General features: G+C 43.8%; 10 non-coding genes across 10 annotated transcripts; all 10 read left to right on the forward strand.

The window, feature by feature from the left end:
• The first annotated feature begins 13947 nt into the window (after window positions 1-13947).
• trnav-aac (transfer RNA valine (anticodon AAC)) lies at window positions 13948-14020 on the forward strand. The gene has a single exon. It is a non-coding gene; the product is annotated as a tRNA-Val (tRNA).
• Window positions 14021-17368: 3348 nt separating this feature from the next.
• trnav-cac (transfer RNA valine (anticodon CAC)) lies at window positions 17369-17441 on the forward strand. Its single transcript has one exon. It is a non-coding gene; the product is annotated as a tRNA-Val (tRNA).
• A 23909-nt stretch (window positions 17442-41350) lies between these two features.
• Window positions 41351-41423, forward strand: trnav-aac (transfer RNA valine (anticodon AAC)). The gene has a single exon. It is a non-coding gene; the product is annotated as a tRNA-Val (tRNA).
• A 1535-nt stretch (window positions 41424-42958) lies between these two features.
• Window positions 42959-43031, forward strand: trnav-cac (transfer RNA valine (anticodon CAC)). The gene has a single exon. It is a non-coding gene; the product is annotated as a tRNA-Val (tRNA).
• A 17658-nt stretch (window positions 43032-60689) lies between these two features.
• trnav-cac (transfer RNA valine (anticodon CAC)) lies at window positions 60690-60763 on the forward strand. The gene has a single exon. It is a non-coding gene; the product is annotated as a tRNA-Val (tRNA).
• A 1572-nt stretch (window positions 60764-62335) lies between these two features.
• Window positions 62336-62408, forward strand: trnav-cac (transfer RNA valine (anticodon CAC)). The gene has a single exon. It is a non-coding gene; the product is annotated as a tRNA-Val (tRNA).
• A 16709-nt stretch (window positions 62409-79117) lies between these two features.
• Window positions 79118-79190, forward strand: trnag-acc (transfer RNA glycine (anticodon ACC)). The gene has a single exon. It is a non-coding gene; the product is annotated as a tRNA-Gly (tRNA).
• A 942-nt stretch (window positions 79191-80132) lies between these two features.
• trnav-cac (transfer RNA valine (anticodon CAC)) lies at window positions 80133-80205 on the forward strand. The gene has a single exon. It is a non-coding gene; the product is annotated as a tRNA-Val (tRNA).
• Window positions 80206-81094: 889 nt separating this feature from the next.
• trnav-cac (transfer RNA valine (anticodon CAC)) lies at window positions 81095-81167 on the forward strand. The gene has a single exon. It is a non-coding gene; the product is annotated as a tRNA-Val (tRNA).
• A 16637-nt stretch (window positions 81168-97804) lies between these two features.
• Window positions 97805-97877, forward strand: trnav-cac (transfer RNA valine (anticodon CAC)). Its single transcript has one exon. It is a non-coding gene; the product is annotated as a tRNA-Val (tRNA).
• The last annotated feature ends 10870 nt before the right edge of the window (window positions 97878-108747 follow it).

Consider the following 108747-nt stretch of genomic DNA (forward strand, 5'->3'; position numbering starts at 1 on the left):
GATTCGTTTTACCTTCGAGAACCGTAACCTTTCAAGAATCTGAAAGGCCGTCAGCCCCGGTATCTGATAGCTGTGAGTATATATCTGCAGCCTGTAAGAGGTTAAAGCTTTTTATAAAGCGGTGTGGTTAAAGGTTAAACATGTCTCTTACCTTCACAGCGGTGCAAAAAGCTAAACCAGCCGAAAAACATAAGAAACGATTATTCTGTGGAGGTAAGTAAGATCTTTCAAACTTTAATGTTTTTAAAAGGGCTTTGTTTGCCCGTTGAGGGCTAATATTTAAGCGATGGGTGACCGTTTCCTGTAGGGCGGGGGGTTCTGGGAAAGATCTTTAGAAGTCCGGACAGGTCTAGGCTTGTTTCTGGGGAACGTGTTTAGAAATGACCGATTGCCGTACCGTCTGGTTAGGAAGTAAAGCCGTCTGAAAGGGTTTAGTAAGTTGTTTGGCTTATCTCCCGCTATTATACTTCTGTTTTAAAGTGGTTGTAGGAAAAGGCTTGAAGGTGTTCATTGTATTTAATATTTAAACAGATCGTGAAAACGTTTGTGAAACAGGAAGTCCCGGGATCAGGAAGCGTTTACACTTGGAAGGTTCGTTTAAAAATGAAATGTTGTTGTGTGTGTGTGTGTTTTATTAACAATATTACAGTTTTTAAAGAAACATTTAAGAAACAGTTTATTTACAGCTGCTTCTCTGTTTTACATTTATTATCAAGTCCTAATAAATATATTGTCTGTAAATAATAAGGCGTTGTAGTGAATGTCTAAGGCTATTTTCAAAGGTCTAAAAAAGCTAAAGGTTTTGAATGTCCTGGACATGTTGTTTTAAGTTTGATTTCTGTCGCCGTTTAAAGATGTAAATGTAATGTATATTTTTATTCTTCCCAAGACTCTTGGGATAGTCATTCTGTGGATGAGCTATTGAGGACAATTACCCCGTCTAAGTGGGATCAAACATCTTCCCCGGTGAGATCACCGAGAGGATCCCCCACGGTGGTCTTGGAGACCCCCCAACATCTACTCAGGCCACAGCCTTCTGGGGGTAATTCAACACCCCAGATTTAGCCCGCCGCATTGTCGGGCGGAACAAATACAGGCATCCAACAACCTCAGGGGTCGCCGTCAGTCAGGGCTGACACACCACCCAACGACGGCCTGGTTTCAACATCGTCCCCCCAGACCCGTTTCTTGGCTACAGAAACGCGGAACAGTACCCCGCGCTTGGCCAGGGTGTCACCGCAAAGGCCTTCTTGGTCTCCGTCCATGAGTATACGCTCGCTCCCTGCCTCCTTCGACCGAGATTTACCGGAGCGACCATCCTTTGAAGCTGAGCCAGGCCACCAGCCCCCGGAGCTACTTCCTGAAGGTCGGCATGAGTTGCTACATACTTTGTTACAAAATCAAAGACTTGTGTTACTGGGGCAAAACCTGGTGATAGAGAGCCAAAACACCCTTATTAATACCCTTACTAACGAATTGTACCGTATTTAATGTTTTAATAGACACAAAACGCCTTACTATTGTGGGTTGTTGGAAAAATAAAAAATAAATTAAAAAATGTCCTGACTTGGTAAAAGAACTCACAAACTAAAGGATTATGAACAAGCTAGGGCCCTAAAAAGACCTTCCCGAGAGAACATCCCCGGCCCTGTTGTGAACTCCTCTGATGTCCCAATGAACCTGGAACTATTACAAATGATAAATGATTTAAATAACCCCCAATTACCACCGATAGAATGTGAATTAACAGACTTACCGGTGAACCCCGACCTGTTACAGATGGTCAATGATCTAAATAACCACCTCCCACCGGTAGCGCTTATAGAGGTTCACCCCCTAGTTCACCCCGATTTGTTTGAAATGGTGGAGGCTTTGGAGGAGCTACCCCGACCAAATTCTGCCCCTATTATAAATGATTTGAGACAATTAGAACACAGGATGGCGGCAGAAGCAGCCATCACTATAGAGGAGGGTCTTGACATTAACCGGTTGGATATCTTTGAAGGACTTTTACAGGCTTTAAATGAGCCTCCTCATAAAGGGGGTTTTGTAGATGTCAGCAGTGGGGGTGTTCGGAATGTGGAGGGTTCTGAGACTGATAAGGCTGTGGTGGACATGCTCTGTGAGAATGTAGGGGGTGAAGGCTTTGTTCAAAATGATGATGTGTCCAAGAGTACCAGTGATCCCGTGATTATAGATAGACCGGCCTATAACAATTTTGAAATGATTCAGCATTTTACTTTTGCAGAACTTTTAAATTGTGACAATTATGCAGAAATATTTGTCAACATACACGAGGCCTTGCAGAAAATGCTTGAACAGGTTGCTGAAAGGGTCAGACCTCGAGATGTTGTACAGTTAGAACTCAGAGGGGATGCTTTGTTTAGCAACCTATCTGCAATGCTGAGTGGAGATAATTTAGATGTCTGGCTAAAATCGAAGCGTTATTGCAAAGTAACGCAGCCATCTTAGCTGATGAAAGTCTGTCTCTGGTAATGAATGTGGTTCGTAACCCTGAGGGTGGGGCGCTTAGAAGACTGTCGAAATGCTTGAAGAACGACATAATTAGGACCAAGCTCAGGCAATTAGTGGTGAGTTCCAGTGGGGACAATAAGCTCTGTTTTGCTTACAGTTTAATAAAACTACTCACCCCCGACATGCCTGAACCCCAAGCTCTGCAAGAGGCTTTAATGCTTCATCAGAGGGCCGGCTTAAACTCTCAACAGATGGTTGCCTTTTCAGACATTACCAAGTTTGAGGAGTTGTTGTCTTTAAAAATTGTTGTGTGGTACCGTTGTGAGGTAAAGGAAGTATTTGTTAAATTTCAGACACATCCTGAAACCCATACACAGACACTGTTTCTCTTCCTAGGTGATAGACATTAATTTGGAATAAAGAGTTTGACGGCTTTTTTGGGTTGTTCGTATGTTTGTCATTGGTGTTATAAGGCCTTCAATGATAAGCTTAAGCACCGCTGTGACTGTTACTGTAACGTCTGTTTCAATCCGCAATGTCATAAGGGTTTGGCCCCTACCATCCGATGTAAAGATTGCTTAAGGATTTGTCTCTCAGCGTTCTGTTTTTCCGAGCATAAGGTACAGAGGGCCGCTGCTGAGGGGGTTAAAAAACTGAGTTATTGTGATCAAACTAAATATTGCCCGCAGTGTTGCCTCCAGTACCGTTTTCATGAGGTTAAACCACACAAATGTCTGGAGCCGAGATGCAGGATCTGTAATGCTGATTTAACCCCGGGGTCCGAACACCAGTGCTTTATTCAGCCGGTTAAAAAGGAGCCGCCGCACAACCGGTATGTCTTTTTTGCTTTTGAATGCCGGCAAGAAAACGGGGTCCACGTTGCTAATTATATACACTGTATTGACATGTTGGATCGTGAGTGGTCAGCTAGCGGTGAGAGTTGTGTCAGGGATTTCTTTACGCGGTATCGCGGTCCAAAATACCTCAATTACACATTTATTGCCCACAATGCTAAGGGTTATGATTCTTACATTTTGATGAAGTATCTGGTGGAAAATGGGGTGACCCCAAAAATAATAGCTCAGGGTAGCAAGATCATGTGTTTCACCGACGAAGCTTTCAACTAACGTTACATAGACTCGTTAAATTTCCTCCCCATGAAATTGAGCGCTTTGCCTAAGGCTCTGGGTTTTGAGGCTCAGAAGAAAGGTTGGTTCTGCCATTTTTTTAATACTAAGGACACTCAAAATTATCGAGGGTCCTACCCGCCCGCCTCTTATTATGGGGTTGATACTATGATGTCTCATGAGAGGGAGGAATTCTTTAAATGGTACAATACGGTTAAGTGAGGTGTTTTTGATTTCCGAGAAGAGATGGCCGCTTATTGTTAAAATGATGTGGTGATCCTTAAAGAAGCCTGTGTGCGTTTCTGCACCGAGGTTATCAACACATCGGGTCTCGACCCATTGCAAAGTGTGACCATAGTGTCTCTCTGCATGAAAATGTATCGGTCCAATTTCTTGCAGAAAAACACTATAGCGGTCACCACTTCTGACAACTATCGTGCTAGACAAAAGAACTTTTCGACTGTCTCCATACAGTGGCTGGAATACCTGAGTGCCCGGGATAACATATTCATCAGACATGCTTTAAATCAAGGGGAAGTCAAAATGGGGCCTTACTACTTAGATGGTTTTAGCGACGTGTTCGGACGGCGTACCGCTTATGAGTTTGCTGGTTGTATTTACCATGGCTGTCCTCAGTGCTTCGACCCAAACACCTTTAACCCCGAAACACAAAAACTCTGCGGTGATATCTACTATGATTTCCAGGAACGAATTGAAACTTTAAAAAACACCTATGGTTTGAACGTGCTGGTGATTTGGGAACACGAGTGGACGACCCTGAAGCAACAGGATGCGGGGGTACAACGGTTTATGGAAACCTTGGACTTTCCTGAATGTCTAGAGCCCCGGGATGCGTTATTTGGGGGTCGTACCAATGCCCTCTGTTTACATTATGAGGTAAAGGAGGGTGAGAGAGTAGATTACTATGATTTCACCAGTCTGTACCCTTATGTCAACAAGACCAAAATGTACCCGGTGGGGCGTCCAACCATTGTTTATCGTGACTTTCTCGAAATCGGACATTACTTTGGATTGATCAAAGTCACCATGTACCCTCCTCGCGAGCTGTTCTTACCCGTGTTGCCTTACAGGTGTTCGGGAAAATTGATGTTCCCTCTGTGTAGAACGTGTGTGGAAACTGAAAATCAAACTACCTCTTGTCTGCACAGTGATGAAGATGACGGGTGTCTGGTGTAGCATTGAGCTTGACAAGGCGGTGGAGAAAGGTTACAGAGTCGGTAAGGTGTTTGAGGTTTGGCATTTTTCTGAAAAATCTGATACTCTTTTTGCTGATTACATTATGACCCATCTGAAAGGGAAACAGGAGGCATCGGGCTATCCCTCATGGTGTGTTGACAAAGAGCGATACATTCAGCAATATTTTGAAAAGGAAGGGATCCGTCTAGAGCCGGGGAACATAACTGTAAACCCCGCCAAGAGACAAATGTCCAAACTGATTTTAAACAGTCTGTGGGGTAAGTTTGGGGAAAGAAATTACCGTCTAAACACAACCTTGATTAAAACCCCTGAACAGTTTATAGAATTTATGTTTTCCAAACAACATGCAGTATCACACTTTCAATTCTTAAATGACCACGTGGCACAGGTCCAGTGGAGGGCCCCTAAAGATTTCCCCACCAAACAGGGGAACGTTAATGTTTTCATAGCGGTTTTTACCACGGCTTACGCCCGGCTTGAACTGTACAACTTAATGGATCAGTTGCAGGAACGCACGCTCTATCATGATACTGACTCTGTAATCTTTGTCACCAGGCCAGGGGATTGGGTCCCTCCCCTCGGGGACTACCTTGGGGAGTTAACGAGCGAACTAGATCCTCAGGAGTTTGTTTCAGGGGGTCCTAAGACTTTTGCCTACAGAACGGCTGCGGGTAAGACCTGTATGAAAGTTAAGGGTTTCACTCTGAACCATTGTAACAACAAGCTCATTAACATCAAGTCTCTGACGACCCTGGTAGAAAGTTTTGTAACAAGAAAGACGCGCCTCCTCGTGAGATTATTACAGCCGGAAATCAGATCTATCGAAATAAAAAGGGGTACACGTTGGAAAATAGATCACTAAACAAACGGTTCAGGGTGGTGTACAATAAAAGAGTGTTGAAGACTGATTATACCACTCTGCCTTATGGATATTAGCGGTGGTTTTGATAACAGACTTCAACACCCTTTCTCCTGTATTATAGCCTGTCCCTCCAATTCGGGGAAGAGCTATCTTATAAAGAACATCATAGAAGATGTGGACACAACCGTGTCCCAAGCTCTTGACAACATAGTGTGGTGTTACTCTTGCTGGCAACCTCTCTACGATGATTTGGCTTCGAAAAAAAATAATCTGAAATTTGTGCAAGGTCTCCCCGCCTCGTTGTGTGACGATGACTTGTTCCCGCCCGGTCAAACTAATCTAGTGATCCTTGATGACCTGATGGAGCAGGCCGGTGACAACAGTGAAGTGGAAAAAGCTTTCACAAAGTACACTCATCATAGGAATTTAAGTATTATTTATTTAGTTCAAAATCTATTTTTTCAAGGTAAAAAAAGCCGCACTATTAATTTAAATGCCAATTATATAATTATTTTTAAAAACCCCAGAGATAAACTACAGGTCACCGTCTTGGCTCGTCAAATGTACCCTAACCAGACCAAGTTCTTTTTGGAGGCATTTGAGGATGCCACCAAAAAACCCTATGGGGACTTGATTGCGGACTTAAAAGCACAAACCCCAGAAGACTTTCGCCTCAGAACAGGTTTGTGCCCGCCCGATTGGCCGGCAGTGTATGTGCTAAAGTAAAGGAAATACATAAGAATGTCTGTTCGGATTAAAAGAAATCTGCCACTTTTGCAAATGTTATTTGAGGGGAGCCCGCGCCATAGGAAAGCTGTGCTGGCAGGGGCCCCCTCGGATTTGATCGAGACCCTGTGTGAAATAGCTTTTAACATCTTACGCGGTAATATACCCCTAACCACTTCTCAACATTCTAAACTCAAAAAACAAAAAGCGGTTATCAAGATCATCGCTAATAAGAAGTATTCTATTAAAAGAAAAAGAAAGAAGATTAATCAAACCGGGGGTTTTATAGGACCGCTGTTGAGCATAGCCGTGCCTTTCCTAACCAGTCTTCTAGCTTCCAGAGTGGGTTAATAATGGAATATGCTCAGAAAATGTTTTTGATCCCTCAGGAGCAGCTTGAGAAACTGAGAAAAAATGTTGTCGGGCCAGAGCCCATTAGACAAACGGCCGAAAACAACCTGGACTCTGAAATGAAAGCTATACAGGCCAGGGCCGATTTAAATCAGTATTCCAAAGCTCAGTTGTATACCAACACGTTACAGCGCTACCTCCGTCTGGTTAGACAGGGTGAAAAAGATCAAAACATTTTAACTTTAACCATGGCCTCTCAAGAAAATGGTTCTGGGGCTGATGCGGGGGGTACGGTTGATAAAGATGTTGCGGTGACCGAACCTGTTGAGAGTTCAGAGGGAGATGTTGTAACGGATGATTTGAGAAACATGCCGGCCAGAAGCAAAAGACATGCAGAATATATCCTGCACAAAATGGTTCAGAAACCGCGGGTAACGGCTTGGAATGAACAGGGTGAATTTGTTTTTAAAGGACAACTGATCAAAGGTTCACACATGTTTGATTTGTTGAAGAGTGTCACTAGCACTAATAAGGTACCCGATAGTCGCCGACCTGTAGGCTGGAATGCTTTCCTACAGGCGATGGCCTGTCTGAACATGCCCCAATCAACAGTTCCTAACCAGGAAACGCGACAAAAAATCCGTCTGTGTAAAGAGGTGGAGCCTGATCTGACTCCGATATCTCATTACTCTGACCGTGCTGAGCGACCATCCTCAGGATCTATCCATCGTTGGGAAGCTTATTAATCTCATGTTTTTATTTGTCTCCCCTGTAAATAATGACCCGACAAACAATTATTTTTTTTTTCAAATGTTGTTCATTTATTTATACCATAAACCCTGCTTTGTATAAGAATTGTGTTGAATAAAAACAAAACTAATGATTCAAAGGCTGTTTTCATTATTTTTTCACCTTAACACGCATGACATCTTTTAAAATCCTCACAAGAACACCCCATCTGTATACATGGCTGGCTAGGGTCGTAAGTCATTGTGTTATAAGGGGGGGTCCACAGTGTCCTGACAAACTCTGCCACTTTTTTATCATTTTGGCCTAAATCCTCACTGTACAAGGCCATAATATCGGGGTATGACCTTCCTTTAGATCTATGATATAAGAAAAACACACAGTGTTGACCACAAGTGAAGGTCTGAAGACTTTGTACTTGACGACCGCTGTAAATGGTTTCTTGACAGTTGTTGAGCAGAAAGTTATTGATCTTCCGAGGGAAAGGTCTGAAATCCGGGGGGTTTGCATAGGAATCAAAAAATTCTCCACGGTGGTCCTCCCTTAGATAAATAGCCAGCCAATGTTCTCCGGGCATATTTTTAGGGTGTGTGTTGATTATGTACATTGCAGGTAAATTCTTGATCTTAAATTTAGGCAGCTGATCGCAGGCGTAGACTCCTTGAAACAGTTTCCGTGAGCCGGCCAGGGCATTCATGTTGTGGTTGAACTCTCTGGTGTTCATTTTAATAATAATCATACGGAACGTTTCTCCTCCGATTCACCTCAATAATGTTGTCAAACACAGCATACACGACCATATTTACAGTGCGTGGTAGAGGCTGCTTGAAACGCATCTCCAAACGCATATTGCCCGTCTTCATCAGTGAAAAATGTTGTCCACACTCTTCGTCAGGGGTCAGGTTGAAACCGTACAGGGTGTAACCGCTGCAGTATTCCCGGCGATCGATCAGCAGAGTTTGATCCTTGAGATGGCGACCCGTAGCCAGTACTAGACTGTCATATTCACGAACCGCATTGCCGTTTTCAAAGTCAGGTTGAAAAGGTCTGGATGGAACCTGCACACCATCGACGTACAACGCTATAAATTCCGCGTTATGTTTAAAGTTAAAGGGGTTCTTGTTGTAAACCCCGGTAAATGCATCATTATCCACGAGACCTATAATAACCTGTTTTGGGAGCTGTCCTAGAAACAGATTTTCCTGGTTCATCACCCGTGTCCCTGCGGGGATACTGTGGACTTTCATATAGACTCTTTCGATCGGGTACTCGGCGTTTGCCGTCATTAACGCCTGCGCGTGTCCTAGTTTAACCGCCGGGGAGACGGACACTTTTTTCACAAACAGCGAGGCCGATAATATGGTCAGTTTATATTTTTCCGTATCAGGGGTCATCAGACAAAAAGCATTTTTACTACGGATCATTTTAATTTTAATGTCTACCCCGTTGAGCATGAGTTTTTCTTGGAAAAATATGTCTGCATGGATATGCCCCATTAGCTCAAAGGTCCTCCCTTCTGTTGAAGAGGCCGTTCTTTTTTGCAAACCCTTATTGAGTCCCTCTGGATCCTTGTCGTCCATAGCTTCCGAGATGTCTTTGAAGAAAAGGCCGGGGCTGAACTGTTTGCTTAGGGTCTCCTCACTATAATTAAGTTTACACTCCATCATGGCTCTATAGGGGTAAGTATTGCTGCTTTGACTAATGAGCCGATCTCTTAGGGTCACATCCACCTGTGAAAACATGGTGGCCACCGGGTAATTGATGACCCCAGCGATGGCCGTATTCTCGATTGCATCGCCATCCTAATCAGTCACTTTACAGTTCATTAAAATAAATGTGTTATTCAAATCAATATAATCCTCGCCATTGCCAGCTATAAAAAACTCCAGAGGGGCCGTGTTTGAAATTGCAGATAGAGGGGGAATCTCTACATATATGATCTTATCTATACTCGTTTGAGTGTATGGAACTGTAAACAGATCCAGTTCTGATTTGACGCATACTTCCGATAGACTGTGGAAAAAAGACATGTTTAAAAGATGTATCCTGAGGCTCTATTTTTCTTTCTTTGAGACTTTCTTTTTGCAGGTTTTTTCTTGTGCTGCTTCCTTCTCCGAGTGTTTCCACGATATGTTGGAGAATGAGAGATTCTTCGTTTTTTGTTAGCCACGGATCTTCGTCGCCCTGGTGGACACATGCTGTTTCTTCTTTTACCCCCCCTCCTCGCCATTACCATGAGACCCGAACCCTCCTGATGCTCATGGCTAGCTGCCCGGTTCATAACATTGGTGAACACGTCACTAACAATATTTTTAGCCGCTGATTTCAAGTGGGGTCTGGCTATAGCAAAGCCTCTCTTAAGCAGGGGTACGGCCATTCTAAAGAGACCATGAAAGAGTCCTCCTAGACCGGCGCCATACATTGTGGGGGCTCCTACAAAACCGGGCAAGCCGTTCCATCTTGCATCTTGTAATAATCCACATAGGCGCTAGGATCTACATAACCCCTCGAGGTAGCCATTTTAATAATGTACACACTGTTTCAGGGGTCGAAAATGTAGTTTGACATTAACTTTACCGAAGCGGAAGGGTACGTTGATATTCTGATCCGATTTTACTTCGATCGTGATGTTGTCAAAGTGGGTCATTGAGACTGGTACGTAGTGTGGTTTGTCATAAGTAATTGTGACCATGTCATTGCTTTTACCTTTAATAAGTACATTTCTCAAAAGGGGGACATAACTATCCCAGACCCTCTGGTGGGTTATGATATCCGTATACACATAAAGAGTGTAAAAGCCGCCACACCACTTCTGAGAACCTGCTCTCTGTGTCCGAATAGAACCCTAATATACGCCCCAGTTGGCCGCTGGTTTGAATGCTAATACCTGGTTTTGACACCTTGTACACTCTGTTTTTAATAGGGTTGTAATATAGCTTGATGTTGGGGGTGCCTTCTGAGAACTGTTTATGCATCTCATCTAATATTTTATCCACATTGTCATAATAACCTCCTTGTATCGTGAATGTCCATTGACTCTTTTTTACATCATCAAAAATGGCGAAAGTGGCATCCTTATCTTGTAAAACAGCCCAAGTGTAAGGATACTGTATTTCCGCCAACCCCACTTCCCACGACCCCCTTAGATCTATAGATTTTCCAAATTCCAAATATTTCATTTTTAGGGTATATATCGAGAGAGGCGTTACTGGGTAGAGTCACGTAGAAGCCTCCTGATTCGATCTTGAGTATCGAAAGTAATGCCCCCAACACACCCGCGGGCATGTTGTTATAAGGATTGAATATCGCAAACCTGTTGTTCCGGGACCCAACTATTGAACTTTTCAGGCCATCCAAGCCATTTCATCAACACATATTTTTTCCGGTTCTGGGTTTTTTCAGCTAATATCTTTTCAACTCTGTATACACTGTCTTTACCCACAATAATTTTTTGTAACTCGGCTTCGTAAAACGTTCCTTCTATATTCTCCCCGTCATAGTCTTTTAACCGGTACACGGGGGGGTCTCTAGCCAACTGTTTGGTAACTGTAAAAGTACTCCTTAGCTTTGAAACGCGAACCACATCACAGATGTTGAACTTATAAGTAGTTTTTCCCTTCTTAATAAATGGTCCGTATAATTTTTTATAGACCTTAAAAGAATTACTTTGATCCACATCTATAGGCTTCATTTTAATACTGGTGTGATACCCTTGGTTGTAAGTATCGATAAAATCCTGAACTTTATCAAAATACTTGAACGTGTTGACCGCTGTAAAATATCTCCACATTTTGGTCTTTATGGTGCGGTTAAACCTCTCCACTACCGATGCCTTAAGCTCATTACCGGTGGTGAAATGATGTATTTTGTGTCTCTTCAGTAGATTCTGAAATTCTCTGTTGAGAAACTCTTTTCCTTTATCAGTCTGCAGTTTTTTAGGACATCGACCCTGGGACAATATATCCTCAAAGGCCCTTGTCACCGCCCGACCTGTTTTATTATGTAGAATGCGAGCCCAGGCATATTTTGATAACACATCGATACACATCAACATCAATTTGTGACCATTGTTATGTTTTGATAAATTTGACATATCGACTAGATCCATTTGCCATTGTGAGTCTATGTCAGTTGCATATACGCGGTTTCTTTTAAAGTTAATCCTGAGAGGTTTATGTAAGGTATAGGCGTCTTGTTCCCGTAACCATTCTGAAACAACCACATCATTAACCTTCACTCCGGCCTCAGCGAGTCCTCTTTGAAAACCCTTCTTACCCGCCAAACCCCCAATCTTGGCTGGGTTGTAGTATAGTTCCTGCATTTGGGGAGCTTGCCGAGTCATTCTGTCAAATAACCACACAGACCCACACTATGCGCAAAGTTTTTATACAAGGTTTTTTATTCAACTTCAGGAGAGCAGATACCCCTTTTTAGACATTTGAGAAAAGTATAACATACACAACAATTTTTTCTACGGTCCAGACAAAAAGAAATCAGATGATTGGTTACTTGATCTATATCAACAAATATACCTGTTTCTTTATCTTGTAGGCACACACCTCAGTTACATATGTAAATAAAACAACAATATGACCTATTTTAAAAGTAAACAGAGGTGTATTAAACATGCTCAGTAAAAGGTCATACAGATGTTGATGAAATGGCCTAATATCATTCTTGGCCCCCTTGAGCGCTTCATCCCAGTGTTCGTACCCCCCGGTCTTTGTTACAGCAGCCATTAACTTTTCCAGGTTTGAAAGTTGATCCTCATCGATGGTTAAATCTGTAGAGAAAAGGCTCGCGTTGGCTACTTTTCTGTCAAGCACATGGTGTAATAGCGCTCTCAGGTTAGCTGCAGAGTGTTGATGACAGAACCAGTTGCAGAAGCAGTCCAGGGTCTGAGGTCTTGGAGAGTAACCGCAGTCAAAGGGTTCCAGAGTGTATACAAAATCTGGGGAATAGAACCAGGGGTGATCCCGGGTTTGAAGAGGCCTGTAGAGCCTGTCGACGTCCGCAGCTTTCAGGTAAGACATTCTCTTTAATTTTCAACCATGATTGAATTGTTGCGCCTTTTATCCTATCTCTTCACTACGTCACGACACACCGCCCTCTTAGAAGAGAGTAGCCCCTGAGCCGTCAGACCCCCCTCCAAAACCCCACACGTCGTCTGTTTTATCATCGTCGTCGTCATTCAAGGGGGATATATAATCCATAATCCAGCATATTCTCCTTCTAACCAAATCCAGTTGCGAACATTTGGTCAAGATGTCAAAACCATCATTTATACAGTTTATGACCTCTTTCAAGAACGGCCAGTCCACGGCGTTAAACATAATTTCAGTAACCTGTTTTTCTGGATCCTCCACACCCCCTTCAATAGGGTTTGTAATCAGGGTACTGCTAAACAAAACCTTACGATCTGTAGTTAGAGATAGACTCTTCACCACTCTACCGTAGTTCTGCAAGCTTTCCCATTCACACCTTTCAAAACCCTGAGTCGGAGACTCCATTTCGCATTCTCTTGGACCCTCTTGCAAGCCTTCTAGAGTCTTATCCACAAGCCCCAGATCTCTCCAGGCCATCACCTTCAACCAGTCCTCATAAGAGTATTCAATTACCGTCTCAAAAGGTTCCAACGTACCCTCCTTCTCTCCCAAAGCAAAAAGCTCCACTCCAACATAGCTGGGATCCCTTTTAAAGCGGTAACCCCGTCGAGCCCCCCAGAACAACACCCAGGAGCGTTCAATCTTCAAATTGGTGAGTACAGGAACCCTTGCCCGGGATTGTTTCTTGCGGGGTTTCATGTTGATGTCGCTGGACATGTTGAAGAAGCGGGATGTTTCTGATGCTGAGAATTAAAGAGGTATTGCCTAAAAGCAGCGCGGGTTCTTAAATAGAGAGGAGAGTTTCGGGGCGTTGCCTTCAGAGGGGTGGGGGTATTTATGGGTGGCCTTGATGTTCAGGGTTTTATGGGTGTACACTTTCTGACGGATATGACGTAGGAATAATTAAGGAAATAACTCTACCTAAAATCACGCCCCCCAATTATGACGTAGGAATATTAATAAGCTTAGGGCATACGTCATAACAAAATAGGCCGCGCCCAAAAAACCCTACTATCTACTCTTATGTAGTTGAAGGCGCAGTATAGCTCTGATAGTCTGGTGGTGACGGAAGACCACCAGCCGTTTGAACAAGCCATTCAGCATCACCTTGTTGGGCTAAGTGCAGGCACTGTCAGAGCGCAGGGCGTCCTGCCTTTGAAAGAGTTTCCGAAGTGTCCTGATGTGCCCTTTAGCAATGCCAAACAGGTCTGTGAAAATGGCATCCTTTCGCGGCACTTCAGACGCCATCTCACAGTCTAGCCGACCTGAAATGCCTGAGCCCGTTTTACCAGCAGGCTTCAACGGTAACCGTTTGAAGCAAGACGTGGCGGTGTCAGTTTCCGTAGTGTAGCGGTTATCACGTTCGCCTAACACGCGAAAGGTCCCCGGTTCGAAACCGGGCGGAAACAGCCTGCTGTGGGCCGGCCCTTTTCGTCCTGTTTGCCCTCGTGGTTCCCCGGAGGCGGTGGGTAGCTTTTCTTCATTGGAGTGCCCGAAATCGGTGCTCTCAGAGCGTCCGTCCGTCGACAGGTTGAAATTGTAAACGCTGGTGTAGCCACTTTTAATTAAAATCTGATGATGATGATGATGATGATGTTGTTGTTGTTGTTCTTGTTGTCATCGTGGTCGCCGTCATTATTATTGTTAAAGTAAAGCAGTAGTTAGATTTGTTGCTACCGTAAGGTGTAGAAGGCACAATAGCTCTGTGATTGTCTGATGGTGGCACAAGACGAGCAGCAGCTGTTTGAACAAGCCATTGAGCATCACCTTGTTGGGGTAAGTGTAAGTCTTGTCATAGCTCAGGGCATTCTTCCTTTAAAAGAGTTTCCAAAGTGTCCTGATGTGCCCTTGAGCAATGCAATATAGGTCAGTGAAAATAGAAACCTTTATCTCACAGGCAGGCCCACGGGAAACGCCTGTGCGCGTTTTACCAGCCTGCTTCGATGGGAGCCAATCGAAACCCCAGGACAGGTTGGTTTCTGTAGTGTAGTGGCTATCATGTTCGCCTCACACGCGAGAAGTCCCTGGTTCGAAACTGGGCGGAAACAACCCGCGGTGCACGCGTGCCAGTGCCGTGTTACCCGTCCTCATCTCTCTGCCCCATGGCCGGCCGTCGTTTTCTCTTCCTCGGAGTGGCAAGAAATCCTGACCTTGAGAACAAATGATCGCAGAAGGGTAGCTTTGCGAGGCGCTGGAACTGACACTTTTAAAATCGATACATGTCGTTGCTGTTGCAATACGACCGTAGCAGGATCGGTGACATTGCTGTTACTCTTATGTAGTTGAAGGCGCAAAATAGCTCTGATAGTCTGGTGGTGACGGAAGACCACCAGCCGTTTGAACAAGCCATTCAGCATCACCTTGTTGGGCTAAGTGCAGGCACTGTCTGATCGCAGGGCGTCCTGCCTTTGAAAGAGTTTCCGAAGTATCCCGAAATCGGTGCACTCAGTGCGTCCGTCCGTCGACAGGTTGAAATTGTAAACGCTGGTGTAGCCACTTTTAATTAAAATCTGATGATGATGATGATGATGTTGTTGTTGTTCTTGTTGATGTTGTTGTTGTTGTTGTTGTTCTTGTTGTCGTCGTAGTCGCCGTCATTATTAATGTTAAAGTAAAGCAGTAGTTAGATTTGTTGCTACCGTAAGGTGCAGAAGGCACAATAGCTCTGTGATTGTCTGATGGTGGCACAAGACGAGCAGCAGCTGTTTGAACAAGCCATTGAGCATCACCTTGTTGGGGTAAGTGTAAGTCTTGTCATTGCTCAGGGCGTTCTTCCTTTGAAAGAGTTTCCAAAGTGTCCTGATGTGCCCTTGAGCAATGCAAAATAGGTCAGTGAAAATAGAAACCTTTATCTCACAGGCTGGCCCACGGGAAACGCCTGTGTGCGTTTTACCAGCCGGCTTCGATAGGAGTTATTCGAAACACCAGGACGGGTTGGTTTCCGTAGTGTAGTGGCTATCACGTTCGCCTAACGCACGAAAGGTCCCCGGTTTGAAACCGGGCGGAAAGAGCCTGCTGTGGGCCGGCCCTTTTCGTCCTGCTTGCCCTCGTGGTTCCCCAGAGGCGGTAGGTGGCTTTTCTTCATTGGAGTTCCCGAAATTGTTGGACTCAGAGCGTCCGTCCGTCGACAGGTTGAAATTGTAAACGCTGGTGTAGCCACTTTTAATTAAAATCTGATGATGATGTTATTGTTCTTGTTGTTGTTGTTGTTGTTCTTGTTTTTCTTTTTGTCGTCGTGGTCGCCGTCATTATTATTGTTAAAGTAAAGCTACCGTAAGGTGTAGAAGGCACAATAGCTCTGTGATTGTCTGATGGTGGCACAAGACGAGCAGCAGCTGTTTGAACAAGCCATTGAGCATCACCTTGTTGGGGTAAGTGTAAGTCTTGTCATAGCTCAGGGCGTTCTTCCTTTGAAAGAGTTTCCAAAGTGTCCTGATGTGTCCTTGAGCAATGCAAAATAGGTCAGTGAAAATACACTCACCTAAAGGATTATTAGGAACACCATACTAATACTATGTTTGACACCCTTTCGCCTTCAGAACTGACTTAATTCTACGTGGCATTGATTCAACAAGGTGCTGAAAGCATTCTTTAGAAATGTTGGCCCATATTGATAGGATAGCATCTTGCAGTTGATGGAGATTTGTGGGATGCACATCCAGGGCACGAAGCTCCCGTTCCACCACATCCCAAAGATGCTCTATTGGGTTGAGATCTGGTGACTGTGGGGGCCAGTTTAGTACAGTGAACTCATTGTCATGTTCAAGAAACCAATTTGAAATGATTCAACCTTTGTGACATGGTGCATTATCCTGCTGGAAGTAGCCATCAGAGGATGGGTACATGGTGGTCATAAAGGGATGGACATGGTCAGAAACAATGCTCAGGTAGGCCGTGGCATTTAAACGATGCCCAATTGGCACTAAGGAGCCTAAAGTGTGCCAAGAAAACATCCCCCACACCATTACACCACCACCACCAGCCTGCACAGTGGTAACAAGGCATGATGGATCCATGTTCTCATTCTGTTTACGTCAAATTCTGACTCTACCATCTGAATGTCTCAACAGAAATCGAGACTCATCAGACCAGGCAACAACTGTCCAATTTTGGTGAGTTTGTGCAAATTGTAGCCTCTTTTTCCTATTTGTAGTGGAGATGAGTGGTACCCGGTGGGGTCTTCTGCTGTTGTAGCCCATCCGCCTCAAGGTTGTACGTGTTGTGGCTTCACAAATGCTTTGCTGCATACCTCGGTTGTAACGAGTGGTTATTTCAGTCAAAGTTGCTCTTCTATCAGCTTGAATCAGTCGGCCCATTCTCCTCTGACCTCTAGCATCAACAAGGCATTTTCGCCCACAGGACTGCCGCATACTGGATGTTTTTCCCTTTTCACACCATTCTTTGTAAACCCTAGAAATGGTTGTGCGTGAAAATCCCAGTAACTGAGCAGATTGTGAAATACTCAGACCAGCCCGTCTGGCACCAACAACCATGCCACGCTCAAAATTGCTTAAATCACCTTTCTTTCCCATTCAGACTTTCAGTTTGGAGTTCAGGAGATTGTCTTGACCAGGACCACACCCCTAAATGCATTGAAGCAACTGCCATATGATTGGTTGGTTATTGAACAGGTGTTCCTAATAATCCTTTAGGTGAGTGTAGAAACCTTTATCTCACAGGCTGGCCCACGGGAAACGCCTGTGCGCGTTTTACCAGCCGGCTTCGATGGGAGCCATTCGAAACACCAGGACAGGTCGGTTTCCGTAGTGTAGTGGCTATCACGTTCGCCTCACACGCGAAAGGTCCCTGGTTCGAAACCGGGCGGAAACAACCCGCGGTGCATGCGTGCTAGTGCACACAGTGCTGACCACAAGTGAAGGTCTGAAGACTTTGTACTTGACGACCGCTGTAAATGGTTTCTTGACAGTTGTTGAGCAGAAAGTTATTGATCTTCCGAGGGAAAGGTCTGAAATCCGGGGGGTTTGCATAGGAATCAAAAAATTCACCACGGTGGTCCTCCCTTAGATAAATAGCCAGCCAATGTTCTCCGGGCATATTTTTAGGGTGTGTGTTGATTATGTACATTGCAGGTAAATTCTTGATCTTAAATTTAGGCAGCTGATCGCAGGCGTAGACTCCTTGAAACAGTTTCCGTGAGCCGGCCAGGGCATTCATGATGTGGTTGAGCTCTCTGGTCTTCATTTTAATAATAATCATACATAACGTTTCTCCTCTGATTCACCTCAATAATGTTGTCAAACACTGCATACACGACCATATTTACAGTGCGTGGTAGAGGCTGCTTGAAACGCATCTCCAAACGCATATTGCCCGTCTTCATCAGTGAAAAATGTTGTCCACACTCTTCGTCAGGGGTCAGGTTGAAACCGTACAGGGTGTAACCGCTGCAGTATTCCCGGCGATCGATCAGCAGAGTTTGATCCTTGAGATGGCGACCCGTAGCCAGTACTAGACTGTCATATTCACGAACCGCATTGCCGTTTTCAAAGTCAGGTTGAAAAGGTCTGGATGGAACCTGCACACCATCGACGTACAACGCTATAAATTCCGCGTTATAATGTTTAAAGTTAAAGGGGTTCTTGTTGTAAACCCCGGTAAATGCATCATTATCTTCGAGACCTATAATAACCTGTTTTGGGAGCTGTCCTAGAAACAGATTTTCCTGGTTCATCACCCGTGTCCCTGCGGGGATACTGTGGACTTTCATATAGACTCTTTCGATCGGGTACTTAACGCCTGCGCGTGTCCTAGTTTAACCGCCGGGGAGACGGACACTTTTTTCACAAACAGCGAGGCCGATAATATGCTCAGTTTATATTTTTCAGTATCAGGGGTCATCAGACAAAAAGCACTTTTACTACGGATCATTTTAATTTTTATGTCTACCCCGTTGAGCATGAGTTTTTCTTGGAAAAATATGTCTGCATGGATATGCCCCATTAGCTCAAAGGTCCTCCCTTCTGTTGAAGAGGCCGTTCTTTTTTGCAAACCCTTATTGAGTCCCTCTGGATCCTTGTCGTCCATAGCTTCCGGGATGTCTTTGAAGAAAAGGCCGGGGCTGAACTGTTTGCTTAGGGTCTCCTCACTATAATTAAGTTTACACTCCATCATGGCTCTATAGGGGTAAGTATTGCTGCTTTGACTAATGAGCCGATCTCCCAGGGTCACATCCACCTGTGAAAACATGGTGGCCACCGGGTAATTGATGACCCCAGCGTTGGCCGTCTTCTCGATTGCATCGCCATCCTAATCAGTCACTTTACAGTTCATTAAAATAAATGTGTTATTCAAATCAATATAATCCTCGCCATTGCCAGCTTTAAAAAACTCCAGAGAGGCCGTGTCTGAAATTGCAGAAAGAGGGGGAATCTCTACATATATGATCTTATCTATACTCGTTTGAGTGTATGGAACTGTAAACAGATCCAGTTCTGATTTGACGCATTCTTCCGATAGACTGTGGACAAAAGACATGTTTAAAAGATGTATCCTGAGGCTCTATTTTTCTTTCTTTGAGACTTTCTTTTTGCAGGTTTTTTCTTGTGCTGCTTCCTTCTCCGAGTGTTTCCACGATATGTTGAAGAATGAGAGATTCCTCGTTTTTTGTTAGCCACGGATCTTCGTCGCCCTGGTGGACACATGCTGTTTCTTCTTTTACCCCCCCTCCTCGCCATTACCATGAGACCCGAACCCTCCTGATGCTCATGGCTAGCTGCCCGGTTCATAACATTGGTGAACACGTCACTAACAATATTTTTAGCCGCTGATTTCAAGTGGGGTCTGGCTATAGCAAAGCCTCTCTTAAGCAGGGGTACGGCCATTCTAAAGAGACCACGAAAGAGTCCTCCTAGACTGACGCCATACATTGTGGGGGCTCCTACAAAACCGGGCAAGCCGTTCCATCTTGCATCTTGTAATAATCCACATAGGCGCTAGGATCTACATAACCCCTCGAGGTAGCCATTTTAATAATGTACACACTGTTTCAGGGGTCGAAAATGTAGTTTGACATTAACTTTACCGAAGCGGAAGGGTACGTTGATATTCTGATCCGATTTTACTTTGATCGTGATGTTGTCAAAGTGGGTCTTTGAGACTGGTACGTAGTGTGGTTTGTCATAAGTAATTGTGACCATGTCATTGCTTTTACCTTTAATAAGTACATTTCTCAAAAGGGGGACATAACTATCCCCAACCCTCTGGTGGGTTATGATATCCGTATACACATAAAGAGTGTAGAAGCCGCCACACCACTTCTGAGAACCTGCTCTCTGTGTCAGAATAGAACCCTAATATACGCCCCAGTTGGCCCCTGGTTTGAATGCTAATACCTGGTTTTGACACCTTGTACACTCTGTTTTTAATAGGGTTGTAATATAGCTTGATGTTGGGGGTGCCTTCTGAGAACTGTTTATGCATCTCATCTAATATTTTATCCACATTGTCATAATAAACTCCTTGTATCGTGAATGTCCATTGACTCTTTTTAACATCATCAAAAATGGCGAAGGTGGCATCCTTATCTTGTAAAACAGCCCAAGTGTAAGGATACTGTATTTCCGCCAACCCCACTTCCCACGACCCCCTTAGATCTATAGATTTTCCAAATTGTACCGTGTAACTGGATATTTCATTTTTAGGGTATATATCGAGAGAGGCGTTACTGGGTAGAGTCACGTAGAAGCCTCCTGATTCGATCTTTAGTATCGAAAGTAATGCCCCCAACACACCCGCGGGCATGTTGTTATAAGGATTGAATATCGCAAACCTGTTGTTCCGGGACCCAACTATTGAACTTTTCAGGCCATCCAAGCCATTTCACCAACACATATTTTTTCCGGTTCTGGGTTTTTTCAGCAAATATCTTTTCAACTCTGTATACACTGTCTTTACCCACAATAATTTTTTGTAACTCGGCTTCGTAAAACGTTCCTTCTATATCCTCCCCGTCATAGTCTTTTAACCGGTACACGGGGGGGTCTCTAGCCAACTGTTCGGTAACTGTAAAATATTCGTAAGAAAATGTTTGTTCATAACCTTTGGCAAAAGTACTCCTTAGCTTTGAAACGCGAACCACATCACCGATGTTGAACTTATAAGTAGATTTTCCCTTCTTAATAAATGGTCCGTATAATTTTTTATAGACCTTAAAAGAATTACTTTGATCCACATCTATAGGCTTCATTTTAATACTGGTGTGATACCCTTGGTTGTATATATCGATAAAATCCTGAACTTTATCAAAATATTTGAACGTGTTGACCGCTGTAAAATATCTCCACATTTTGGTCTTTATGGTGCGGTTAAACCTCTCCACTACCGATGCCTTAAGCTCATTACCGGTGGTGAGATGATGTATTTTGTGTCTCTTCAGTAGATTCTGAAATTCTCTGTTGAGAAACTCTTTTCCTTTATCAGTCTGCAGTTTTTTAGGACATCGACCCTGGGACAATAAATCCTCAAAGGCCCTTGTCACCGCCCGACCTGTTTTATTATGTAGAATGCGAGCCCAGGCATATTTTGATAACACATCGATACTCATCAACATAAATTTGTGACCATTGTTATGTTTTGATAAATTTGACATATCGACTAGATCCATTTGCCATTGTGAGTCTATGTCAGTTGCATATACGCGGTTTCTTTTAAAGTTAATCCTGAGAGGTTTATGTAAGGTATAGGCGTCTTGTTCCCGTAACCATTCTGAAACAACCACATCATTAACCTTCACTCCGGCCTCAGCGAGTCCTCTTTGAAAACCCTTCTTACCCGCCAAACCCCCAATCTTGGCTGGGTTGTAGTATAGTTCCTGCATTTGGGGAGCTTGCCGAGTCATTCTGTCAAATAACCACACAGACCCACACTATGCGCAAAGTTTTTATACAAGGTTTTTTATTCAACTTCAGGAGAGCAGATACCCCTTTTTAGACATTTGAGAAAAGTATAACATACACAACAATTTTTTCTACGGTCCAGACAAAAAGAAATCAGATGATTGGTTACTTGATCTATATCAACAAATATACCTGTTTCTTTATCTTGTAGGCACACACCTCAGTTACATATGTAAATAAAACAACAATATGACCTATTTTAAAAGTAAACAGAGGTGTATTAAACATGCTCAGTAAAAGGTCATACAGATGTTGATGAAATGGCCTAATATCATTCTTGGCCCCCTTGAGCCCTTCATCCCAGTGTTCGTACCCACCGGTCTTTGTTACAGCAGCCATTCACTTTGCCAGGTTTGAAAGTTGATCCTCATCGATGGTTAAATCTGTAGAGAAAAGGCTCGCGTTGGCTACTTTTCTGTCAAGCACATGGTGTAATAACGCTCTCAGGTTAGCTGCAGAGTGTTGATGACAGAACCAGTTGCAGAAGCAGTCCAGAACATTCCCCATGTTCAAAGTCCCTTAGTTCAGGTCAGAGTCTGAATCAGTGGCGTAGATGTCGAATTCTTCGTCGCTGCCCCCAGCTTTAACTTCTTTACGGAAGAAATAAGCTTTTAGCTTGCCAGCGGTTTTTCTACTCGGCTCATCCAGGTCATTGAGCAGCTGCGCAAGTTTCTCTATTATAAACGGCTCCTTTTTCAGCTCCAGCAAAATCTCATCTATGATTTTCTGGACTTGTCCCGCAGTGACATGTATGTGGGAGTAAGACAGCGCCTTGATTAGTGCCGGTTTCAGCCACGGTTTGTTCAGTCTTCTGTAAAACACGTTGAAATAGAACAGGAAATAGTAACGGTCTGGTTCAAACAAACAACTGTGTCTCAACTGACTGGGGTGATTCACTTCACACCCCCGACAGACTTCTTTCAGAGCTCGGTCGATGAGAGCACTCAGAATATACACCAGGGTGCTTTTAACCACTCTGCTTACTTGGTCACATACCCCGGGCATAAATCCTGCGTCTTCATCACCCCCCGGGACAGTCCGATGCTCATTGGGTCGCCTGGTGGTTTGTGGGGTGTTTCAACATCAATTGGACTGACCCCCTCCTGAGACGCACAGACGGTAGACAGTTCGGCAAAATCGAGGCCCTCCATGAGCTCCAGAGGCTGGGGATCCCCGAGACTCATTTGGACATCCATCGCACCGCATGTTGTTTCGTAATGAGGGACCGGGGTCTGAGGTCTCGGAGAGTAACCGCAGTCAGAGGGTTCCGGAGTGTATACAAAATCTGGGGAATAGAACCAGGGGTGATCCCGGGTTTGAAGAGGCCTGTAGAGCCTGTCGACATCCGCAGCTTTCGGGTAAGACATTCTCTTTAATTTTAAACCATGAATGAATTGTTGCGCCTTTTATCCTATCTCTTCACTACGTCACGACACACCGCCCTCTTAGAATAGAGTAGCCCCTGAGCCGTCAGACCCCCCTCCAAAACCCCACACGTCATCTGTTTTATCATCGTCGTCGTCATTCAAGGGGGATATATAATCCATAATCCAGCATATTCTCCTTCTAACCAAATCCAGTTGCGAACATTTGGTCAAGATGTCAAAACCATCATTTATACAGTTTATGACCTCTTTCAAGAACGGCCAGTCCACGGCGTCAAACATAATTTCAGTAACCTGTTTTTCTGGATCCTCCACACCCCCTTCAATAGGGTTTGTAATCAGGGTACTGCTAAACAAAACCTTACGATCTGTAGTTTGAGATAGACTCTTCACCACTCTACCGTAGTTCTGCAAGCTTTCCCATTCACACCTTTCAAAACCCTGAGTCGGAGACTCCATTTCGCATTCTCTTGGTCCCTCTTGCAAGCCTTCTAGAGTCTTATCCACAAGCCCCAGATCTCTCCAGGCCATCACCTTCAACCAGTCCTCATAAGAGTATTCAATTACCGTCTCAAAAGGTTCCAACGTACCCTCCTTCTCTCCCAAAGCAAAAAGCTCCACTCCAACATAGCTGGGATCCCTTTTAAAGCGGTAACCCCGTCGAGCCCCCCAGAACAACACCCAGGAGCGTTCAATCTTCAAATTGGTGAGTACAGGAACCCTTGCCCGGGATTGTTTCTTGCGGGGTTTCATGTTGATGTCGCTGGACATGTTGAAGAAGCGGGATGTTTCAGATGCTGAGAATTAAAGAGGTATTGCCTAAAAGCAGCGCGGGTTCTTAAATAGAGAGGAGAGTTTCGGGGCGTTGCCTTCAGAGGGGTGGGGGTATTTATGGGTGGCCTTGTTGTTCAGGGTTTTATGGGTGTACACTTTCTGACGGATATGACGTAGGAATAATTAAGGAAATAACTCTACCTAAAATCACGCCCCCCAATTATGACGTAGGAATATTAATAAGCTTAGGGCATACGTCATAACAAAATAGGCCGCGCCCAAAAAACCCTACTATCTACTCTTATGTAGTTGAAGGCGCAGTATAGCTCTGATAGTCTGGTGGTGACGGAAGACCACCAGCCGTTTGAACAAGCCATTCAGCATCACCTTGTTGGGCTAAGTGCAGGCACTGTCAGAGCGCAGGGCGTCCTGCCTTTGAAAGAGTTTCCAAAGTGTCCTGATGTGCCCTTTAGCAATGCCAAACAGGTCAGTGAAAATGGCATCCTTTCGCGGCACTTCAGACGCCATCTCACAGCCTAGCCGACCTGAAACGCCACAGCCCGTTTTACCAGCAGGCTTCAACGGTAACCGTTCAAAGCAAGAAGCGGCAGTGTCGGTTTCCGTAGCATAGCGTTATCACATACGCCTCACATGCGAAAGGTCCCTGGTTCGAAACTGTGCGGAAACAACCCGCGGTGCACGCGTGCCAGTGCCGTGTTACCTGTCGCCATCTCTCTGCCCCAAGGCTGGCCGTCGTTTTCTCTTCATCGGAGTGGCAAGAAATCCTGACCTTGAGAACAAACGATCGCAGAAGGGTAGCTTTGCGAAGCGCTGGAACTGACACTTTTAAAATCGATACATGTTGTTGCTGTTACAATACGACCGTAGCAGGATCGGCGACATTGCTGTTACTCTTATGAGTAGATAGTAGGGTTTTTTGGGCGCGGCCTATTTTGTTATGACGTATGCCCTAAGCTTATTAATATTCCTACGTCATAATTGGGGGGCGTGATTTTAGGTAGAGTTATATCCTTAATTATTCCTACGTCATATCCGTCAGAAAGTGTACACCCATAAAACCCTGAACAACAAGGCCGCCCATAACCTGTTGTTCTTGTTGTTCTTGTTGGTCAACTGTAGAGTGTGAATGGGTCGGCTCTTCCTGTAGTGGTTGGGGCTCTTTTTTAAATATACATTTAATGGTTTAGTAAATCTAAACCGTTATAAGATCAACAAGTTCTGTTGTCTGTAATGGTCCCAGGTCTTAACAATGCCAGTTTTGAATAGTGCGTTTATCATATTCACACTGTCTCTGTCTGTCTCTCTCTCTCTCTCTCTCGCCCTATCATTTTATAAGATCAACAAGTTCTGTTGTCTGTTATGATCCCAGGTCCTAACAATGCCTGTTTTGCATAGGGTTCTTATGTTATCCACACTGTATCTGGCTCTGTCTCTCCCCTCAAATTTAATTAAAAATAAAATTAAAAAAGAGGGTGTGTGTGTGGGTGTTTGTGTGTATAGGTTAATTGTTTTTGTAAAACAAAAACAAAAAAAGCTGTGGTTAAATTTTATCTCTCACATAATGTGTTCAGTCGTTTTACTTAAATACATTCTAGGGTCTTAAAGCTCATAAGAGTTAGACTTAAGATAAGGATATGCTTTTAAGGTATTTTAGCAGTCTCAATCCCTGATGATAAGGAATCGTTTAAAAAATAAAAACAACTGATCACTCAATGCTAAATAGATCACAACACTCAAGGCTAAATCACTCACACCATGGGGGGCGGGGGTGGGCTCAGACAACAGTACGTATGGCGTGTGGTATCAAAACATTCAGAATACTTTTAACCTATATAATTTATAAGCTTTGTAAAATAAACCCAAATATCTCTTTTGCGGGGATAAACGCTGTTCTGAGTAGTTTGTGACTTGTTTAATACCAAACAAAGCATCGCTATAAAAAAAAAAAAAAAAATCACTGTAAAAGCGCTAGTTATTTTAGATCTTTATAGTTATTTTCTTGGCTCAGGTTGTTTTTTAGCGCTTATAAAGGCCTGAAATATTCTTAGTGGTTGTTGACTATAGGTCTTGATGCTTAAAAATGTTTTTTGAGAGACCAAAAGGTTCTAATAAAAGTTTAGAGAAGAGAGGAGAGAGATCGTCTCCATCTTGGTTTCTATTTGAAATTTGATGCAGTGTCATTTTATTGGTTGGTTTTGATATGTTAATTGGTAACAGGGCGGCACAAAGGCCAGACCAGACCAGAACAATGCCTTACAAGCAGATCCGGCATGTGGCCATCAGTATAAGTATGAAGGTCTGGTCTTCAGCTCGACAGACTCACACTGACCTTTCGATTTAAAACTAAAGATCAACAATGTCCGGAAACAACATCAGCGACTTCGATTTAAACGAGTTTTTAGGCAAGTCTTCAGATTATTTTCATTGACTCAGAGCGTCATCTGTTTTAAGTTCTGTAAAATTATTTTTCAGCCAGTCAACAGGAGTTAATTCCCAACGCTGAGGAGATCATCTGGAACAACGACGGTAAGATTTTTGTGTTTGCGCTCATGGGTTCTTATGTATGGGTGTGTGTGGTTTTGAAGCGGCTCATTAGAGTTATGAAAACGTTTTAATATATATTAATGCCGGTCTCTTTAATTACACAGAAACTATCGAAAGGCCTGTGATTAATGTCTCCGAGGATCGACCAAGAGAAGTGGTTGTCCCTAGACAGGCTGTCTGCCGACCGGGTAAGAACTAAACCCCTGTTTGTTTGTATAACGTTTCTGTAAGATGTTTGAGTCCAGTTTTGTTAATTTTAAAAAATTATCCTGTCTAGCAGTATTAAGAAACGTGGTTCGAGACAACGAAAGGCCTTCCACATCGAGGGCTTGTTTCGTTTTACCTTCGAGAACCGTAACCTTTCAAGAATCTGAAAGGCCGTCAGCCCCGGTATCTGATAGCTGTGAGTATATATCTGCAGCCTGTAAGAGGTTAAAGCTTTTTATAAAGCGGTGTGGTTAAAGGTTAAACATGTCTCTTACATTCACAGCGGTGCAAAAAGCTAAACCAGCCGAAAAACATAAGAAACGATTATTCTGTGGAGGTAAGTAAGATCTTTCAAACTTTAATGTTTTTAAAAGGGCTTTGTTTTGCCCGTTGGGGGCTAATATTTAAGCGATGGGTGACCGTTTCCTGTAGGGCGGGGGGTTCTGGGAAAGATCTTTAGAAGTCCGGACAGGTCTAGGCTTGTTTCTGGGGAACGTGTTTAGAAATGACCGATTGCCGTACCGTCTGGTTAGGAAGTAAAGACGTCCGAAAGGGTTTAGTAAGTTGTTTGGCTTATCTCCCGCTATTATACTTCTGTTTTAAAGTGGTTGTAGGAAAAGGCTTGAAGGTGTTCATTGTATTTAATATTTAAACAGATCGTGAAAACGTTTGTGAAACAGGAAGTCCCGGGATCAGGAAGCGTTTACACTTGGAAGGTTCGTTTAAAAATGAAATGTTGTTGTGTGTGTGTGTGTTTTATTAACAATATTACAGTTTTTAAAGAAACATTTAAGAAACAGTTTATTTACAGCGGCTTCTCTGTTTTACATTTATTATCAAGTCCTAATAAATATATTGTCTGTAAATAATAAGGCGTTGTAGTGAATGTCTAAGGCTATTTTCAAAGGTCTAAAAAAGCTAAAGGTTTTGAATGTCCTGGACATGTTGTTTTAAGTTTGATTTCTGTCGCCGTTTAAAGATGTAAATGTAATGTATATTTTTATTCTTCCCAAGACTCTTGGGATAGTCATTCTGTGGATGAGCTATTGAGGACAATTACCCCGTCTAAGTGGGATCAAACATCTTCCCCGGTGAGATCACCGAGAGGATCCCCCACGGTGGTCTTGGAGACACCCCAACATCTACTCAGGCCACAGCCTTCTGGGGGTAATTCAACACCCCAGATTCAGCCCGCCGCATTGTCGGGCGGAACAAATACAGGCATCCAACAACCTCAGGGGTCGCCGTCAGTCAGGGCTGACACACCACCCAACGACGGCCTGGTTTCAACATCGTCCCCCCAGACCCGTTTCTTGGCTACAGAAACGCGGAACAGTACCCCGCGCTTGGCCAGGGTGTAACCGCAAAGGCCTTCTTGGTCTCCGTCCATGAGTATACGCTCGCTCCCTGCCTCCTTCGACCGAAATTTACCGGAGCGACCATCCTTTGAAGCTGAGCCAGGCCACCAGCCCCCGGAGCTACTTCCTGAAGGTCGGCATGAGTTGCTACATACTTTGTTACAAAATCAAAGACTTGTGTTAGTGGGGCAAAACCTGATGATAGAGAGCCAAAACACCCTTATTAATCCCCTTACTAACGAATTGTACCGTATTTAATGTTTTAATAGACACAAAATGCCTTACTATTGTGGGTTGTTGGAAAAATATATTTTTTTTTTTTAAATGTCCTGACTTGGTAAAAGAACTCACAAACTAAAGGATTACGAACAAGCTAGGGCCCCAAAAAGACCTTCCCGAGAGAACATCCCCGGCCCTGTTGTGAACTCCTCTGATGTCCCAATGAACCTGGAACTATTACAAATGATAAATGATTCAAATAACCCCCAATTACCACCGATAGAATGTGAATTAACAGACTTACCGGTGAACCCCGACCTGTTACAGATGGTCAATGATCTAAATAACCACCTCCCACCGGTAGCGCTTATAGAGGTTCACCCCCTAGTTCACCCCGATTTGTTTGAAATGGTGAAGGCTTTGGAGGAGCTACCCCTACCAAATTCTGCCCCTATTATAAATTATTTGAGACAATTAGAACACAGGATGGCGGCAGAAGCAGCCATCACTATAGAGGAGGGTCTTGACATTAACCGGTTGGATATCTTTGAAGGACTTTTACAGGCTTTAAATGAGCCTCCTCAAAAAGGGGGTTTTGTAGATGTCAGCAGTGGGGGTGTTCGGAATGTGGAGGGTTCTGAGACTGATAAGGCTGTGGAGGACATGCTCTGTGAGAATGTAGGGGGTGAAGGCTTTGTTCAAAATGATGATGTGTCCAAGAGTACCAGTGATCCCGTGATTATAGATAGACCGGCCTATAACAATTTTGAAATGATTCAGCGTTTTAATTTTGCAGAACTTTTAAATTGTGACAATTATGCAGAAATATTTGTCAACATACACGAGGCCTTGCAGAAAATGCTTGAACAGGTTGCTGAAAGGGTCAGACCTCGAGATGTTGTACAGTTAGAACTCAGAGGGGATGATTTGTTTAGCAACCTATCTGTAATGCTGAGTGGAGATAATTTAGATGTCTGGCTAAAATCGAAGCGTTATTGCAAAGTAACGCAGCCATCTTAGCTGATGAAAGTCTGTCTCTGGTAATGAATGTGGTTCGTAACCCTGAGGGTGGGGCGCTTAGAAGACTGTCGAAATGCTTGAAGAACGACATAATTAGGACCAAGCTCAGGCAATTAGTGGTGAGTTCCAGTGGGGACAATAAGCTCTGTTTTGCTTACAGTTTAATAAAACTACTCACCCCCGACATGCCTGAACCCCAAGCTCTGCAAGAGGCTTTAATGCTTCATCAGAGGGCCGGCTTAAACTCTCAACAGATGGTTGCCTTTTCAGACATCACCAAGTTTGAGGAGTTGTTGTCTTTAAAAATTGTTGTGTGGTACCGTTGTGAGGTAAAGGAAGTATTTGTGAAATTTCAGACACATCCTGAAACCCATACACAGACACTGTTTCTCTTCCTAAGTGATAGTCATTACTATGGAATAAAGAGTTTGACGGCTTTTTTGGGTTGTTCGTATGTTTGTCATTGGTGTTATAAGGCCTTCAATGATAAGCTTAAGCACCGCTGTGACGGTTACTGTAACGTCTGTTTCAATCCGCAATGTCGTAAGGGTTTGGCCCCTACCATCCGATGTAAAGATTGCTTAAGGATTTGTCTCTCAGCGTTCTGTTTTTCCGAGCATAAGGTACAGAGGGCGCTGCTGAGGGGGTTAAAAAATTGAGTTATTGTGATCAAACTAAATATTGCCCGCAGTGTTGCCTCCAGTACCGTTTTCATGAGATAAAACCACACAAATGTCTGGAGCCGAGATGCAGGATCTGTAATGCTGATTTAACCCCGGGGTCCGAACACCAGTGCTTTATTCAGCCGGTTAAAAAGGAGCCGCCGCACAACCGGTATGTCTTTTTTGCTTTTGAATGCCGGCAAGAAAACGGGGTCCACGTTGCTAATTATATACACTGTATTGACATGTTGGATCGTGAGTGGTGAGCTAGCGGTGAGAGTTGTGTCAGGGATTTCTTTACGCGGTATCGCGGTCCAAAATACCTCAATTACACATTTATTGCCCACAATGCTAAGGGTTATGATTCTTACATTTTGATGAAGTATCTGGTGGAAAATGGGGTGACCCCAAAAATAATAGCTCAGGGTAACAAGATCATGTGTTTCACCGACGAAGCTTTCAACTAACGTTACATAGACTCGTTAAATTTCCTCCCCATGAAATTGAGCGCTTTGCCTAAGGCTCTGGGTTTTGAGGCTCAGAAGAAAGGTTGGTTCTGCCATTTTTTTAATACTCTGGACACTCAAAATTATCGAGGGTCCTACCTGCCCGCCTCTTATTATGGGGTTGATACTATGATGTCTCATGAGAGGGAGGAATTCTTTAAATGGTACAATACGGTTAAGGGAGGTGTTTTTGATTACCGAGAAGAGATGGCCGCTTATTGTAAAAATGATGTGGTGATCCTTAAAGAAGCCTGTGTGCGTTTCCGCGCCGAGGTTATCAACACATCGGGTCTCGACCCTTTGCAAAGTGTGACCATAGCGTCTCTCTGCATGAAAATGTATCGGTCCAATTTCTTGCAGAAAATCACTATAGCGGTCACCACTTCTGACAACTATCGTGCTAGACAAAATAACTTTTCGACTGTCTCCATACAGTGGCTGGAATACCTGAGTGCCCGGGATAACATCTTCATCAGACATGCTTTAAATCAAGGGGAAGTAAAAATGGGGCCTTACTACTTAGACGGTTTTAGCGACGTGTCCGGGCGGCGTACCGCTTATGAGTTTGCAGGTTGTATTTACCATGGCTGTCCTCAGTGCTTCGACCCAAACACCTTTAACCCTGTAACACAAAAACTCTGCGGTGATATGTACTATGATTTCCAGGAACGAATTGAAACTTTAAAAAACACCTATGGTTTGAACGTGCTGGTGATTTGGGAACACGAGTGGACGACCCTGAAGCAACAGGATGCGGGGGTACAACGGTTTATGGAAACCTTGGACTTTCCTGAACGTCTAGAGCCCCGGGATGCGTTATTTGGGGGTCGTACCAATGCCCTCTGTTTACATTATGAGGTAAAGGAGGGTGAGAGAGTAGATTACTATGATTTCACCAGTCTGTACCCTTATGTCAACAAGACCAAAATGTACCCGATGGGGCGTCCAACCATTGTTTATCGTGACTTTCTCGAAATCGGACATTACTTTGGTTTGATCAAAGTCACCATGTACCCTCCTCGCGAGCTGTTCTTACCCGTGTTGCCTTACAGGTGTTCGGGAAAATTGATGTTCCCTCTGTGTAGAACGTGTGTGGAAACTGAAAATCAAACTACCTCTTGTCTGCACAGTGATGAAGAGAGAGCGCTGACGGGTGTCTGGTGTAGCATTGAGCTTGACAAGGCGGTGGAGAAAGGTTACAGAGTCGGTAAGGTGTATGAGGTTTGGCATTTTTCTGAAAAACCTGATACTCTTTTTGCTGATTACATTATGACCCATCTGAAAGGGAAACAGGAGGCATCGGGCTATCCCTCATGGTGTGTTGACTCCGCGGCCAAAGAGCAATACGTTCAGCAATATTTTGAAAAGGAAGGGATCCGTCTAGAGCCGGGGAACATAACTGTAAACCCCGCCAAGAGACAAATGTCCAAACTGATTTTAAACAGTCTGTGGGGTAAGTTTGGGGAAAGAAATTACCGTCTAAACACAACCTTGATTAAAACCCCTAAACAGTTTATAGAATTTATGTTTTCCAAACAACATGCAGTATCACACTTTCAATTCTTAAATGACCACGTGGCACAGGTCCAGTGGAGGGCCCCTAAAGATTTCCCCACCAAACAGGGGAACGTTAATGTTTTCATAGCGGTTTTTACCACGGCTTTCGCCCGGCTTGAACTGTACAACTTAATGGATCAGTTGCAGGAACGCACGCTCTATCAAGATACTGACTCTGTAATCTTTGTCACCAGGCCAGGGGATTGGGTCCCTCCCCTCGGGGACTACCTTGGGGAGTTAACGAGTGAACTAGATCCTCAGGACCACATAGTGGAGTTTGTTTCAGGGGGTCCTAAGACTTACGCATACAGAACGGCTGCGGGTAAGACCTGTATGAAAGTTAAGGGTTTCACTCTGAACCACTGTAACATCAAGCTCATTAACATCAAGTCTCTGACGACCCTGGTAGAAAGTTTTTTAACCGAGAAAGACGCGCCTCCTCGTGAGATTATTACAGCCGGAAATCAGATCTATCGCAATAAAAAGGGGTACACGTTGTAAAATAGATCACTAAACAAACGGTTCAGGGTGGTGTACAATAAAAGAGTGTTGAAGACTGATTATACCACTCTGCCTTATGGATATAAGCGGTGGTTTTGATAACAGACTTCAACACCCTTTCTCCTGTATTATAGCCGGTCCCTCCAATTCGGGGAAGAGCTATCTTATAAAGAACATCATAGAAGATGTGGACGCAACCGTGTCCCAAGCTCTTGACAACATAGTGTGGTACTCTTGCTGGCAACCTCTCTACGATGATTTGGCTTCGAAAAAAAATAATCTGAAATTTGTGCAAGGTCTCCCCGCCTCGTTGTGTGACGATGACTTGTTCCCGCCCGGTCAAACTAATCTAGTGATCCTTGATGACCTGATGGAGCAGGCCGGTGACAACAGTGAAGTGGAAAAAGCTTACACAAAGTACACTCATCATAGGAATTTAAGTATTATTTATTTAGTTCAAAATCTATTTTTTCAAGGTAAAAAAAGCCGCACTATTAATTTAAATGCCAATTATATAATTCTTTTTAAAAACCCCAGAGATAAACTACAGGTCACCGTCGTGGCTCGTCAAATGTAACCTAACCAGACCAAGTTCTTTTTGGAGGCATTTGAGGATGCCACCAAAAAACCCTACGGGTACTTGATTGCGGACTTAAAAGCACAAACCCCAGAAGACTTTCGCCTCAGAACAGGTTTGTGCCCGCCCGATTGGCCGGCAGTGTATGTGCTAAAGAAAAGGAAATAAATAAGAATGTCTGTTCGGATTAAAAGAAATCTGCCGCTTTTGCAAATGTTATTTGAGGGGAGCCCGCGCCATAGGAAAGCTGTGCTGGCAGGGGCCCCCTCGGATTTGATCGAGACCCTGTGTGAAATAGCTTTTAACATCTTACGCGGTAATATACCCCTAACCCCTTCTCAACATTCTAAACTCAAAAAACAAAAAGCGGTTATCAAGATCATCGCTAATAAGAAGTATTCTATTAAAAGAAAAAGAAAGAAGATTAATCAAACCGGGGGTTTTATAGGACCGCTGTTGAGCATAGCCGTGCCTTTCCTAACCAGTCTTCTAGCTTCCAGAGTGGGTTAATAATGGAATATGCTCAGAAAATGTTTTTGATCCCTCAGGAGCAGCTTGAGAAACTGAGAAAAAATGTTGTCGGGCCAGAGCCCATTAGACAAACGGCCGAAAACAACCTGAACTCTGAAATGAAAGCTATACAGGCCAGGGCTGATTTAAATCAGTATTCCAAAGCCCAGTTGTATACCAACACTTTACAGCGCTACCTCCGTCTGGTTAGACAGGGTGAAAAAGATCAAAACATTTTAACTTTAACCATGGCCTCTCAAGAAAATGGTTCTGGGGCTGATGCGGGAGGTACGGTTGATAAAGATGTTGCGGTGACCGAACCTGTTGAGAGTTCAGAGGGAGATGTTGTAACGGATGTTTTGAGAAACATGCCGGCCAGAAGCAAAAGACATGCAGAATATATCCTGCACAAAATGGTTCAGAAACCGCGGGTAACGGCTTGGAATGAACAGGGTGAATTTGTTTTTAAAGGACAACTGATCAAAGGTTCACACGTTTGATTTGTTGAAGAGTGTCACTAGCACTAATAAGGTACCCGATAGTCGCCGACCTGTAGGCTGGAATGCTTTCCTACAGGCGATGGCCTGTCTGAACATGCCCCAATCCACAGTTCCTAACCAGGAAACGCTACAAAAAATCCGTCTGTGTAAAGAGGTGGAGCCTGATCTGACTCCGATATCTCATTACTCTGACCGTGCTGAGCGACCATCCTCAGGATCTATCCATCGTTGGGAAGCTAATTAATCTCATGTTTTTATTTGTCTCCCCTGTAAATAATGACCCGACAAACAATTTTTTATTTTATTTTTTTTATTTTCAAATGTTGTACATTTATTTATAACATAACCCCTGCTTTGTATAAGAATTGTATTGAAAAAAAACAATAACTAATGATTCAAAGGCTGTTTTCATTATTTTTTCACCTTAACACGCATGACATCTTTTAAAATCCTCACAAGAACACCCCATCTGTATACATGGCTGGCTAGGGTCGTAAGTCATTGTGTTATAAGGGGGGGTCCACAGTGTACTGACAAACTCTGCCACTTTTTTATCATTTTGGCCTAAATCCTCACTGTACAAGGCCATAATATCGGGGTATGACCTTCCTTTAGATCTATGATATAAGAAAAACACACAGTGTTGACCACAAGTGAAGGTCTGAAGACTTTGTACTTGACGACCGCTGTAAATGGTTTCTTGACAGTTGTTGAGCAGAAAGTTATTGATCTTCCGAGGGAAATGTCTGAAATCCGGGGGGTTTGCATAGGAATCAAAAAATTCACCACGGTGGTCCTCCCTTAGATAAATAGCCAGCCAATGTTCTCCGGGCATGTTTTTAGGGTGTGTGTTGATTATGTACATTGCAGGTAAATTCTTGATCTTAAATTTAGGCAGCTGATCGCAGGCGTTGACCCTTTAAACAGTTTCCGTGAGCCGGCCAGGGCATTCATGATGTGGTTGAGCTCTCTGGTGTTCATTTTAATAATAATCATACAGAACGTTTCTTCTCTGATTCACCTCAATAATGTTGTCAAACACAGCATACACGACCATATTTACAGTGCGTGGTAGAGGCTGCTTGAAACGCATCTCCAAACGCATATTGCCCGTCTTCATCAGTGAAAAATGTTGTCCACACTCTTCGTCAGGGGTCAGGTTGAAACCGTACAGGGTGTAACCGCTGCAGTATTCCCGGCGATCGATCAGCAGAGTTTGATCCTTGAGATGGCGACCCGTAGCCAGTACTAGACTGTAATATTCACGAACCGCATTGCCGTTTTCAAAGTCAGGTTGAAAAGGTCTGGATGGAACCTGCACACCATCGACGTACAACGCTATAAATTCCGCATTATAATCTTTAAAGTTAAAGGGGTTCTTGTTGTAAACCCCGGTAAATGCATCATTAACCACGAGGCCTATAATAACCTGTTTTGGGAGCTGTCCTAGAAACAGATTTTCCTGGTTCATCACCCGTGTCCCTGAGGGGATACTGTGGACTTTCATATAGACTCTTTCGATCGGGTACTCGGCGTTTGCCGTCATTAACGCCTGCGCGTGTCCTAGTTTAACCGCCGGGGAGACGGACACTTTTTTCACAAACAGCGAGGCCGATAATATGGTCAGTTTATATTTTTCAGTATCAGGGGTCATCAGACAAAAAGCACTTTTACTACGGATCATTTTAATTTTAATGTCTACCCCGTTGAGCATGAGTTTTTCTTGGAAAAATATGTCTGCATGGATATGCCCCATTAGCTCAAAGGTCCTCCCTTCTGTTGAAGAGGCCGTTCTTTTTTGCAAACCCTTATTGAGTCCCTCTGGATCCTTGTCGTCCATAGCTTCCGGGATGTCTTTGAAGAAAAGGCCGGGGCTGTACTGTTTGCTTAGGGTCTCCTTACTATAATTAAGTTTACACTCCATCATGGCTCTATAGGGGTAAGTATTGCTGCTTTGACTAATGAGCCGATCTCCCAGGGTCACATCCACCTGTGAAAACATGGTGGCCACCGGGTAATTGATGACCCCAGCGTTGGTCGTCTTCTCGATTGCATCGCCATCCTAATCAGTCACTTTTCAGTTCATTAAAATAAATGTGTTATTCAAATCAATATAATCCTCGCCATTGCCAGCTATAAAAAACTCCAGAGGGGCCGTGTCTGAAATTGCAGAAAGAGGGGGAATCTCTACATATATGATCTTATCTATACTCGTTTGAGTGTATGGAACTGTAAACAGATCCAGTTCTGATTTGACGCATTCTTCCGATAGACTGTGGACAAAAGACATGTTTAAAAGATGTATCCTGAGGCTCTATTTTTCTTTCTTTGAGACTTTCTTTTTGCAGGTTTTTTCTTGTGCTGCTTCCTTCTCCGAGTGTTTCCACAATATGTTGGAGAATGAGAGATTCTTCGTTTTTTGTTAGCCACAGATCATCGTCGCCCTGGTGGACACATGCTGTTTCTTCTTTTACCCCCCCTCCTCGCCATTACCATGAGACCCGAACCCTCCTGATGCTCATGGCTAGCTGCTCGGTACATAACATTGGTGAACACGTCACTAACAATATTTTTAGCCGCTGATTTCAAGTGGGGTCTGGCTATAGCAAAGCCTCTCTTAAGCAGGGGTACGGCCATTCTAAAGAGACCACGAAAGAGTCCTCCTAGACCGGCGCCATACATTGTGGGGGCTCCTACAAAACCGGGCAAGCCGTTCCATCTTGCATCTTGTAATAATCCACATAGGCGCTAGGATCTACATAACCCCTCGAGGTAGCCATTTTAATAATGTACACACTGTTTCAGGGGTCGAAAATGTAGTTTGACATTAACTTTACCGAAGCGGAAGGGTACGTTGATATTCTGATCCGATTTTACTTCGATCGTGATGTTGTCAAAGTGGGTCTTTGAGACTGGTACGTAGTGTGGCTTGTCATAAGTAATTGTGACCATGTCATTGCTTTTACCTTTAATAAGTACATTTCTCAAAAGGGGGACATAACTATCCCCAACCCTCTGGTGGGTTATGATATCCGTATACACATAAAGAGTGTTAAAGCCGCCACACCACTTCTGAGAACCTGCTCTCTGTGTCAGAATAGAACCCTAATATACGCCCCAGTTGGCCGCTGGTTAGAATGCTAATACCTGGTAACACCTTGTACACTCTGTTTTTAATAGGGTTGTAGTATAGCTTGATGTTGGGGGTGCCTTCTGAGAACTGTTTATGCATCTCATCTAATATTTTATCCACATTGTCATAATAACCTCCTTGTATCGTGAATGTCCATTGACTCTTTTTAACATCATCAAAAATGGCGAAGGTGGCATCCTTTTCTTGTAAAACAGCCCAAGTGTAAGGATACTGTATTTCCGCCAACCCCACTTCCCACAACCCCCTTAGATCTATAGATTTTCCAAATTGTACCGTGTAACTGGATATTTCATTTTTAGGGTATATATCGAGAGAGGCGTTACTGGGTAGAGTCACGTAGAAGCCTCCTGATTCCATCTTGAGTATCGAAAGTAATGCCCCCAACACACCCGCGGGCTTGTTGTTATAAGGATTGAATATCGCAAACCTGTTGTTCCGGGACCCAACTATTGAACTTTTCAGGCCATCCAAGCCATTTCACCAACACATATTTTTTCCGGTTCTGGGTTTTTTCAGCTAATATCTTTTCAACTCTGTATACACTGTCTTTACCCACAATAATTTTTTGTAACTCGGCTTCGTAAAACGTTCCTTCTATATCCTCCCCGTCATAGTCTTTTAACCGGTACACGGGGGGGTCTCTAGCCAACTGTTCGGTAACTGTAAAATATTCGTCATAAAATGTTTGTTCATAACCTTTGGCAAAAGTACTCCTTAGCTTTGAAACGCGAACCACATCACCGATGTTGAACTTATAAGTAGTTTTTCCCTTCTTAATAAATGGTCCGTATAATTTTGTATAGACCTGAAAAGAATTACTTTGATCAACATCTATAGACTTCATTTTAATACTGGTGTGATACCCTTGGTTGTAAGCATCAATAAAATCCTGAACTTTATCAAAATACTTGAACGTGTTGACCGCTGTAAAATATCTCCACATTTTGGTCTTTATGGTGCGGTTAAACCTCTCCACTACCGATGCTTTAAGCTCATTTCCGGTGGTGAAATGATGTATTTTGTGTCTCTTCAGTAGATTCTGAAATTCTCTGTTGAGAAACTCTTTTCCTTAATCAGTCTGCAGTTTTTTAGGACATCGACCCTGGGACAATATATCCTCAAAGGCCCTTGTCACCGCCCAACCTGTTTTATTATGTAGAATTCGAGCCCAGGCATATTTTGATTACACATCGATACACATCAACATCAATTTGTGACCATTGTTATGTTTTGATAAATTTGACATATCGACTAGATCCATTTGCCATTGTGAGTCTATGTCAGTTGCATATACGCGGTTTCTTTTAAACTTAATCCTGAGAGGTTTATGAAAGGTATAGGCGTCTTGTTCCCGTAACCATTCTGAAACAACCACAACATTAACCTTCACTCCGGCCTCAGCGAGTCCTCTTTGAAAACCCTTCTTACCCGCCAAACCCCCAATCTTGGCTGGGTTGTAGTATAGTTCCTGCATTTGGGGAGCTTGCCGAGTCATTCTGTCAAATAACCACACAGACCCACACTATGCGCAAAGTTTTTATACAAGGTTTTTTATTCAACTTCAGGAGAGCAGATACCCCTTTTTAGACATTTGAGAAAAGTATAACATACACAACAATTTTTTCTACGGTCCAGACAAAAAGAAATCAGATGATTGGTTACTTGATCTATATCAACAAATATACCTGTTTCTTTATCTTGTAGGCACACACCTCAGTTACATATGTAAATAAAACAACAATATGACCTATTTTAAAAGTAAACAGAGGTGTATTAAACATGCTCAGTAAAAGGTCATACAGATGTTGATGAAATGGCCTAATATCATTCTTGGCCCCCTTGAGCGCTTCATCCCAGTGTTCGTACCCCCCGGTCTTTGTTACAGCAGCCATTCACTTTTCCAGGTTTGAAAGTTGATCCTCATCGATGGTTAAATCTGTAGAGAAAAGGCTCGCGTTGGCTACTTTTCTGTCAAGCACATGGTGTAATAGCGCTCTCAGGTTAGCTGCAGAGTGTTGATGACAGAACCAGTTGCAGAAGCAGTCCAGAACATTCCCCATGTTCAAAGTCCCTTAGTTCAGGTCAGAGTCTGAATCAGTGGCGTAGATGTCGAATTCTTCGTCGCTGCCCCCAGCTTTAACTTCTTTACGGAAGAAATAAGCTTTTAGCTTGCCAGCGGTTTTTCTACTCGGCTCATCCAGGTCATTGAGCAGCTGCCCAAGTTTCTCTATTATAAACGGCTCCTTTTTCAGCTCCAGCAAAATCTCATCTATGATTTTCTGGACTTGTCCCGCAGTGACATGTATGTGGGAGTAAGACAGCGCCTTGATTAGTGCCGGTTTCAGCCACGGTTTGTTCAGTCTTCTGTAAAACACGTTGAAATAGAACAGGAAATAGTAACGGTCTGGTTCAAACAAACAACTGTGTCTCAACTGACTGGGGTGATTCACTTCACACCCCCGACAGACTTCTTTCAGAGCTCGGTCGATGAGAGCACTCAGAATATACACCAGGGTGCTTTTAACCACTCTGCTTACTTGGTCACATACCCCGGGCATAAATCCTGCGTCTTCATCATGCCTCCGGGACAGTCCGATGCTCATTGGGTCGCCTGGTGGTTTGTGGGGTGTTTCTACATCCATTGGACTGACCCCCTCCTGAGACGCACAGACGGTAGACAGTTCGGCAAAATCAAGGCCCTCCATGAGCTCCAGAGGCTGGGGATCCCCGAGACTCATTTGGACATCCATCGCACCGCATGTTGTTTCATCCTGAGGGACCGGGGTCTGAGGTCTTGGAGAGTAACCGCAGTCAGAGGGTTCCGGAGTGTATACAAAATCTGGGGAATAGAACCAGGGGTGATCCCGGGTTTGAAGAGGCCTGTAGAGCCTGTCGACGTCCGCAGCTTTCGGGTAAGACATTCTCTTTAATTTTAAACCATGAATGAATTGTTGTGCCTTTTATCCTATCTCTTCACTACGTCACGACACACCGCCCTCTTAGAAGAGAGTAGCCCCTGAGCCGTCAGACCCCCCTTCAAAACCCCACACGTCGTCTGTTTTATCATCGTCGTCGTCATTCAAGGGGGATATATAATCCATAATCCAGCATATTCTCCTTCTAACCAAATCCAGTTGCGAACATTTGGTCAAGATGTCAAAACCATCATTTATACAGTTTATGACCTCTTTCAAGAACGGCCAGTCCACGGCGTCAAACATAATTTCAGTAACCTGTTTTTCTGGATCCTCCACACCCCTTTCAATAGGGTTTGTAATCAGGGTACTGCTAAACAAAATCTTACGATCTGTAGTTAGAGATAGACTCTTCACCACTCTACCGTAGTTCTGCAAGCTTTCCCATTCACACCTTTCAAAACCCTGAGTCGGAGACTCCATTTCGCATTCTCTTGGACCCTCTTGCAAGCCTTCTAGAGTCTTATCCACAAGCCCCAGATATTTCCAGGCCATCACCTTCAACCAGTCCTCATAAGAGTATTCAATTACCGTCTCAAAAGGTTCCAACGTACCCTCCTTCTCTCCCAAAGCAAAAAGCTCCACTCCAACATAGCCGGGATCCCTTTTAAAGCGGTAACCCTGTCGAGCCCCGCAGAACAACACCCAGGAGCGTTCAATCTTCAAATTGGTGAGTACAGGAACCCTTGCCCGGGATTGTTTCTTGCGGGGTTTCATGTTGATGTCGCTGGACATGTTGAAGAAGCGGGATGTTTCAGAAGCTGAGAATTAAAGAGGTATTGCCTAAAAGAAGCGCGGGTTCTTAAATAGAGAGGAGAGTTTCGGGGCGTTGCCTTCAGAGGGGTGGGGGTATTTATGGGTGGCCTTGTTGTTCAGGGTTTTATGGGTGTACACTTTCTGACGGATATGACGTAGGAATAATTAAGGAAATAACTCTACCTAAAATCACGCCCCCCAATTATGACTTAGGAATATTAATAAGCTTAGGGCATACGTCATAACAAAATAGGCCGCGCCCAAAAAACCCTACTATCTACTCTTATGTAGTTGAAGGCGCAGTATAGCTCTGATAGTCTGGTGGTGACAGAAGACCACCAGCCGTTTGAACAAGCCATTCAGCATCACCTTGTTGGGTTAAGTGCAGGCACTGTCAGAGCGCAGGGCGTCCTGCCTTTGAAAGAGTTTCCGAAGTGTCCTGATGTGGCCTTTTGCAATGCCAAACAGGTCAGTGAAAATGGCATCCTTTCGCGGCACTTCAGACGCCATCTCATAGCCAAGCCGACCTGAAACGCCTGAGCACGTTTTACCAGCAGGCTTCAACGGTAACCGTTCGAAGCAAGAGGCAGCGGTGTCAGTTTCCGTAGTGTAACGGTTATCACGTTTGCCTAACGCGCGAAAGGTCCCTGGTTCGAAACTGGGCGGAAACAGCCTGCTGTGGGCCGGTCCTTTTCATCCTGCTTGCCCTCGTGGTTCCCCGGAGGCGGTGGGTAGCTTTTCTTCATTGGAGTGCCCGAAATCGGTGCACTCACAGCGTCCGTCCGTCGACAGGTTGAAATTGTAAACGCTGGTGTAGCCACTTTTAATTAAAATCTGATGATAATGATGATGATGATGTTGTTGTTCTTGTTGTTGTTCTTGTTGTCGTCGTAGTCGCCGTCATTACTAATGTTAAAGTAAAGCAGTAGTTAGATTTGTTGCTACCGTAAGGTGCAGAAGGCACAATAGCTCTGTGATTGTCTGATGGTGGCACAAGACGAGCAGCAGCTGTTTGAACATGCCATTGAGCATCACCTTGTTGGGGTAAGTGTAAGTCTTGTCATTGCTCAGGGCGTTCTTCCTTTGAAAGAGTTTCCAAAGTGTCCTGATGTGCCCTTGAGCAATGCAAAATAGGTCAGTGAAAATAGAAACCTTTATCTCACAGGCTGGCCCACGGGAAACGCCTGTGTACGTTTTACCAGCCGGCTTCGATAGGAGTTATTCGAAACACCAGGCCGGGTTGGTTTGCGTAGTGTAGTGGCTATCACGTTCGCTTCACACGCGTAAGGTCCCCGGTTCGAAACCGGGTGGAAACAACCCGCGGTGCACGCGTGCCAGTGCCGTGTTACCCGTCCCCCATCTCTCTGCCCCAAGGGTGGCTGTCGTTTTCTCTTCCTCTGAGTGTCAAGAAATCCTGACCTTGAGAACAAACGATCGCAGAAGGGTAGCTTTGCGAGGCGCTGGAACTGACACTTTTAAAATCGATACATGTTGTTGCTGTTACAATTCGACCGTAGCAGGATCGGCGACATTGCAGTTACTCTTATGTAGTTGAAGGCGCAGTATAGCTCTGATAGTCTGGTGGTGACGGAAGACCACCAGCCGTTTGAACAAGCCATTCAGCATCACCTTGTTGGGTTAAGTGCAGGCACTGTCTGAGCGCAGGGCGTCCTGCCTTTGAAAGAGTTTCCGAAGTGTCCCGAAATCGGTGCACTCAGAGCGTCCGTCCGTCGACAGGTTGAAATTGTTAACACTGGTGTAGCCACTTTTAATTAAAATCTGATGATGATGTTGTTGTTCTTGTTCTTGTTGTTGTTGTTGTTCTTGTTTTTCTTGTTGTTCTTGTTGTCGTCGTGGTCGCCGTCATTATTATTGTTAAAGTAAAGCAGTAGTTAGATTTGTAGCTACCGTAAGGTGTAGAAGGCACAATAGCTCTGTGATTGTCTGATGGTGGCACAAGACGAGCAGCAGCTGTTTGAACAAGCCATTGAGCATCACCTTGTTGGGGTAAGTGTTAGTCTTGTCATAGCTCAGGGCGTTCTTCCTTTGAAAGAGTTTCCAAAGTGTCCTGATGTGCCCTTGAGCAATGCAAAATAGGTCAGTGAAAATAGAAACCTTTATCTCACAGGCTGGCCCACGGGAAACGCCTGTGTGTGTTTTACCAGCCGGCTTCGATGGGAGCCATTCGAAACACCAGGACGGGGCGGTTTCCGTAGTGTAGTGGCTATCACGTTCGCCTCACACGTGAAAGGTCCCCGGTTCGAAACCGGGTGGAAACAACCCGCGGTGCACATGTGCCAGTGCCGTGTTACCCCTCCCCATCTCTCTGCCCCAAGGCTGGCTGTAGTTTTCTCTTCCTCGGAGTGGCAAGAAATCCTGACCTTGAGAACAAACGATCGCAGAAGGGTAGCTTTGCGAGGCGCTGGAACTGACACTTTTAAAATCGATACATGTTGTTGCTGTTACAATACGACCGTAGCAGGATCGGCGACATTGCTGTTACTCTTATGAGTAGATGGTAGAGTTTTATGGGCGCGGCCTATTTTGTTATGACGTATGCCCTAAGCTTATTAATATTCCTACGTCATAATTGGGGGGCGTGATTTTAGGTAGAGTTATTTCCTTAATTATTCCTACGTCATATCCGTCAGAAAGTGTACACCCATAAAACCCTGAACAACAAGGCCGCCCATAACCTGTTGTTCTTGTTGTTCTTGTTGGTCAACTGTAGAGTGTGAATGGGTCGGCTCTTCCTGTAGTGTTTGGGGGTCTTTTTTAAATATACATGTAATGGTTTAGTAAATCTAAACCGTTATAAGATCAACAAGTTCTGTTGTCTGTAATGGTCCCAGGTCTTAACAATGCCAGTTTTGAATAGTGCGTTTATCATATTCACACTGTCTCTGTCTGTCTCTCTCTCTCTCTCGCCCAATCATTTTATAAGATCAACAAGTTCTGTTGTCTGTTATGATCCCAGGTCCTAACAATGCCTGTTTTGCATAGGGTACTTATGTTATCCACACTGTATCTGGCTCTGTCTCTCCCCTCAAATTTAATTAAAAATAAAATTAAAAAAGAGGGTGTGTGTGTGGGTGTTTGTGTGTATAGGTTAATTGTTTTTGTAAAAAAAAAAAAAAAAAAGCTGTGGTTATATTTTATCTCTCACATAATGTGTTCAGTCGTTTTACTTAAATACATTCTAGGGTCTTAAAGCTCATAGGAGTTAGACTTAAGATAAGGATATGCTTTTAAGGTATTTTAGCAGTCTCAATCCCTGATGATAAGGAATCGTTTAAAAAATAAAAACAACTGATCACTCAATGCTAAATAGATCACAACACTCAAGGCTAAATCACTCACACCATGGGGGGCGGGGGTGGGCTCAGACAACAGTAGGTATGGCGTGTGGTATCAAAACATTCAGAATACTTTTAACCTATATAATTTATAAGCTTTGTAAAATAAACCCAAATATCTCTTTTGCGGGGATAAACGCTGTTCTGAGTAGTTTGTGACTTGTTTAATACCAAACAAAGCATCGCTATTAAAAAAAAAAAAAAAAATCACTGTAAAAGCGCTAGTTATTTTAGATCTTTATAGTTATTTTCTTGGCTCAGGTTGTTTTTTAGCGCTTATAAAGGCCTGAAATATTCTTAGTGGTTTGTTGACTATAGGTCTTGATGCTTAAAAATGTTTTTTTGAGAGACCTAAAGGTTCTAATAAAAGTTTAGAGTAGAGAGGAAGAGATCGTCTCCATCTTGGTTTCTATTTGAAATTTGATGCAGTGTCATTTTATTGGTTGGTTTTGATATGTTAATTGGTAACAGGGCGGCACAAAGGCCAGACCAGAACAATGCCTTACAAGCAGATCCGGCATGTGGCCATCAGTATAAGTATGAAGGTCTGGTCTTCAGCTCGACAGACTCATACTGACCTTTCGATTTAAGTCTAAAGATCAACAATGTCCGGAAACAACATCAGCGACTTCGATTTAAACGAGTTTTTAGGCAAGTCTTCAGATTATTTTCATTGACTCAGAGCGTGTTGTGTGCATGTATTGTAAATAAGGCTATAACATTTGTTTTAAGTTCTGTAAAATTATTTTTCAGCCAGTCAACAGGAGTTAATTCCCAACGCTGAGGAGATCATCTGGAACAACGACGGTAAGATTTTTGTGTTTGCGCTCATGGGTTCTTATGTATGGGTGTGTGTGGTTTTGAAGCGGCTCATTAGAGTTATGAAAACGTTTTAATATATATTAATGCCGGTCTCTTTAATTACACAGAAACTATCGAAAGGCCTGTGATTAATGTCTCGACCAAGAGAAGTGGTTGTCCCTAGACAGGCTGTCTGCCGACCGGGTAAGAACTAAACCCCTGTTTGTTTGTATAACGTTTCTGTAAGATGTTTGAGTCCAGTTTTGTTAATTTTAAAAAAATTATCCTGTCTAACAGTATTAAGAAACGTGGTTCGAGACAACGAAAGGCCTTCCACATCGAGGGCTTGTTTCGTTTTACCTTCGAGAACCGTAACCTTTCAAGAATCTGAAAGGCTGTCAGCCCCGGTATCTGATAGCTGTGAGTATATGTCTGCAGCCTGTAAGAGGTTAAATCTTTTTATAAAGCGGTGTGGTTAAAGGTTAAACATGTCTCTTACCTTCACAGCGGTGCAAAAAGCTAAACCAGCCGAAAAACATAAGAAACGATTATTCTGTGGAGGTAAGTAAGATCTTTCAAACTTTAATGTTTTTAAAAGGGCTTTGTTTGCACGTTGAGGGCTAATATTTAAGCGATGGGTGACCGTTTCCTGTAGGGCGGGGGGTTCTGGGAAAGATCTTTAGAAGTCCGGACAGATCTAGGCTTGTTTCTGGGGAACGTGTTTAGAAATGACCGATTGTCGTACCGTCTGGATAGGAAGTAAAGCCGTCCGAAAGGGTTTAGTAAGTTGTTTGGCTTATCTCCCGCTATTATACTTCTGTTTTAAAGTGGTTGTAGGAAAAGGCTTGAAGGTGTTCATTGTATTTAATATTTAAACAGATCGTGAAAACGTTTGTGAAACAGGAAGTCCCGGGATCAGGAAGCGTTAACACTTGGAAGGTTCGTTTAAAAATGAAATGTTGTTGTGTGTGTGTGTGTTTTATTAACAATATTACAGTTTTTAAAGAAACATTTAAGAAACAGTTTATTTACAGCGGCTTCTCTGTTTTACATTTATTATCAAGTCCTAATAAATATATTGTCTGTAAATAATAAGGCGTTGTAGTGAATGTCTAAGGCTATTTTCAAAGGTCTAAAAAAGCTAAAGGTTTTGAATGTCCTGGACATGTTGTTTTAAGTTTGATTTCTGTCGCCGTTTAAAGATGTAAATGTAATGTATATTTTTATTCTTCCCAAGACTCTTCTGTGGATGAGCTATTGAGGACAATTACCCCGTCTAAGTGGGATCAAACATCTTCCCCGGTGACATCACCGAGAGGATCCCCCACGGTGGTCTTGGAGACCCCCCAACATCTACTCAGGCCACAGCCTTCTGGGGGTAATTCAACACCCCAGATTCAGCCCGCCGCATTGTCGGGCGGAACAAATACAGGCATCCAACAACCTCAGGGGTCGCCGTCAGTCAGGGCTGACACACCACCCAACGACGGCCTGGTTTCAACATCGTCCCCCCAGACCCGTTTCTTGGCTACAGAAACGCTGAACAGTACCCCGCGCTTGGCCAGGGTGTCACCGCAAAGGCCTTCTTGGTCTCCGTCCATGAGTATACGCTCGCTCCCTGCCTCCTTCGACCGAGATTTACCGGAGCGACCATCCTTTGAAGCTGAGCCAGGCCACCAGCCCCCGGAGCTACTTACTGAAGGTCGTCATGAGTTGCTACATACTTTGTTACAAAATCAAAGACTTGTGTTAGTGGGGCAAAACCTGCTGATAGAGAGCCAAAACACCCTTATTAATACCCTTACTAACGAATTGTACTGTATTTAATGTTTTAATAGACACAAAACGCCTTACTATTGTGGGTTGTTGGAAAAATAAAAAATAAATTAAAAAATGTCCTGACTTGGTAAAAGAACTCACAAACTAAAGGATTATGAACAAGCTAGGGCCCCAAAAAGACCTTCCCGAGAGAACATCCCCGGCCCTGTTGTGAACTCCTCTGATGTCCCAATGAACCTGGAACTATTACAAATGATAAATGATTTAAATAACCCCCAATTACCACCGATAGAATGTGAATTAACAGACTTACCGGTGAACCCCGACCTGTTACAGATGGTCAATGATCTAAATAACCACCTCCCACCGGTAGCGCTTATAGAGGTTCACCCCCTAGTTCACCCCGATTTGTTTGAAATGGTGGAGGCTTTGGAGGAGCTACCCCTACCAAATTCTGCCCCTATTATAAATGATTTGAGACAATTAGAACACAGGATGGCGGCAGAAGCAGCCATCACTATAGAGGAGGGTCTTGACATTAACCGGTTGGATATCTTTGAAGGACTTTTACAGGCTTTAAATGAGCCTACTCAAAAAGGGGGTTTTGTAGATGTCAGCAGTGGGGGTGTTCGGAATGTGGAGGGTTCTGAGACTGATAAGGCTGTGGAGGACATGCTCTGTGAGAATGTAGGGGGTGAAGGCTTTGTTCAAAATGATGATGTGTCCAAGAGTACCAGTGATCCCGTGATTATAGATAGACCGGCCTATAACAATTTTGAAATGATTCAGCGTTTTAATTTTGCAGAACTTTTAAATTGTGACAATTATGCAGAAATATTTGTCAACATACACGAGGCCTTGCAGAAAATGCTTGAACAGGTTGCTGAAAGGGTCAGACCTCGAGATGTTGTACAGTTAGAACTCAGAGGGGATGATTTGTTTAGCAACCTATCTGTAATGCTGAGTGGAGATAATTTAGACGTCTGGCTAAAATCGAAGCGTTATTGCAAAGTAACGCAGCCATCATAGCTGATGAAAGTCTGTCTCTGGTAATGAATGTGGTTCGTAACCCTGAGGGTGGGGCGCTTAGAAGACTGTCGAAATGCTTGAAGAACGACATAATTAGGACCAAGCTCAGGCAATTAGTGGTGAGTTCCAGTGGGGACAATAAGCTCTGTTTTGCTTACAGTTTAATAAAACTACTCACCCCCGACATGCCTGAACCCCAAGCTCTGCAAGAGGCTTTAATGCTTCATCAGAGGGCCGGCTTAAACTCTCAACAGATGGTTGCCTTTTCAGACATCACCAAGTTTGAGGAGTTGTTGTCTTTAAAAATTGTTGTGTGGTACCGTTGTGAGGTAAAGGAAGTATTTGTGAAATTTCAGACACATCCTGAAACCCATACACAGACACTGTTTCTCTTCCTAAGTGATAGTCATTACTTTGGAATAAAGAGTTTGACGGCTTTTTTGGGTTGTTCGTATGTTTGTCATTGTTGTTATAAGGCCTTCAATGATAAGCTTAAGCACCGCTGTGACGGTTACTGTAACGTCTGATTCAATCCGCAATGTTGTAAGGGTTTGGCCCCTACCATCCGATGAAAAGATTGCTTAAGGATTTGTCTCTCTGCGTTCTGTTTTTCCGAGCATAAGGTACAGAGGGCCGCTTCTGAGGGGGTTAAAAAACTGAGTTATTGTGATCAAACTAAATATTGCCCGCAGTGTTGCCTCCAGTACCGTTTTCATGAGGTTAAACCACACAAATGTCTGGAGCCGAGATGCAGGATCTGTAATGCTGATTTAACCCCGGGGTCCGAACACCAGTGCTTTATTCAGCCGGTTAAAAAGGAGCCGCCGCACAATTATAATTAATTATATACACTGTATTGACATGTTGGATCGTGAGTGGTCAGCTAGCGGTGAGAGTTGTGTCAGGGATTTCTTTACGCGGTATCGCGGTCCAAAATACCTCAATTACACATTTATTGCCCACAATGCTAAGGGTTATGATTCTTACATTTTGATGAAGTATCTGGTGGAAAATGGGGTGACCCCAAAAATAATAGCTCAGGGTAGCAAGATCATGTGTTTCACCGACGAAGCTTTCAACTAACGTTACATAGACTCGTTAAATTTCCTCCCCATGAAATTGAGCGCTTTGCCTAAGGCTCTGGGTTTTGAGGCTCAGAAGAAAGGTTGGTTCTGCCATTTTTTTAATACTAAGGACACTCAAAATTATCGAGGGTCCTACCCGCCCGCCTCTTATTATGGGGTTGTTACTATGATGTCTCATGAGAGGGAGGAATTCTTTAAATGGTACAATACGGTTAAGGGAGGTGTTTTTGATTTCCGAGAAGAGATGGCCGCTTATTGTAAAAATGATGTGGTGATCCTTAAAGAAGCCTGTGTGCGTTTCTGCGCCGAGGTTATCAACACATCGGGTCTCGACCCTTTGCAAAGTGTGACCATAGCGTCTCTCTGCATGAAAATGTATCGGTCCAATTTCTTGCAGAAAAACACTATAGCGGTCACCACTTCTGACAACTATCGTGCTAGACAAAAGAACTTTTCGACTGTCTCCATACAGTGGCTGGAATACCTGAGTGCCCGGGATAACATCTTCATCAGACATGCTTTAAATCAAGGGGAAGTCAAAAGCCTTACTACTTAGACGGTTTTAGCGACGTGTTCGGGCGGCGTACCGCTTATGAGTTTGCTGGTTGTATTTACCATGGCTGTCCTCAGTGCTTCGACCCAAACACCTTTAACCCCGTAACACAAAAACTCTGCGGTGATATGTACTATGATTTCCAGGAACGAATTGAAACTTTAAAAAACACCTATGGTTTGAACGTGCTGGTGATTTGGGAACACGAGTGGACGACCCTGAAGCAACAGGATGCGGGGGTACAACGGTTTATGGAAACCTTGGACTTTCCTGAACGTCTAGAGCCCCGGGATGCGTTATTTGGGGGTCGTACCAACGCCCTCTGTTTACATTATGAGGTAAAGGAGGGTGAGAGAGTAGATTACTATGATTTCACCAGTCTGTACCCTTATGTCAACAAGACCAAAATGTACCCGGTGGGGCGTCCAACCATTGTTTATCGTGACTTTCTCGAAATCGGACATTACTTTGGTTTGATCAAAGTCACCATGTACCCTCCTCGCGAGCTGTTCTTACACGTGTTGCCTTACAGTTGTTCGGGAAAATTGATGTTCCCTCTGTGTAGAACGTGTGTGGAAACTGAAAATCAAACTACCTCTTGTCTGCACAGTGATGAAGAGAGAGCGCTGACGGGTGTCTGGTGTAGCATTGAGCTTGACAAGGCGGTGGAGAAAGGTTACAGAGTCGGTAAGGTGTATGAGGTTTGGCATTTTTCTGAAAAACCTGATACTCTTTTTGCTGATTACATTATGACCCATCTGAAAGGGAAACAGGAGGCATCGGGCTATCCCTCATGGTGTGTTGACTCCGCGGCCAAAGAGCGATATGTTCAGCAATATTTTGAAAAGGAAGGGATCTGTCTAGAGCTGGGGAACATAACTGTAAACCCCGCCAAGAGACAAATGTCCAAACTGATTTTAAACAGTCTGTGGGGTAAGTTTGGGGAAAGAAATTACCGTCTAAACACAACCTTGATTAAAACCCCTAAACAGTTTATAGAATTTATGTTTACCAAACAACATGCAGTATCACACTTTCAATTCTTAAATGACCACGTGGCACAGGTCCAGTGGAGGGCCCCTAAAGATTTCCCCACCAAACAGGGGAACGTTAATGTTTTCATAGCGGTTTTTACCACGGCTTACGCCCAGCTTGAACTGTACAACTTAATGGATCAGTTGCAGGAACGCACGCTCTATCAAGATACTGACTCTGTAATCTTTGTCACCAGGCCAGGGGATTGGGTCCCTCCCCTCGGGGACTACCTTGGGGAGTTAACGAGTGAACTAGATCCTCAGGACCACATAGTGGAGTTTGTTTCAGGGGGTCCTAAGACTTACGCATACAGAACGGCTGCGGGTAAGACCTGTATGAAAGTTAAGGGTTTCACTCTGAACCACTGTAACATCAAGCTCATTAACATCAAGTCTCTGACGACCCTGGTAGAAAGTTTTTTAACCGAGAAAGACGCGCCTCCTCGTGAGATTATTACAGCCGGAAATCAGATCTATCGCAATAAAAAGGGGTACACGTTGTAAAATAGATCACTAAACAAATGGTTCAGGGTGGTGTACAATAAAAGAGTGTTGAAGACTGATTATACCACTCTGCCTTATGGATATTAGCGGTGGTTTTGATAACAGACTTCAACACCCTTTCTCCTGTATTATAGCCGGTCCCTCCAATTCGGGGAAGAGCTATCTTATAAAGAACATCATAGAAGATGTGGACGCAACCGTGTCCCAAGCTCTTGACAACATAGTGTGGTGTTACTCTTGCTGGCAACCTCTCTACGATGATTTGGCTTCGAAAAAAAATAATCTGAAATTTGTGCAAGGTCTCCCCGCCTCGTTGTGTGACGATGACTTGTTCCCGCCCGGTCAAACTAATCTAGTGATCCTTGATGACCTGATGGAGCAGGCCGGTGACAACAGTGAAGTGGAAAAAGCTTTCACAAAGTACACTCATCATAGGAATTTAAGTATTATTTATTTAGTTCAAAATCTATTTTTTCAAGGTAAAAAAAGCCGCACTATTAATTTAAATGCCAATGATATAATTCTTTTTAAAAACCCCAGAGATAAACTACAGGTCACCGTCGTGGCTCGTCAAATGTACCCTAACCAGACCAAGTTCTTTTTGGAGGCATTTGAGGATGCCACCAAAAAACCCTACGGGTACTTGATTGCGGACTTAAAAGCACAAACCCCAGAAGACTTTCGCCTCAGAACAGGTTTGTGCCCGCCCGATTGGCCGGCAGTGTATGTGCTAAAGAAAAGGAAATAAATAAGAATGTCTGTTCGGATTAAAAGAAATCTGCCGCTTTTGCAAATGTTATTTGAGGGGAGCCCGCGCCATAGGAAAGCTGTGCTGGCAGGGGCCCCCTCGGATTTGATCGAGACCCTGTGTGAAATAGCTTTTAACATCTTACGCGGTAATATACCCCTAACCCCTTCTCAACATTCTAAACTCAAAAAACAAAAAGCGGTTATCAAGATCATCGCTAATAAGAAGTATTCTATTAAAAGAAAAAGAAAGAAGATTAATCAAACCGGGGGTTTTATAGTACCGCTGTTGAGCATAGCCGTGCCTTTCCTAACCAGTCTTCTAGCTTCCAGAGTGGGTTAATAATGGAATATCCTCAGAAAATGTTTTTGATCCCTCAGGAGCAGCTTGAGAAACTGAGAAAAAATGTTTTCGGGCCAGAGCCCATTAGACAAACGGCCGAAAACAACCTGAACTCTGAAATGAAAGCTATACAGGCCAGGGCCGATTTAAATCAGTATTCCAAAGCCCAGTTGTATACCAACACTTTACAGCGCTACCTCCGTCTGGTTAGACAGGGTGAAAAAGATCAAAACATTTTAACTTTAACCATGGCCTCTCAAGAAAATGGTTCTGGGGCTGATGCGGGAGGTACGGTTGATAAAGATGTTGCGGTGACCGAACCTGTTGAGAGTTCAGAGGGAGGTGTTGTAACGGATGTTTTGAGAAACATGCCGGCCAGAAGCAAAAGACATGCAGAATATATCCTGCACAAAATGGTTCAGAAACCGCGGGTAACGGCTTGGAATGAACAGGGTGAATTTGTTTTTAAAGGACAACTGATCAAAGGTTCACACATGTTTGATTTGTTGAAGAGTGTCACTAGCACTAATAAGGTACCCGATAGTCGCCGACCTGTAGGCTGGAATGCTTTCCTACAGGCGATGGCCTGTCTGAACATGCCCCAATCCACAGTTCCTAACCAGGAAACGCGACAAAAAATCCGTCTGTGTAAAGAGGTGGAGCCTGATCTGACTCCGATATCTCATTACTCTGACCGTGCTGAGCGACCATCCTCAGGATCTATCCATCGTTGGGAAGCTTTTTAATCTCATGTTTTTATTTGTCTCCCCTGTAAATAATGACCCGACAAACAATTTTTTTTTTTATTTATTTATTTTTCAAATGTTGTACATTTATTTATAACATAACCCCTGCTTTGTATAAGAATTGTATTGAATAAAAACAAAAACTAATGATTCAAAGGCTGTTTTCATTATTTTTTCACCTTAACACGCATGACATCTTTTAAAATCCTCACAAGAACACCCCATCTGTATACATGGCTGGCCAGGGTCGTAAGTCATTGTGTTATAAGGGGGGGTCCACAGTGTCCTGACAAACTCTGCCACTTTTTTATCATTTTGGCCTAAATCCTCACTGTACAAGGCCATAATATCGGGGTATGACCTTCCATTAGATCTATGATATAAGAAAAACACACAGTGTTGACCACAAGTGAAGGTCTGAAGACTTTGTACTTGACGACCGCTGTAAATGGTTTCTTGACAGTTGTTGAGCAGAAAGTTATTGATCTTCCGAGGGAAAGGTCTGAAATCCGGGGGGTTTGCATAGGAATCAAAAAATTCACCACGGTGGTCCTCCCTTAGATAAATAGCCAGCCAATGTTCTCCGGGCATGTTTTTAGGGTATGTGTTGATTATGTACATTGCAGGTAAATTCTTGATCTTAAATTTAGGCAGCTGATCGCAGGCGTAGACTCCTTGAAACAGTTTCCGTGAGCCGGCCAGGGCATTCATGATGTGGTTGAGCTCTCTGGTGTTCATTTTAATAATAATCATACAGAACGTTTCTCCTCTGATTCACCTCAATAATGTTGTCAAACACAGCATACACGACCATATTTACAGTGCGTGGTAGAGGCTGCTTGAAACGCATCTCCAAACGCATATTGCCCGTCTTCATCAGTGAAAAATGTTGTCCACACTCTTCGTCAGGGGTCAGGTTGAAACCGTACAAGGTGTAACCGCTGCAGTATTCCCGGCGATCGATCAGTAGAGTTTGATCCTTGAGATGGCGACCCGTGGCCAGTACTAGACTGTAATATTCACGAACCGCATTGCCGTTTTCAAAGTCAGCTTGAAAAGGTCTGGATGGAACCTGCACACCATCGACGTACAACGCTATAAATTCCGCATTATAATCTTTAAAGTTAAAGGGGTTCTTGTTGTAAACCCCGGTAAATGCATCATTATCCATGAGGCCTATAATAACCTGTTTTGGGAGCTGTCCTAGAAACAGATTCTCCTGGTTCATCACCCGTGTCCCTGCGGGGATTCTGTGGACTTTCATATAGACTCTTTCGATCGGGTACTCGGCGTTTGCCGTCATTAACGCCTGCGCGTGTCCTAGTTTAACCGCCGGGGAGACGGACACTTTTTTCACAAACAGCGAGGCCGATAATATGGTCAGTTTATATTTTTCAGTATCAGGGGTCATCAGACAAAAAGCACTTTTACTACGGATCATTTTAATTTTAATGTCTACCCCGTTGAGCATGAGTTTTTCTTGGAAAAATATGTCTGCATGGATATGCCCCATTAGCTCAAAGGTCCTCCCTTCTGTTGAAGAGGCCGTTCTTTTTTGCAAACCCTTATTGAGTCCCTCTGGATCCTTGTCGTCCATAGCTTCCGGGATGTCTTTGAAGAAAAGGCCGGGGCTGAACTGTTTGCTTAGGGTCTCCTCACTATAATTAAGTATACACTCCATCATGGCTCTATAGGGGTAAGTATTGCTGCTTTGACTAATGAGCCGATCTCCCAGGGTCACATCCACCTGTGAAAACATGGTGGCCACCGGGTAATTGATGACCCCAGCGTTGGTCGTCTTCTCGATTGCATCGCCATCCTCATCAGTCACTTTACAGTTCATTAAAATAAATGTGTTATTCAAATCAATATAATCCTCGCCATTGCCAGCTATAAAAAACTCCAGAGGGGCCGTGTCTGAAATTGCAGAAAGAGGGGGAATCTCTACATATATGCTCTTATCTATACTCGTTTGAGTGTGTGGAACTGTAAACAGATCCAGTTCTGATTTGACGCATTCTTCCGATAGACTGTGGAAAAAAGACATGTTTAAAAGATGTATCCTGAGGCTCTATTTTTCTTTCTTTGAGACTTTCTTTTTGCAGGTTTTTTCTTGTGCTGCTTCCTTCTCCGAGTGTTTCCACGATATGTTGGAGAATGAGAGATTCTTCGTTTTTTGTTAGCCATGGATCTTTGTCGCCCCCTGGTGGACACATGCTGTTTCTTCTTTTACCCCCCCTCCTCGCCATTACCATGAGACCCGAACCCTCCTGATGCTCATGGCTAGCTGCCCGGTTCATAACATTGGTGAACACGTCACTAACAATATTTTTAGCCAATGATTTCAAGTGGGGTCTGGCTATAGCAAAGCCTCTCTTAAGCAGGGGTATGGCCATTCTAAAGAGACCACGAAAGAGTCCTCCTAGACCGGCGCCATACATTGTGGGGGCTCCTACAATACCGGGCAAGCCGTTCCATCTTGCATCTTGTAATAATCCACATAGGCGCTAGGATCTACATAACCCCTCGAGGTAGCCATTTTAATAATGTACAAACTGTTTCAGGGGTCGAAAATGTAGTTTGACATTAACTTTACCGAAGCGGAAGGGTACGTTGATATTCTGATCCGATTTTACTTCGATCGTGATGTTGTCAAAGTGGGTCTTTGAGACTGGTACGTAGTGTGGTTTGTCATAAGTAATTGTGACCATGTCATTGCTTTTACCTTTAATAAGTACATTTCTCAAAAGGGGGACATAACTATCCCAGACCCTCTGGTGGGTTATGATATCCGTATACACATAAAGAGTGTAAAAGCCGCCCCACCACTTCTGAGAACCTGCTCTCTGTGTTAGAATAGAACCCAAATATACGCCCCAGTTGGCCGCTGGTTTGAATGCTAATACCTGGTTTTGACACCTTGTACACTCTGTTTTTAATAGGGTTGTAATATAGCTTGATGTTGGGGGTGCCTTCTGAGAACTGTTTATGCATCTCATCTAATATTTTATCCACATTGTCATAATAACCTCCTTGTATCGTGAATATCCATTGATTTTAACATCATCAAAAATGGCGAAGGTGGCATCCTTATCTTGTAAAACAGCCCAAGTGTAAGGATACTGTATTTCCGCCAACCCCACTTCCCACGACCCCCTTAGATCTATAGATTTTCCAAATTGTACCGTGTAACTGGATATTTCATTTTTAGGATATATATCGAGAGAGGCATTACTGGGTAGAGTCACGTAGAAGCCTCCTGATTCCATCTTGAGAATCGAAAGTAATGCCCCCAACACACCCGCGGGCATGTTGTTATAAGGATTGAATATCGCAAACCTGTTGTTCCGGGACCCAACTATTGAACTTTTCAGGCCATCCAAGCCATTTCATCAACACATATTTTTTCCGGTTCTGGGTTTTTTCAGCTAATATCTTTTCAACTCTGTATACACTGTCTTTACCCACAATAATATTTTGTAACTCGGCTTCATAAAACGTTCCTTCTATATCCTCCCTGTCATAGTCTTTTAACCGGTACACGGGGGGGTCTCTAGCCAACTGTTCGGTAACTGTAAAATATTCGTCAGAAAATGTTTGTTCATAACCTTTGGCAAAAGTACTCCTTAGCTTTGAAACGCGAACCACATCACCGATGTTGAACTAATAAGTAGTTTTTCCCTTCTTAATAAATGGTCGGTATAATTTTTTATAGACCTTAAAAGAATTACTTTGATCAACATCTAAAGGCTTCATTTTAATACTGGTGTGATACCCTTGGTTGTAAGCATCGATAAAATCCTGAACTTTATCAAAATACTTGAACGTGTGGACCGCTGTAAAATATCTCCACATTTTGGTCTTTATGGTGCGGTTAAACCTCTCCACTACCGATGCCCTAAGCTCATTACCGGTGGTGAAATGATGTATTTTGTGTCTCTTCAGTAGATTCTGAAATTCTCTGTTGAGAAACTCTTTTCCTTTATCAGTCTGCAGTTTTTTAGGACATCGACCCTGGGACAATATATCCTCAAAGGCCCTTGTCACCGCCCGACCTGTTTTATTATGTAGAATGCGAGCCCAGGCATATTTTGATAACACATCGATACACATCAACATCAATTTGTGACCATTGTTATGTTTTGATAAATTTGACATATCGACTAGATCCATTTGCCATTGTGAATCTATGTCAGTTGCATATACGCGGTTTCTTTAAAAGTTAATCCTGAGAGGTTTATGTAAGGTATAGGCGTCTTGTTCCCGTAACCATTCTGAAACAACCACATCATTAACCTTCACTCCGGCCTCAGCGAGTCCTCTTTGAAAACCCTTCTTACCCGCCAAACCCCCAATCTTGGCTGGGTTGTAGTATAGTTCCTGCATTTGGGGAGCTTGCCGAGTCATTCTGTCAAATAACCACACAGACCCACACTATGCGCAAAGTTTTTATACAAGGTTTTTTATTCAACTTCAGGAGAGCAGATACCCCTTTTTAGACATTTGAGAAAAGTATAACATACACAACAATTTTTTCTACGGTCCAGACAAAAAGAAATCAGATGATTGGTTACTTGATCTATATCAACAAATATACCTGTTTCTTTATCTTGTAGGCACACACCTCAGTTACATATGTAAATAAAACAACAATATGACCTATTTTAAAAGTAAACAGAGGTGTATTAAACATGCTCAGTAAAAGGTCATACAGATGTTGATGAAATGGCCTAACATCATTCTTGGCCCCCTTGAGCCCTTCATCCCAGTGTTCGTACCCCCCGGTCTTTGTTACAGCAGCCATTCACTTTTCCAGGTTTGAAAGTTGATCCTCATCGATGGTTAAATCTGTAGAGAAAAGGCTCGCGTTGGCTACTTTTCTGTCAAGCACATGGTGTAATAGCGCTCTCAGGTTAGCTGCAGAGTGTTGATGACAGAACCAGTTGCAGAAGCAGTCCAGAACATTTCCCATGTTCAAAGTCCCTTAGTTCAGGTCAGAGTCTGAATCAGTGGCGTAGATGTCGAATTCTTCGTCGCTACCCCCAGCTTTAACTTCTTTACGGAAGAAATAAGCTTTTAGCTTGCCAGCGGTTTTTCTACTCGGCTCATCCAGGTCATTGAGCAGCTGCCCAAGTTTCTCTATTATAAACGGCTCCTTTTTCAGCTCCAGCAAAATCTCATCTATGATTTTCTGGACTTGTCCCACAGTGACATGTATGTGGGAGTAAGAGAGCGCCTTGATTAGTGCCGGTTTCAGCCACGGTTTGTTCAGTCTTCTGTAAAACACGTTGAAATAGAACAGGAAATAGTAACGGTCTGGTTCAAACAAACAACTGTGTCTCAACTGACTGGGGTGATTCACTTCACACCCCCGACAGACTTCTTTCAGAGCTCGGTCGATGAGAGCACTCAGAATATACACCAGGGTGCTTTTAACCACTCTGCTTACTTGGTCACATACCCCGGGCATAAATCCTGCGTCTTCATCACGCCCCCGGGACAGTCCGATGCTCATTGGGTCGCCTGGTGGTTTGTGGGGTGTTTCTCCATCCATTGGACTGACCCCCTCCTGAGACGCACAGACGGTAGACAGTTCGGCAAAATCGAGGCCCTCCATGAGCTCCAGAGGCTGGGGATCCCCGAGACTCATTTGGACATCCATCGCACCGCATGTTGTTTCGTCCTGAGGGACCGGGGTCTGAGGTCTTGGAGAGTAACCACAGTCAAAGGGTTCCAGAGTGTATACAAAATCTGGGGAATAGAACCAGGGGTGATCCCGGGTTTGAAGAGGCCTGTAGAGCCTGTCGACGTCCGCAGCTTTCGGGTAAGACATTCTCTTTAATTTTAAACCATGAATGAATTGTTGCACCTTTTATCCTATCTCTTCACTACGTCACGACACACCGCCCTCTTAGAAGAGAGTAGCCCCTGAGCCGTCAGACCCCCCTCCAAAACCCCACACGTCGTCTGTTTTATCATCGTCGTCGTCATTCAAGGGGGATATATAATCCATAATCCAGCATATTCTCCTTCTAACCAAATCCAGTTGCGAACATTTGGTCAAGATGTCAAAACCATCATTTATACAGTTTATGACCTCTTTCAAGAACGGCCAGTCCACGGCGTCAAACATAATTTCCGTAACCTGTTTTTCTGGATCCTCCACACCCCCTTCAATAGGGTTTGTAATCAGGGTACTGCTAAACAAAACCTTACGATCTGTAGTTTGAGATAGACTCTTCACCACTCTACCGTAGTTCTGCAAGCTTTCCCATTCACACCTTTCAAAACCCTGAGTCGGAGACTCCATTTCGCATTCTCTTGGACCCTCTTGCAAGCCTTCTAGAGTCTTATCCACAAGCCCCAGATCTCTCCAGGCCATCACCTTCAACCAGTCCTCATAAGAGTATTCAATTACCGTCTCAAAAGGTTCCAACGTACCCTCCTTCTCTCCCAAAGCAAGAAGCTCCACTCCAACATAGCTGGGATCCCTTTTAAAGCGCAGGGCGACCTGCCTTTGAAAGAGTTTCCAAAGTGTCCTGATGTGCCCTTTAGCAATGCCAAACAGGTCTGTGAAAATGGCATCCTTTCGCGGCACTTCAGACGCCATCTCACAGTCTAGCCGACCTGAAATGCCTGAGCCCGTTTTACCAGCCGGCTTCGATAGGAGTTATTCGAAACACCAGGACGGGTTGATTTCCGTAGTGTAGTGGCTATCACGTTTGCCTCACACGCGAAAGGTCCCCGGTTCGAAACCGGGTGGAAACAACCCACGGTGCACGTGTGCCAGTGCCGTGTTACCCGTCCCCCATCTCTCTGCCCCAAGGGTGGCTGTCGTTTTCTCTTCCTCGGAGTGGCAAGAAATCCTGACCTTGAGAACAAACGATCGCAGAAGGGTAGCTTTGCGAGGCGCTGGAACTGACACTTTTAAAATCGATACATGTTGTTGCTGTTACAATACGACCGTAGCAGGATCGGCGACATTGCTGTTACTCTTATGTAGTTGAAGGCGCAGTATAACTCTGATAGTCTGGTGGTGACGGAAGACCACCAGCCGTTTGAAGAAGCCATTCAGCATCACCTTGTTGGGCTAAGTGCAGGCACTGTCTGAGCGCAGGGCGTCCTGCCTTTGAAAGAGTTTCCAAAGTGTCCTGATGTGCCCTTGAGCAATGCAAAATAGGTCAGTGAAATTAGAGACCTTTATCTCACAGGCTGGCCCACGGGAAACGCCTGTGCGCGTTTTACCAGCCTGCTTCGATGGGAGCCATTCGAAACGCCAGGACGGGTCGGTTTTACCAGCAGTCTCCAACGGTAACCGTTCTAAGCAAGAGGTGACGGTGTCAGTTTCCGAAGTGTAGCGGTTATCACGTTCGCCTAACGCACGAAAGGTCCCCGGTTTGAAACCGGGTGGAAACAGCCTGCTGTGGGCCGGCCCTTTTCGTCCTGCTTGCCCTCGTGGTTCCCCGGAGGCGGTAGGTGGCTTTTCTTCATTGGAGTGCCCGAAATTGGTGCACTCAGAGCGTCCGTCAATCGACAGGTTGAAATTGTAAATGCTGGTGTAGGCACTTTTAATTAAAATCTGATGATGATGTTATTGTTGTTGTTCTTGTTGTTCTTGTTGTCGTCGTGGTCGCCGTCATTATTATTGTTAAAGTAATGCTACCGTAAGGTGTAGAAGGCACAATAGCTCTGTGATTGTCTGATGGTGGCACAAGACAAGCAGCAGCTGTTTGAACAAGCCATTGAGCATCACCTTGTTGGGGTAATTGTAAGTCTTGTCACAGCTCAGGGCGTTCTTCCTTTGAAAGAGTTTCCAAAGTGTCCTGATGTGCCCTTGAGCAATGCAAAATAGGTCAGTGAAAATAGAAACCTTTATCTCACAGGCTGGCCCACGGGAAACGCCTGTGTGCGTTTTACCAGCCGGCTTCGATAGGAGTTATTCGAAACACCAGGACGGGTCGTTTTCTGTAGTGTAGTGGCTATCACGTTCGCCTCACACGCGAAAGGTCCCTGGTTCGAAACCGGGCGGAAACAACCCGTGGTGCACGCGTGCCAGTGCCGTGTTACCCGTCCCCCATCTCTCTGCCCCAAGGGTGGCTGTAGTTTTCTCTTCCTCGGAGTGGCAAGAAATCCTGACCTTGAGAACAAACGATGTAAGAAGGGTAGCTTTGCGAGGCGCTGGAACTGACACTTTTAAAATCGATACATGTTGTTGCTGTTACAATACGACCGTAGCAGGATCGGCGACATTGCTGTTACTCTTATGTAGTTGAAGGCGCAAAATAGCTCTGATAGTCTGGTGGTGACGGAAGACCACCAGCCGTTTGAACAAGCCATTCAGCATCACCTTGTTGGGCTAAGTGCAGGCACTGTCTGATCGCAGGGCGTCCTGCCTTTGAAAGAGTTTCCGAAGTATCCCGAAATCGGTGCACTCAGAGCGTCCGTCCGTCGACAGGATGAAATTGTAAACGCTGGTGTAGCCACTTTTAATTAAAATCTGATGATGATGATGATGATGATGTTGTTGTTCTTGTTGATGTTGTTGTTCTTGTTGTTGTTCTTGTTGTCGTCGTGGTCCCCGTCATTATTATTGTTAAAGTAAAGCAGTAGTTAGATTTGTTGCTACCGTAAGGTGTAGAAGGCACAATAGCTCTGATAGTCTGGTGGTGAAGGAAGACCACCAGCCGTTTGAACATGCCATTCAGCATCACCTTGTTGGGCTAAGTGCAGGCACTGTCAGAGCGCAGGGCGTCCTGCCTTTGAAAGAGTTTCCAAAGTGTCCTGATGTGCCCTTGAGCAATGCAAAATAGGTCAGTGAAAATAGAAACCTTTATCTCACAGGCTGGCCCACGGGAAACGCTTGTGCGCGTTTTACCAGCCTGCTTCGATGGGAGCCATTTGAAACGCCAGGACGGGTCGGTTTTACCAGCAGTCTCCAACGGTAACCGTTCTAAGCAAGAGGTGACGGTGTCAGTTTCCGAAGTGTAGCGGTTATCACGTTCTCCTAACGCGCGAAAGGTCCCCGGTTTGAAACCGGGCGGAAAGAGCCTGCTGTGGGCCTGCCCTTTTCGTCCTGCTTGCCCTCGTGGTTCCCCGGAGGCGGTAGGTGGCTTTTCTTCATTGGAGTTTCCGAAATTGGTGGACTCAGAGCGTCCGTCCGTCGACAGGTTGAAATTGTAAACGCTGGTGTAGCCACTTTTAATTAAAATCTGATGATGATGTTATTGTTCTTGTTGTTGTTGTTGTTGTTCTTGTTTTTCTTTTTGTTGTCGAGGTCGCCGTCATTATTATTGTTAAAGTAAAGCTACCGTAAGGTGTAGAAGGCACAATAGCTCTGTGATTGTCTGATGGTGGCACAAGATGAGCAGCAGCTGTTTGAACAAGCCAGTGAGCATCACCTTGTTGGGGTAAGTCTAAGTCTTGTCATAGCTCAGGGCGTTCTTCCTTTGAAAGAGTTTCCAAAGTGTCCTGATGTGTCCTTGAGCAATGCAAAATAGGTCAGTGAAAATAGAAACCTTTATCTCACAGGCTGGCCCACGGGAAACGCCTGTGCGCGTTTTACCAGCCGGCTTCGATGGGAGCCATTCGAAACACCAGGGCAGGTCGGTTTCCGTAGTGTAGTGGCTATCACGTTCGCCTCACACGCGACAGGTCCCTGGTTCGAAACCGGGCGGAAACAACCCGCGGTGCACGCGTGCTAGTGCTTTATTATCTGTCCCTGTAACGCGGCCGGCCATCGTTTTCTCTTCCTCGGAGTGTCAAGAAATCCTGACCTTGAGAACAAACGATCACAGAAGGGTAGCTTTGCGAGGCGCTGGAACTGACAGTTTTAAAATCGATACATGTTGTTGCTGTTACAATACGACCGTAGCAGGATCGGCGACATTGCTGTTACTCTTATGAGTAGATAGTAGGGTTTTATGGGCGCGGCCTATTTTGTTATGACGTATGCCCTAAGCTTATTAATATTCCTACGTCATAATTGGGGGGCGTGATTTTAGGTAGAGTTATTTCCTTAATTATTCCTACGTCATATCCGTCAGAAAGTGTACACCCATAAAACCCTGAACAACAAGGCCGCCCATAACCTGTTGTTCTTGTTGTTCTTGTTGGTCAACTGTAGAGTGTGAATGGGTCGGCTCTTCCTGTAGTGTTTGGGGGTCTTTTTAAAATATACATGTAATGGTTTAGTAAATCTAAACCGTTATAAGATCAACAAGTTCTATTGTCTGTAATGGTCCCAGGTCTTAACAATGCCAGTTTTGAATAGTGCGTTTATCATATTCACACTGTCTCTGTGTGTCTCTCTCTCTCTCTCGCCCAATCATTTTATAAGATCAACAAGTTCTGTTGTCTGTTATGATCCCAGGTCCTAACAATGCCTGTTTTGCATAGGGTACTTATGTTATCCACACTGTATCTGGCTCTGTCTCTCCCCTCAAATTTAATTAAAAATAAAATTAAAAAAGAGGGTGTGTGTGTGGGTGTTTGTGTGTATAGGTTAATTGTTTTAAAAAAAAAAAAAAAAAAAGCTGTGGTTATATTTTATCTCTCACATAATGTGTTCAGTCGTTTTACTTAAATACATTCTAGGGTCTTAAAGCTCATAAGAGTTAGACTTAAGATAAGGATATGCTTTTAAGGTATTTTAGCAGTCTCAATCCCTGATGATAAGGAATCGTTTAAAAAATAAAAACAACTGATCACTCAATGCTAAATAGATCACAACACTCAAGGCTAAATCACTCACACCATGGGTGGCGGGGGTGGGCTCAGACAACAGTACGTATGGCATGTGGTATCAAAACATTCAGAATACTTTTAACCTATATAATTTATAAGCTTTGTAAAATAAACCCAAATATCTCTTTTGCGGGGATAAACGCTGTTCTGAGTAGTTTGTGACTTGTATAATACAAAACAAAGCATCGCTATTAAAAAAAAAAAAAAATCACTGTAAAAGCGCTAGTTATTTTAGATCTTTATAGTTATTTTCTTCGCTCAGGTTGTTTTTTAGCGCTTATAAAGGCCTGAAATATTCTTAGTGGTTTGTTGACTATAGGTCATGATGCTTAAAAATATTTTTTTGAGAGACCTAAAGGTTCTAATAAAAGTTTAGAGTAGAGAGGAAGAGATCGTCTATATCTTGGTTTCTATTTGAAATTTGATGCAGTGTCATTTTATTGGTTGGTTTTGATATGTTAATTGGTAACAGGGCGGCACAAAGGCCAGACCAGAACAATGCCTTACAAGCAGATCCGGCATGTGGCCATCAGTATAAGTATGAAGGTCTGGTCTTCAGCTCGACAGACTCATACTGACCTTTCGATTTAAGACTAAAGATCAACAATGTCCGGAAACAACATCAGCGACTTCGATTTAAACGAGTTTTTAGGCAAGTCTTCAGATTATTTTCATTGACTCAGAGCGTGTTGTGTGCATGTATTGTAAATAAGGCTATAACATCTGTTTTAAGTTCTGTAAAATTATTTTTCAGCCAGTCAACAGGAGTTAATTCCCAACGCTGAGGAGATCATCTGGAACAACGACGGTAAGATTTTTGTGTTTAAGCTCATGGGTTCTTATGTATGGGTGTGTGTGGTTTTGAAGCGGCTCATTAGAGTTATGAAAACGTTTTAATATATATTAATGCCGGTCTCTTTAATTACACAGAAACTATCGAAAGGCCTGTGATTAATGTCTCGACCAAGAGAAGTAGTTGTCCCTAGACAGGCTGTCTGCCGACCGGGTAAGAACTAAACCCCTGTTTGTTTGTATAACGTTTCTGTAAGATGTTTGAGTCCAGTTTTGTTAATTTTAAAAAAATTATCCTGTCTAACAGTATTAAGAAACGTGGTTCGAGACAACGAAAGGCCTTCCACATCGAGGGCTTGTTTCGTTTTACCTTCGAGAACCGTAACCTTTCAAGAATCTGAAAGGCCGTCAGCCCCGGTATCTGATAGCTGTGAGTATATGTCTGCAGCCTGTAAGAGGTAAAAGCTTTTTATAAAGCGGTGTGGTTAAAGGTTAAACATGTCTCTTACCTTCACAGCGGTGCAAAAAGCTAAACCAGCCGAAAAACATAAGAAACGATTATTCTGTGGAGGTAAGTAAGATCTTTCAAACTTTAATGTTTTTAAAAGGGCTTTGTTTGCCCGTTGAGGGCTAATATTTAAGCGATGGGTGACCGTTTCCTGTAGGGCGGGGGGTTCTGGGAAAGATCTTTAGAAGTCCGGACAGGTCTATGCTTGTTTCTGGGGAACGTGTTTAGAAATGACCGATTGCCGTACCGTCTGGTTAGGAAGTAAAGCCGTCCGAAAGGGTTTAGTAAGTTGTTTGGCTTATCTCCCGCTATTATACTTCTGTTTTAAAGTGGTTGTAGGAAAAGGCTTGAAGGTGTTCATTGTATTTAATATTTAAACAGATTGTGAAAACGTTTGTGAAACAGGAAGTCCCGGGATCAGGAAGCGTTTACACTTGGAAGGTTCGTTTAAAAATGAAATGTTGTTGTGTGTGTGTGTGTTTTATTAACAATATTACAGTTTTTAAAGAAACATTTAAGAAACAGTTTATTTACAGCGGCTTCTCTGTTTTACATTTATTATCAAGTCCTAATAAATATATTGTCTGTAAATAATAAGGCGTTGTAGTGAATGTCTAAGGCTATTTTCAAAGGTCTAAAAAAGCTAAAGGTTTTGAATGTCCTGGACATGTTGTTTTAAGTTTGATTTCTGTCGCCGTTTAAAGATGTAAATGTAATGTATATTTTTATTCTTCCCAAGACTCTTGGGATAGTCATTCTGTGGATGAGCTATTGAGGACAATTACCCCGTCTAAGTGGGATCAAACATCTTCCCCGGTGAGATCACCGAGAGGATCCCCCACGGTGGTCTTGGAGACCCCCCAACATCTACTCAGGCCACAGCCTTCTGGGGGTAATTCAACACCCCAGATTTAGCCCGCCGCATTGTCGGGCGGAACAAATACAGGCATCCAACAACCTCAGGGGTCGCCGTCAGTCAGGGCTGACACACCACCCAACGACGGCCTGGTTTCAACATCGTCCCCCCAGACCCGTTTCTTGGCTACAGAAACGCGGAACAGTACCCCGCGCTTGGCCAGGGTGTTACCGCAAAGGCCTTCTTGGTCTCCGTCCATGAGTATACGCTCGCTCCCTGCCTCCTTCGACCGAGATTTACCGGAGCGACCATCCTTTGAAGCTGAGCCAGGCCACCAGCCCCCGGAGCTACTTCCTGAAGGTCGGCATGAGTTGCTACATACTTTGTTACAAAATCAAAGACTTGTGTTAGTGGGGCAAAACCTGGTGATAGAGAGCCAAAACACCCTTATTAATACCCTTACTAACGAATTGTACCGTATTTAATGTTTTAATTGACACAAAACGCCTTACTATTGTGGGTTGTTGGAAAAATAAAAAATAAATTAAAAAATGTCCTGACTTGGTAAAAGAACTCACAAACTAAAGGATTATGAACAAGCTAGGGCCCCAAAAAGACCTTCCCGAGAGAACATCCCCGGCCCTGTTGTGAACTCCTCTGATGTCCCAATGAACCTGGAACTATTACAAATGATAAATGATTTAAATAACCCCCAATTACCACTGATAGAATGTGAATTAACAGACTTACCGGTGAACCCCGACCTGTTACAGATGGTCAATGATCTAAATAACCACCTCCCACCGGTAGCGCTTATAGAGGTTCACCCCCTAGTTCACCCCGATTTGTTTGAAATGGTGGAGGCTTTGGAGGAGCTACCCCGACCAAATTCTGCCCCTATTATAAATGATTTGAGACAATTAGAACACAGGATGGCGGCAGAAGCAGCCATCACTATAGAGGAGGGTCTTGACATTAACCGGTTGGATATCTTTGAAGGACTTTTACAGGCTTTAAATGAGCCTCCTCAAAAAGGGGGTTTTGTAGATGTCAGCAGTGGGGGTGTTCGGAATGTGGAGGGTTCTGAGACTGATAAGGCTGTGGAGGACATGCTCTGTGAGAATGTAGGGGGTGAAGGCTTTGTTCAAAATGATGATGTGTCCAAGAGTACCAGTGATCCCGTGATTATAGATAGACCGGCCTATAACAATTTTGAAATGATTCAGCGTTTTAATTTTGCAGAACTTTTAAATTGTGACAATTATGCAGAAATATTTGTCAACATACACGAGGCCTTGCAGAAAATGCTTGAACAGGTTGCTGAAAGGGTCAGACCTCGAGATGTTGTACAGTTAGAACTCAGAGGGGATGATTTGTTTAGCAACCTATCTGTAATGCTGAGTGGAGATAATTTAGATGTCTGGCTAAAATCGAAGCGTTATTGCAAAGTAACGCAGCCATCTTAGCTGATGAAAGTCTGTCTCTGGTAATGAATGTGGTTCGTAACCCTGAGGGTGGGGCGCTTAGAAGACTGTCGAAATGCTTGAAGAACGACATAATTAGGACCAAGCTCAGGCAATTAGTGGTGAGTTCCAGTGGGGACAATAAGCTCTGTTTTGCTTACAGTTTAATAAAACTACTCACCCCCGACATGCCTGAACCCCAAGCTCTGCAAGAGGCTTTAATGCTTCATCAGAGGGCCGGCTTAAACTCTCAACAGATGGTTGCCTTTTCAGACATCACCAAGTTTGAGGAGTTGTTGTCTTTAAAAATTGTTTTGTGGTACCGTTGTGAGGTAAAGGAAGTATTTGTGAAATTTCAGATACATCCTGAAACCCATACACAGACACTGTTTCTCTTCCTAAGTGATAGTCATTACTTTGGAATAAAGAGTTTGACGGCTTTTTTGGGTTGTTCGTATGTTTGTCATTGGTGTTATAAGGCCTTCAATGATAAGCTTAAGCACCGCTGTGACGGTTACTGTAACGTCTGTTTCAATCCGCAATGTCGTAAGGGTTTGGCCCCTACCATCCGATGTAAAGATTGCTTAAGGATTTGTCTCTCAGCGTTCTGTTTTTCCGAGCATAAGGTACAGAGGGCCGCTGCTGAGGGGCTTAAAAAACGGAGTTATTGTGATCAAACTAAATATTGCCCGCAGTGTTGCCTCCAGTACCGTTTTCATGAGGTTAAACCACACAAATGTCTGGAGCCGAGATGCAGGATCTGTAATGCTGATTTAACCCCGGGGTCCGAACACCAGTGCTTTATTCAGCCGGTTAAAAAGGAGCCGCCGCACAACCGGTATGTCTTTTTTGCTTTTGAATGCCGGCAAGAAAACGGGGTCCACGTTGCTAATTATATACACTGTATTGACATGTTGGATCGTGAGTGGTCAGCTAGCGGTGAGAGTTGTGTCAGGGATTTCTTTACGCGGTATCGCGGTCCAAAATACCTCAATTACACATTTATTGCCCACAATGCTAAGGGTTATGATTCTTACATTTTGATGAAGTATCTGGTGGAAAATGGGGTGACCCCAAAAATAATAGCTCAGGGTAGCAAGATCATGTGTTTCACCGACGAAGCTTTCAACTAACGTTACATAGACTCGTTAAATTTCCTCCCCATGAAATTGAGCGCTTTGCCTAAGGCTCTGGGTTTTGAGGCTCAGAAGAAAGGTTGGTTCTGCCATTTTTTTAATACTAAGGACACTCAAAATTATCGAGGGTCCTACCCGCCCGCCTCTTATTATGGGGTTGATACTATGATGTCTCATGAGAGGGAGGAATTCTTTAAATGGTACAATACGGTTAAGGGAGGTGTTTTTGATTTCCGAGAAGAGATGGCCGCTTATTGTAAAAATGATGTGGTGATCCTTAAAGAATCCTGTGTGCGTTTCCGCGCCGAGGTTATCAACACATCGGGTCTCGACCCTTTGCAAAGTGTGACCATAGCGTCTCTCTGCATGAAAATGTATCGGTCCAATTTCTTGCAGAAAAACACTATAGCGGTCACCACTTCTGACAACTATCGTGCTAGACAAAAGAACTTTTCGACTGTCTCCATACAGTGGCTGGAATACCTGAGTGCCCGGGATAACATCTTCATCAGACATGCTTTAAATCAAGGGGAAGTCAAAATGGGGCCTTATGACTTAGACGGTTTTAGCGACGTGTCCGGGCGGCGTACCGCTTATGAGTTTGCAGGTTGTATTTACCATGGCTGTCCTCAGTGCTTCGACCCAAACACCTTTAACCCCGTAACACAAAAACTCTGCGGTGATATGTACTATGATTTCCAGGAACGAATTGAAACTTTAAAAAACACCTATGGTTTGAACGTGCTGGTGATTTGGAAACACGAGTGGACGACCCTGAAGCAACAGGAAGCGGGGGTACAACGGTTTATGGAAACCTTGGACTTTCCTGAACGTCTAGAGCCCCGGGATGCGTTATTTGGGGGTCGTACCAACGCCCTCTGTTTACATTATGAGGTAAAGGAGGGTGAGAGAGTAGATTACTATGATTTCACCAGTCTGTACCCTTATGTCAACAAGACCAAAATGTACCCGGTGGGGTGTCCAACCATTGTTTATCGTGACTTTCTCGAAATCGGACATTACTTTGGTTTGATCAAAGTCACCATGTACCCTCCTCGCGAGCTGTTCTTACCCGTGTTGCCTTACAGGTGTTCGGGAAAATTGATGTTCCCTCTGTGTAGAACGTGTGTGGAAACTGAAAATCAAACTACCTCTTGTCTGCACAGTGATGAAGAGAGAGCGCTGACGGGTGTCTGGTGTAGCATTGAGCTTGACAAGGCGGTGGAGAAAGGTTACAGTTGGTAAGGTGAATGAGGTTTGGCATTTTTCTGAAAAATCTGATACTCTTTTTGCTGATTACATTATGACCCATCTGAAAGGGAAACAGGAGGCATCGGGCTATCCCTCATGGTGTGTTGACTCCGCGGCCAAAGAGCGATACGTTCAGCAATATTTTGAAAAGGAAGGGATCCGTCTAGAGCCGGGGAACATAACTGTAAACCCCGCCAAGAGACAAATGTCCAAACTGATTTTAAACAGTCTGTGGGGTAAGTTTGGGGAAAGAAATTACCGTCTAAACACAACCTTGATTAAAACCCCTGAACTGTTCATAGAATTTATGTTTTCCAAACAACATGCAGTATCACACTTTCAATTCTTAAATGACCACGTGGCACAGGTCCAGTGGAGGGCCCCTAAAGATTTCCCCACCAAACAGGGGAACGTTAATGTTTTCATAGCGGTTTTTACCACGGCTTACGCTCGGCTTGAACTGAACAACTTAATGGATCAGTTGCAGGAACGCACGCTCTATCATGATACTGACTCTGTAATCTTTGTCACCAGGCCAGGGGATTGGGTCCCTCCCCTCGGGGACTACCTTGGGGAGTTAACGAGCGAACTAGATCCTCAGGACCACATAGTGGAGTTTGTTTCAGGGGGTCCTAAGACTTACGCATACAGAACGGCTGCGGGTAAGACCTGTATGAAAGTTAAGGGTTTCACTCTGAACCATTGTAACAACAAGCTCATTAACATCAAGTCTCTGACGACCCTGGTAGAAAGTTATGTAACGAGAAAGACGCGCCTCCTCGTGAGATTATTACAGCCGGAAATCAGATCTATCGCAATAAAAAGGGGTACACGTTGGAAAATAGATCACTAAACAAACGGTTCAGAGTGGTGTACAATAAAAGAGTGTTGAAGACTGATTATACCACTCTGCCTTATGGATATTAGCGGTGGTTTTGATAACAGACTTCAACACCCTTTCTCCTGTATTATAGCCGGTCCCTCCAATTCGGGGCAGAGCTATCTTATAAAGAACATCATAGAAGATGTGGACGCAACCGTGTCCCAAGCTCTTGACAACATAGTGTGGTGTTACTCTTGCTGGCAACCTCTCTACGATGATTTGGCTTCGAAAAAAAATAATCTGAAATTTGTGCAAGGTCTCCCCGCCTCGTTGTGTGGTGATGACTTGTTCCCGCCCGGTCAAACTAACCTAGTGATCCTTGATGACCTGATGGAGCAGGCCGGTGACAACAGTGAAGTGGAAAAAGCTTTCACAAAGTACACTCATCATAGGAATTAAAGTATTATTTATTTAGTTCAAAATCTATTTTTTCAAGGTAAAAAAAGCCGCACTATTAATTTATATGCCAATTATATAATTCTTTTTAAAAACCCCAGAGATAAACTACAGGTCACCGTCTTGGCTCGTCAAATGTACCCTAACCAGACCAAGTTCTCTTTGGAGGCATTTGAGGATGCCACCAAAAAACCCTACGGGTACTTGATTGCGGACTTAAAAGCACAAACCCCAGAAGACTTTCGCCTCAGAACAGGTTTGTGCCCGCCCGATTGGCCGGCAGTGTATGTGCTAAAGAAAAGGAAATAAATAAGAATGTCTGTTCGGATTGAAAGAAATCTGCCGCTTTTGCAAATGTTATTTGAGAGGAGCCCGCGCCATAGGAAAGCTGTGCTGGCAGGGGCCCCCTCGGATTTGATCGAGACCCTGTGTGAAATAGCTTTTAACATCTTACGCGGTAATATACCCCTAACCCCTTCTCAACATTCTAAACTCAAAAAACAAAAAGCGGTTATCAAGATCATCGCTAATAAGAAGTATTCTATTAAAAGAAAAAGAAAGAAGATTAATCAAACCGGGGGTTTTATAGGACCGCTGTTGAGCATAGCCGTGCCTTTCCTAACCAGTCTTCTAGCTTCCAGAGTGGGTTAATAATGGAATATGCTCAGAAAATGTTTTTGATCCCTCAGGAGCAGCTTGAGAAACTGAGAAAAAATGTTGTCGGGCCAGAGCCCATTAGACAAACGGCCAAAAACAACCTGGACTCTGAAATGAAAGCTATACAGGCCAGGGCCGATTTAAATCAGTATTCCAAAGCCCAGTTGTATACCAACACGTTACAGCGCTACCTCCGTCTGGTTAGACAGGGTGAAAAAGATCAAAACATTTTAACTTTAACCATGGCCTCTCAAGAAAATGGTTCTGGGGCTGATGCGGGGGGTACGGTTGATAAAGATGTTGCGGTGACCGAACCTGTTGAGAGTTCAGAGGGAGATGTTGTAACGGATGTTTTGAGAAACATGCCGGCCAGAAGCAAAAGACATGCAGAATATATCCTGCACAAAATGGTTCAGAAACCGCGGGTAACGGCTTGGAATGAACAGGGTGAATTTGTTTTTAAAGGACAACTGATCAAAGGTTCACACATGTTTGATTTGTTGAAGAGTGTCACTAGCACTAATAAGGTACCCGATAGTCGCCGACCTGTAGGCTGGAATGCTTTCCTACAGGCGATGGCCTGTCTGAACATGCCCCAATCAACAGTTCCTAACCAGGAAACGCGACAAAAAATCCGTCTGTGTAAAGAGGTGGAGCCTGATCTGACTCCGATATCTCATTACTCTGACCGTGCTGAGCGACCATCCTCAGGATCTATCCATCGTTGGGAAGCTTATTAATCTCATGTTTTTATTTGTCTCCCCTGTAAATAATGACCCGACAAACATTTTTTTATTTTTATTTTTTATTTTTCAAATGTTGTACATTTATTTATACCATAACCCCTGCTTTGTATAAGAATTGTGTTGAATAAAAACAAAACTAATGATTCAAAGGCTGTTTTCATTATTTTTTCACCTTAACACGCATGACATCTTTTAAAATCCTCACAAGAACACCCCATCTGTATACACGGCTGGCTAGGGTCGTAAGTCATTGTGTTATAAGGGGGGATCCACAGTGTCCTGACAAACTCTGCCACTTTTTTATCATTTTGGCCTAAATCCTCACTGTACAAGGCCATAATATCGGGGTATGACCTTCCTTTAGATCTATGATATAAGAAAAACACACAGTGTTGACCACAAGTGAAGGTCTGAAGACTTTGTACTTGACGACCGCTGTAAATGGTTTCTTGACAGTTGTTGAGCAGAAAGTTATTGATCTTCCGAGGGAAAGGTCTGAAATCCGGGGGGTTTGCATAGGAATCAAAAAATTCACCACGGTGGTCCTCCCTTAGATAAATAGCCAGCCAATGTTCTCCGGGCATATTTTTAGGGTGTGTGTTGATTATGTACATTGCAGGTAAATTCTTGACCTTAAATTTAGTCAGCTGATCGCAGGTGTAGACTCCTTGAAACAGTTTCCGTGAGCTGGCCAGGGCATTCATGATGTGGTTGAGCTCTCTGGTGTTCATTTTAATAATAATCATACATAACGTTTCTCCTCTGATTCACCTCAATAATGTTGTCAAACACTGCATACACGACCATATTAACAGTGCGTGGTAGAGGCTGCTTGAAACGCATCTCCAAACGCATATTGCCCGTCTTCATCAGTGAAAAATGTTGCCCACACTCTTCGTCAGGGGTCAGGTTGAAACCGTACAGGGTGTAACCGCTGCAGTATTCCCGGCGATCGATCAGCAGAGTTTGATCCTTGAGATGGCGACCCGTAGCCAGTACTAGACTGTCATATTCACGAACCGCATTGCCGATTTCAAAGTCAGGTTGAAAAGGTCTGGATGGAACCTGCACACCATCGACGTACAACGCTATAAATTCCGCGTTATAATGTTTAAAGTTAAAGGGGTTCTTGTTGTAAACCCCGGTAAATGCATCATTATCTTCGAGACCTATAATAACCTGTTTTGGGAGCTGTCCTAGAAACAGATTTTCCTGGTTCATCACCCGTGTCCCTGCGGGGATACTGTGGACTTTCATATAGACTCTTTCAATCGGGTACTTGGCGTTTGCCGTCATTAACGCCTGCGCGTGTCCTAGTTTAACCGCCGGGGAGACGGACACTTTTTTCACAAACAGCGAGGCCGATAATATGGTCAGTTTATATTTTTCAGTATCAGGGGTCATCAGACAAAAAGCACTTTTACTACGGATCATTTTAATTTTAATGTCTACCCCGTTGAGCATGAGTTTTTCTTGGAAAAATATGTCTGCATGGATATGCCCCATTAGCTCAAAGGTCCTCCCTTCTGTTGAAAAGGCCATTCTTTTTTGCAAACCCTTATTTAGTCCCTCTGGATCCTTGTCGTCCATAGCTTCCGGGATGTCTTTGAAGAAAAGGCCGGGGCTGAACTGTTTGCTTAGGGTCTCCTCACTATAATTAAGTATACACTCCATCATGGCTCTATAGGGGTAAGTATTGCTGCTTTGACTAATGAGCCGATCTCCCAGGGTCACATCCACCTGTGAAAACATGGTGGCCACCGGGTAATTGATGACCCCAGCGTTGGTCGTCTTCTCGATTGCATCGCCATTCTCATCAGTCACTTTACAGTTCATTAAAATAAATGTGTTATTCAAATCAATATAATCCTCGCCATTGCCAGCTATAAAAAACTCCAGAGGGGCCGTGTCTGAAATTGCAGAAAGAGGGGGAATCTCTACATATATGCTCTTATCTATACTCGTTTGAGTGTATGGAACTGTAAACAGATCCAGTTCTGATTTGACGCATTCTTCCGATAGACTGTGGACAAAAGACATGTTTAAAAGATGTATCCTGAGGCTCTATTTTTCTTTCTTTGAGACTTTCTTTTTGCAGGTTTTTTCTTGTGCTGTTTCCTTCTCCGAGTGTTTCCACGATATGTTGGAGAATGAGAGATTCTTCGTTTTTTGTTAGCCACGGATCTTTGTCGCGCCCTGGTGGACACATGCTGTTTCTTCTTTTACCCCCCCTCCTCGCCATTACCATGAGACCCGAACCCTCCTGATGCTCATGGCTAGCTGCCCGGTTCATAACATTGGTGAACACGTCACTAACAATATTTTTAGCCGCTGATTTCAAGTGGGGTCTGGCTATAGCAAAGCCTCTCTTAAGCAGGGGTATGGCCATTCTAAAGAGACCACGAAAGAGTCCTCCTCGACCGGCGCCATACATTGTGGGGGCTCCTACAATACCGGGCAAGCCGTTCCATCTTGCATCTTGTAATAATCCACATAGGCGCTAGGATCTACATAACCCCTCGAGGTAGCCATTTTAATAATGTACACACTGTTTCAGGGGTCGAAAATGTAGTTTGACATTAACTTTACCGAAGCGGAAGGGTACGTTGATATTCTGATCCGATTTTACTTCGATCGTGATGTTGTCAAAGTGGGTCTTTGAGACTGGTACGTAGTGTGGTTTGTCATAAGTAATTGTGACCATGTCATTGCTTTTACCTTTAATAAGTACATTTCTCAAAAGGGGGACATAACTATCCCCAACCCTCTGGTGGGTTATGATATCCGTATACACATAAAGAGTGTAAAAGCCGCCCCACCACTTCTGAGAACCTGCTCTCTGTGTCAGAATAGAACCCAAATATACGCCCCAGTTGGCCGCTGGTTTGAATGCTAATACCTGGTTTTGACACCTTGTACACTCTGTTTTTAATAGGGTTGTAATATAGCTTGATGTTGGGGGTGCCTTTTGTGAACTGTTTATGCATCTCATCTAATATTTTATCCACATTGTCATAATAACCTCCTTGTATCGTGAATGTCCATTGACTCTTTTTAACATCATCAAAAATGGCGAAGGTGGCATTCGTATCTTGTAAAACAGCCCAAGTGTAAGGATACTGTATTTCCGCCAACCCCACTTCCCACGACCCCCTTAGATCTATAGATTTTCCAAATTGTACCGTGTAACTGGATATTTCATTTTTAGGATATATATCGAGAGAGGCATTACTGGGTAGAGTCACGTAGAAGCCTCCTGATTCCATCTTGAGAATCGAAAGTAATGCCCCCAACACACCCGCGGGCATGTTGTTATAAGGATTGAATATCGCAAACCTGTTGTTCCGGGACCCAACTATTGAACTTTTCAGGCCATCCAAGCCATTTCATCAACACATATTTTTTCCGGTTCTGGGTTTTTTCAGCTAATATCTTTTCAACTCTGTATACACTGTCTTTACCCACAATAATTTTTTGTAACTCGGCTTCGTAAAACGTTCCTTCTATATCCTCCCTGTCATAGTCTTTTAACCGGTACACGGGGGGGTCTCTAGCCAACTGTTCGGTAACTGTAAAATATTCGTCAGAAAATGTTTGTTCATAACCTTTGGCAAAAGTACTCCTTAGCTTTGAAACGCGAACCACATCACCGATGTTGAACTAATAAGTAGTTTTTCCCTTCTTAATAAATGGTCGGTATAATTTTTTATAGACCTTAAAAGAATTACTTTGATCAACATCTAAAGGCTTCATTTTAATACTGGTGTGATACCCTTGGTTGTAAGCATCGATAAAATCCTGAACTTTATCAAAATACTTGAACGTGTTGACCGCTGTAAAATATCTCCACATTTTGGTCTTTATGGTGCGGTTAAACCTCTCCACTACCGATGCCCTAAGCTCATTACCGGTGGTGAAATGATGTATTTTGTGTCTCTTCAGTAGATTCTGAAATTCTCTGTTGAGAAACTCTTTTCCTTTATCAGTCTGCAGTTTTTTAGGACATCGACCCTGGGACAATATATCCTCAAAGGCCCTTGTCACCGCCCAACCTGTTTTATTATGTAGAATGCGAGCCCAGGCATATTTTGATAACACATCGATACACATCAACATCAATTTGTGACCATTGTTATGTTTTGATAAATTTGACATATCGACTAGATCCATTTGCCATTGTGAATCTATGTCAGTTGCATATACGCGGTTTCTTTTAAAGTTAATCCTGAGAGGTTTATGTAAGGTATAGGCGTCTTGTTCCCGTAACCATTCTGAAACAACCACATCATTAACCTTCACTCCGGCCTCAGCGAGTCCTCTTTGAAAACCCTTCTTACCCGCCAAACCCCCAATCTTGGCTGGGTTGTAGTATAGTTCCTGCATTTGGGGAGCTTGCCGAGTCATTCTGTCAAATAACCACACAGACCCACACTATGCGCAAAGTTTTTATACAAGGTTTTTTATTCAACTTCAGGAGAGCAGATACCCCTTTTTAGACATTTGAGAAAAGTATAACATACACAACAATTTTTTCTACGGTCCAGACAAAAAGAAATCAGATGATTGGTTACTTGATCTATATCAACAAATATACCTGTTTCTTTATCTTGTAGGCACACACCTCAGTTACATATGTAAATAAAACAACAATATGACCTATTTTAAAAGTAAACAGAGGTGTATTAAACATGCTCAGTAAAAGGTCATACAGATGTTGATGAAATGGCCTAATATCATTCTTGGCCCCCTTGAGCCCTTCATCCAAGTGTTCGTACCCCCCGGTCTTTGTTACAGCAGCCATTAACTTTTCCAGGTTTGAAAGTTGATCCTCATCGATGGTTAAATCTGTAGAGATAAGGCTCGCGTTGCCTACTTTTCTGTCAAGCACATGGTGTAATAGCGCTCTCAGGTTAGCTGCAGAGTGTTGATGACAGAACCAGTTGCAGAAGCAGTCCAGAACATTCCCCATGTTCAAAGTCCCTTAGTTCAGGTCAGAGTCTGAATCAGTGGCGTAGATGTCGAATTCTTCGTCGCTGCCCCCAGCTTTAACTTCTTTACGGAAGAAATAAGCTTTTAGCTTGCCAGCGGTTTTTCTACTCGGCTCATCCAGGTCATTGAGCAGCTGCCCAAGTTTCTCTATTATAAACGGCTCCTTTTTCAGCTCCAGCAAAATCTCATCTATGATTTTCTGGACTTGTCCCACAGTGACATGTATGTGGGAGTAAGAGAGCGCCTTGATTAGTGCCGGTTTCAGCCACGGTTTGTTCAGTCTTCTGTAAAACACGTTGAAATAGAACAGGAAATAGTAACGGTCTGGTTCAAACAAACAACTGTGTCTCAACTGACTGGGGTGATTCACTTCACACCCCCGACAGACTTCTTTCAGAGCTCGGTCGATGAGAGCACTCAGAATATACACCAGGGTGCTTTTAACCACTCTGCTTACTTGGTCACATACCCCGGGCAAAAATCCTGCGTCTTCATCACGCCCCCGGGACAGTCCGATGCTCATTGGGTCGCCTGGTGGTTTGTGGGGTGTTTCTCCATCCATTGGACTGACCCCCTCCTGAGACACACAGACGGTAGACAGTTCGGCAAAATCGAGGCCCTCCATGAGCTCCAGAGGCTGGGGATCCCCGAGACTCATTTGGACATCCATCGCACCGCATGTTGTTTCGTCCTGAGGGACCGGGGTCTGAGGTCTTGGAGAGTAACCACAGTCAAAGGGTTCCAGAGTGTATACAAAATCTGGGGAATAGAACCAGGGGTGATCCCGGGTTTGAAGAGGCCTGTAGAGCCTGTCGACGTCCGCAGCTTTCGGGTAAGACATTCTCTTTAATTTTAAACCATGAATGAATTGTTGCACCTTTTATCCTATCTCTTCACTACGTCACGACACACCGCCCTCTTAGAAGAGAGTAGCCCCTGAGCCGTCAGACCCCCCTCCAAAACCCCACACGTCGTCTGTCGTAGTTCTGCAAGCTTTCCCATTCACACCTTTCAAAACCCTGAGTCGGAGACTCCATTTCGCATTCTCTTGGACCCTCTTGCAAGCCTTCTAGAGTCTTATCCACAAGCCCCAGATCTCTCCAGGCCATCACCTTCAACCAGTCCTCATAAGAGTATTCAATTACCGTCTCAAAAGGTTCCAACGTACCCTCCTTCTCTCCCAAAGCAAGAAGCTCCACTCCAACATAGCTGGGATCCCTTTTAAAGCGGTAACCCCGTCGAGCCCCCCAGAACAACACCCAGGAGCGTTCAATCTTCAAATTGGTGAGTACAGGAACCCTTGCCCGGGATTGTTTCTTGCGGGGTTTCATGTTGATGTCGCTGGACATGTTGAAGAAGCGGGATGTTTCAGAAGCTGAGAATTAAAGAGGTATTGCCTAATAGAAGCGCGGGTTCTTAAATAGAGAGGAGAGTTTCGGGGCGTTGCCTTCAGAGGGGTGGGGGTATTTATGGGTGGCCTTGTTGTTCAGGGTTTTATGGGTGCACACTTTCTGACGGATATGACGTAGGAATAATTAAGGAAATAACTCTACCTAAAATCACGCCCCCCAATTATGACGTAGGAATATTAATAAGCTTAGGGCATACGTCATAACAAAATAGGCCGCGCCCAAAAAACCCTACTATCTACTCTTATGTAGTTGAAGGCGCAGTATAGCTCTCATAGTCTGGTGGTGACGGAAGACCACCAGCCGTTTGAACAAGCCATTCAGCATCACCTTGTTGGGTTAAGTGCAGGCACTGTCAGAGCGCAGGGCGTCCTGCCTTTGAAAGAGTTTCCGAAGTGTCCTGATGTGCCCTTTAGCAATGCCAAACAGGTCTGTGAAAATGGCATCCTTTCGCGGCACTTCAGACGCCATCTCACAGTCTAGCCGACCTGAAACGCCTGAGCCCGTTTTACCAGCAGGCTCCAACGGTAACCGTTTGAAGCAAGAGGCAGCGTTGTCAGTTTCCGTAGTGTAGCGGTTATCACATTCGCCTACCGCGCGAAAGGTCCCCGGTTCGAGACCGGGCGGAAACAGCCTGCTTTGGGCCGGCCCTTTTCGTCCTGCTTGCCCTCGTGGTTCCCCGCAGGCGGTGGGTGGCTTTTCTTCATTGGAGTGCCCGAAATCGGTGCTCTCAGAGCGTCCGTCCGTCGACAGGTTGAAATTGTAAACGCTGGTGTAGCCACTTTTAATTAAAATCTGATGATGATGATGATGATGATGTTGTTGTTGTTGTTGTTCTTGTTGTTCTTGTTGTCGTCGTAGTCGCCATCATTATTATTGTTAAAGTAAAGCAGTAGTTAGATTTGTTGCTACCGTAAGGTGTAGAAGGCACAATAGCTCTGATAGTCTGGTGGTGAAGGAAGACCACCAGACGTTTGAACAAGCCATTCAGCATCACCTTGTTGGGCTAAGTGCAGGCACTGTCAGAGCGCAGGGCGTCCTGCCTTTGAAAGAGTATCCTAAGTGTCCCGAAATCGGTGCACTCAGAGCGTCCGTCCGTCGACAGGTTGAAATTGTAAACGCTGGTGTAGCCACTTTTAATTAAAATATGATGATGATGATGATGATATTGTTGTTCTTGTTCTTGTTGTTGTTGTTGTTCTTGTTTTTCTTGTTGTCGTCGTGGTCGCCGTCATTATTATTGTTAAAGTAAAGCAGTAGTTAGATTTGTTGCTACCGTAAGGTGTAGAAGGCACAATAGCTTTGTGATTGTCTGATGGTGGCACAAGACGAGCAGCAGCTGTTTGAACAAGCCATTGAGCATCACCTTGTTAGGGTAAGTGTAAGTCTTGTCATAGCTCAGGGCGTTCTTCCTTTGAAAGAGTTTCCAAAGTGTCCTGATGTGCCCTTTAGCAATGCAAAATAGGTCAGTGAAAATAGAAACCTTTATCTCACAGGCTGGCCCACGGGAAACCCCTGTGCGCGTTTTACCAGCCGGCTTCGATGGGAGCCATTTGAAACACCAGGACGGGTCGGTTTCCGTAGTGTAGTGGCTATCACGTTCGCCTCACACGCGAAAGGTCCCTGGTTCGAAACCGGGCGGAAACAACCCGCGGTGCACGCGTGCCAGTGCCGTGTTACCCGTCGCCATCTCTCTGCCCCAAGGCCGGCCGTCGTTTTCTCTTCCTCGGAGTGGCAAGAAATCCTGACCTTGAGAACAAACAATCGCAGAAGGGTAGCTTTGCGAGGCACTGGAACTGACACTTTTAAAATCGATACATGTTGTTGCTGTTACAATACGACCGTAGCAGGATCGGCGACATTGCTGTTACTCTTATGTAGTTGAAGGCGCAGTATAGCTCTGATAGTCTGGTGGTGACGGAAGACCACCAGCCGTTTGAACAAGCCATTCAGCATCACCTTGTAGGGCTAAACGCAGGCACTGTCAGAGCGCAGGTCGTCCTGCCTTTGAAAGAGTTTCCGAAGTGTCCCGAAATCGATGCACTCAGAGCGTCCGTCCGTCGACAGGTTGAAATTGTAAACGCTGGTGTAGCCACTTTTAATTAAAATCTGATGATGATGATGATGATATTGTTGTTCTTGTTCTTGTTGTTGTTGTTGTTCTTGTTTTTCTTGTTGTCGTCGTGGTCGCCGTCATTATTATTGTTAAAGTAAAGCAGTAGTTAGATTTGTTGCTACCGTAAGGTGTAGAAGGCACAATAGCTTTGTGATTGTCTGATGGTGGCACAAGACGAGCAGCAGCTGTTTGAACAAGCCATTGAGCATCACCTTGTTAGGGTAAGTGTAAGTCTTGTCATAGCTCAGGGCGTTCTTCCTTTGAAAGAGTTTCCAAAGTGTCCTGATGTGCCCTTTAGCAATGCAAAATAGGTCAGTGAAAATAGAAACCTTTATCTCACAGGCTGGCCCACGGGAAACCCCTGTGCGCGTTTTACCAGCCGGCTTCGATGGGAGCCATTTGAAACACCAGGACGGGTCGGTTTCCGTAGTGTAGTGGCTATCACGTTCGCCTCACACGCGAAAGGTCCCTGGTTCGAAACCGGGCGGAAACAACCTGCGGTGCACGCGTGCCAGTGCCGTGTTACCCGTCGCCATCTCTCTGCCCCAAGGCCGGCCGTCGTTTTCTCTTCCTCGGAGTGGCAAGAAATCCTGACCTTGAGAACAAACAATCGCAGAAGGGTAGCTTTGCGAGGCACTGGAACTGACACTTTTAAAATCGATACATGTTGTTGCTGTTACAATACGACCGTAGCAGGATCGGCGACATTGCTGTTACTCTTATGTAGTTGAAGGCGCAGTATAGCTCTGATAGTCTGGTGGTGACGGAAGACCACCAGCCGTTTGAACAAGCCATTCAGCATCACCTTGTAGGGCTAAACGCAGGCACTGTCAGAGCGCAGGTCGTCCTGCCTTTGAAAGAGTTTCCGAAGTGTCCCGAAATCGATGCACTCAGAGCGTCCGTCCGTCGACAGGTTGAAATTGTAAACGCTGGTGTAGCCACTTTTAATTAAAATCTGATGATGATGATGATGATGATGTTGTTGTTGTTGTTCTTGTTGTTGTTGTTCTTGTTGTCATCGTGGTCGCCGTCATTATTATTGTTAAAGTAAAGCAGTAGTTAGATTTGTTGCTACCGTAAGGTGTAGAAGACAACAGTTGGTATGGCGTGTGATATCAAAACATTCAGAATACTTTTAACCTATATAATTTATAAGCTTTGTAAAATAAACCCAAATATCTCTTTTGCGGGGATAAACGCTGTTCTGAGTAGTTTGTGACTTGTTTAATACCAAACAAAGCATCGGTATAAAAATAAAAAAAAATCACTGTAAAAGCGCTAGTTATTTTAGATCTTTATAGTTATTTTCTAGGCTCAGGTTGTTTATTAGTGCTTATAAAGGCCTGAAATATTCTTAGTGGTTGTTGACTATAGGTCTTGATGCTTAAACATGTTTTTTTGAGAGACCAAAAGGTTCTAATAAAAGTTTAGAGTAGAGAGGAGAGAGATCGTCTCCATCTTGGTTTCTATTTGAAATTTGATGCAGTGTCATTTTATTGGTTGGTTTTGATATGTTAATTGGTAACAGGGCGGCACAAAGGCCAGACCAGAACAATGCCTTACAAGCAGATCCGGCATGTGGCCATCAGTATAAGTATGAAGGTCTGGTCTTCAGCTCGACAGACTCATACTTACCTTTCGATTTAAGACTAAAGATCAACAATGTCCGGAAACAACATCAGCGATTCGATTTAAACGAGTTTTTAGGCAAGTCTTCAGATTATTTTCATTGACTCAGAGCGTGTTGTGTGCATGTATTGTAAATAAGGCTATAACATCTGTTTTAAGTTCTGTAAAATTATTTTTCAGCCAGTCAACAGGAGTTCATTCCCAACGCTGAGGAGATCATCTGGAACAACGACGGTAAGATTTTTGTGTTTGCGCTCATGGGTTCTTATGCATGGGTGTGTGTGGTTTTGAAGCGGCTCATTAGAGTTATGAAAACGTTTTGATATATATTAATGCCGGTCTCTTTAATTACACAGAAACTATCGAAAGGCCTGTGATTAATGTCTCCGAGGATCGACCAAGAGAAGTGGTTATCCCTAGACAGGCTGTCTGCCGACCGGGTAAGAACTAAACCCCTGTTTGTTTGTATAACGATTCTGTAAGATGTTTGAGTCCAGTTTTGTTAATTTAAAAAAATTATCCTGTCTAACAGTATTAAGAAATGTGGTTCGAGACAACGAAAGGCCTTCCACATCGAGGGCTTGTTTCGTTTTACCTTCGAGAACCGTAACCTTTCAAGAATCTGAAAGGCCGTCAGCCCCGGTATCTGATAGCTGTGAGTATATATCTGCAGCCTGTAAGAGGTTAAAGCTTTTTATAAAGCGGTGTGGTTAAAGGTTAAACATGTCTCTTACCTTCACAGCGGTGCAAAAAGCTAAACCAGCCGAAAAACATAAGAAACGATTATTCTGTGGAGGTAAGTAAGATCTTTCAAACTTTAATGTTTTTAAAAGGGCTTTGTTTGCCCGTTGAGGGCTAATATTTAAGCGATGGGTGACCGTTTCCTGTAGGGCGGGGGGTTCTGGGAAAGATCTTTAGAAGTCCGGACAGGTCTAGGCTTGTTTCTGGGGAACGTGTTTAGAAATGACCGATTGCCGTACCGTCTGGTTAGGAAGTAAAGCCGTCCGAAAGGGTTTAGTAAGTTGTTTGGCTTATCTCCCGCTATTATACTTCTGTTTTAAAGTGGTTGTAGGAAAAGGCTTGAAGGTGTTCATTGTATTTAATATTTAAACAGATCGTGAAAACGTTTGTGAAACAGGACGTCCCGGGATCAGGAATCGTTTACACTTGGAAGGTTCGTTTAAAAATGAAATGTTGTTGTGTGTGTGTGTGTTTTATTAACAATATTACAGTTTTTAAAGAAACATTTAAGAAACAGTTTATTTACAGCGGCTTCTCTGTTTTACATTTATTATCAAGTCCTAATAAATATATTGTCTGTAAATAATATTGCGTTGTAGTGAATGTCTAAGGCTATTTTCAAAGGTCTAAAAAAGCTAAAGGTTTTGAATGTCCTGGACATGTTGATTTAAGTTTGATTTTTGTCGCCGTTTAAAGATGTAAATGTAATGTATATTTTTATTCTTCCCAAGACTCTTGGGATAGTCATTCTGTGGATGAGCTATTGAGAACAATTACCCCGTCTAAGTGGGATCAAACATCTTCCCCGGTGAGATCACCGAGTGGATCCCCCACGGTGGTCTTGGAGACCCCCCAACATCTACTCAGGCCACAGCCTTCTGGGGGTAATTCAACACCCCAGATTCAGCCCGCCGCATTGTCGGGCGGAACAAATAGAGGCATCCAACAACCTCATGGGTCGCCGTCAGTCAGGGCTGACACACCACCCGACGACGGCCTGGTTTCAACATCGTTCCCCCAGACCCATTTCTTGGCTACAGAAACGCGGAACAGTTCCCCGCGCTTGGCCAGGGTGTCACCGCAAAGGCCTTCTTGGTCTCCGTCCATGAGTATACGCTCGCTCCCTGCCTCCTTCGACCGAGATTTACCGGAGCGACCATCCTTTGAAGCTGAGCCAGGCCACCAGCCCCCGGAGCTACTTCCTGAAGGTCGGCATGAGTTGCTACATACTTTGTTACAAAATCAAAGACTTGTGTTAGTGGGGCAAAACCTGGTGATAGAGAGCCAAAACACCCTTATTAATACCCTTACTAACGAATTGTACAGTATTTAATGTTTTAATAGACACAAAACGCCTTACTATTGTGGGTTGTTGGAAAAATAAAAAATAAATTAAAAAATGTCCTGACTTGGTAAAAGAACTCACAAACTAAAGGATTATGAACAAGCTAGGGCCCCAAAAAGACCTTCCCGAGAGAACATCCCCGGCCCTGTTGTGAACTCCTCTGATGTCCCAATGAACCTGGAACTATTACAAATGATAAATGATTTAAATAACCCCCAATTACCACCGATAGAATGTGAATTAACAGACTTACCGGTGAACCCCGACCTGTTACAGATGGTCAATGATCTAAATAACCACCTCCCACCGGTAGCGCTTATAGAGGCTCACCCCCTAGTTCACCCCGATTTGTTTGAAATGGTGGAGGCTTTGGAGGAGCTACCCCGACCAAATTCTGCCCCTATTATAAATGATTTGAGACAATTAGAACACAGGATGGCGGCAGAAGCAGCCATCACTATAGAGGAGGGTCTTGACATTAACCGGTTGGATATCTTTGAAGGACTTTTACAGGCTTTAAATGAGCCTCCTCAAAAAGGGGGTTTTGTAGATGTCAGCAGTGGGGGTGTTCGGAATGTGGAGGGTTCTGAGACTGATAAGGCTGTGGAGGACATGCTCTGTGAGAATGTAGGGGGTGAAGGCTTTGTTCAAAATGATGATGTGTCCAAGAGTACCAGTGATCCCGTGATTATAGATAGACCGGCCTATAACAATTTTGAAATGATTCAGCGTTTTAATTTTGCAGAACTTTTAAATTGTGACAATTATGCAGAAATATTTGTCAACATACACGAGGCCTTGCAGAAAATGCTTGAACAGGTTGCTGAAAGGGTCAGACCTCGAGATGTTGTACAGTTAGAACTCAGAGGGGATGATTTGTTTAGCAACCTATCTGTAATGCTGAGTGGAGATAATTTAGATGTCTGGCTAAAATCGAAGCGTTATTTCAAAGTAACGCAGCCATCTTAGCTGATGAAAGTCTGTCTCTGGTAATGAATGTGGTTCGTAACCCTGAGGGTGGGGCGCTTAGAAGACTGTCGAAATGCTTGAAGAACGACATAATTAGGACCAAGCTCAGGCAATTAGTGGTGAGTTCCAGTGGGGACAATAAGCTCTGTTTTGCTTACAGTTTAATAAAACTACTCACCCCCGACATGCCTGAACCCCAAGCTCTGCAAGAGGCTTTAATGCTTCATCAGAGGGCCGGCTTAAACTCTCAACAGATGGTTGCCTTTTCAGACATCACCAAGTTTGAGGAGTTGTTGTCTTTAAAAATTGTTGTGTGGTACCGTTGTGAGGTAAAGGAAGTATTTGTGAAATTTCAGACACATCCTGAAACCCATACACAGACACTGTTTCTCTTCCTAAGTGATAGTCATTACTTTGGAATAAAGAGTTTGACGGCTTTTTTGGGTTGTTCGTATGTTTGTCATTGGTGTTATAAGGCCTTCAATGATAAGCTTAAGCACCACTGTGACGGTTACTGTAACGTCTGTTTCAATCCGCAATGTCATAAGGATTTGGCCCCTACCATCCGATGTAAAGATTGCTTAAGGATTTGTCTCTCAGCGTTCTGTTTTTCCGAGCATAAGGTACAGAGGGCCGCTGCTGAGGGGGTTAAAAAACTGAGTTATTGTGATCAAACTAAATATTGCCCGCAGTGTTGCCTCCAGTACCGTTTTCATGAGGTTAAACCACACAAATGTCTGGAGCCGAGATGCAGGATCTGTAATGCTGATTTAACCCCGGGGTCCGAACACCAGTGCTTTATTCAGCCGGTTAAAAAGGAGCCGCCGCACAACGGTATGTCTTTTTTGATTTTGAATGCCGGCAAGAAAACGGGGTCCACGTTGCTAATTATATACACTGTATTGACATGTTGGATCGTGAGTGGTCAGCTAGCGGTGAGAGTTGTGTCAGGGATTTCTTTACGCGGTATCGCGGTCCAAAATACCTCAATTACACATTTGTTGCCCACAATGCTAAGGGTTATGATTCTTACATTTTGATGAAGTATCTGGTGGAAAATGGGGTGACCCCAAAAATAATAGCTCAGGGTAGCAAGATCATGTGTTTCACCGACGAAGCTTTCAACTAACGTTACATAGACTCGTTAAATTTCCTCCCCATGAAATTGAGCGCTTTGCCTAAGGCTCTGGGTTTTGAGGCTCAGAAGAAAGGTTGGTTCTGCCATTTTTTTAATACTAAGGACACTCAAAATTATCGAGGGTCCTACCCGCCCGCCTCTTATTATGGGGTTGATACTATGATGTCTCATGAGAGGGAGGAATTCTTTAAATGGTACAATACGGTTAAGGGAGGTGTTTTTGATTTCCGAGAAGAGATGGCCGCTTATTGTAAAAATGATGTGGTGATCCTTAAAGAAGCCTGTGTGCGTTTCCGCGCCGAGGTTATCAACACATCGGGTCTCGACCCTTTGCAAAGTGTGACCATAACGTCTCTCTGCATGAAAATGTATCGGTCCAATTTCTTGCAGAAAAACACTATAGCGGTCACCACTTCTGACAACTATCGTGCTAGACAAAAGAACTTTTCGACTGTCTCCATACAGTGGCTGGAATACCTGAGTGCCCGGGATAACATCTTCATCAGACATGCTTTAAATCAAGGGGAAGTCAAAATGGGGCCTTACTACTTAGACGGTTTTAGCGACGTGTTCGGGCGGCGTACCGCTTATGAGTTTGCAGGTTGTATTTACCATGGCTGTCCTCAGTGCTTCGACCCAAACACCTTTAACCCCGTAACACAAAAACTCTGCGGTGATATGTACTATGATTTCCAGGAACGAATTGAAACTTTAAAAAACACCTATGGTTTGAACGTGCTGGTGATTTGGAAACACGAGTGGACGACCCTGAAGCAACAGGAAGCGGGGGTACAACGGTTTATGGAAACCTTGGACTTTCCTGAACGTCTAGAGCCCCGGGATGCGTTATTTGGGGGTCGAACCAACGCCCTCTGTTTACATTATGAGGTAAAGGAGGGTGAGAGAGTAGATTACTATGATTTCACCAGTCTGTACCCTTATGTCAACAAGACCAAAATGTACCCGGTGGGGCGTCCAACCATTGTTTATCGTGACTTTCTCGAAATTGGACATTACTTTGGTTTGATCAAAGTCACCATGTACCCTCCTCGCGAGCTGTTCTTACCCGTGTTGCCTTACAGGTGTTCGGGAAAATTGATGTTCCCTCTGTGTAGAACGTGTGTGGAAACTGAAAATCAAACTACCTCTTGTCTGCACAGTGATGAAGATAGAGCGCTGACGGGTGTCTGGTGTAGCATTGAGCTTGACAAGGCGGTGTAGAAAGGTTACAGAGTCGGTAAGGTGTATGAGGTTTGGCATTTTTCTGAAAAATCTGATACTCTTTTTGCTGATTACATTATGACCCATCTGAAAGGGAAACAGGAGGCATCGGGCTATCCCTCATGGTGTGTTGACTCCGCGGCCAAAGAGCGATACGTTCATCAATATTTTGAAAAGGAAGGGATCCGTCTAGAGCCGGGGAACATAACTGTAAACCCCGCCAAGAGACAAATGTCCAAACTGATTTTAAACAGTCTGTGGGGTAAGTTTGGGGAAAGAAATTACCGTCTAAACACAACCTTGATTAAAACCCCTGAACAGTTTATAGAATTTACGTTTTCCAAACAACATGCAGTATCACACTTTCAATTCTTAAATGACCACGTGGCACAGGTCCAGTGGAGGGCCCCTAAAGATTTCCCCACCAAACAGGGGAACGTTAATGTTTTCATAGCGGTTTTTACCACGGCTTACGCCCGGCTTGAATTGTACAACTTAATGGATCAGTTGCAGGAACGCACGCTCTATCATGATACTGACTCTGTAATCTTTGTCACCAGGCCAGGGGATTGGGTCCCTCCCCTCGGGGACTACCTTGGGGAGTTAACGAGCGAACTAGATCCTCAGGACCACATAGTGGAGTTTGTTTCAGGGGGTCCTAAGACGCATACAGAACGGCTGCGGGTAAGACCTGTATGAAAGTTAAGGGTTTCACTCTGAACCATTGTAACAACAAGCTCATTAACATCAAGTCTCTGACGACCCTGGTAGAAAGTTTTGTAACCGAGAAAGACGCGCCTCCTCGTGAGATTATTACAGCCGGAAATCAAATCTATCGCAATAAAAAGGGGTACACGTTGGAAAATAGATCACTAAACAAACGGTTCAGGGTGGTGTACAATAAAAGAGTCTTGAAGACTGATTATACCACTCTGCCTTATGGATATTAGTGGTGGTTTTGATAACAGACTTCAACACCCTTTCTCCTGTATTATAGCCGGTCCCTCCAATTCGGGGAAGAGCTATCTTATAAAGAACATCATAGAAGATGTGGACGCAACCGTGTCCCAAGCTCTTGACAACATAGTGTGGTGTTACTCTTGCTGGCAACCTCTCTACGATGATTTGGCTTCGAAAAAAAATAATCTGTAATTTGTGCAAGGTCTCCCCGCCTCGTTGTGTGATGATGACTTGTTCCCGCCCGGTCAAACTAATCTAGTGATCCTTGATGACCTGATGGAGCAGGCCGGTGACAACAGTGAAGTGGAAAAAGCTTTCACAAAGTACACTCATCATAGGAATTTAAGTATTATTTATTTAGTTCAAAATCTATTTTTTCAAGGTAAAAAAAGCCGCTCTATTAATTTATATGCCAATTATATAATTCTTTTTAAAAACCCCAGAGATAAACTACAGGTCACCGTCTTGGCTCGTCAAATGTACCCTAACCAGACCAAGTTCTTTTTGGAGGCATTTGAGGATGCCACCAAAAAACCCTACGGGTACTTGATTGCGGACTTAAAAGCACAAACCCCAGAAGACTTTCGCCTCAGAACAGGTTTGTGCCCGCCCGATTGGCCGGCAGTGTATGTGCTAAAGAAAAGGAAATAAATAAGAATGTCTGTTCGGATTAAAAGAAATCTGCCACTTTTGCAAATGTTATTTGAGGGGAGCCCGCGCCATAGGAAAGCTGTTCTGGCAGGGGCCCCCTCGGATTTGATCGAGACCCTGTGTGAAATAGCTTTTAACATCTTACGCGGTAATATACCCCTAACCCCTTCTCAACATTCTAAACTCAAAAAACAAAAAGCGGTTATCAAGATCATCGCTAATAAGAAGTATTCTATTAAAAGAAAAAGAAAGAAGATTAATCAAACCGGGGGTTTTATAGGACCGCTGTTGAGCATAGCCGTGCCTTTCCTAACCAGTCTTCTAGCTTCCAGAGTGGGTTAATAATGGAATATGCTCAGAAAATGTTTTTGATCCCTCAGGAGCAGCTTGAGAAACTGAGAAAAAATGTTGTCGGGCCAGAGCCCATTAGACAAATGGCCGAAAACAACCTGGAATCTGAAATGAAAGCTATACAGGCCAGGGCCGATTTAAATCAGTATTCCAAAGCCCAGTTGTATACCAACATGTTACAGCGCTACCTCCGTCTGGTTAGACAGGGTGAAAAAGATCAATACATTTTAACTTTAACCATGGCCTCTCAAGAAAATGGTTCTGGGGCTGATGCGGGGGGTTCGGTTGATAAAGATGTTGCGGTGACCGAACCTGTTGAGAGTTCAGAGGGAGATGTTGTAACGGATGTTTTGAGAAACATGCCGGCCAGAAGCAAAAGACATGCAGAATATATCCTGCACAAAATGGTTCAGAAACCGCGGGTAACGGCTTGGAATGAACAGGGTGAATTTGTTTTTAAGGGACAACTGATCAAAGGTTCACACGTTTGATTTGTTGAAGAGTGTCACTAGCACTAATAAGGTACCCGATAGTCGCCGACCTGTAGGCTGGAATGCTTTCCTACAGGTGATGGCCTGTCTGAACATGCCCCAATCAACAGTTCCTAACCAGGAAACGCGATAAAAAATCCATCTGTGTAAAGAGGTGGAGCCTGATCTGACTCCGATATCTCATTACTCTGACCGTGCTGAGCGACCATCCTCAGGATCTATCCATCGTTGGGAAGCTTATTAATCTCATGTTTTTATTTGTCTCCCCTGTAAATAATGACCCGACAAACAATTTTTTTTTTTTTTTTCAAATGTTGTACATTTATTTATACCATAACCCCTGCTTTGTATAAGAATTGTGTTGAATAAAAACAAAACTAATGATTCAAAGGCTGTTTTCATTATTTTTTCACCTTAACACGCATGACATCTTTTAAAATCCTCACAAGAACACCCCATCTGTATACATGGCTGGCTAGGGTCGTAAGTCATTGTGTTATAAGGGGGGGTCCACAGTGTCCTGACAAACTCTGCCACTTTTTTATCATTTTGGCCTAAATCCTCACTGTACAAGGCCATAATATCGGGGTATGACCTTCCTTTAGATCTATGATATAAGAAAAACACACAGTGTTGACCACAAGTGAAGGTCTGAAGACTTTGTACTTGACGACCGCTGTAAATGGTTTCTTGACAGTTGTTGAGCAGAAAGTTATTGATCTTCCGAGGGAAAGGTCTGAAATCCGGGGGGTTTCCATAGGAATCAAAAAATTCACCACGGTGGTCCTCCCTTAGATAAATAGCCAGCCAATGTTCTCCGGGCATATTTTTAGGGTGTGTGTTGATTATGTACATTGCAGGTAAATTCTTGATCTTAAATTTAGGCAGCTGATCGCAGGCGTAGACTCCTTGAAACAGTTTCCGTGAGCTGGCCAGGGAATTCATGATGTGGTTGAGCTCTCTGGTGTTCATTTTTATAATAATCATACAGAACGTTTCTCCTCTGATTCACCTCAATAATGTTGTCAAACACAGCATACACGACCATGTTTACAGTGCGTGGTAGAGGCTGCTTGAAACGCATCTCCAAACGCATATTGCCCGTCTTCATCAGTGAAAAATGTTGTCCACACTCTTCGTCAGGGGTCAGGTTGAAACCGTACAGGGTGTAACCGCTGCAGTATTCCCGGCGATCGATCAGCAGAGTTTGATCCTTGAGATGGCGACCCGTAGCCAGTACTAGACTGTAATATTCACGAACCGCATTGCCGTTTTCAAAGTCAGGTTGAAAAGGTCTGGATGGAACCTGCACACCATCGACGTACAACGCAATAAATTCCGGGTTATAATGTTTAAAGTTAAAGGGGTTCTTGTTGTAAACCCCGGTAAATGCATCATTATCCACGAGACCTATAATAACCTGTTTTGGGAGCTGTCCTAGAAACAGATTTTCCTGGTTCATCACCCGTGTCCCTGCGGGGATACTGTGGACTTTCATATAGACTCTTTCGATCGGGTACTCGGCGTTTTCCGTCATTAACGCCTGCGCGTGTCCTAGTTTAACCGCCGGGAAGACGGACACTTTTTTCACAAACAGCGAGGCCGATAATATGGTCAGTTTATATTTTTCCGTATCAGGGGTCATCAGACAAAAAGCACTTTTACTACGGATCATTTTAATTTTAATGTCTACCCCGTTGAGCATGAGTTTTTCTTGGAAAAATATGTCTGCATGGATATGCCCCATTAGCTCAAAGGTCCTCCCTTCTGTTGAAGAGGCCGTTCTTTTTTGCAAACCCTTATTGAGTCCCTCTGGATCCTTATCGTCCATAGCTACCGGGATGTCTTTGAAGAAAAGGCCGGGGCTGAACTGTTTGCTTAGGGTCTCCTCACTATAATTAAGGATACACTCCATCATGGCTCTATAGGGGTAAGTATTGCTGCTTTGACTAATGAGCCGATCTCCAAGGGTCACATCCACCTGTGAAAACATGGTGGCCACCGGGTAATTGATGACCCCAGCGTTGGCCGTCTTCTCGATTGCATCGCCATCCTCATCAGTCACTTTACAGTTCATTAAAATAAATGTGTTATTCAAATCAATATAATCCTCGCCATTGCCAGCTATAAAAAACTCCAGAGGGGCCGTGTCTGAAATTGCAGAAAGAGGGGGAATCTCTACATATATGATCTTATCTATACTCGTTTGAGTGTATGGAACTGTAAACAGATCCAGTTCTGATTTGACGCATTCTTCCGATAGACTGTGGACAAAAGACATGTTTAAAAGATGTATCCTGAGGCTCTATTTTTCTTTCTTTGAGACTTTCTTTTTGCAGGTTTTTTCTTGTGCTGCTTCCTTCTCCGAGTGTATCCACGATATGTTGGAGAATGAGAGATTCTTCGTTTTTTGTTAGCCACGAATCTTCGTCGCCCTGGTGGACACATGCTGTTTCTTCTTTTACCCCCCCTCCTCGCCATTAACATGAGACCCGAACCCTCCTGATGCTCATGGCTAGCTGCCCGGTTCATAACATTGGTGAACAAGTCACTAACAATATTTTTAGCCGCTGATTTCAAGTGGGGTCTGGCTATAGCAAAGCCTCTCTTAAGCAGGGGTACGGCCATTCTAAAGAGACCACGAAAGAGTCCCCCTAGACCGGCGCCATACATTGTGGGGGCTCCTACAAAACCGGGCAAGCCGTTCCCGGCTTGCATCTTGTAATAATCCACATAGGCGCTAGGATCTACATAACCCCTCGAGGTAGCCATTTTAATAATGTACACACTGTTTCAGGGGTCGAAAATGTAGTTTGACATTAACTTTACCGAAGCGGAAGGGTACGTTGATATTCTGATCCGATTTTACTTCGATCGTGATGTTGTCAAAGTGGGTCTTTGAGACTGGTACGTAGTGTGGTTTGTCATAAGTAATTGTGACCATGTCATTGCTTTTACCTTTAATAAGTACATTTCTCAAAAGGGGGACATAACTATCCCCGACCCTCTGGTGGGTTATGATATCCGTATACACATAAAGAGTATAAAAGCCGCCCCACCACTTCTGAGAACCTGCTCTCTGTGTCAGAATAGAACCCTAATATACGCCCCAATTGGCCGCTGGTTTGAATGCTAATACCTGGTTTTGACACCTTGTACACTCTGTTTTTAATAGGGTTGTAATATAGCTTGATGTTGGGGGTGCCTTCTGAGAACTGTTTATGCATCTCATCTAATATTTTATCCACATTGTCATAATAACCTCCTTGTATCGTGAATGTCCATTGACTCTTTTTAACATCATCAAAAATGGCGAAGGTGGCATCCTTATCTTGTAAAACAGCCCAAGTGTAAGGATACTGTATTTCCGCCAACCCCACTTCCCACGACACCCTTAGATCTATAGATTTTCCAAATTGTACCGTGTAACTGGATATTTCATTTTTAGGGTATATATCGAGAGAGGCGTTACTGGGTAGAGTCACGTAGAAGCCTCCTGATTCCATCTTGAGAATCGAAAGTAATGCCCCCATCACACCCGCGGGCATGTTGTTATAAGGATTGAATATCGCAAACCTGTTGTTCCGGGACCCAACTATTGAACTTTTCAGGCCATCCAAGCCATTTCATCAACACATATTTTTTCCGGTTCTGGGTTTTTTCATCTAATATCTTTTCAACTCTGTATACACTGTCTTTACCCACAATAATTTTTTGTAACTTGGCTTCGTAAAACGTTCCTTCTATATCCTCCCCGTCATAGTCTTTTAACCGGTACACGGGGGGGTCTCTAGCCAACTGTTCGGTAACTGTAAAATATTCGTCAGAAAATGTTTGTTCATAACCTTTGGCAAAAGTACTCCTTAGCTTTGAAACGCGAACCACATCACCGATGTTGAACTTATAAGTAGTTTTTCCCTTCTTAATAAATGGTCCGTATAATTTTTTATAGACCTTAAAAGAATTACTTTGATCAACATCTATAGGCTTCATTTTAATACTGGTGTGATACCCTTGGTTGTAAGCATCGATAAAATCTTGAACTTTATCAAAATACTTGAACGTGTTGACCGCTGTAAAATATCTCCATATTTTGGTCTTCATGGTGCGGTTAAACATCTCCACTACCGATGCCTTAAGCTCATTACCGGTGGTGAAATGATGTATTTTGTGTCTCTTCAGTAGATTCTGAAATTCTCTGGTGAGAAACTCTTTTCCTTTATCAGTCTGCAGTTTTTTAGGACATCGACCCTGGGACAATATATCCTCAAAGGCCCTTGTCACCGCCCGACCTGTTTTATTATGTAGAATGCGAGCCCAGGCATATTTTGATAACACATCGATACACATCAACATCAATTTGTGACCATTGTTATGTTTTGATAAATTTGACATATCGACTAGATCCATTTGCCATTGTGAGTCTATGTCAGTTGCATATACGCAGTTTCTTTTAAAGTTAATCCTGAGAGGTTTATGTAAGGTATAGGCGTCTTGTTCCCGTAACCATTCTGAAACAACCACATCATTAACCTTCACTCCGGCCTCAGCGAGTCCTCTTTGAAAACCCTTCTTACCCGCCAAACCCCCAATCTTGGCTGGGTTGTAGTATAGTTCCTGCATTTGGGGAGCTTGCCGAGTCATTCTGTCAAATAACCACACAGACCCACACTATGCGCAAAGTTTTTATACAAGGTTTTTTATTCAACTTCAGGAGAGCAGATACCCCTTTTTAGACATTTGAGAAAAGTATAACATACACAACAATTTTTTCTACGGTCCAGACAAAAAGAAATCAGATGATTGGTTACTTGATCTATATCAACAAATATACCTGTTTCTTTATCTTGTAGGCACACACCTCAGTTACATATGTAAATAAAACAACAATATGACCTATTTTAAAAGTAAACAGAGGTGTATTAAACATGCTCAGTAAAAGGTCATACAGATGTTGATGAAATGGCCTAATATCATTCTTGGCCCCCTTGAGCGCTTCATCCCAGTGTTCGTACCCCCCGGTCTTTGTTACAGCAGCCATTAACTTTTCCAGGTTTGAAAGTTGATCCTCATCGATGGTTAAATCTGTAGAGAAAAGGCTCGCGTTGGCTACTTTTCTGTCAAGCACATGGTGTAATAGCGCTCTCAGGTTAGCTGCAGAGTGTTGATGACAGAACCAGTTGCAGAAGCAGTCCAGAACATTCCCCATGTTCAAAGTCCCTTAGTTCAGGTCAGAGTCTGAATCAGTGGCGTAGATGTCGAATTCTTCGTCGCTGCCCCCAGCTTTAACTTCTTTACGGAAGAAATAAGCTTTTAGCTTGCCAGCGGTTTTTCTACTCGGCTCATCCAGGTCATTGAGCAGCTGCCCAAGTTTCTCTATTATAAACGGCTCCTTTTTCAGCTCCAGCAAAATCTCATCTATGATTTTCTGGACTTGTCCCGCAGTGACATGTATGTGGGAGTAAGACAGCGCCTTGATTAGTGCCGGTTTCAGCCACGGTTTGTTCAGTCTTCTGTAAAACACGTTGAAATAGAACAGGAAATAGTAACGGTCTGGTTCAAACAAACAACTGTGTCTCAACTGACTGGGGTGATTCACTTCACACCCCCGACAGACTTCTTTCAGAGCTTGGTCGATGAGAGCACTCAGAATATACACCAGGGTGCTTTTAACCACTCTGCTTACTTGGTCACATACCCCGGGCATAAATCCTGCGTCTTCATCACGCCCCCGGGACAGTCCGATGCTCATTGGGTCGCCTGGTGGTTTGTGGGGTGTTTCTCCATCCATTGGACTGACCCCCTGCTGAGACGCACAGACGGTAGACAATTCGGCAAAATCGAGGACCTCCATGAGCTCCAGAGGCTGGGGATCCCCGAGACTCATTTGGACATCCATCGCACCGCATGTTGTTTCGTCCTGAGGGACCGGGGTCTGAGGTCTTGGAGAGTAACCGCAGTCAAAGGGTTCCAGAGTGTATACAAAATCTGGGGAATAGAACCAGGGGTGATCCCGGGTTTGAAGAGGCCTGTAGAGCCTGTCGACGTCCGCAGCTTTCAGGTAAGACATTCTCTTTAATTTTCAACCATGATTGAATTGTTGCGCCTTTTATCCTATCTCTTCACTACGTCACGACACACCGCCCTCTTAGAAGAGAGTAGCCCCTGAGCCGTCAGACCCCCCTCCAAAACCCCACACGTCGTCTGTTTTATCATCGTCGTCGTCATTGAAGGGGGATATATAATCCATAATCCAGCATTTTCTCCTTCTAACCAAATCCAGTTGCGAACATTTGGTCAAGATGTCAAAACCATCATTTATACAGTTTATGACCTCTTTCAAGAACGGCCAGTCCACGGCGTCAAACATAATTTCAGTAACCTGTTTTTCTGGATCCTCCACACCCCCTTCAATAGGGTTTGTAATCAGGGTACTGCTAAACAAAACCTTACGATCTGTAGTTAGAGATAGACTCTTCACCACTCTACCGTAGTTCTGCAAGCTTTCCCATTCACACCTTTCAAAACCCTGAGTCGGAGACTCCATTTCGCATTCTCTTGGACCCTCTTGCAAGCCTTCTAGAGTCTTATCCACAAGCCCCAGATCTCTCCAGGCCATCACCTTCAACCAGTCCTCATAAGAGTATTCAATTACCGTCTCAAAAGGTTCCAACGTACCCTCCTTCTCTCCCAAAGCAAAAAGCTCCACTCCAACATAGCTGGGATACCTTTTAAAGCGGTAACCCCGTCGAGCCCCCCAGAACAACACCCAGGAGCGTTCAATCTTCAAAATGGTGATTACAGGAACCCTTGCCCGGGATTGTTTCTTGCGGGGTTTCATGTTGATGTCGCTGGACATGTTGAAGAAGCGGGATGTTTCTGATGCTGAGAATTAAAGAGGTATTGCCTAAAAGCAGCGCGGGTTCTTAAATAGAGAGGAGAGTTTCGGGGCGTTGCCTTCAGAGGGGTGGGGGTATTTATGGGTGGCCTTGATGTTCAGGGTTTTATGGGTGTACACTTTCTGACGGATATGACGTAGGAATAATTAAGGAAATAACTCTACCTAAAATCACGCCCCCCAATTATGACGTAGGAATATTAATAAGCTTAGGGCATACGTCATAACAAATAGGCCGCGCCCAAAAAACCCTACTATCTACTCTTATGTAGTTGAAGGCGCAGTATAGCTCTGATAGTCTGGTGGTCTTTTAATTAAAATCTGATGATGATGATGATGATGATGATATTGTTGTTGTTGTTGTTGTTGTTCTTGTTGTCGTCGTAGTCGCCGTCATTATTATTGTTAAAGTAAAGCAGTAGTTAGATTTGTTGCTACCGTAAGGTGTAGAAGGCACAATAGCTCTGTGATTGTCTGATGGTGGCACAAGACGAGCAGCAACTGTTTGAACAAGCCATTGAGCATCACCTTGTTGGGAAAAGTGTAAGTCTTGTCATAGCTCAGGGCGTTCTTCCTTTGAAAGAGTTTCCAAAGTGTCCTGATGTGCCCTTGAGCAATGCAAAATAGGTCAGTGAAAATAGAAACCTTTATCTCACAGGCTGGCCCACGGGAAACGCCTGTGTGCGTTTTACCAGCCGGCTTCGATGGGAGCCATTCGAAACACCAGGACGGGTCGGTTTCCGTAGTGTAGTGGCTATCACGTTCGCCTCACACGCGAAAGGTCCCCGGTTCGAAACCGGGCGGAAACAACCCGCGGTGCATGCGTGCCAGTGCTGTGTTACCCGTCCCCATCTCTCTGCCCCGAGGCTGGCCGTCGTTTTCTCTTGCTCGGAGTGGCAAGAAATCCTGACCTTGAGAACAAACGATCGCAGAAGGGTAGCTTTGCGAGGCGCTGGAACTGACACTTTTAAAATCGATACATGTTGTTGCTGTTACAATACGACCGTAGCAGGATCGGCGACATTGCTGTTACTCTTATGTAGTTGAAGGCGCAGTATAGCTCTGATAGTCTGGTGGTGACGGAAGACCACCAGCCGTTTGAACAAGCCATTCAGCATCACCTTGTTGGGCTAAGTGCAGGCACTGTCTGAGCGCAGGGCGTCCTGCCTTTGAAAGAGTTATCGAAGTGTCCCGAAATCGGTGCACTCAGAGCGTCCGTCCGTCGACAGGTTGAAATTGTTAACGCTCGTGTAGCCACTTTTAATTAAAATCTAATGATAATGATGATGATGATGATGATGTTGTTGTTCTTGTTGATGTTGTTGTTGTTCTTGTTGTTCTTGTTGTCGTCGTAGTCGCCGTCATTATTATTGTTAAAGTAAAGCAGTAGTTAGATTTGTTGCTACCGTAAGGTGTAGAAGGCACAATAGCTCTGTGATTGTCTGATGGTGGCACAAGACGAGCAGCAGCTGTTTGAACAAGCCATTGAGCATCACCTTGTTGGGGTAAGTGTAAGTCTTGTCATAGCTCAGGACGTTCTTCCTTTGAAAGAGTTTCCAAAGTGTCCTGATGTGCCCTTGAGCAATGCAAAATAGGTCAGTGAAAATAGAAACCTTTATCTCACAGGCTGGCCCACGGGAAACGCCTGTGCACGTTTTACCTGCCGGCTTCGATGGGAGCCATTCGAAACACCAGGACGGGTTGGTTTCTGTAGTTTAGTGGCTATCACGTTTGCCTCACACGCGAAAGGTCCCTGGTTTGAAACCGGGCGGAAACAACCCGCGGTGCACGCGTGCCAGTGCCGTGTTACCTGTCCCCATCTCTCTGCCCCAAGGCTGGATGTCGTTTTCTCTTCCTCGGAGTGGCAAGAAATCCTGACCTTGAGAACAAACGATCACAGAAGGGTAGCTTTGCGAGGCGCAGGAACTGACACTTTTAAAATCGATACATGTTGTTGCTGTTACAATACGACCGTAGCAGGATCGGCGACATTGCTGTTACTCTTATGAGTAGATAGTAGGGTTTTTTGGGCGCGGCCTATTTTGTTATGACGTATGCCCTAAGCTTATTAATATTCCTACGTCATAATTGGGGGGCGTGATTTTAGGTAGAGTTATATCCTTAATTATTCCTACGTCATATCCGTCAGAAAGTGTACACCCATAAAACCCTGAACAACAAGGCCGCCCATAACCTGTTGTTCTTGTTGTTCTTGTTGGTCAACTGTAGAGTGTGAATGGGTCGGCTCTTCCTGTAGTGGTTGGGGGTCTTTTTTAAATATACATGTAATGGTTTAGTAAATCTAAACCGTTATAAGATCAACAAGTTCTGTTGTCTGTAATGGTCCCAGGTCTTAACAATGCCAGTTTTGAATAGTGCGTTTATCATATTCACACTGTCTCTGTCTGTCTCTCTCTCTATCTCGCCCAATCATTTTATAAGATTAACAAGTTCTGTTGTCTGTTATGATCCCAGGTCCTATCAATGCCTGTTTTGCATAGGGTATTTATGTTATCCACACTGTATCTGGCTCTGTCTCTCCCCTCAAATTTAATTAAAAATAAAATTAAAAAAGAGGGTGTGTGTGTGGGTGTTTGTGTGTATAGGTTAATTGTTTTTGTAAAAAAAAAAAAAAAAAGCTGTGGTTATATTTTATCTCTCACATAATGTGTTCAGTCGTTTTACTTAAATACATTCTAGGGTCTTAAAGCTCATAAGAGTTAGACTTAAGATAAGGATATGCTTTTAAGGTATTTTAGCAGTCTCAATCCCTGATGATAAGGAATCGTTTAAAAAATAAAAACAACTGATCACTCAATGCTAAATAGATCACAACACTCAAGGCTAAATCACTCACACCATGGGGGGCGGGGGTGGGCTCAGACAACAGTAGGTATGGCGTGTGGTATCAAAACATTCAGAATACTTTTAACCTATATAATTCATAAGCTTTGTAAAGTAAACCCAAATATCTCTTTTGCGGGGATAAACTCTGTTCTGAGTAGTTTGTGACTTGTTTAATACCAAACAAAGCATCGCTATTAAAAAAAAAAAAAAAAAATCACTGTAAAAGCGCTAGTTATTTTAGATCTTTATGGTTATTTTCTTGGCTCAGGTTGTTTTTTAGCGCTTATAAAGGCCTAAAATATTCTTAGTGGTTGTTGACTATAGGTCTTGATGCTTAAAAATGTTTTTTTGAGAGACCAAAAGGTTCTAATAAAAGTTTAGAGTAGAGAGGAGAGAGATCGTCTCCATCTTGGTTTCTATTTGAAATTTGATGCAGTGTCATTTTATTGGTTGGTTTTGATATGTTAATTGGTAACAGGGCGGCACAAAGGCCAGACCAGAACAATGCCTTACAAGAAGATCCGGCATGTGGACATCAGTATAAGTATGAAGGTCTGGTCTTCAGCTCGACAGACTCATACTGACCTTTCGATTTAAGACTAAAGATCAACAGTGTCCGGAAACAACATCTGCGACTTCGATTTAAACGAGTTTTTTGGTAAGTCTTCAGATTATTTTCACTGACTCAGAGCGTGTTGTGTGCATGTATTGTAAATAAGGCTATAACATCTGTTTTAAGTTCTGTAAAATTATTTTTCAGCCAGTCAACAGGAGTTAATTCCCAACGCTGAGGAGATCATCTGGAACAACAACGGTAAGATTTTTGTGTTTGCGCTCATGGGTTCTTATGTATGGGTGTGTGTGGTTTTGAAGCGGCTCATTAGAGTTATGAAAACGTTTTAATACATATTAATGCCGGTCTCTTTAATTACACAGAAACTATCGAAAGGCCTGTGATTAATGTCTCCGAGGATCGACCAAGAGAAGTGGTTGTCCCTAGACAGGCTGTCTGCCGACCGGGTAAGAACTAAACCCCTGTTTGTTTGTATAACGTTTCTGTAAGATGTTTGAGTCCAGTTTTGTTAATTTTAAAAAATTATCCTGTCTAACAGTATTAAGAAACGTGGTTCGAGACAACGAAAGGCCTTCCACATCAAGGGCTTGTTTCGTTTTACCTTCGAGAACCGTAACCTTTCAAGAATCTGAAAGGCCGTCAGCCCCGGTATCTGATAGCTGTGAGTATATATCTGCAGCCTGTAAGAGGTTAAAGCTTTTTATAAAGCGGTGTGGTTAAAGGTTAAACATGTCTCTTACCTTCACAGCGGTGCAAAAAGCTAAACCAGCCGAAAAACTTAAGAAACGATTATTCTGTGGAGGTAAGTAAGATCTTTCAAACTTTAATGTTTTTAAAAGGGCTTTGTTTGCCCGTTGAGGGCTAATATTTAAGCGATGGGTGCCCGTTTCCTGTAGGGCGGGGGGTTCTGGGAAAGATCTTTAGAAGTCCGGACAGGTCTAGGCTTGTTTCTGGGGAACGTGTTTAGAAATGACCGATTGCCGTACCGTCTGGTTAGGAAGTAAAGCCGTCCGAAAGGGTTTAGTAAGTTGTTTGGCTTATCTCCCGCTATTATACTTCTGTTTTAAAGTGGTTGTAGGAAAAGGCTTGAAGGTGTTCATTGTATTTAATATTTAAACAGATCGTGAAAACGTTTGTGAAACAGGAAGTCCCGGGATCAGGAAGCGTTTACACTTGGAAGGTTCGTTTAAAAATGAAATGTTGTTGTGTGTGTGTGTGTTTTATTAACAATATTACAGTTTTTAAAGAAACATTTAAGAAACAGTTTATTTACAGTGGCTTCTCTGTTTTACATTTATTATCAAGTCCTAATAAATATATTGTCTGTAAATAATAAGGCGTTGTAGTGAATGTCTAAGGCTATTTTCAAAGGTCTAAAAAAGCTAAAGGTTTTGAATGTCCTGGACATGTTGTTTTAAGTTTGATTTCTGTCGCCGTTTAAAGATGTAAATGTAATGTATATTTTTATTCTTCCCAAGACTCTTGGGATAGTCATTCTGTGGATGAGCTATTGAGGACAATTACCCCGTCTAAGTGGGATCAAACATCTTCCCCGGTGAGATCACCGAGAGGATCCCCCACGGTGGTCTTGGAGACCCCCCAACATCTACTCAGGCCACAGCCTTCTGGGGGTAATTCAACACCCCAGATTCAGCCCGCCGCATTGTCGGGCGGAACAAATACAGGCATCCAACAACCTCAGGGGTCGCCGTCAGTCAGGGCGGTCACACCACCCAACGACGGCCTGGTTTCAACATCGTCCCCCCAGACCCGTTTCTTGGCTACAGAAACGCGGAACAGTACCCCGCGCTTGGCCAGGGTGTCACCGCAAAGGCCTTCTTGGTCTCCGTCCATGAGTATACGCTCGCTCCCTGCCTCCTTCGACCGAGATTTACCGGAGCGACCATCCTTTGAAGCTGAGCCAGGCCACCAGCCCCCGGAGCTACTTCCTGAAAGTCGCCATGAGTTGCTACATACTTTGTTACAAAATCAAAGACTTGTGTTAGTGGGGCAAAACCTGGTGATAGAGAGCCAAAACACCCTTATTAATACCCTTACTAACGAATTGTACCGTATTTAATGTTTTAATAGACACAAAACGCCTTACTATTGTGGGTTGTTGGAAAAATAAAAAATAAATTAAAAAATGTCCTGACTTGGTAAAAGAACTCACAAACTAAAGGATTATGAACAAGCTAGGGCCCCAAAAAGACCTTCCCGAGAGAACATCCCCGGCCCTGTTGTGAACTCCTCTGATGTCCCAATGAACCTGGAACTATTACAAATGATAAATGATTTAAATAACCCCCAATTACCACCGATAGAATGTGAATTAACAGACTTACCGGTGAACCCCGACCTGTTACAGATGGTCAATGATCTAAATAACCACCTCCCACCGGTAGCGCTTATAGAGGTTCACCCCCTAGTTCACCCCGATTTGTTTGAAATGGTGGAGGCTTTGGAGGAGCTACCCCAACCAAATTCTGCCCCTTTTATAAATGATTTGAGACAATTAGAACACAGGATGGCGGCAGAAGCAGCCATCACTATAGAGGAGGGTCTTGGATATCTTTGAAGGACTTTTACAGGCTTTAAATGAGCCTCCTCAAAAAGGGGGTTTTGTAGATGTCAGCAGTGGGGGTGTTCGGAATGTGGAGGGTTCTGAGACTGATAAGGCTGTGGAGGACATGCTCTGTGAGAATGTAGGGGGTGAAGGCTTTGTTCAAAATGATGATGTGTCCAAGAGTACCAGTGATCCCGTGATTATAGATAGACCGGCCTATAACAATTTTGAAATGATTCAGCGTTTTAATTTTGCAGAACTTTTAAATTGTGACAATTATGCAGAAATATTTGTCAACATACACGAGGCCTTGCAGAAAATGCTTGAACAGGTTGCTGAAAGGGTCAGACCTCGAGATGTTGTACAGTTAGAACTCAGAGGGGATGATTTGTTTAGCAACCTATCTGTAATGCTGAGTGGAGATAATTTAGACGTCTGGCTAAAATCGAAGCGTTATTGCAAAGTAACGCAGCCATCATAGCTGATGAAAGTCTGTCTCTGGTAATGAATGTGGTTCGTAACCCTGAGGGTGGGGCGCTTAGAAGACTGTCGAAATGCTTGAAGAACGACATAATTAGGACCAAGCTCAGGCAATTAGTGGTGAGTTCCAGTGGGGACAATAAGCTCTGTTTTGCTTACAGTTTAATAAAACTACTCACCCCCGACATGCCTGAACCCCAAGCTCTGCAAGAAGCTTTAATGCTTCATCAGAGGGCCGGCTTAAACTCTCAACAGATGGTTGCCTTTTCAGACATCACCAAGTTTGAGGAGTTGTTGTCTTTAAAAATTGTTGTGTGGTACCGTTGTGAGGTAAAGGAAGTATTTGTGAAATTTCAGACACATCCTGAAACCCATACACAGACACTGTTTCTCTTCCTAAGTGATAGTCATTACTTTGGAATAAAGAGTTTGACGGCTTTTTTGGGTTGTTCGTATGTTTGTCATTGGTGTTATAAGGCCTTCAATGATAAGCTTAAGCACCGCTGTGACGGTTACTGTAACGTCTGTTTCAATCCGCAATGTCGTAAGGGTTTGGCCCCTACCATCCGATGTAAAGATTGCTTAAGGATTTGTCTCTCAGCGTTCTGTTTTTCCGAGCATAAGGTACAGAGGGCCGCTGCTGAGGGGGTTAAAAAACGGAGTTATTGTGATCAAACTAAATATTGCCCGCAGTGTTGCCTCCAGTACCGTTTTCATGAGGTTAAACCACACAAATGTCTGGAGCCGAGATGCAGGATCTGTAATGCTGATTTAACCCCGGGGTCCGAACACCAGTGCTTTATTCAGCCGGTTAAAAAGGAGCCGCCGCACAACCGGTATGTCTTTTTTGCTTTTGAATGCCGGCAAGAAAACGGGGTCCACGTTGCTAATTATATACTCTGTATTGACATGTTGGATAGTGAGTGGTCAGCTAGCGGTGAGAGTTGTGTCAGGGATTTCTTTACGCGGTATCGCGGTCCAAAATACCTCAATTACACATTTATTGCCCACAATGCTAAGGGTTATGATTCTTACATTTTGATGAAGTATCTGGTGGAAAATGGGGTGACCCCAAAAATAATAGCTCAGGGTAGCAAGATCATGTGTTTCACCGACGAAGCTTTCAACTAACGTTACATAGACTCGTTAAATTTCATCCCCATGAAATTGAGCGCTTTGCCTAAGGCTCTGGGTTTTGAGGCTCAGAAGAAAGGTTGGTTCTGCCATTTTTTTAATACTATGGACACTCAAAATTATCGAGGGTCCTACCTGCCCGCCACTTATTATGGGGTTGATACTATGATGTCTCATGAGAGGGAGGAATTCTTTAAATGGTACAATACGGTTAAGGGAGGTGTTTTTGATGACCGAGAAGAGATGGCTGCTTATTGTAAAAATGATGTGGTGATCCTTAAAGAAGCCTGTGTGCGTTTCCGCGCCGAGGTTATCAACACATCGGGTCTCGACCCTTTGCAAAGTGTGACCATAGCGTCTCTCTGCATGAAAATGTATCGGTCCAATTTCTTGCAGAAAAACACTATAGCGGTCACCACTTCTGACAACTATCGTGCTAGACAAAAGAACTTTTCGACTGTCTCCATACAGTGGCTGGAATACCTGAGTGCCCGGGATAACATCTTCATCAGACATGCTTTAAATCAAGGGGAAGTCAAAATGGGGCCTTACTACTTAGACGGTTTTAGCGACGTGTCCGGGCGGCGTACCGCTTATGAGTTTGCAGGTTGTATTTACCATGGCTGTCCTCAGTGCTTCGACCCAAACACCTTTAACCCCGTAACACAAAAACTCTGCAGTGATATGTACTATGATTTCCAGGAACGAATTGAAACTTTAAAAAACACCTATGGTTTGAACGTGCTGGTGATTTGGGAACACGAGTGGACGACCCTGAAGCAACAGGATGCGGGGGTACAACGGTTTATGGAAACCTTGGACTTTTCTGAACGTCTTGAGCCCCGGGATGCGTTATTTGGGGGTCGTACCAACGCCCTCTGTTTACATTATGAGGTAAAGGAGGGTGAGAGAGTAGATTACTATGATTTCACCAGTCTGTACCCTTATGTCAACAAGACCAAAATGTACCCGGTGGGGCGTCCAACCATTGTTTATCGTGACTTTCTCGAAATCGGACATTACTTTGGTTTGATCAAAGTCACCATGTACCCTCCTCGCGAGCTGTTCTTACCCATGTTGCCTTACAGGTGTTCGGGAAAATTGATGTTCCCTCTGTGTAGAACGTGTGTGGAAACTGAAAATCAAACTACCTCTTGTCTGCACAGTGATGAAGAGAGAGCGCTGACGGGTGTCTGGTGTAGCATTGAGCTTGACAAGGCGGTGGAGAAAGGTTACAGAGTCGGTAAGGTGTATGAGGTTTGGCATTTTTCTGAAAAATCTGATACTCTTTTTGCTGATTACATTATGACCCATCTGAAAGGGAAACAGGAGGCATCGGGCTATCCCTCATGGTGTGTTGACTCCGCGGCCAAAGAGCGATACGTTTAGCAATATTTTGAAAAGGAAGGGATCCGTCTAGAGCTGGGGAACATAACTGTAAACCCCGCCAAGAGACAAATGTCCAAACTGATTTTAAACAGTCTGTGGGGTAAGTTTGGGGAAAGAAATTACCGTCTAAACACAACCTTGATTAAAACCCCTGAACTGTTCATAGAATTTATGTTTTCCAAACAACATGCAGTATCACACTTTCAATTCTTAAATGACCACGTGGCACAGGTCCAGTGGAGGGCCCCTAAAGATTTCCCCACCAAACAGGGGAACGTTAATGTTTTCATAGCGGTTTTTACCACGGCTTACGCCCGGCTTGAACTGTACAACTTAATGGATCAGTTGCAGGAACGCACGCTCTATCATGATACTGACTCTGTAATCTTTGTCACCAGGCCAGGGGATTGGGTCCCTCCCCTCGGGGACTACCTTGGGGAGTTAACGAGCGAACTAGATCCTCAGGACCACATAGTGGAGTTTGTTTCAGGGGGTCCTAAGACTTACGCATACAGAACGGCTGCGGGTAAGACCTGTATGAAAGTTAAGGGTTTCACTCTGAACCATTGTAACAACAAGCTCATTAACATCAAGTCTCTGACGACCCTGGTAGAAAGTTTTGTAACCGAGAAAGACGCGCCTCCTCGTGAGATTATTACAGCCGGAAATCAGATCTATCGCAATAAAAAGGGGTACACGTTGGAAAATAGATCACTAAACAAACGGTTCAGGGTGGTGTACAATAAAAGAGTGTTGAAGACTGATTATACCACTCTGCCTTATGGATATTAGCGGTGGTTTTGAAAACAGACTTCAACACCCTTTCTCCTGTATTATAGCCGGTCCCTCCAATTCGGGGAAGAGCTATCTTATAAAGAACATCATAGAAGATGTGGACGCAACCGTGTCCCAAGCTCTTGACAACATAGTGTGGTGTTTCTCTTGCTGGCAACCTCTCTACGATGATTTGGCTTCGAAAAAAAATAATCTGAAATTTGTGCAAGGTCTCCCCGCCTCGTTGTGTGACGATGACTTGTTCCCGCCCGGTAATACTAACCTAGTGATCCTTGATGACCTGATGGAGCAGGCCGGTGACAACAGTGAAGTGGAAAAAGCTTTCACAAAGTACACTCATCATAGGAATTTAAGTATTATTTATTTAGTTCAAAATCTATTTTTTCAAGGTAAAAAAAGCCGCACTATTAATTTATATGCCAATTATATAATTCTTTTTAAAAACCCCAGAGATAAACTACAGGTCACCGTCTTGGCTCGTCAAATGTACCCTAACCAGACCAAGTTCTTTTTGGAGGCATTTGAGGATGCCACCAAAAAACCCTACGGGTACTTGATTGCGGAATTAAATGCACAAACCCCAGAAGACTTTCCCCTAAGAACAGGTTTGTGCCCGCACGATTGGCCGGCAGTCTATGTGCTAAAGAAAAGGAAATAAATAAGAATGTCTGTTCGGATTAAAAGAAATCTGCCGCTTTTGCAAATGTTATTTGAGAGGAGCCCGCGCCATAGGAAAGCTGTGCTGGCAGGGGCCCCCTCGGATTTGATCGAGACCCTGTGTGAAATAGCTTTTAACATCTTACGCGGTAATATACCCCTAACCCCTTCTCAACATTCTAAACTCAAAAAACAAAAAGCGGTTATCAAGATCATCGCTAATAAGAAGTATTCTATTAAAAGAAAAAGAAAGAAGATTAATCAAACCGGGGGTTTTATAGGACCGCTGTTGAGCATAGCCGTGCCTTTCCTAACCAGTCTTCTAGCTTCCAGAGTGGGTTAATAATGGAATATGCTCAGAAAATGTTTTTGATCCCTCAGGAGCAGCTTGAGAAACTGAGAAAAAATGTTGTCGGGCCAGAGCCCATTAGACAAACGGCCGAAAACAACCTGGACTCTGAAATGAAAGCTATACAGGCCAGGGCCGATTTAAATCAGTATTCCAAAGCCCAGTTGTATACCAACACGTTACAGCGCTACCTCCGTCTGGTTAGACAGGGTGAAAAAGATCAAAACATTTTAACTTTAACCATGGCCTCTCAAGAAAATGGTTCTGGGGCTGATGCGGGGGGAACGGTTGATAAAGATGTTGCGGTGATCAAAGGTTCACACATGTTTGATTTGTTGAAGAGTGTCACTAGCACTAATAAGGTACCCGATAGTCGCCGACCTGTAGGCTGGAATGCTTTCCTACAGGCGATGGCCTGTCTGAACATGCCCCAATCAACAGTTCCTAACCAGGAAACGCGACAAAAAATCCGTCTGTGTAAAGAGGTGGAGCCTGATCTGACTCCGATATCTCATTACTCTGACCATGCTGAGCGACCATCCTCAGGATCTATCCATTGTTGGGAAGCTTATTAATCTCATGTTTTTATTTGTCTCCCCTGTAAATAATGACCCGACAAACAATTTTTTATTTTTATTTTTTATTTTTCAAATGTTGTACATTTATTTATACCATAACCCCTGCTTTGTATAAGAATTGTGTTGAATAAAAACAAAACTAATGATTCAAAGGCTGTTTTCATTATTTTTTCACCTTAACACGCATGACATCTTTTAAAATCCTCACAAGAACACCCCATCTGTATACACGGCTGGCTAGGGTCGTAAGTCATTGTGTTATAGGGGGGGGTCCACAGTGTCCTGACAAACTCTGCCACTTTTTTATCAT

This window comes from Amia ocellicauda (genome assembly GCF_036373705.1).
Source record: "Amia ocellicauda isolate fAmiCal2 chromosome 11 unlocalized genomic scaffold, fAmiCal2.hap1 SUPER_11_unloc_4, whole genome shotgun sequence".
Lineage (NCBI taxonomy): Eukaryota > Metazoa > Chordata > Actinopteri > Amiiformes > Amiidae > Amia > Amia ocellicauda.